This window comes from Hippopotamus amphibius, chromosome X (assembly GCF_030028045.1).
Source record: "Hippopotamus amphibius kiboko isolate mHipAmp2 chromosome X, mHipAmp2.hap2, whole genome shotgun sequence".
Lineage (NCBI taxonomy): Eukaryota > Metazoa > Chordata > Mammalia > Artiodactyla > Hippopotamidae > Hippopotamus > Hippopotamus amphibius.
In genome coordinates, this window is record NC_080203.1 from 85,148,269 (window position 1) to 85,285,549 (window position 137,281).

The window sequence follows — 137,281 nt, forward strand, 5'->3', positions numbered from 1 at the left end:
TGCACTCCCGTGCTAGTAAATGAGGCCTGGGGGATGAGGTCCTTGCAAAGAGTGGCAAGCAGCCTGCTCCTTTTCATGAGACGCACGTGTGGTGAGAGAGGCTTGGCAGCAGAGAAGAAGCGAGAGGGGCAGCCAGGGAGGGGATTTGCATGCAGCTCGGAGGCCCCAGATCTCCTGCTTCCCAAGCAGAGCGTGCCGGCTATGCCCATCAGGCCCCATTCCCAAGTGCACACCCAGCTTCTGGATGTGCCCTCTGCCAGCCATGAAAACACACACAGGCCATACCCTGAGCCTGCCGAGGGGGACCTTTGCTCCCCGGAGGGGGGGGTGGGGGGCTGAATGCCATGATTGTGTGACGGGAGAGAAGGCCCCCGGAGGCCTTCAGGGAGCTGCCACCGCATAGCGGTGCTCAGGAAAAGGCACTCTTCTTTCTGCAGGCTGGATGCACACTCGAGTTTCTGCTTGAGGCAGAGAGAGCTGAGCTAGGCGATCCCTGGCTGAAGGCAAAGCAGAGAGTCTTTCGGTGGAGCGATGGCTCCATCTGCTGGCTGACAAGCGTGGAAGGAGAAGCCTGGTTCCCACTGAGTTCCTGAGCAGGTTTCCAAGCTGGAGGCCCTCTGGCTCCACAAGCTCGAGAGTCCTGCCTAAGACTTCCCTCTGGCAACAGAGTGGGTGCCAAGGGCCTGTGGGTTCGAGAGTGCTCGGAAGCCGCAGGGGAGGCTTTGGGCACCCAGTGCTCTGTGATGGAAAACGCTGCAGGCCTGAGCCTCCAGGAACTCCTGCAAGGCTGTGGAGTGGGAAAGCTGTCCTTAGCAGAAGGCTCCCTGCCCAGGGCTGCAGGCCTTTGTGGATGGCTAAGCCGCAGCTTCCTTGCAGGCTGCTGCTCCAGGGGCGTGTGTGCCCTGGTCCAGAGTGCTGTAGGAGGAGGTCCTAGCAAGGGGAGAGCAAGCACCTTGTTTCCTTGGCCTCGACTGGCCTGTGCCCCCAGAGGCCTGCCGGCAGTGCACACAGCACAGGCAGCAAGGGGGTGTTGGCAGGCAGCTAGGAGGCAGCAGGAGTCCCACTTGAAAGTGGGGTCATGACTGTTTGGGCCTCAGGCCCCAACGGCAACCTGCACACACAGCCTCTGAACCTGCAGCTTGTGAGCAGTGCCAGAGACACACAGGCACCTCCCTGGGGCCTTCTCGAGGGAACTGTGCTCCATCGAGGTCCTGCTGGCTGGCAGTGGCCTAGGCCAGCACAGGCCTTAGGGAGGCCTGGCTGAGCCTGGGGTGATCTCTGAGCTAGCCATGCCCAGGACAAGCCTGGGACTTGAGGCCAGGCTGCAGCCTCATTCCAGGCTGGGCCTGGTGCAGAGAGCCTGCAAGCGAGGCCTTCCAGGGGCAATGCTCAGTGCAGTGGCTTTGCCCTGCAATCCACGTTCCTCACTCGGGCCGCCCTGCCTGTCAGGCCCACACTCCCTAGACCTGTGTTCCTGAGGCCGTTGGACAGTTGGGGAAGTGGAGGCTCTCCCAGCATGGGAGGCCTGCTTAGCACACTGCTCTGGGTCCAAAGCGGATTCCCTGCACCTCGGGCACTGGGGCGACATTTTCTGCACACAGGAGACACTTGGCACACACAGTGTTTCCCCATGGAAAGCGGTGTGCCAAAGAGCACCCGCCTGGGATGTATGGCACTCTCCCACAGAAGCCCTCCATGCAGCAGGCTGTCATGGATTCGGCTGCAGGCCGTTGTGGCTGGAGAGACAGCAGCTCCTCTGGAGGCTCTGGGTCCATTTGCACTCCCGTGCTAGTAAATGAGGCCTGGGGGATGAGGTCCTTGCAAAGAGTGGCAAGCAGCCTGCTCCTTTCCATGAGACGCACGTGTGGTGAGAGAGGCTTGGCAGCAGAGAAGAAGCGAGAGGGGCAGCCAGGGAGGGGATCTGCATGCAGCTCGGAGGCCCCAGATCTCCTGCTTCCCAAGCAGAGCATGCCGGCTATGCCCATCAGGCCCCATTCCCAAGTGCACACCCAGCTTCTGGATGTGCCCTCTGCCAGCCATGAAAACACACACAGGCCATACCCTGAGCCTGCCGAGGGGGACCTTTGCTCCCCGGAGGGGGGGGTGGGGGGCTGAATGCCATGATTGTGTGACGGGAGAGAAGGCCCCCGGAGGCCTTCAGGGAGCTGCCACAGCATAGCGGTGCTCAGGAAAAGGCACTCTTCTTTCTGCAGGCTGGATGCACACTCGAGTTTCTGCTTGAGGCAGAGAGAGCTGAGCTAGGCGATCCCTGGCTGAAGGCAAAGCAGAGAGTTTTTCGGTGGAGCGATGGCTCCATCTGCTGGCTGACAAGCGTGGAAGGAGAAGCCTGGTTCCCACTGAGTTCCTGAGCAGGTTTCCAAGCTGGAGGCCCTCTGGCTCCACAAGCTCGAGAGTCCTGCCTAAGACTTCCCTCTGGCAACAGAGTGGGTGCCAAGGGCCTGTGGGTTCGAGAGTGCTCGGAAGCCGCAGGGGAGGCTTTGGGCACCCAGTGCTCTGTGATGGAAAACGCTGCAGGCCTGAGCCTCCAGGAACTCCTGCAAGGCTGTGGAGTGGGAAAGCTGTCCTTAGCAGAAGGCTCCTTGCCCAGGGCTGCAGGCCTTTGTGGATGGCTAAGCCGCAGCTTCCTTGCAGGCTGCTGCTCCAGGGGCGTGTGTGCCCTGGTCCAGAGTGCTGTAGGAGGAGGTCCTAGCAAGGGGAGAGCAAGCACCTTGTTTCCTTGGCCTCGACTGGCCTGTGCCCCCAGAGGCCTGCCGGCAGTGCACACAGCACAGGCAGCAAGGGGGTGTTGGCAGGCAGCTAGGAGGCAGCAGGAGTCCCACTTGAAAGTGGGGTCCTGACTGTTTGGGCCTCAGGCCCCAACGGCAACCTGCACACACAGCCTCTGAACCTGCAGCTTGTGAGCAGTGCCAGAGACACACAGGCACCTCCCTGGGGCCTTCTCGAGGGAACTGTGCTCCATCGAGGTCCTGCTGGCTGGCAGTGGCCTAGGCCAGCACAGGCCTTAGGGAGGCCTGGCTGAGCCTGGGGTGATCTCTGAGCTAGCCATGCCCAGGACAAGCCTGGGACTTGAGGCCAGGCTGCAGCCTCATTCCAGGCTGGGCCTGGTGCAGAGAGCCTGCAAGCGAGGCCTTCCAGGGGCAATGCTCAGTGCAGTGGCTTTGCCCTGCAATCCACGTTCCTCACTCGGGCCGCCCTGCCTGTCAGGCCCACACTCCCTAGACCTGTGTTCCTGAGGCCGTTGGACAGTTGGGGAAGTGGAGGCTCTCCCAGCATGGGAGGCCTGCTTAGCACACTGCTCTGGGTCCAAAGCGGATTCCCTGCACCTCGGGCACTGGGGCGACATTTTCTGCACACAGGAGACACTTGGCACACACAGTGTTTCCCCATGGAAAGCGGTGTGCCAAAGAGCACCCGCCTGGGATGTATGGCACTCTCCCACAGAAGCCCTCCATGCAGCAGGCTGTCATGGATTCGGCTGCAGGCCGTTGTGGCTGGAGAGACAGCAGCTCCTCTGGAGGCTCTGGGTCCATTTGCACTCCCGTGCTAGTAAATGAGGCCTGGGGGATGAGGTCCTTGCAAAGAGTGGCAAGCAGCCTGCTCCTTTCCATGAGACGCACGTGTGGTGAGAGAGGCTTGGCAGCAGAGAAGAAGCGAGAGGGGCAGCCAGGGAGGGGATCTGCATGCAGCTCGGAGGCCCCAGATCTCCTGCTTCCCAAGCAGAGCATGCCGGCTATGCCCATCAGGCCCCATTCCCAAGTGCACACCCAGCTTCTGGATGTGCCCTCTGCCAGCCATGAAAACACACACAGGCCATACCCTGAGCCTGCCGAGGGGGACCTTTGCTCCCCGGAGGGGGGGGTGGGGGGCTGAATGCCATGATTGTGTGACGGGAGAGAAGGCCCCCGGAGGCCTTCAGGGAGCTGCCACAGCATAGCGGTGCTCAGGAAAAGGCACTCTTCTTTCTGCAGGCTGGATGCACACTCGAGTTTCTGCTTGAGGCAGAGAGAGCTGAGCTAGGCGATCCCTGGCTGAAGGCAAAGCAGAGAGTTTTTCGGTGGAGCGATGGCTCCATCTGCTGGCTGACAAGCGTGGAAGGAGAAGCCTGGTTCCCACTGAGTTCCTGAGCAGGTTTCCAAGCTGGAGGCCCTCTGGCTCCACAAGCTCGAGAGTCCTGCCTAAGACTTCCCTCTGGCAACAGAGTGGGTGCCAAGGGCCTGTGGGTTCGAGAGTGCTCGGAAGCCGCAGGGGAGGCTTTGGGCACCCAGTGCTCTGTGATGGAAAACGCTGCAGGCCTGAGCCTCCAGGAACTCCTGCAAGGCTGTGGAGTGGGAAAGCTGTCCTTAGCAGAAGGCTCCTTGCCCAGGGCTGCAGGCCTTTGTGGATGGCTAAGCCGCAGCTTCCTTGCAGGCTGCTGCTCCAGGGGCGTGTGTGCCCTGGTCCAGAGTGCTGTAGGAGGAGGTCCTAGCAAGGGGAGAGCAAGCACCTTGTTTCCTTGGCCTCGACTGGCCTGTGCCCCCAGAGGCCTGCCGGCAGTGCACACAGCACAGGCAGCAAGGGGGTGTTGGCAGGCAGCTAGGAGGCAGCAGGAGTCCCACTTGAAAGTGGGGTCATGACTGTTTGGGCCTCAGGCCCCAACGGCAACCTGCACACACAGCCTCTGAACCTGCAGCTTGTGAGCAGTGCCAGAGACACACAGGCACCTCCCTGGGGCCTTCTCGAGGGAACTGTGCTCCATCGAGGTCCTGCTGGCTGGCAGTGGTCTAGGCCAGCACAGGCCTTAGGGAGGCCTGGCTGAGCCTGGGGTGATCTCTGAGCTAGCCATGCCCAGGACAAGCCTGGGACTTGAGGCCAGGCTGCAGCCTCATTCCAGGCTGGGCCTGGTGCAGAGAGCCTGCAAGCGAGGCCTTCCAGGGGCAATGCTCAGTGCAGTGGCTTTGCCCTGCAATCCACGTTCCTCACTCGGGCCGCCCTGCCTGTCAGGCCCACACTCCCTAGACCTGTGTTCCTGAGGCCGTTGGACAGTTGGGGAAGTGGAGGCTCTCCCAGCATGGGAGGCCTGCTTAGCACACTGCTCTGGGTCCAAAGCGGATTCCCTGCACCTCGGGCACTGGGGCGACATTTTCTGCACACAGGAGACACTTGGCACACACAGTGTTTCCCCATGGAAAGCGGTGTGCCAAAGAGCACCCGCCTGGGATGTATGGCACTCTCCCACAGAAGCCCTCCATGCAGCAGGCTGTCATGGATTCAGCTGCAGGCCGTTGTGGCTGGAGAGACAGCAGCTCCTGGGGAGGCTCTGGGTCCATTTGCACTCCCGTGCTAGTAAATGAGGCCTGGGGGATGAGGTCCTTGCAAAGAGTGGCAAGCAGCCTGCTCCTTTTCATGAGACGCACGTGTGGTGAGAGAGGCTTGGCAGCAGAGAAGAAGCGAGAGGGGCAGCCAGGGAGGGGATTTGCATGCAGCTCGGAGGCCCCAGATCTCCTGCTTCCCAAGCAGAGCGTGCCGGCTATGCCCATCAGGCCCCATTCCCAAGTGCACACCCAGCTTCTGGATGTGCCCTCTGCCAGCCATGAAAACACACACAGGCCATACCCTGAGCCTGCCGAGGGGGACCTTTGCTCCCCGGAGGGGGGGGTGGGGGGCTGAATGCCATGATTGTGTGACGGGAGAGAAGGCCCCCGGAGGCCTTCAGGGAGCTGCCACCGCATAGCGGTGCTCAGGAAAAGGCACTCTTCTTTCTGCAGGCTGGATGCACACTCGAGTTTCTGCTTGAGGCAGAGAGAGCTGAGCTAGGCGATCCCTGGCTGAAGGCAAAGCAGAGAGTTTTTCGGTGGAGCGATGGCTCCATCTGCTGGCTGACAAGCGTGGAAGGAGAAGCCTGGTTCCCACTGAGTTCCTGAGCAGGTTTCCAAGCTGGAGGCCCTCTGGCTCCACAAGCTCGAGAGTCCTGCCTAAGACTTCCCTCTGGCAACAGAGTGGGTGCCAAGTGCCTGTGGGTTCGAGAGTGCTCGGAAGCCGCAGGGGAGGCTTTGGGCACCCAGTGCTCTGTGATGGAAAACGCTGCAGGCCTGAGCCTCCAGGAACTCCTGCAAGGCTGTGGAGTGGGAAAGCTGTCCTTAGCAGAAGGCTCCTTGCCCAGGGCTGCAGGCCTTTGTGGATGGCTAAGCCGCAGCTTCCTTGCAGGCTGCTGCTCCAGGGGCGTGTGTGCCCTGGTCCAGAGTGCTGTAGGAGGAGGTCCTAGCAAGGGGAGAGCAAGCACCTTGTTTCCTTGGCCTCGACTGGCCTGTGCCCCCAGAGGCCTGCCGGCAGTGCACACAGCACAGGCAGCAAGGGGGTGTTGGCAGGCAGCTAGGAGGCAGCAGGAGTCCCACTTGAAAGTGGGGTCCTGACTGTTTGGGCCTCAGGCCCCAACGGCAACCTGCACACACAGCCTCTGAACCTGCAGCTTGTGAGCAGTGCCAGAGACACACAGGCACCTCCCTGGGGCCTTCTCGAGGGAACTGTGCTCCATCGAGGTCCTGCTGGCTGGCAGTGGCCTAGGCCAGCACAGGCCTTAGGGAGGCCTGGCTGAGCCTGGGGTGATCTCTGAGCTAGCCATGCCCAGGACAAGCCTGGGACTTGAGGCCAGGCTGCAGCCTCATTCCAGGCTGGGCCTGGTGCAGAGAGCCTGCAAGCGAGGCCTTCCAGGGGCAATGCTCAGTGCAGTGGCTTTGCCCTGCAATCCACGTTCCTCACTCGGGCCGCCCTGCCTGTCAGGCCCACACTCCCTAGACCTGTGTTCCTGAGGCCGTTGGACAGTTGGGGAAGTGGAGGCTCTCCCAGCATGGGAGGCCTGCTTAGCACACTGCTCTGGGTCCAAAGCGGATTCCCTGCACCTCGGGCACTGGGGCGACATTTTCTGCACACAGGAGACACTTGGCACACACAGTGTTTCCCCATGGAAAGCGGTGTGCCAAAGAGCACCCGCCTGGGATGTATGGCACTCTCCCACAGAAGCCCTCCATGCAGCAGGCTGTCATGGATTCGGCTGCAGGCCGTTGTGGCTGGAGAGACAGCAGCTCCTCTGGAGGCTCTGGGTCCATTTGCACTCCCGTGCTAGTAAATGAGGCCTGGGGGATGAGGTCCTTGCAAAGAGTGGCAAGCAGCCTGCTCCTTTCCATGAGACGCACGTGTGGTGAGAGAGGCTTGGCAGCAGAGAAGAAGCGAGAGGGGCAGCCAGGGAGGGGATCTGCATGCAGCTCGGAGGCCCCAGATCTCCTGCTTCCCAAGCAGAGCATGCCGGCTATGCCCATCAGGCCCCATTCCCAAGTGCACACCCAGCTTCTGGATGTGCCCTCTGCCAGCCATGAAAACACACACAGGCCATACCCTGAGCCTGCCGAGGGGGACCTTTGCTCCCCGGAGGGGGGGGTGGGGGGCTGAATGCCATGATTGTGTGACGGGAGAGAAGGCCCCCGGAGGCCTTCAGGGAGCTGCCACAGCATAGCGGTGCTCAGGAAAAGGCACTCTTCTTTCTGCAGGCTGGATGCACACTCGAGTTTCTGCTTGAGGCAGAGAGAGCTGAGCTAGGCGATCCCTGGCTGAAGGCAAAGCAGAGAGTTTTTCGGTGGAGCGATGGCTCCATCTGCTGGCTGACAAGCGTGGAAGGAGAAGCCTGGTTCCCACTGAGTTCCTGAGCAGGTTTCCAAGCTGGAGGCCCTCTGGCTCCACAAGCTCGAGAGTCCTGCCTAAGACTTCCCTCTGGCAACAGAGTGGGTGCCAAGGGCCTGTGGGTTCGAGAGTGCTCGGAAGCCGCAGGGGAGGCTTTGGGCACCCAGTGCTCTGTGATGGAAAACGCTGCAGGCCTGAGCCTCCAGGAACTCCTGCAAGGCTGTGGAGTGGGAAAGCTGTCCTTAGCAGAAGGCTCCTTGCCCAGGGCTGCAGGCCTTTGTGGATGGCTAAGCCGCAGCTTCCTTGCAGGCTGCTGCTCCAGGGGCGTGTGTGCCCTGGTCCAGAGTGCTGTAGGAGGAGGTCCTAGCAAGGGGAGAGCAAGCACCTTGTTTCCTTGGCCTCGACTGGCCTGTGCCCCCAGAGGCCTGCCGGCAGTGCACACAGCACAGGCAGCAAGGGGGTGTTGGCAGGCAGCTAGGAGGCAGCAGGAGTCCCACTTGAAAGTGGGGTCATGACTGTTTGGGCCTCAGGCCCCAACGGCAACCTGCACACACAGCCTCTGAACCTGCAGCTTGTGAGCAGTGCCAGAGACACACAGGCACCTCCCTGGGGCCTTCTCGAGGGAACTGTGCTCCATCGAGGTCCTGCTGGCTGGCAGTGGCCTAGGCCAGCACAGGCCTTAGGGAGGCCTGGCTGAGCCTGGGGTGATCTCTGAGCTAGCCATGCCCAGGACAAGCCTGGGACTTGAGGCCAGGCTGCAGCCTCATTCCAGGCTGGGCCTGGTGCAGAGAGCCTGCAAGCGAGGCCTTCCAGGGGCAATGCTCAGTGCAGTGGCTTTGCCCTGCAATCCACGTTCCTCACTCGGGCCGCCCTGCCTGTCAGGCCCACACTCCCTAGACCTGTGTTCCTGAGGCCGTTGGACAGTTGGGGAAGTGGAGGCTCTCCCAGCATGGGAGGCCTGCTTAGCACACTGCTCTGGGTCCAAAGCGGATTCCCTGCACCTCGGGCACTGGGGCGACATTTTCTGCACACAGGAGACACTTGGCACACACAGTGTTTCCCCATGGAAAGCGGTGTGCCAAAGAGCACCCGCCTGGGATGTATGGCACTCTCCCACAGAAGCCCTCCATGCAGCAGGCTGTCATGGATTCGGCTGCAGGCCGTTGTGGCTGGAGAGACAGCAGCTCCTCTGGAGGCTCTGGGTCCATTTGCACTCCCGTGCTAGTAAATGAGGCCTGGGGGATGAGGTCCTTGCAAAGAGTGGCAAGCAGCCTGCTCCTTTCCATGAGACGCACGTGTGGTGAGAGAGGCTTGGCAGCAGAGAAGAAGCGAGAGGGGCAGCCAGGGAGGGGATCTGCATGCAGCTCGGAGGCCCCAGATCTCCTGCTTCCCAAGCAGAGCATGCCGGCTATGCCCATCAGGCCCCATTCCCAAGTGCACACCCAGCTTCTGGATGTGCCCTCTGCCAGCCATGAAAACACACACAGGCCATACCCTGAGCCTGCCGAGGGGGACCTTTGCTCCCCGGAGGGGGGGGTGGGGGGCTGAATGCCATGATTGTGTGACGGGAGAGAAGGCCCCCGGAGGCCTTCAGGGAGCTGCCACAGCATAGCGGTGCTCAGGAAAAGGCACTCTTCTTTCTGCAGGCTGGATGCACACTCGAGTTTCTGCTTGAGGCAGAGAGAGCTGAGCTAGGCGATCCCTGGCTGAAGGCAAAGCAGAGAGTTTTTCGGTGGAGCGATGGCTCCATCTGCTGGCTGACAAGCGTGGAAGGAGAAGCCTGGTTCCCACTGAGTTCCTGAGCAGGTTTCCAAGCTGGAGGCCCTCTGGCTCCACAAGCTCGAGAGTCCTGCCTAAGACTTCCCTCTGGCAACAGAGTGGGTGCCAAGGGCCTGTGGGTTCGAGAGTGCTCGGAAGCCGCAGGGGAGGCTTTGGGCACCCAGTGCTCTGTGATGGAAAACGCTGCAGGCCTGAGCCTCCAGGAACTCCTGCAAGGCTGTGGAGTGGGAAAGCTGTCCTTAGCAGAAGGCTCCTTGCCCAGGGCTGCAGGCCTTTGTGGATGGCTAAGCCGCAGCTTCCTTGCAGGCTGCTGCTCCAGGGGCGTGTGTGCCCTGGTCCAGAGTGCTGTAGGAGGAGGTCCTAGCAAGGGGAGAGCAAGCACCTTGTTTCCTTGGCCTCGACTGGCCTGTGCCCCCAGAGGCCTGCCGGCAGTGCACACAGCACAGGCAGCAAGGGGGTGTTGGCAGGCAGCTAGGAGGCAGCAGGAGTCCCACTTGAAAGTGGGGTCCTGACTGTTTGGGCCTCAGGCCCCAACGGCAACCTGCACACACAGCCTCTGAACCTGCAGCTTGTGAGCAGTGCCAGAGACACACAGGCACCTCCCTGGGGCCTTCTCGAGGGAACTGTGCTCCATCGAGGTCCTGCTGGCTGGCAGTGGCCTAGGCCAGCACAGGCCTTAGGGAGGCCTGGCTGAGCCTGGGGTGATCTCTGAGCTAGCCATGCCCAGGACAAGCCTGGGACTTGAGGCCAGGCTGCAGCCTCATTCCAGGCTGGGCCTGGTGCAGAGAGCCTGCAAGCGAGGCCTTCCAGGGGCAATGCTCAGTGCAGTGGCTTTGCCCTGCAATCCACGTTCCTCACTCGGGCCGCCCTGCCTGTCAGGCCCACACTCCCTAGACCTGTGTTCCTGAGGCCGTTGGACAGTTGGGGAAGTGGAGGCTCTCCCAGCATGGGAGGCCTGCTTAGCACACTGCTCTGGGTCCAAAGCGGATTCCCTGCACCTCGGGCACTGGGGCGACATTTTCTGCACACAGGAGACACTTGGCACACACAGTGTTTCCCCATGGAAAGCGGTGTGCCAAAGAGCACCCGCCTGGGATGTATGGCACTCTCCCACAGAAGCCCTCCATGCAGCAGGCTGTCATGGATTCGGCTGCAGGCCGTTGTGGCTGGAGAGACAGCAGCTCCTCTGGAGGCTCTGGGTCCATTTGCACTCCCGTGCTAGTAAATGAGGCCTGGGGGATGAGGTCCTTGCAAAGAGTGGCAAGCAGCCTGCTCCTTTCCATGAGACGCACGTGTGGTGAGAGAGGCTTGGCAGCAGAGAAGAAGCGAGAGGGGCAGCCAGGGAGGGGATCTGCATGCAGCTCGGAGGCCCCAGATCTCCTGCTTCCCAAGCAGAGCATGCCGGCTATGCCCATCAGGCCCCATTCCCAAGTGCACACCCAGCTTCTGGATGTGCCCTCTGCCAGCCATGAAAACACACACAGGCCATACCCTGAGCCTGCCGAGGGGGACCTTTGCTCCCCGGAGGGGGGGGTGGGGGGCTGAATGCCATGATTGTGTGACGGGAGAGAAGGCCCCCGGAGGCCTTCAGGGAGCTGCCACAGCATAGCGGTGCTCAGGAAAAGGCACTCTTCTTTCTGCAGGCTGGATGCACACTCGAGTTTCTGCTTGAGGCAGAGAGAGCTGAGCTAGGCGATCCCTGGCTGAAGGCAAAGCAGAGAGTTTTTCGGTGGAGCGATGGCTCCATCTGCTGGCTGACAAGCGTGGAAGGAGAAGCCTGGTTCCCACTGAGTTCCTGAGCAGGTTTCCAAGCTGGAGGCCCTCTGGCTCCACAAGCTCGAGAGTCCTGCCTAAGACTTCCCTCTGGCAACAGAGTGGGTGCCAAGGGCCTGTGGGTTCGAGAGTGCTCGGAAGCCGCAGGGGAGGCTTTGGGCACCCAGTGCTCTGTGATGGAAAACGCTGCAGGCCTGAGCCTCCAGGAACTCCTGCAAGGCTGTGGAGTGGGAAAGCTGTCCTTAGCAGAAGGCTCCTTGCCCAGGGCTGCAGGCCTTTGTGGATGGCTAAGCCGCAGCTTCCTTGCAGGCTGCTGCTCCAGGGGCGTGTGTGCCCTGGTCCAGAGTGCTGTAGGAGGAGGTCCTAGCAAGGGGAGAGCAAGCACCTTGTTTCCTTGGCCTCGACTGGCCTGTGCCCCCAGAGGCCTGCCGGCAGTGCACACAGCACAGGCAGCAAGGGGGTGTTGGCAGGCAGCTAGGAGGCAGCAGGAGTCCCACTTGAAAGTGGGGTCATGACTGTTTGGGCCTCAGGCCCCAACGGCAACCTGCACACACAGCCTCTGAACCTGCAGCTTGTGAGCAGTGCCAGAGACACACAGGCACCTCCCTGGGGCCTTCTCGAGGGAACTGTGCTCCATCGAGGTCCTGCTGGCTGGCAGTGGTCTAGGCCAGCACAGGCCTTAGGGAGGCCTGGCTGAGCCTGGGGTGATCTCTGAGCTAGCCATGCCCAGGACAAGCCTGGGACTTGAGGCCAGGCTGCAGCCTCATTCCAGGCTGGGCCTGGTGCAGAGAGCCTGCAAGCGAGGCCTTCCAGGGGCAATGCTCAGTGCAGTGGCTTTGCCCTGCAATCCACGTTCCTCACTCGGGCCGCCCTGCCTGTCAGGCCCACACTCCCTAGACCTGTGTTCCTGAGGCCGTTGGACAGTTGGGGAAGTGGAGGCTCTCCCAGCATGGGAGGCCTGCTTAGCACACTGCTCTGGGTCCAAAGCGGATTCCCTGCACCTCGGGCACTGGGGCGACATTTTCTGCACACAGGAGACACTTGGCACACACAGTGTTTCCCCATGGAAAGCGGTGTGCCAAAGAGCACCCGCCTGGGATGTATGGCACTCTCCCACAGAAGCCCTCCATGCAGCAGGCTGTCATGGATTCAGCTGCAGGCCGTTGTGGCTGGAGAGACAGCAGCTCCTGGGGAGGCTCTGGGTCCATTTGCACTCCCGTGCTAGTAAATGAGGCCTGGGGGATGAGGTCCTTGCAAAGAGTGGCAAGCAGCCTGCTCCTTTTCATGAGACGCACGTGTGGTGAGAGAGGCTTGGCAGCAGAGAAGAAGCGAGAGGGGCAGCCAGGGAGGGGATTTGCATGCAGCTCGGAGGCCCCAGATCTCCTGCTTCCCAAGCAGAGCGTGCCGGCTATGCCCATCAGGCCCCATTCCCAAGTGCACACCCAGCTTCTGGATGTGCCCTCTGCCAGCCATGAAAACACACACAGGCCATACCCTGAGCCTGCCGAGGGGGACCTTTGCTCCCCGGAGGGGGGGGTGGGGGGCTGAATGCCATGATTGTGTGACGGGAGAGAAGGCCCCCGGAGGCCTTCAGGGAGCTGCCACCGCATAGCGGTGCTCAGGAAAAGGCACTCTTCTTTCTGCAGGCTGGATGCACACTCGAGTTTCTGCTTGAGGCAGAGAGAGCTGAGCTAGGCGATCCCTGGCTGAAGGCAAAGCAGAGAGTTTTTCGGTGGAGCGATGGCTCCATCTGCTGGCTGACAAGCGTGGAAGGAGAAGCCTGGTTCCCACTGAGTTCCTGAGCAGGTTTCCAAGCTGGAGGCCCTCTGGCTCCACAAGCTCGAGAGTCCTGCCTAAGACTTCCCTCTGGCAACAGAGTGGGTGCCAAGGGCCTGTGGGTTCGAGAGTGCTCGGAAGCCGCAGGGGAGGCTTTGGGCACCCAGTGCTCTGTGATGGAAAACGCTGCAGGCCTGAGCCTCCAGGAACTCCTGCAAGGCTGTGGAGTGGGAAAGCTGTCCTTAGCAGAAGGCTCCTTGCCCAGGGCTGCAGGCCTTTGTGGATGGCTAAGCCGCAGCTTCCTTGCAGGCTGCTGCTCCAGGGGCGTGTGTGCCCTGGTCCAGAGTGCTGTAGGAGGAGGTCCTAGCAAGGGGAGAGCAAGCACCTTGTTTCCTTGGCCTCGACTGGCCTGTGCCCCCAGAGGCCTGCCGGCAGTGCACACAGCACAGGCAGCAAGGGGGTGTTGGCAGGCAGCTAGGAGGCAGCAGGAGTCCCACTTGAAAGTGGGGTCCTGACTGTTTGGGCCTCAGGCCCCAACGGCAACCTGCACACACAGCCTCTGAACCTGCAGCTTGTGAGCAGTGCCAGAGACACACAGGCACCTCCCTGGGGCCTTCTCGAGGGAACTGTGCTCCATCGAGGTCCTGCTGGCTGGCAGTGGCCTAGGCCAGCACAGGCCTTAGGGAGGCCTGGCTGAGCCTGGGGTGATCTCTGAGCTAGCCATGCCCAGGACAAGCCTGGGACTTGAGGCCAGGCTGCAGCCTCATTCCAGGCTGGGCCTGGTGCAGAGAGCCTGCAAGCGAGGCCTTCCAGGGGCAATGCTCAGTGCAGTGGCTTTGCCCTGCAATCCACGTTCCTCACTCGGGCCGCCCTGCCTGTCAGGCCCACACTCCCTAGACCTGTGTTCCTGAGGCCGTTGGACAGTTGGGGAAGTGGAGGCTCTCCCAGCATGGGAGGCCTGCTTAGCACACTGCTCTGGGTCCAAAGCGGATTCCCTGCACCTCGGGCACTGGGGCGACATTTTCTGCACACAGGAGACACTTGGCACACACAGTGTTTCCCCATGGAAAGCGGTGTGCCAAAGAGCACCCGCCTGGGATGTATGGCACTCTCCCACAGAAGCCCTCCATGCAGCAGGCTGTCATGGATTCGGCTGCAGGCCGTTGTGGCTGGAGAGACAGCAGCTCCTCTGGAGGCTCTGGGTCCATTTGCACTCCCGTGCTAGTAAATGAGGCCTGGGGGATGAGGTCCTTGCAAAGAGTGGCAAGCAGCCTGCTCCTTTCCATGAGACGCACGTGTGGTGAGAGAGGCTTGGCAGCAGAGAAGAAGCGAGAGGGGCAGCCAGGGAGGGGATCTGCATGCAGCTCGGAGGCCCCAGATCTCCTGCTTCCCAAGCAGAGCATGCCGGCTATGCCCATCAGGCCCCATTCCCAAGTGCACACCCAGCTTCTGGATGTGCCCTCTGCCAGCCATGAAAACACACACAGGCCATACCCTGAGCCTGCCGAGGGGGACCTTTGCTCCCCGGAGGGGGGGGTGGGGGGCTGAATGCCATGATTGTGTGACGGGAGAGAAGGCCCCCGGAGGCCTTCAGGGAGCTGCCACAGCATAGCGGTGCTCAGGAAAAGGCACTCTTCTTTCTGCAGGCTGGATGCACACTCGAGTTTCTGCTTGAGGCAGAGAGAGCTGAGCTAGGCGATCCCTGGCTGAAGGCAAAGCAGAGAGTTTTTCGGTGGAGCGATGGCTCCATCTGCTGGCTGACAAGCGTGGAAGGAGAAGCCTGGTTCCCACTGAGTTCCTGAGCAGGTTTCCAAGCTGGAGGCCCTCTGGCTCCACAAGCTCGAGAGTCCTGCCTAAGACTTCCCTCTGGCAACAGAGTGGGTGCCAAGGGCCTGTGGGTTCGAGAGTGCTCGGAAGCCGCAGGGGAGGCTTTGGGCACCCAGTGCTCTGTGATGGAAAACGCTGCAGGCCTGAGCCTCCAGGAACTCCTGCAAGGCTGTGGAGTGGGAAAGCTGTCCTTAGCAGAAGGCTCCTTGCCCAGGGCTGCAGGCCTTTGTGGATGGCTAAGCCGCAGCTTCCTTGCAGGCTGCTGCTCCAGGGGCGTGTGTGCCCTGGTCCAGAGTGCTGTAGGAGGAGGTCCTAGCAAGGGGAGAGCAAGCACCTTGTTTCCTTGGCCTCGACTGGCCTGTGCCCCCAGAGGCCTGCCGGCAGTGCACACAGCACAGGCAGCAAGGGGGTGTTGGCAGGCAGCTAGGAGGCAGCAGGAGTCCCACTTGAAAGTGGGGTCATGACTGTTTGGGCCTCAGGCCCCAACGGCAACCTGCACACACAGCCTCTGAACCTGCAGCTTGTGAGCAGTGCCAGAGACACACAGGCACCTCCCTGGGGCCTTCTCGAGGGAACTGTGCTCCATCGAGGTCCTGCTGGCTGGCAGTGGTCTAGGCCAGCACAGGCCTTAGGGAGGCCTGGCTGAGCCTGGGGTGATCTCTGAGCTAGCCATGCCCAGGACAAGCCTGGGACTTGAGGCCAGGCTGCAGCCTCATTCCAGGCTGGGCCTGGTGCAGAGAGCCTGCAAGCGAGGCCTTCCAGGGGCAATGCTCAGTGCAGTGGCTTTGCCCTGCAATCCACGTTCCTCACTCGGGCCGCCCTGCCTGTCAGGCCCACACTCCCTAGACCTGTGTTCCTGAGGCCGTTGGACAGTTGGGGAAGTGGAGGCTCTCCCAGCATGGGAGGCCTGCTTAGCACACTGCTCTGGGTCCAAAGCGGATTCCCTGCACCTCGGGCACTGGGGCGACATTTTCTGCACACAGGAGACACTTGGCACACACAGTGTTTCCCCATGGAAAGCGGTGTGCCAAAGAGCACCCGCCTGGGATGTATGGCACTCTCCCACAGAAGCCCTCCATGCAGCAGGCTGTCATGGATTCAGCTGCAGGCCGTTGTGGCTGGAGAGACAGCAGCTCCTCTGGAGGCTCTGGGTCCATTTGCACTCCCGTGCTAGTAAATGAGGCCTGGGGGATGAGGTCCTTGCAAAGAGTGGCAAGCAGCCTGCTCCTTTTCATGAGACGCACGTGTGGTGAGAGAGGCTTGGCAGCAGAGAAGAAGCGAGAGGGGCAGCCAGGGAGGGGATTTGCATGCAGCTCGGAGGCCCCAGATCTCCTGCTTCCCAAGCAGAGCGTGCCGGCTATGCCCATCAGGCCCCATTCCCAAGTGCACACCCAGCTTCTGGATGTGCCCTCTGCCAGCCATGAAAACACACACAGGCCATACCCTGAGCCTGCCGAGGGGGACCTTTGCTCCCCGGAGGGGGGGGTGGGGGGCTGAATGCCATGATTGTGTGACGGGAGAGAAGGCCCCCGGAGGCCTTCAGGGAGCTGCCACCGCATAGCGGTGCTCAGGAAAAGGCACTCTTCTTTCTGCAGGCTGGATGCACACTCGAGTTTCTGCTTGAGGCAGAGAGAGCTGAGCTAGGCGATCCCTGGCTGAAGGCAAAGCAGAGAGTTTTTCGGTGGAGCGATGGCTCCATCTGCTGGCTGACAAGCGTGGAAGGAGAAGCCTGGTTCCCACTGAGTTCCTGAGCAGGTTTCCAAGCTGGAGGCCCTCTGGCTCCACAAGCTCGAGAGTCCTGCCTAAGACTTCCCTCTGGCAACAGAGTGGGTGCCAAGGGCCTGTGGGTTCGAGAGTGCTCGGAAGCCGCAGGGGAGGCTTTGGGCACCCAGTGCTCTGTGATGGAAAACGCTGCAGGCCTGAGCCTCCAGGAACTCCTGCAAGGCTGTGGAGTGGGAAAGCTGTCCTTAGCAGAAGGCTCCCTGCCCAGGGCTGCAGGCCTTTGTGGATGGCTAAGCCGCAGCTTCCTTGCAGGCTGCTGCTCCAGGGGCGTGTGTGCCCTGGTCCAGAGTGCTGTAGGAGGAGGTCCTAGCAAGGGGAGAGCAAGCACCTTGTTTCCTTGGCCTCGACTGGCCTGTGCCCCCAGAGGCCTGCCGGCAGTGCACACAGCACAGGCAGCAAGGGGGTGTTGGCAGGCAGCTAGGAGGCAGCAGGAGTCCCACTTGAAAGTGGGGTCCTGACTGTTTGGGCCTCAGGCCCCAACGGCAACCTGCACACACAGCCTCTGAACCTGCAGCTTGTGAGCAGTGCCAGAGACACACAGGCACCTCCCTGGGGCCTTCTCGAGGGAACTGTGCTCCATCGAGGTCCTGCTGGCTGGCAGTGGCCTAGGCCAGCACAGGCCTTAGGGAGGCCTGGCTGAGCCTGGGGTGATCTCTGAGCTAGCCATGCCCAGGACAAGCCTGGGACTTGAGGCCAGGCTGCAGCCTCATTCCAGGCTGGGCCTGGTGCAGAGAGCCTGCAAGCGAGGCCTTCCAGGGGCAATGCTCAGTGCAGTGGCTTTGCCCTGCAATCCACGTTCCTCACTCGGGCCGCCCTGCCTGTCAGGCCCACACTCCCTAGACCTGTGTTCCTGAGGCCGTTGGACAGTTGGGGAAGTGGAGGCTCTCCCAGCATGGGAGGCCTGCTTAGCACACTGCTCTGGGTCCAAAGCGGATTCCCTGCACCTCGGGCACTGGGGCGACATTTTCTGCACACAGGAGACACTTGGCACACACAGTGTTTCCCCATGGAAAGCGGTGTGCCAAAGAGCACCCGCCTGGGATGTATGGCACTCTCCCACAGAAGCCCTCCATGCAGCAGGCTGTCATGGATTCAGCTGCAGGCCGTTGTGGCTGGAGAGACAGCAGCTCCTGGGGAGGCTCTGGGTCCATTTGCACTCCCGTGCTAGTAAATGAGGCCTGGGGGATGAGGTCCTTGCAAAGAGTGGCAAGCAGCCTGCTCCTTTCCATGAGACGCACGTGTGGTGAGAGAGGCTTGGCAGCAGAGAAGAAGCGAGAGGGGCAGCCAGGGAGGGGATCTGCATGCAGCTCGGAGGCCCCAGAACTCCTGCTTCCCAAGCAGAGCATGCCGGCTATGCCCATCAGGCCCCATTCCCAAGTGCACACCCAGCTTCTGGATGTGCCCTCTGCCAGCCATGAAAACACACACAGGCCATACCCTGAGCCTGCCGAGGGGGACCTTTGCTCCCCGGAGGGGGGCGTGGGGGGCTGAATGCCATGATTGTGTGACGGGAGAGAAGGCCCCCGGAGGCCTTCAGGGAGCTGCCACAGCATAGCGGTGCTCAGGAAAAGGCACTCTTCTTTCTGCAGGCTGGATGCACACTCGAGTTTCTGCTTGAGGCAGAGAGAGCTGAGCTAGGCGATCCCTGGCTGAAGGCAAAGCAGAGAGTTTTTCGGTGGAGCGATGGCTCCATCTGCTGGCTGACAAGCGTGGAAGGAGAAGCCTGGTTCCCACTGAGTTCCTGAGCAGGTTTCCAAGCTGGAGGCCCTCTGGCTCCACAAGCTCGAGAGTCCTGCCTAAGACTTCCCTCTGGCAACAGAGTGGGTGCCAAGGGCCTGTGGGTTCGAGAGTGCTCGGAAGCCGCAGGGGAGGCTTTGGGCACCCAGTGCTCTGTGATGGAAAACGCTGCAGGCCTGAGCCTCCAGGAACTCCTGCAAGGCTGTGGAGTGGGAAAGCTGTCCTTAGCAGAAGGCTCCCTGCCCAGGGCTGCAGGCCTTTGTGGATGGCTAAGCCGCAGCTTCCTTGCAGGCTGCTGCTCCAGGGGCGTGTGTGCCCTGGTCCAGAGTGCTGTAGGAGGAGGTCCTAGCAAGGGGAGAGCAAGCACCTTGTTTCCTTGGCCTCGACTGGCCTGTGCCCCCAGAGGCCTGCCGGCAGTGCACACGGCAGAGGCAGCAAGGGGGTGTTGGCAGGCAGCTAGGAGGCAGCAGGAGTCCCACTTGAAAGTGGGGTCATGACTGTTTGGGCCTCAGGCCCCAACGGCAACCTGCACACACAGCCTCTGAACCTGCAGCTTGCGAGCAGTGCCAGAGACACACAGGCACCTCCCTGGGGCCTTCTCGAGGGAACTGTGCTCCATCGAGGTCCTGCTGGCTGGCAGTGGCCTAGGCCAGCACAGGCCTTAGGGAGGCCTGGCTGAGCCTGGGGTGATCTCCGAGCTAGCCATGCCCAGGACAAGCCTGGGACTTGAGGCCAGGCTGCAGCCACATTCCAGGCTGGGCCTGGTGCAGAGAGCCTGCAAGCGAGGCCTTCCAGGGGCAATGCTCAGTGCAGTGGCTTTGCCCTGCAATCCACGTTCCTCACTCAGGCCGCCCTGCCTGTCAGGCCCACACTCCCTAGACCTGTGTTCCTGAGGCCGTTGGACAGTTGGGGAAGTGGAGGCTCTCCCAGCATGGGAGGCCTGCTTAGCACACTGCTCTGGGTCCAAAGCGGATTCCCTGCACCTCGGGCACTGGGGCGACATTTTCTGCACACAGGAGACACTTGGCACACACAGTGTTTCCCCATGGAAAGCGGTGTGCCAAAGAGCACCCGCCTGGGATGTATGGCACTCTCCCACAGAAGCCCTCCATGCAGCAGGCTGTCATGGATTCGGCTGCAGGCCGTTGTGGCTGGAGAGACAGCAGCTCCTCTGGAGGCTCTGGGTCCATTTGCACTCCCGTGCTAGTAAATGAGGCCTGGGGGATGAGGTCCTTGCAAAGAGTGGCAAGCAGCCTGCTCCTTTCCATGAGACACACGTGTGGTGAGAGAGGCTTGGCAGAAGAGAAGAAGCGAGAGGGGCAGACAGGGAGGGGATCTGCATGCAGCTCGGAGGCCCCAGATCTCCTGCTTCCCAAGCAGAGCATGCCGGCTATGCCCATCAGGCCCCATTCCCAAGTGCACACCCAGCTTCTGGATGTGCCCTCTGCCAGCCATGAAAACACACACAGGCCATACCCTGAGCCTGCCGAGGGGGACCTTTGCTCCCCGGAGGGGGGGGTGGGGGACTGAATGCCATGATTGTGTGACGGGAGAGAAGGCCCCCGGAGGCCTTCAGGGAGCTGCCACAGCATAGCGGTGCTCAGGAAAAGGCACTCTTCTTTCTGCAGGCTGGATGCACACTCGAGTTTCTGCTTGAGGCAGAGAGAGCTGAGCTAGGCGATCCCTGGCTGAAGGCAAAGCAGAGAGTTTTTCGGTGGAGCGATGGCTCCATCTGCTGGCTGACAAGCGTGGAAGGAGAAGCCTGGTTCCCACTGAGTTCCTGAGCAGGTTTCCAAGCTGGAGGCCCTCTGGCTCCACAAGCTCGAGAGTCCTGCCTAAGACTTCCCTCTGGCAACAGAGTGGGTGCCAAGGGCCTGTGGGTTCGAGAGTGCTCGGAAGCCGCAGGGGAGGCTTTGGGCACCCAGTGCTCTGTGATGGAAAACGCTGCAGGCCTGAGCCTCCAGGAACTCCTGCAAGGCTGTGGAGTGGGAAAGCTGTCCTTAGCAGAAGGCTCCCTGCCCAGGGCTGCAGGCCTTTGTGGATGGCTAAGCCGCAGCTTCCTTGCAGGCTGCTGCTCCAGGGGCGTGTGTGCCCTGGTCCAGAGTGCTGTAGGAGGAGGTCCTAGCAAGGGGAGAGCAAGCACCTTGTTTCCTTGGCCTCGACTGGCCTGTGCCCCCAGAGGCCTGCCGGCAGTGCACACGGCAGAGGCAGCAAGGGGGTGTTGGCAGGCAGCTAGGAGGCAGCAGGAGTCCCACTTGAAAGTGGGGTCATGACTGTTTGGGCCTCAGGCCCCAACGGCAACCTGCACACACAGCCTCTGAACCTGCAGCTTGCGAGCAGTGCCAGAGACACACAGGCACCTCCCTGGGGCCTTCTCGAGGGAACTGTGCTCCATCGAGGTCCTGCTGGCTGGCAGTGGCCTAGGCCAGCACAGGCCTTAGGGAGGCCTGGCTGAGCCTGGGGTGATCTCCGAGCTAGCCATGCCCAGGACAAGCCTGGGACTTGAGGCCAGGCTGCAGCCTCATTCCAGGCTGGGCCTGGTGCAGAGAGCCTGCAAGCGAGGCCTTCCAGGGGCAATGCTCAGTGCAGTGGCTTTGCCCTGCAATCCACGTTCCTCACTCAGGCCGCCCTGCCTGTCAGGCCCACACTCCCTAGACCTGTGTTCCTGAGGCCGTTGGACAGTTGGGGAAGTGGAGGCTCTCCCAGCATGGGAGGCCTGCTTAGCACACTGCTCTGGGTCCAAAGCGGATTCCCTGCACCTCGGGCACTGGGGCGACATTTTCTGCACACAGGAGACACTTGGCACACACAGTGTTTCCCCATGGAAAGCGGTGTGCCAAAGAGCACCCGCCTGGGATGTATGGCACTCTCCCACAGAAGCCCTCCATGCAGCAGGCTGTCATGGATTCGGCTGCAGGCCGTTGTGGCTGGAGAGACAGCAGCTCCTCTGGAGGCTCTGGGTCCATTTGCACTCCCGTGCTAGTAAATGAGGCCTGGGGGATGAGGTCCTTGCAAAGAGTGGCAAGCAGCCTGCTCCTTTCCATGAGACACACGTGTGGTGAGAGAGGCTTGGCAGAAGAGAAGAAGCGAGAGGGGCAGACAGGGAGGGGATCTGCATGCAGCTCGGAGGCCCCAGATCTCCTGCTTCCCAAGCAGAGCATGCCGGCTATGCCCATCAGGCCCCATTCCCAAGTGCACACCCAGCTTCTGGATGTGCCCTCTGCCAGCCATGAAAACACACACAGGCCATACCCTGAGCCTGCCGAGGGGGACCTTTGCTCCCCGGAGGGGGGGGTGGGGGACTGAATGCCATGATTGTGTGACGGGAGAGAAGGCCCCCGGAGGCCTTCAGGGAGCTGCCACAGCATAGCGGTGCTCAGGAAAAGGCACTCTTCTTTCTGCAGGCTGGATGCACACTCGAGTTTCTACTTGAGGCAGAGAGAGCTGAGCTAGGCGATCCCTGGCTGAAGGCAAAGCAGAGAGTTTTTCGGTGGAGCGATGGCTCCATCTGCTGGCTGACAAGCGTGGAAGGAGAAGCCTGGTTCCCACTGAGTTCCTGAGCAGGTTTCCAAGCTGGAGGCCCTCTGGCTCCACAAGCTCGAGAGTCCTGCCTAAGACTTCCCTCTGGCAACAGAGTGGGTGCCAAGGGCCTGTGGGTTCGAGAGTGCTCGGAAGCCGCAGGGGAGGCTTTGGGCACCCAGTGCTCTGTGATGGAAAACGCTGCAGGCCTGAGCCTCCAGGAACTCCTGCAAGGCTGTGGAGTGGGAAAGCTGTCCTTAGCAGAAGGCTCCCTGCCCAGGGCTGCAGGCCTTTGTGGATGGCTAAGCCGCAGCTTCCTTGCAGGCTGCTGCTCCAGGGGCGTGTGTGCCCTGGTCCAGAGTGCTGTAGGAGGAGGTCCTAGCAAGGGGAGAGCAAGCACCTTGTTTCCTTGGCCTCGACTGGCCTGTGCCCCCAGAGGCCTGCCGGCAGTGCACACAGCACAGGCAGCAAGGGGGTGTTGGCAGGCAGCTAGGAGGCAGCAGGAGTCCCACTTGAAAGTGGGGTCCTGACTGTTTGGGCCTCAGGCCCCAACGGCAACCTGCACACACAGCCTCTGAACCTGCAGCTTGTGAGCAGTGCCAGAGACACACAGGCACCTCCCTGGGGCCTTCTCGAGGGAACTGTGCTCCATCGAGGTCCTGCTGGCTGGCAGTGGCCTAGGCCAGCACAGGCCTTAGGGAGGCCTGGCTGAGCCTGGGGTGATCTCTGAGCTAGCCATGCCCAGGACAAGCCTGGGACTTGAGGCCAGGCTGCAGCCTCATTCCAGGCTGGGCCTGGTGCAGAGAGCCTGCAAGCGAGGCCTTCCAGGGGCAATGCTCAGTGCAGTGGCTTTGCCCTGCAATCCACGTTCCTCACTCGGGCCGCCCTGCCTGTCAGGCCCACACTCCCTAGACCTGTGTTCCTGAGGCCGTTGGACAGTTGGGGAAGTGGAGGCTCTCCCAGCATGGGAGGCCTGCTTAGCACACTGCTCTGGGTCCAAAGCGGATTCCCTGCACCTCGGGCACTGGGGCGACATTTTCTGCACACAGGAGACACTTGGCACACACAGTGTTTCCCCATGGAAAGCGGTGTGCCAAAGAGCACCCGCCTGGGATGTATGGCACTCTCCCACAGAAGCCCTCCATGCAGCAGGCTGTCATGGATTCAGCTGCAGGCCGTTGTGGCTGGAGAGACAGCAGCTCCTGGGGAGGCTCTGGGTCCATTTGCACTCCCGTGCTAGTAAATGAGGCCTGGGGGATGAGGTCCTTGCAAAGAGTGGCAAGCAGCCTGCTCCTTTCCATGAGACGCACGTGTGGTGAGAGAGGCTTGGCAGCAGAGAAGAAGCGAGAGGGGCAGCCAGGGAGGGGATCTGCATGCAGCTCGGAGGCCCCAGAACTCCTGCTTCCCAAGCAGAGCATGCCGGCTATGCCCATCAGGCCCCATTCCCAAGTGCACACCCAGCTTCTGGATGTGCCCTCTGCCAGCCATGAAAACACACACAGGCCATACCCTGAGCCTGCCGAGGGGGACCTTTGCTCCCCGGAGGGGGGCGTGGGGGGCTGAATGCCATGATTGTGTGACGGGAGAGAAGGCCCCCGGAGGCCTTCAGGGAGCTGCCACAGCATAGCGGTGCTCAGGAAAAGGCACTCTTCTTTCTGCAGGCTGGATGCACACTCGAGTTTCTGCTTGAGGCAGAGAGAGCTGAGCTAGGCGATCCCTGGCTGAAGGCAAAGCAGAGAGTTTTTCGGTGGAGCGATGGCTCCATCTGCTGGCTGACAAGCGTGGAAGGAGAAGCCTGGTTCCCACTGAGTTCCTGAGCAGGTTTCCAAGCTGGAGGCCCTCTGGCTCCACAAGCTCGAGAGTCCTGCCTAAGACTTCCCTCTGGCAACAGAGTGGGTGCCAAGGGCCTGTGGGTTCGAGAGTGCTCGGAAGCCGCAGGGGAGGCTTTGGGCACCCAGTGCTCTGTGATGGAAAACGCTGCAGGCCTGAGCCTCCAGGAACTCCTGCAAGGCTGTGGAGTGGGAAAGCTGTCCTTAGCAGAAGGCTCCCTGCCCAGGGCTGCAGGCCTTTGTGGATGGCTAAGCCGCAGCTTCCTTGCAGGCTGCTGCTCCAGGGGCGTGTGTGCCCTGGTCCAGAGTGCTGTAGGAGGAGGTCCTAGCAAGGGGAGAGCAAGCACCTTGTTTCCTTGGCCTCGACTGGCCTGTGCCCCCAGAGGCCTGCCGGCAGTGCACACGGCAGAGGCAGCAAGGGGGTGTTGGCAGGCAGCTAGGAGGCAGCAGGAGTCCCACTTGAAAGTGGGGTCATGACTGTTTGGGCCTCAGGCCCCAACGGCAACCTGCACACACAGCCTCTGAACCTGCAGCTTGCGAGCAGTGCCAGAGACACACAGGCACCTCCCTGGGGCCTTCTCGAGGGAACTGTGCTCCATCGAGGTCCTGCTGGCTGGCAGTGGCCTAGGCCAGCACAGGCCTTAGGGAGGCCTGGCTGAGCCTGGGGTGATCTCCGAGCTAGCCATGCCCAGGACAAGCCTGGGACTTGAGGCCAGGCTGCAGCCTCATTCCAGGCTGGGCCTGGTGCAGAGAGCCTGCAAGCGAGGCCTTCCAGGGGCAATGCTCAGTGCAGTGGCTTTGCCCTGCAATCCACGTTCCTCACTCAGGCCGCCCTGCCTGTCAGGCCCACACTCCCTAGACCTGTGTTCCTGAGGCCGTTGGACAGTTGGGGAAGTGGAGGCTCTCCCAGCATGGGAGGCCTGCTTAGCACACTGCTCTGGGTCCAAAGCGGATTCCCTGCACCTCGGGCACTGGGGCGACATTTTCTGCACACAGGAGACACTTGGCACACACAGTGTTTCCCCATGGAAAGCGGTGTGCCAAAGAGCACCCGCCTGGGATGTATGGCACTCTCCCACAGAAGCCCTCCATGCAGCAGGCTGTCATGGATTCGGCTGCAGGCCGTTGTGGCTGGAGAGACAGCAGCTCCTCTGGAGGCTCTGGGTCCATTTGCACTCCCGTGCTAGTAAATGAGGCCTGGGGGATGAGGTCCTTGCAAAGAGTGGCAAGCAGCCTGCTCCTTTCCATGAGACACACGTGTGGTGAGAGAGGCTTGGCAGAAGAGAAGAAGCGAGAGGGGCAGACAGGGAGGGGATCTGCATGCAGCTCGGTGGCCCCAGATCTCCTGCTTCCCAAGCAGAGCATGCCGGCTATGCCCATCAGGCCCCATTCCCAAGTGCACACCCAGCTTCTGGATGTGCCCTCTGCCAGCCATGAAAACACACACAGGCCATACCCTGAGCCTGCCGAGGGGGACCTTTGCTCCCCGGAGGGGGGGGTGGGGGACTGAATGCCATGATTGTGTGACGGGAGAGAAGGCCCCCGGAGGCCTTCAGGGAGCTGCCACAGCATAGCGGTGCTCAGGAAAAGGCACTCTTCTTTCTGCAGGCTGGATGCACACTCGAGTTTCTGCTTGAGGCAGAGAGAGCTGAGCTAGGCGATCCCTGGCTGAAGGCAAAGCAGAGAGTTTTTCGGTGGAGCGATGGCTCCATCTGCTGGCTGACAAGCGTGGAAGGAGAAGCCTGGTTCCCACTGAGTTCCTGAGCAGGTTTCCAAGCTGGAGGCCCTCTGGCTCCACAAGCTCGAGAGTCCTGCCTAAGACTTCCCTCTGGCAACAGAGTGGGTGCCAAGGGCCTGTGGGTTCGAGAGTGCTCGGAAGCCGCAGGGGAGGCTTTGGGCACCCAGTGCTCTGTGATGGAAAACGCTGCAGGCCTGAGCCTCCAGGAACTCCTGCAAGGCTGTGGAGTGGGAAAGCTGTCCTTAGCAGAAGGCTCCCTGCCCAGGGCTGCAGGCCTTTGTGGATGGCTAAGCCGCAGCTTCCTTGCAGGCTGCTGCTCCAGGGGCGTGTGTGCCCTGGTCCAGAGTGCTGTAGGAGGAGGTCCTAGCAAGGGGAGAGCAAGCACCTTGTTTCCTTGGCCTCGACTGGCCTGTGCCCCCAGAGGCCTGCCGGCAGTGCACACGGCAGAGGCAGCAAGGGGGTGTTGGCAGGCAGCTAGGAGGCAGCAGGAGTCCCACTTGAAAGTGGGGTCATGACTGTTTGGGCCTCAGGCCCCAACGGCAACCTGCACACACAGCCTCTGAACCTGCAGCTTGCGAGCAGTGCCAGAGACACACAGGCACCTCCCTGGGGCCTTCTCGAGGGAACTGTGCTCCATCGAGGTCCTGCTGGCTGGCAGTGGCCTAGGCCAGCACAGGCCTTAGGGAGGCCTGGCTGAGCCTGGGGTGATCTCCGAGCTAGCCATGCCCAGGACAAGCCTGGGACTTGAGGCCAGGCTGCAGCCTCATTCCAGGCTGGGCCTGGTGCAGAGAGCCTGCAAGCGAGGCCTTCCAGGGGCAATGCTCAGTGCAGTGGCTTTGCCCTGCAATCCACGTTCCTCACTCAGGCCGCCCTGCCTGTCAGGCCCACACTCCCTAGACCTGTGTTCCTGAGGCCGTTGGACAGTTGGGGAAGTGGAGGCTCTCCCAGCATGGGAGGCCTGCTTAGCACACTGCTCTGGGTCCAAAGCGGATTCCCTGCACCTCGGGCACTGGGGCGACATTTTCTGCACACAGGAGACACTTGGCACACACAGTGTTTCCCCATGGAAAGCGGTGTGCCAAAGAGCACCCGCCTGGGATGTATGGCACTCTCCCACAGAAGCCCTCCATGCAGCAGGCTGTCATGGATTCGGCTGCAGGCCGTTGTGGCTGGAGAGACAGCAGCTCCTCTGGAGGCTCTGGGTCCATTTGCACTCCCGTGCTAGTAAATGAGGCCTGGGGGATGAGGTCCTTGCAAAGAGTGGCAAGCAGCCTGCTCCTTTCCATGAGACACACGTGTGGTGAGAGAGGCTTGGCAGAAGAGAAGAAGCGAGAGGGGCAGACAGGGAGGGGATCTGCATGCAGCTCGGAGGCCCCAGATCTCCTGCTTCCCAAGCAGAGCATGCCGGCTATGCCCATCAGGCCCCATTCCCAAGTGCACACCCAGCTTCTGGATGTGCCCTCTGCCAGCCATGAAAACACACACAGGCCATACCCTGAGCCTGCCGAGGGGGACCTTTGCTCCCCGGAGGGGGGGGTGGGGGACTGAATGCCATGATTGTGTGACGGGAGAGAAGGCCCCCGGAGGCCTTCAGGGAGCTGCCACAGCATAGCGGTGCTCAGGAAAAGGCACTCTTCTTTCTGCAGGCTGGATGCACACTCGAGTTTCTACTTGAGGCAGAGAGAGCTGAGCTAGGCGATCCCTGGCTGAAGGCAAAGCAGAGAGTTTTTCGGTGGAGCGATGGCTCCATCTGCTGGCTGACAAGCGTGGAAGGAGAAGCCTGGTTCCCACTGAGTTCCTGAGCAGGTTTCCAAGCTGGAGGCCCTCTGGCTCCACAAGCTCGAGAGTCCTGCCTAAGACTTCCCTCTGGCAACAGAGTGGGTGCCAAGGGCCTGTGGGTTCGAGAGTGCTCGGAAGCCGCAGGGGAGGCTTTGGGCACCCAGTGCTCTGTGATGGAAAACGCTGCAGGCCTGAGCCTCCAGGAACTCCTGCAAGGCTGTGGAGTGGGAAAGCTGTCCTTAGCAGAAGGCTCCCTGCCCAGGGCTGCAGGCCTTTGTGGATGGCTAAGCCGCAGCTTCCTTGCAGGCTGCTGCTCCAGGGGCGTGTGTGCCCTGGTCCAGAGTGCTGTAGGAGGAGGTCCTAGCAAGGGGAGAGCAAGCACCTTGTTTCCTTGGCCTCGACTGGCCTGTGCCCCCAGAGGCCTGCCGGCAGTGCACACAGCACAGGCAGCAAGGGGGTGTTGGCAGGCAGCTAGGAGGCAGCAGGAGTCCCACTTGAAAGTGGGGTCATGACTGTTTGGGCCTCAGGCCCCAACGGCAACCTGCACACACAGCCTCTGAACCTGCAGCTTGCGAGCAGTGCCAGAGACACACAGGCACCTCCCTGGGGCCTTCTCGAGGGAACTGTGCTCCATCGAGGTCCTGCTGGCTGGCAGTGGCCTAGGCCAGCACAGGCCTTAGGGAGGCCTGGCTGAGCCTGGGGTGATCTCTGAGCTAGCCATGCCCAGGACAAGCCTGGGACTTGAGGCCAGGCTGCAGCCTCATTCCAGGCTGGGCCTGGTGCAGAGAGCCTGCAAGCGAGGCCTTCCAGGGGCAATGCTCAGTGCAGTGGCTTTGCCCTGCAATCCACGTTCCTCACTCGGGCCGCCCTGCCTGTCAGGCCCACACTCCCTAGACCTGTGTTCCTGAGGCCGTTGGACAGTTGGGGAAGTGGAGGCTCTCCCAGCATGGGAGGCCTGCTTAGCACACTGCTCTGGGTCCAAAGCGGATTCCCTGCACCTCGGGCACTGGGGCGACATTTTCTGCACACAGGAGACACTTGGCACACACAGTGTTTCCCCATGGAAAGCGGTGTGCCAAAGAGCACCCGCCTGGGATGTATGGCACTCTCCCACAGAAGCCCTCCATGCAGCAGGCTGTCATGGATTCGGCTGCAGGCCGTTGTGGCTGGAGAGACAGCAGCTCCTCTGGAGGCTCTGGGTCCATTTGCACTCCCGTGCTAGTAAATGAGGCCTGGGGGATGAGGTCCTTGCAAAGAGTGGCAAGCAGCCTGCTCCTTTCCATGAGACGCACGTGTGGTGAGAGAGGCTTGGCAGCAGAGAAGAAGCGAGAGGGGCAGCCAGGGAGGGGATCTGCATGCAGCTCGGAGGCCCCAGATCTCCTGCTTCCCAAGCAGAGCATGCCGGCTATGCCCATCAGGCCCCATTCCCAAGTGCACACCCAGCTTCTGGATGTGCCCTCTGCCAGCCATGAAAACACACACAGGCCATACCCTGAGCCTGCCGAGGGGGACCTTTGCTCCCCGGAGGGGGGGGTGGGGGGCTGAATGCCATGATTGTGTGACGGGAGAGAAGGCCCCCGGAGGCCTTCAGGGAGCTGCCACAGCATAGCGGTGCTCAGGAAAAGGCACTCTTCTTTCTGCAGGCTGGATGCACACTCGAGTTTCTGCTTGAGGCAGAGAGAGCTGAGCTAGGCGATCCCTGGCTGAAGGCAAAGCAGAGAGTTTTTCGGTGGAGCGATGGCTCCATCTGCTGGCTGACAAGCGTGGAAGGAGAAGCCTGGTTCCCACTGAGTTCCTGAGCAGGTTTCCAAGCTGGAGGCCCTCTGGCTCCACAAGCTCGAGAGTCCTGCCTAAGACTTCCCTCTGGCAACAGAGTGGGTGCCAAGGGCCTGTGGGTTCGAGAGTGCTCGGAAGCCGCAGGGGAGGCTTTGGGCACCCAGTGCTCTGTGATGGAAAACGCTGCAGGCCTGAGCCTCCAGGAACTCCTGCAAGGCTGTGGAGTGGGAAAGCTGTCCTTAGCAGAAGGCTCCCTGCCCAGGGCTGCAGGCCTTTGTGGATGGCTAAGCCGCAGCTTCCTTGCAGGCTGCTGCTCCAGGGGCGTGTGTGCCCTGGTCCAGAGTGCTGTAGGAGGAGGTCCTAGCAAGGGGAGAGCAAGCACCTTGTTTCCTTGGCCTCGACTGGCCTGTGCCCCCAGAGGCCTGCCGGCAGTGCACACAGCACAGGCAGCAAGGGGGTGTTGGCAGGCAGCTAGGAGGCAGCAGGAGTCCCACTTGAAAGTGGGGTCATGACTGTTTGGGCCTCAGGCCCCAACGGCAACCTGCACACACAGCCTCTGAACCTGCAGCTTGCGAGCAGTGCCAGAGACACACAGGCACCTCCCTGGGGCCTTCTCGAGGGAACTGTGCTCCATCGAGGTCCTGCTGGCTGGCAGTGGCCTAGGCCAGCACAGGCCTTAGGGAGGCCTGGCTGAGCCTGGGGTGATCTCCGAGCTAGCCATGCCCAGGACAAGCCTGGGACTTGAGGCCAGGCTGCAGCCACATTCCAGGCTGGGCCTGGTGCAGAGAGCCTGCAAGCGAGGCCTTCCAGGGGCAATGCTCAGTGCAGTGGCTTTGCCCTGCAATCCACGTTCCTCACTCGGGCCGCCCTGCCTGTCAGGCCCACACTCCCTAGACCTGTGTTCCTGAGGCCGTTGGACAGTTGGGGAAGTGGAGGCTCTCCCAGCATGGGAGGCCTGCTTAGCACACTGCTCTGGGTCCAAAGCGGATTCCCTGCACCTCGGGCACTGGGGCGACATTTTCTGCACACAGGAGACACTTGGCACACACAGTGTTTCCCCATGGAAAGCGGTGTGCCAAAGAGCACCCGCCTGGGATGTATGGCACTCTCCCACAGAAGCCCTCCATGCAGCAGGCTGTCATGGATTCAGCTGCAGGCCTTTGTGGCTGGAGAGACAGCAGCTCCTGGGGAGGCTCTGGGTCCATTTGCACTCCCGTGCTAGTAAATGAGGCCTGGGGGATGAGGTCCTTGCAAAGAGTGGCAAGCAGCCTGCTCCTTTCCATGAGACGCACGTGTGGTGAGAGAGGCTTGGCAGCAGAGAAGAAGCGAGAGGGGCAGCCAGGGAGGGGATCTGCATGCAGCTCGGAGGCCCCAGAACTCCTGCTTCCCAAGCAGAGCATGCCGGCTATGCCCATCAGGCCCCATTCCCAAGTGCACACCCAGCTTCTGGATGTGCCCTCTGCCAGCCATGAAAACACACACAGGCCATACCCTGAGCCTGCCGAGGGGGACCTTTGCTCCCCGGAGGGGGGGGTGGGGGGCTGAATGCCATGATTGTGTGACGGGAGAGAAGGCCCCCGGAGGCCTTCAGGGAGCTGCCACAGCATAGCGGTGCTCAGGAAAAGGCACTCTTCTTTCTGCAGGCTGGATGCACACTCGAGTTTCTGCTTGAGGCAGAGAGAGCTGAGCTAGGCGATCCCTGGCTGAAGGCAAAGCAGAGAGTTTTTCGGTGGAGCGATGGCTCCATCTGCTGGCTGACAAGCGTGGAAGGAGAAGCCTGGTTCCCACTGAGTTCCTGAGCAGGTTTCCAAGCTGGAGGCCCTCTGGCTCCACAAGCTCGAGAGTCCTGCCTAAGACTTCCCTCTGGCAACAGAGTGGGTGCCAAGGGCCTGTGCGTTCGAGAGTGCTCGGAAGCCGCAGGGGAGGCTTTGGGCACCCAGTGCTCTGTGATGGAAAACGCTGCAGGCCTGAGCCTCCAGGAACTCCTGCAAGGCTGTGGAGTGGGAAAGCTGTCCTTAGCAGAAGGCTCCTTGCCCAGGGCTGCAGGCCTTTGTGGATGGCTAAGCCGCAGCTTCCTTGCAGGCTGCTGCTCCAGGGGCGTGTGTGCCCTGGTCCAGAGTGCTGTAGGAGGAGGTCCTAGCAAGGGGAGAGCAAGCACCTTGTTTCCTTGGCCTCGACTGGCCTGTGCCCCCAGAGGCCTGCCGGCAGTGCACACGGCAGAGGCAGCAAGGGGGTGTTGGCAGGCAGCTAGGAGGCAGCAGGAGTCCCACTTGAAAGTGGGGTCATGACTGTTGGGCCTCAGGCCCCAACGGCAACCTGCACACACAGCCTCTGAACCTGCAGCTTGTGAGCAGTGCCAGAGACACACAGGCACCTCCCTGGGGCCTTCTCGAGGGAACTGTGCTCCATCGAGGTCCTGCTGGCTGGCAGTGGCCTAGGCCAGCACAGGCCTTAGGGAGGCCTGGCTGAGCCTGGGGTGATCTCCGAGCTAGCCATGCCCAGGACAAGCCTGGGACTTGAGGCCAGGCTGCAGCCACATTCCAGGCTGGGCCTGGTGCAGAGAGCCTGCAAGCGAGGCCTTCCAGGGGCAATGCTCAGTGCAGTGGCTTTGCCCTGCAATCCACGTTCCTCACTCAGGCCGCCCTGCCTGTCAGGCCCACACTCCCTAGACCTGTGTTCCTGAGGCCGTTGGACAGTTGGGGAAGTGGAGGCTCTCCCAGCATGGGAGGCCTGCTTAGCACACTGCTCTGGGTCCAAAGCGGATTCCCTGCACCTCGGGCACTGGGGCGACATTTTCTGCACACAGGAGACACTTGGCACACACAGTGTTTCCCCATGGAAAGCGGTGTGCCAAAGAGCACCCGCCTGGGATGTATGGCACTCTCCCACAGAAGCCCTCCATGCAGCAGGCTGTCATGGATTCGGCTGCAGGCCGTTGTGGCTGGAGAGACAGCAGCTCCTCTGGAGGCTCTGGGTCCATTTGCACTCCCGTGCTAGTAAATGAGGCCTGGGGGATGAGGTCCTTGCAAAGAGTGGCAAGCAGCCTGCTCCTTTCCATGAGACACACGTGTGGTGAGAGAGGCTTGGCAGAAGAGAAGAAGCGAGAGGGGCAGACAGGGAGGGGATCTGCATGCAGCTCGGAGGCCCCAGATCTCCTGCTTCCCAAGCAGAGCATGCCGGCTATGCCCATCAGGCCCCATTCCCAAGTGCACACCCAGCTTCTGGATGTGCCCTCTGCCAGCCATGAAAACACACACAGGCCATACCCTGAGCCTGCCGAGGGGGACCTTTGCTCCCCGGAGGGGGGGGTGGGGGACTGAATGCCATGATTGTGTGACGGGAGAGAAGGCCCCCGGAGGCCTTCAGGGAGCTGCCACAGCATAGCGGTGCTCAGGAAAAGGCACTCTTCTTTCTGCAGGCTGGATGCACACTCGAGTTTCTGCTTGAGGCAGAGAGAGCTGAGCTAGGCGATCCCTGGCTGAAGGCAAAGCAGAGAGTTTTTCGGTGGAGCGATGGCTCCATCTGCTGGCTGACAAGCGTGGAAGGAGAAGCCTGGTTCCCACTGAGTTCCTGAGCAGGTTTCCAAGCTGGAGGCCCTCTGGCTCCACAAGCTCGAGAGTCCTGCCTAAGACTTCCCTCTGGCAACAGAGTGGGTGCCAAGGGCCTGTGGGTTCGAGAGTGCTCGGAAGCCGCAGGGGAGGCTTTGGGCACCCAGTGCTCTGTGATGGAAAACGCTGCAGGCCTGAGCCTCCAGGAACTCCTGCAAGGCTGTGGAGTGGGAAAGCTGTCCTTAGCAGAAGGCTCCCTGCCCAGGGCTGCAGGCCTTTGTGGATGGCTAAGCCGCAGCTTCCTTGCAGGCTGCTGCTCCAGGGGCGTGTGTGCCCTGGTCCAGAGTGCTGTAGGAGGAGGTCCTAGCAAGGGGAGAGCAAGCACCTTGTTTCCTTGGCCTCGACTGGCCTGTGCCCCCAGAGGCCTGCCGGCAGTGCACACAGCACAGGCAGCAAGGGGGTGTTGGCAGGCAGCTAGGAGGCAGCAGGAGTCCCACTTGAAAGTGGGGTCATGACTGTTTGGGCCTCAGGCCCCAACGGCAACCTGCACACACAGCCTCTGAACCTGCAGCTTGCGAGCAGTGCCAGAGACACACAGGCACCTCCCTGGGGCCTTCTCGAGGGAACTGTGCTCCATCGAGGTCCTGCTGGCTGGCAGTGGCCTAGGCCAGCACAGGCCTTAGGGAGGCCTGGCTGAGCCTGGGGTGATCTCTGAGCTAGCCATGCCCAGGACAAGCCTGGGACTTGAGGCCAGGCTGCAGCCACATTCCAGGCTGGGCCTGGTGCAGAGAGCCTGCAAGCGAGGCCTTCCAGGGGCAATGCTCAGTGCAGTGGCTTTGCCCTGCAATCCACGTTCCTCACTCGGGCCGCCCTGCCTGTCAGGCCCACACTCCCTAGACCTGTGTTCCTGAGGCTGTTGGACAGTTGGGGAAGTGGAGGCTCTCCCAGCATGGGAGGCCTGCTTAGCACACTGCTCTGGGTCCAAAGCGGATTCCCTGCACCTCGGGCACTGGGGCGACATTTTCTGCACACAGGAGACAGTTGGCACACACAGTGTTTCCCCATGGAAAGCGGTGTGCCAAAGAGCACCCGCCTGGGATGTATGGCACTCTCCCACAGAAGCCCTCCATGCAGCAGGCTGTCATGGATTCGGCTGCAGGCCTTTGTGGCTGGAGAGACAGCAGCTCCTGGGGAGGCTCTGGGTCCATTTGCACTCCCGTGCTAGTAAATGAGGCCTGGGGGATGAGGTCCTTGCAAAGAGTGGCAAGCAGCCTGCTCCTTTTCATGAGACGCACATGTGGTGAGAGAGGCTTGGCAGCAGAGAAGAAGCGAGAGGGGCAGCCAGGGAGGGGATTTGCATGCAGCTCGGAGGCCCCAGATCTCCTGCTTCCCAAGCAGAGCATGCCGGCTATGCCCATCAGGCCCCATTCCCAAGTGCACACCCAGCTTCTGGATGTGCCCTCTGCCAGCCATGAAAACACACACAGGCCATACCCTGAGCCTGCCGAGGGGGACCTTTGCTCCCCGGAGGGGGGGGTGGGGGGCTGAATGCCATGATTGTGTGACGGGAGAGAAGGCCCCCGGAGGCCTTCAGGGAGCTGCCACCGCATAGCGGTGCTCAGGAAAAGGCACTCTTCTTTCTGCAGGCTGGATGCACACTCGAGTTTCTGCTTGAGGCAGAGAGAGCTGAGCTAGGCGATCCCTGGCTGAAGGCAAAGCAGAGAGTTTTTCGGTGGAGCGATGGCTCCATCTGCTGGCTGACAAGCGTGGAAGGAGAAGCCTGGTTCCCACTGAGTTCCTGAGCAGGTTTCCAAGCTGGAGGCCCTCTGGCTCCACAAGCTCGAGAGTCCTGCCTAAGACTTCCCTCTGGCAACAGAGTGGGTGCCAAGGGCCTGTGGGTTCGAGAGTGCTCGGAAGCCGCAGGGGAGGCTTTGGGCACCCAGTGCTCTGTGATGGAAAACGCTGCAGGCCTGAGCCTCCAGGAACTCCTGCAAGGCTGTGGAGTGGGAAAGCTGTCCTTAGCAGAAGGCTCCTTGCCCAGGGCTGCAGGCCTTTGTGGATGGCTAAGCCGCAGCTTCCTTGCAGGCTGCTGCTCCAGGGGCGTGTGTGCCCTGGTCCAGAGTGCTGTAGGAGGAGGTCCTAGCAAGGGGAGAGCAAGCACCTTGTTTCCTTGGCCTCGACTGGCCTGTGCCCCCAGAGGCCTGCCGGCAGTGCACACAGCACAGGCAGCAAGGGGGTGTTGGCAGGCAGCTAGGAGGCAGCAGGAGTCCCACTTGAAAGTGGGGTCATGACTGTTTGGGCCTCAGGCCCCAACGGCAACCTGCACACACAGCCTCTGAACCTGCAGCTTGCGAGCAGTGCCAGAGACACACAGGCACCTCCCTGGGGCCTTCTCGAGGGAACTGTGCTCCATCGAGCTCCTGCTGGCTGGCAGTGGTCTAGGCCAGCACAGGCCTTAGGGAGGCCTGGCTGAGCCTGGGGTGATCTCTGAGCTAGCCATGCCCAGGACAAGCCTGGGACTTGAGGCCAGGCTGCAGCCTCATTCCAGGCTGGGCCTGGTGCAGAGAGCCTGCAAGCGAGGCCTTCCAGGGGCAATGCTCAGTGCAGTGGCTTTGCCCTGCAATCCACGTTCCTCACTCGGGCCGCCCTGCCTGTCAGGCCCACACTCCCTAGACCTGTGTTCCTGAGGCCGTTGGACAGTTGGGGAAGTGGAGGCTCTCCCAGCATGGGAGGCCTGCTTAGCACACTGCTCTGGGTCCAAAGCGGATTCCCTGCACCTCGGGCACTGGGGCGACATTTTCTGCACACAGGAGACACTTGGCACACACAGTGTTTCCCCATGGAAAGCGGTGTGCCAAAGAGCACCCGCCTGGGATGTATGGCACTCTCCCACAGAAGCCCTCCATGCAGCAGGCTGTCATGGATTCAGCTGCAGGCCTTTGTGGCTGGAGAGACAGCAGCTCCTGGGGAGGCTCTGGGTCCATTTGCACTCCCGTGCTAGTAAATGAGGCCTGGGGGATGAGGTCCTTGCAAAGAGTGGCAAGCAGCCTGCTCCTTTTCATGAGACGCACGTGTGGTGAGAGAGGCTTGGCAGCAGAGAAGAAGCGAGAGGGGCAGCCAGGGAGGGGATTTGCATGCAGCTCGGAGGCCCCAGATCTCCTGCTTCCCAAGCAGAGCGTGCCGGCTATGCCCATCAGGCCCCATTCCCAAGTGCACACCCAGCTTCTGGATGTGCCCTCTGCCAGCCATGAAAACACACACAGGCCATACCCTGAGCCTGCCGAGGGGGACCTTTGCTCCCCGGAGGGGGGGTGGGGGGCTGAATGCCATGATTGTGTGACGGGAGAGAAGGCCCCCGGAGGCCTTCAGGGAGCTGCCACCGCATAGCGGTGCTCAGGAAAAGGCACTCTTCTTTCTGCAGGCTGGATGCACACTCGAGTTTCTGCTTGAGGCAGAGAGAGCTGAGCTAGGCGATCCCTGGCTGAAGGCAAAGCAGAGAGTTTTTCGGTGGAGCGATGGCTCCATCTGCTGGCTGACAAGCGTGGAAGGAGAAGCCTGGTTCCCACTGAGTTCCTGAGCAGGTTTCCAAGCTGGAGGCCCTCTGGCTCCACAAGCTCGAGAGTCCTGCCTAAGACTTCCCTCTGGCAACAGAGTGGGTGCCAAGGGCCTGTGGGTTCGAGAGTGCTCGGAAGCCGCAGGGGAGGCTTTGGGCACCCAGTGCTCTGTGATGGAAAACGCTGCAGGCCTGAGCCTCCAGGAACTCCTGCAAGGCTGTGGAGTGGGAAAGCTGTCCTTAGCAGAAGGCTCCCTGCCCAGGGCTGCAGGCCTTTGTGGATGGCTAAGCCGCAGCTTCCTTGCAGGCTGCTGCTCCAGGGGCGTGTGTGCCCTGGTCCAGAGTGCTGTAGGAGGAGGTCCTAGCAAGGGGAGAGCAAGCACCTTGTTTCCTTGGCCTCGACTGGCCTGTGCCCCCAGAGGCCTGCCGGCAGTGCACACAGCACAGGCAGCAAGGGGGTGTTGGCAGGCAGCTAGGAGGCAGCAGGAGTCCCACTTGAAAGTGGGGTCATGACTGTTTGGGCCTCAGGCCCCAACGGCAACCTGCACACACAGCCTCTGAACCTGCAGCTTGTGAGCAGTGCCAGAGACACACAGGCACCTCACTGGGGCCTTCTCGAGGGAACTGTGCTCCATCGAGGTCCTGCTGGCTGGCAGTGGCCTAGGCCAGCACAGGCCTTAGGGAGGCCTGGCTGAGCCTGGGGTGATCTCTGAGCTAGCCATGCCCAGGACAAGCCTGGGACTTGAGGCCAGGTTGCAGCCTCATTCCAGGCTGGGCCTGGTGCAGAGAGCCTGCAAGCGAGGCCTTCCAGGGGCAATGCTCAGTGCAGTGGCTTTGCCCTGCAATCCACGTTCCTCACTCGGGCCGCCCTGCCTGTCAGGCCCACACTCCCTAGACCTGTGTTCCTGAGGCCGTTGGACAGTTGGGGAAGTGGAGGCTCTCCCAGCATGGGAGGCCTGCTTAGCACACTGCTCTGGGTCCAAAGCGGATTCCCTGCACCTCGGGCACTGGGGCGACATTTTCTGCACACAGGAGACACTTGGCACACACAGTGTTTCCCCATGGAAAGCGGTGTGCCAAAGAGCACCCGCCTGGGATGTATGGCACTCTCCCACAGAAGCCCTCCATGCAGCAGGCTGTCATGGATTCGGCTGCAGGCCTTTGTGGCTGGAGAGACAGCAGCTCCTGGGGAGGCTCTGGGTCCATTAGCACTCCCGTGCTAGTAAATGAGGCCTGGGGGATGAGGTCCTTGCAAAGAGTGGCAAGCAGCCTGCTCCTTTCCATGAGACGCACGTGTGGTGAGAGAGGCTTGGCAGCAGAGAAGAAGCGAGAGGGGCAGCCAGGGAGGGGATTTGCATGCAGCTCGGAGGCCCCAGATCTCCTGCTTCCCAAGCAGAGCATGCCGGCTATGCCCATCAGGCCCCATTCCCAAGTGCACACCCAGCTTCTGGATGTGCCCTCTGCCAGCCATGAAAACACACACAGGCCATACCCTGAGCCTGCCGAGGGGGACCTTTGCTCCCCGGAGGGGGGGGGGGTGGGGGGCTGAATGCCATGATTTTGTGACGGGAGAGAAGGCCCCCGGAGGCCTTCAGGGAGCTGCCACCGCATAGCGGTGCTCAGGAAAAGGCACTCTTCTTTCTGCAGGCTGGATGCACACTCGAGTTTCTGCTTGAGGCAGAGAGAGCTGAGCTAGGTGATCCCTGGCTGAAGGCAAAGCAGAGAGTTTTTCGGTGGAGCGATGGCTCCATCTGCTGGCTGACAAGCGTGGAAGGAGAAGCCTGGTTCCCACTGAGTTCCTGAGCAGGTTTCCAAGCTGGAGGCCCTCTGGCTCCACAAGCTCGAGAGTCCTGCCTAAGACTTCCCTCTGGCAACAGAGTGGGTGCCAAGGGCCTGTGGGTTCGAGAGTGCTCGGAAGCCGCAGGGGAGGCTTTGGGCACCCAGTGCTCTGTGATGGAAAACGCTGCAGGCCTGAGCCTCCAGGAACTCCTGCAAGGCTGTGGAGTGGGAAAGCTGTCCTTAGCAGAAGGCTCCTTGCCCAGGGCTGCAGGCCTTTGTGGATGGCTAAGCCGCAGCTTCCTTGCAGGCTGCTGCTCCAGGGGCGTGTGTGCCCTGGTCCAGAGTGCTGTAGGAGGAGGTCCTAGCAAGGGGAGAGCAAGCACCTTGTTTCCTTGGCCTCGACTGGCCTGTGCCCCCAGAGGCCTGCCGGCAGTGCACACAGCACAGGCAGCAAGGGGGTGTTGGCAGGCAGCTAGGAGGCAGCAGGAGTCCCACTTGAAAGTGGGGTCATGACTGTTTGGGCCTCAGGCCCCAACGGCAACCTGCACACACAGCCTCTGAACCTGCAGCTTGTGAGCAGTGCCAGAGACACACAGGCACCTCCCTGGGGCCTTCTCGAGGGAACTGTGCTCCATCGAGGTCCTGCTGGCTGGCAGTGGTCTAGGCCAGCACAGGCCTTAGGGAGGCCTGGCTGAGCCTGGGGTGATCTCTGAGCTAGCCATGCCCAGGACAAGCCTGGGACTTGAGGCCAGGCTGCAGCCTCATTCCAGGCTGGGCCTGGTGCAGAGAGCCTGCAAGCGAGGCCTTCCAGGGGCAATGCTCAGTGCAGTGGCTTTGCCCTGCAATCCACGTTCCTCACTCGGGCCGCCCTGCCTGTCAGGCCCACACTCCCTAGACCTGTGTTCCTGAGGCCGTTGGACAGTTGGGGAAGTGGAGGCTCTCCCAGCATGGGAGGCCTGCTTAGCACACTGCTCTGGGTCCAAAGCGGATTCCCTGCACCTCGGGCACTGGGGCGACATTTTCTGCACACAGGAGACACTTGGCACACACAGTGTTTCCCCATGGAAAGCGGTGTGCCAAAGAGCACCCGCCTGGGATGTATGGCACTCTCCCACAGAAGCCCTCCATGCAGCAGGCTGTCATGGATTCAGCTGCAGGCCTTTGTGGCTGGAGAGACAGCAGCTCCTGGGGAGGCTCTGGGTCCATTTGCACTCCCGTGCTAGTAAATGAGGCCTGGGGGATGAGGTCCTTGCAAAGAGTGGCAAGCAGCCTGCTCCTTTTCATGAGACGCACGTGTGGTGAGAGAGGCTTGGCAGCAGAGAAGAAGCGAGAGGGGCAGCCAGGGAGGGGATTTGCATGCAGCTCGGAGGCCCCAGATCTCCTGCTTCCCAAGCAGAGCGTGCCGGCTATGCCCATCAGGCCCCATTCCCAAGTGCACACCCAGCTTCTGGATGTGCCCTCTGCCAGCCATGAAAACACACACAGGCCATACCCTGAGCCTGCCGAGGGGGACCTTTGCTCCCCGGAGGGGGGGGTGGGGGGCTGAATGCCATGATTGTGTGACGGGAGAGAAGGCCCCCGGAGGCCTTCAGGGAGCTGCCACCGCATAGCGGTGCTCAGGAAAAGGCACTCTTCTTTCTGCAGGCTGGATGCACACTCGAGTTTCTGCTTGAGGCAGAGAGAGCTGAGCTAGGCGATCCCTGGCTGAAGGCAAAGCAGAGAGTTTTTCGGTGGAGCGATGGCTCCATCTGCTGGCTGACAAGCGTGGAAGGAGAAGCCTGGTTCCCACTGAGTTCCTGAGCAGGTTTCCAAGCTGGAGGCCCTCTGGCTCCACAAGCTCGAGAGTCCTGCCTAAGACTTCCCTCTGGCAACAGAGTGGGTGCCAAGGGCCTGTGGGTTCGAGAGTGCTCGGAAGCCGCAGGGGAGGCTTTGGGCACCCAGTGCTCTGTGATGGAAAACGCTGCAGGCCTGAGCCTCCAGGAACTCCTGCAAGGCTGTGGAGTGGGAAAGCTGTCCTTAGCAGAAGGCTCCCTGCCCAGGGCTGCAGGCCTTTGTGGATGGCTAAGCCGCAGCTTCCTTGCAGGCTGCTGCTCCAGGGGCGTGTGTGCCCTGGTCCAGAGTGCTGTAGGAGGAGGTCCTAGCAAGGGGAGAGCAAGCACCTTGTTTCCTTGGCCTCGACTGGCCTGTGCCCCCAGAGGCCTGCCGGCAGTGCACACAGCACAGGCAGCAAGGGGGTGTTGGCAGGCAGCTAGGAGGCAGCAGGAGTCCCACTTGAAAGTGGGGTCATGACTGTTTGGGCCTCAGGCCCCAACGGCAACCTGCACACACAGCCTCTGAACCTGCAGCTTGCGAGCAGTGCCAGAGACACACAGGCACCTCCCTGGGGCCTTCTCGAGGGAACTGTGCTCCATCGAGCTCCTGCTGGCTGGCAGTGGTCTAGGCCAGCACAGGCCTTAGGGAGGCCTGGCTGAGCCTGGGGTGATCTCTGAGCTAGCCATGCCCAGGACAAGCCTGGGACTTGAGGCCAGGCTGCAGCCTCATTCCAGGCTGGGCCTGGTGCAGAGAGCCTGCAAGCGAGGCCTTCCAGGGGCAATGCTCAGTGCAGTGGCTTTGCCCTGCAATCCACGTTCCTCACTCGGGCCGCCCTGCCTGTCAGGCCCACACTCCCTAGACCTGTGTTCCTGAGGCCGTTGGACAGTTGGGGAAGTGGAGGCTCTCCCAGCATGGGAGGCCTGCTTAGCACACTGCTCTGGGTCCAAAGCGGATTCCCTGCACCTCGGGCACTGGGGCGACATTTTCTGCACACAGGAGACACTTGGCACACACAGTGTTTCCCCATGGAAAGCGGTGTGCCAAAGAGCACCCGCCTGGGATGTATGGCACTCTCCCACAGAAGCCCTCCATGCAGCAGGCTGTCATGGATTCGGCTGCAGGCCTTTGTGGCTGGAGAGACAGCAGCTCCTGGGGAGGCTCTGGGTCCATTTGCACTCCCGTGCTAGTAAATGAGGCCTGGGGGATGAGGTCCTTGCAAAGAGTGGCAAGCAGCCTGCTCCTTTTCATGAGACGCACGTGTGGTGAGAGAGGCTTGGCAGCAGAGAAGAAGCGAGAGGGGCAGCCAGGGAGGGGATTTGCATGCAGCTCGGAGGCCCCAGATCTCCTGCTTCCCAAGCAGAGCGTGCCGGCTATGCCCATCAGGCCCCATTCCCAAGTGCACACCCAGCTTCTGGATGTGCCCTCTGCCAGCCATGAAAACACACACAGGCCATACCCTGAGCCTGCCGAGGGGGACCTTTGCTCCCCGGAGGGGGGGTGGGGGGCTGAATGCCATGATTGTGTGACGGGAGAGAAGGCCCCCGGAGGCCTTCAGGGAGCTGCCACCGCATAGCGGTGCTCAGGAAAAGGCACTCTTCTTTCTGCAGGCTGGATGCACACTCGAGTTTCTGCTTGAGGCAGAGAGAGCTGAGCTAGGCGATCCCTGGCTGAAGGCAAAGCAGAGAGTTTTTCGGTGGAGCGATGGCTCCATCTGCTGGCTGACAAGCGTGGAAGGAGAAGCCTGGTTCCCACTGAGTTCCTGAGCAGGTTTCCAAGCTGGAGGCCCTCTGGCTCCACAAGCTCGAGAGTCCTGCCTAAGACTTCCCTCTGGCAACAGAGTGGGTGCCAAGGGCCTGTGGGTTCGAGAGTGCTCGGAAGCCGCAGGGGAGGCTTTGGGCACCCAGTGCTCTGTGATGGAAAACGCTGCAGGCCTGAGCCTCCAGGAACTCCTGCAAGGCTGTGGAGTGGGAAAGCTGTCCTTAGCAGAAGGCTCCCTGCCCAGGGCTGCAGGCCTTTGTGGATGGCTAAGCCGCAGCTTCCTTGCAGGCTGCTGCTCCAGGGGCGTGTGTGCCCTGGTCCAGAGTGCTGTAGGAGGAGGTCCTAGCAAGGGGAGAGCAAGCACCTTGTTTCCTTGGCCTCGACTGGCCTGTGCCCCCAGAGGCCTGCCGGCAGTGCACACAGCACAGGCAGCAAGGGGGTGTTGGCAGGCAGCTAGGAGGCAGCAGGAGTCCCACTTGAAAGTGGGGTCATGACTGTTTGGGCCTCAGGCCCCAACGGCAACCTGCACACACAGCCTCTGAACCTGCAGCTTGTGAGCAGTGCCAGAGACACACAGGCACCTCCCTGGGGCCTTCTCGAGGGAACTGTGCTCCATCGAGGTCCTGCTGGCTGGCAGTGGTCTAGGCCAGCACAGGCCTTAGGGAGGCCTGGCTGAGCCTGGGGTGATCTCTGAGCTAGCCATGCCCAGGACAAGCCTGGGACTTGAGGCCAGGCTGCAGCCTCATTCCAGGCTGGGCCTGGTGCAGAGAGCCTGCAAGCGAGGCCTTCCAGGGGCAATGCTCAGTGCAGTGGCTTTGCCCTGCAATCCACGTTCCTCACTCGGGCCGCCCTGCCTGTCAGGCCCACACTCCCTAGACCTGTGTTCCTGAGGCCGTTGGACAGTTGGGGAAGTGGAGGCTCTCCCAGCATGGGAGGCCTGCTTAGCACACTGCTCTGGGTCCAAAGCGGATTCCCTGCACCTCGGGCACTGGGGCGACATTTTCTGCACACAGGAGACACTTGGCACACACAGTGTTTCCCCATGGAAAGCGGTGTGCCAAAGAGCACCCGCCTGGGATGTATGGCACTCTCCCACAGAAGCCCTCCATGCAGCAGGCTGTCATGGATTCAGCTGCAGGCCTTTGTGGCTGGAGAGACAGCAGCTCCTGGGGAGGCTCTGGGTCCATTTGCACTCCCGTGCTAGTAAATGAGGCCTGGGGGATGAGGTCCTTGCAAAGAGTGGCAAGCAGCCTGCTCCTTTTCATGAGACGCACGTGTGGTGAGAGAGGCTTGGCAGCAGAGAAGAAGCGAGAGGGGCAGCCAGGGAGGGGATTTGCATGCAGCTCGGAGGCCCCAGATCTCCTGCTTCCCAAGCAGAGCGTGCCGGCTATGCCCATCAGGCCCCATTCCCAAGTGCACACCCAGCTTCTGGATGTGCCCTCTGCCAGCCATGAAAACACACACAGGCCATACCCTGAGCCTGCCGAGGGGGACCTTTGCTCCCCGGAGGGGGGGGTGGGGGGCTGAATGCCATGATTGTGTGACGGGAGAGAAGGCCCCCGGAGGCCTTCAGGGAGCTGCCACCGCATAGCGGTGCTCAGGAAAAGGCACTCTTCTTTCTGCAGGCTGGATGCACACTCGAGTTTCTGCTTGAGGCAGAGAGAGCTGAGCTAGGCGATCCCTGGCTGAAGGCAAAGCAGAGAGTTTTTCGGTGGAGCGATGGCTCCATCTGCTGGCTGACAAGCGTGGAAGGAGAAGCCTGGTTCCCACTGAGTTCCTGAGCAGGTTTCCAAGCTGGAGGCCCTCTGGCTCCACAAGCTCGAGAGTCCTGCCTAAGACTTCCCTCTGGCAACAGAGTGGGTGCCAAGGGCCTGTGGGTTCGAGAGTGCTCGGAAGCCGCAGGGGAGGCTTTGGGCACCCAGTGCTCTGTGATGGAAAACGCTGCAGGCCTGAGCCTCCAGGAACTCCTGCAAGGCTGTGGAGTGGGAAAGCTGTCCTTAGCAGAAGGCTCCCTGCCCAGGGCTGCAGGCCTTTGTGGATGGCTAAGCCGCAGCTTCCTTGCAGGCTGCTGCTCCAGGGGCGTGTGTGCCCTGGTCCAGAGTGCTGTAGGAGGAGGTCCTAGCAAGGGGAGAGCAAGCACCTTGTTTCCTTGGCCTCGACTGGCCTGTGCCCCCAGAGGCCTGCCGGCAGTGCACACAGCACAGGCAGCAAGGGGGTGTTGGCAGGCAGCTAGGAGGCAGCAGGAGTCCCACTTGAAAGTGGGGTCATGACTGTTTGGGCCTCAGGCCCCAACGGCAACCTGCACACACAGCCTCTGAACCTGCAGCTTGCGAGCAGTGCCAGAGACACACAGGCACCTCCCTGGGGCCTTCTCGAGGGAACTGTGCTCCATCGAGGTCCTGCTGGCTGGCAGTGGCCTAGGCCAGCACAGGCCTTAGGGAGGCCTGGCTGAGCCTGGGGTGATCTCTGAGCTAGCCATGCCCAGGACAAGCCTGGGACTTGAGGCCAGGCTGCAGCCTCATTCCAGGCTGGGCCTGGTGCAGAGAGCCTGCAAGCGAGGCCTTCCAGGGGCAATGCTCAGTGCAGTGGCTTTGCCCTGCAATCCACGTTCCTCACTCGGGCCGCCCTGCCTGTCAGGCCCACACTCCCTAGACCTGTGTTCCTGAGGCCGTTGGACAGTTGGGGAAGTGGAGGCTCTCCCAGCATGGGAGGCCTGCTTAGCACACTGCTCTGGGTCCAAAGCGGATTCCCTGCACCTCGGGCACTGGGGCGACATTTTCTGCACACAGGAGACACTTGGCACACACAGTGTTTCCCCATGGAAAGCGGTGTGCCAAAGAGCACCCGCCTGGGATGTATGGCACTCTCCCACAGAAGCCCTCCATGCAGCAGGCTGTCATGGATTCGGCTGCAGGCCTTTGTGGCTGGAGAGACAGCAGCTCCTGGGGAGGCTCTGGGTCCATTTGCACTCCCGTGCTAGTAAATGAGGCCTGGGGGATGAGGTCCTTGCAAAGAGTGGCAAGCAGCCTGCTCCTTTTCATGAGACGCACATGTGGTGAGAGAGGCTTGGCAGCAGAGAAGAAGCGAGAGGGGCAGCCAGGGAGGGGATTTGCATGCAGCTCGGAGGCCCCAGATCTCCTGCTTCCCAAGCAGAGCATGCCGGCTATGCCCATCAGGCCCCATTCCCAAGTGCACACCCCGCTTCCGGATGTGCCCTCTGCCAGCCATGAAAACACACACAGGCCATACCCTGAGCCTGCCGAGGGGGACCTTTGCTCCCCGGAGGGGGGGGTGGGGGGCTGAATGCCATGATTGTGTGACGGGAGAGAAGGCCCCCGGAGGCCTTCAGGGAGCTGCCACCGCATAGCGGTGCTCAGGAAAAGGCACTCTTCTTTCTGCAGGCTGGATGCACACTCGAGTTTCTGCTTGAGGCAGAGAGAGCTGAGCTAGGCGATCCCTGGCTGAAGGCAAAGCAGAGAGTTTTTCGGTGGAGCGATGGCTCCATCTGCTGGCTGACAAGCGTGGAAGGAGAAGCCTGGTTCCCACTGAGTTCCTGAGCAGGTTTCCAAGCTGGAGGCCCTCTGGCTCCACAAGCTCGAGAGTCCTGCCTAAGACTTCCCTCTGGCAACAGAGTGGGTGCCAAGGGCCTGTGGGTTCGAGAGTGCTCGGAAGCCGCAGGGGAGGCTTTGGGCACCCAGTGCTCTGTGATGGAAAACGCTGCAGGCCTGAGCCTCCAGGAACTCCTGCAAGGCTGTGGAGTGGGAAAGCTGTCCTTAGCAGAAGGCTCCTTGCCCAGGGCTGCAGGCCTTTGTGGATGGCTAAGCCGCAGCTTCCTTGCAGGCTGCTGCTCCAGGGGCGTGTGTGCCCTGGTCCAGAGTGCTGTAGGAGGAGGTCCTAGCAAGGGGAGAGCAAGCACCTTGTTTCCTTGGCCTCGACTGGCCTGTGCCCCCAGAGGCCTGCCGGCAGTGCACACAGCACAGGCAGCAAGGGGGTGTTGGCAGGCAGCTAGGAGGCAGCAGGAGTCCCACTTGAAAGTGGGGTCATGACTGTTTGGGCCTCAGGCCCCAACGGCAACCTGCACACACAGCCTCTGAACCTGCAGCTTGCGAGCAGTGCCAGAGACACACAGGCACCTCCCTGGGGCCTTCTCGAGGGAACTGTGCTCCATCGAGCTCCTGCTGGCTGGCAGTGGTCTAGGCCAGCACAGGCCTTAGGGAGGCCTGGCTGAGCCTGGGGTGATCTCTGAGCTAGCCATGCCCAGGACAAGCCTGGGACTTGAGGCCAGGCTGCAGCCTCATTCCAGGCTGGGCCTGGTGCAGAGAGCCTGCAAGCGAGGCCTTCCAGGGGCAATGCTCAGTGCAGTGGCTTTGCCCTGCAATCCACGTTCCTCACTCGGGCCGCCCTGCCTGTCAGGCCCACACTCCCTAGACCTGTGTTCCTGAGGCCGTTGGACAGTTGGGGAAGTGGAGGCTCTCCCAGCATGGGAGGCCTGCTTAGCACACTGCTCTGGGTCCAAAGCGGATTCCCTGCACCTCGGGCACTGGGGCGACATTTTCTGCACACAGGAGACACTTGGCACACACAGTGTTTCCCCATGGAAAGCGGTGTGCCAAAGAGCACCCGCCTGTTATGTATGGCACTCTCCCACAGAAGCCCTCCATGCAGCAGGCTGTCATGGATTCAGCTGCAGGCCTTTGTGGCTGGAGAGACAGCAGCTCCTGGGGAGGCTCTGGGTCCATTTGCACTCCCGTGCTAGTAAATGAGGCCTGGGGGATGAGGTCCTTGCAAAGAGTGGCAAGCAGCCTGCTCCTTTTCATGAGACGCACGTGTGGTGAGAGAGGCTTGGCAGCAGAGAAGAAGCGAGAGGGGCAGCCAGGGAGGGGATTTGCATGCAGCTCGGAGGCCCCAGATCTCCTGCTTCCCAAGCAGAGCGTGCCGGCTATGCCCATCAGGCCCCATTCCCAAGTGCACACCCAGCTTCTGGATGTGCCCTCTGCCAGCCATGAAAACACACACAGGCCATACCCTGAGCCTGCCGAGGGGGACCTTTGCTCCCCGGAGGGGGGGGTGGGGGGCTGAATGCCATGATTGTGTGACGGGAGAGAAGGCCCCCGGAGGCCTTCAGGGAGCTGCCACCGCATAGCGGTGCTCAGGAAAAGGCACTCTTCTTTCTGCAGGCTGGATGCACACTCGAGTTTCTGCTTGAGGCAGAGAGAGCTGAGCTAGGCGATCCCTGGCTGAAGGCAAAGCAGAGAGTTTTTCGGTGGAGCGATGGCTCCATCTGCTGGCTGACAAGCGTGGAAGGAGAAGCCTGGTTCCCACTGAGTTCCTGAGCAGGTTTCCAAGCTGGAGGCCCTCTGGCTCCACAAGCTCGAGAGTCCTGCCTAAGACTTCCCTCTGGCAACAGAGTGGGTGCCAAGGGCCTGTGGGTTCGAGAGTGCTCGGAAGCCGCAGGGGAGGCTTTGGGCACCCAGTGCTCTGTGATGGAAAACGCTGCAGGCCTGAGCCTCCAGGAACTCCTGCAAGGCTGTGGAGTGGGAAAGCTGTCCTTAGCAGAAGGCTCCCTGCCCAGGGCTGCAGGCCTTTGTGGATGGCTAAGCCGCAGCTTCCTTGCAGGCTGCTGCTCCAGGGGCGTGTGTGCCCTGGTCCAGAGTGCTGTAGGAGGAGGTCCTAGCAAGGGGAGAGCAAGCACCTTGTTTCCTTGGCCTCGACTGGCCTGTGCCCCCAGAGGCCTGCCGGCAGTGCACACAGCACAGGCAGCAAGGGGGTGTTGGCAGGCAGCTAGGAGGCAGCAGGAGTCCCACTTGAAAGTGGGGTCATGACTGTTTGGGCCTCAGGCCCCAACGGCAACCTGCACACACAGCCTCTGAACCTGCAGCTTGTGAGCAGTGCCAGAGACACACAGGCACCTCCCTGGGGCCTTCTCGAGGGAACTGTGCTCCATCGAGGTCCTGCTGGCTGGCAGTGGCCTAGGCCAGCACAGGCCTTAGGGAGGCCTGGCTGAGCCTGGGGTGATCTCTGAGCTAGCCATGCCCAGGACAAGCCTGGGACTTGAGGCCAGGCTGCAGCCTCATTCCAGGCTGGGCCTGGTGCAGAGAGCCTGCAAGCGAGGCCTTCCAGGGGCAATGCTCAGTGCAGTGGCTTTGCCCTGCAATCCACGTTCCTCACTCGGGCCGCCCTGCCTGTCAGGCCCACACTCCCTAGACCTGTGTTCCTGAGGCCGTTGGACAGTTGGGGAAGTGGAGGCTCTCCCAGCATGGGAGGCCTGCTTAGCACACTGCTCTGGGTCCAAAGCGGATTCCCTGCACCTCGGGCACTGGGGCGACATTTTCTGCACACAGGAGACACTTGGCACACACAGTGTTTCCCCATGGAAAGCGGTGTGCCAAAGAGCACCCGCCTGGGATGTATGGCACTCTCCCACAGAAGCCCTCCATGCAGCAGGCTGTCATGGATTCGGCTGCAGGCCTTTGTGGCTGGAGAGACAGCAGCTCCTGGGGAGGCTCTGGGTCCATTAGCACTCCCGTGCTAGTAAATGAGGCCTGGGGGATGAGGTCCTTGCAAAGAGTGGCAAGCAGCCTGCTCCTTTCCATGAGACGCACGTGTGGTGAGAGAGGCTTGGCAGCAGAGAAGAAGCGAGAGGGGCAGCCAGGGAGGGGATTTGCATGCAGCTCGGAGGCCCCAGATCTCCTGCTTCCCAAGCAGAGCATGCCGGCTATGCCCATCAGGCCCCATTCCCAAGTGCACACCCAGCTTCTGGATGTGCCCTCTGCCAGCCATGAAAACACACACAGGCCATACCCTGAGCCTGCCGAGGGGGACCTTTGCTCCCCGGAGGGGGGGGGTGGGGGGCTGAATGCCATGATTGTGTGACGGGAGAGAAGGCCCCCGGAGGCCTTCAGGGAGCTGCCACCGCATAGCGGTGCTCAGGAAAAGGCACTCTTCTTTCTGCAGGCTGGATGCACACTCGAGTTTCTGCTTGAGGCAGAGAGAGCTGAGCTAGGCGATCCCTGGCTGAAGGCAAAGCAGAGAGTTTTTCGGTGGAGCGATGGCTCCATCTGCTGGCTGACAAGCGTGGAAGGAGAAGCCTGGTTCCCACTGAGTTCCTGAGCAGGTTTCCAAGCTGGAGGCCCTCTGGCTCCACAAGCTCGAGAGTCCTGCCTAAGACTTCCCTCTGGCAACAGAGTGGGTGCCAAGGGCCTGTGGGTTCGAGAGTGCTCGGAAGCCGCAGGGGAGGCTTTGGGCACCCAGTGCTCTGTGATGGAAAACGCTGCAGGCCTGAGCCTCCAGGAACTCCTGCAAGGCTGTGGAGTGGGAAAGCTGTCCTTAGCAGAAGGCTCCTTGCCCAGGGCTGCAGGCCTTTGTGGATGGCTAAGCCGCAGCTTCCTTGCAGGCTGCTGCTCCAGGGGCGTGTGTGCCCTGGTCCAGAGTGCTGTAGGAGGAGGTCCTAGCAAGGGGAGAGCAAGCACCTTGTTTCCTTGGCCTCGACTGGCCTGGGCCCCAAAGGCCTGCCGGCAGTGCACACAGCACAGGCAGCAAGGGGGTGTTGGCAGGCAGCTAGGAGGCAGCAGGAGTCCCACTTGAAAGTGGGGTCATGACTGTTTGGGCCTCAGGCCCCAACGGCAACCTGCACACACAGCCTCTGAACCTGCAGCTTGTGAGCAGTGCCAGAGACACACAGGCACCTCCCTGGGGCCTTCTCGAGGGAACTGTGCTCCATCGAGGTCCTGCTGGCTGGCAGTGGTCTAGGCCAGCACAGGCCTTAGGGAGGCCTGGCTGAGCCTGGGGTGATCTCTGAGCTAGCCATGCCCAGGACAAGCCTGGGACTTGAGGCCAGGCTGCAGCCTCATTCCAGGCTGGGCCTGGTGCAGAGAGCCTGCAAGCGAGGCCTTCCAGGGGCAATGCTCAGTGCAGTGGCTTTGCCCTGCAATCCACGTTCCTCACTCGGGCCGCCCTGCCTGTCAGGCCCACACTCCCTAGACCTGTGTTCCTGAGGCCGTTGGACAGTTGGGGAAGTGGAGGCTCTCCCAGCATGGGAGGCCTGCTTAGCACACTGCTCTGGGTCCAAAGCGGATTCCCTGCACCTCGGGCACTGGGGCGACATTTTCTGCACACAGGAGACACTTGGCACACACAGTGTTTCCCCATGGAAAGCGGTGTGCCAAAGAGCACCCGCCTGGGATGTATGGCACTCTCCCACAGAAGCCCTCCATGCAGCAGGCTGTCATGGATTCAGCTGCAGGCCGTTGTGGCTGGAGAGACAGCAGCTCCTGGGGAGGCTCTGGGTCCATTTGCACTCCCGTGCTAGTAAATGAGGCCTGGGGGATGAGGTCCTTGCAAAGAGTGGCAAGCAGCCTGCTCCTTTTCATGAGACGCACGTGTGGTGAGAGAGGCTTGGCAGCAGAGAAGAAGCGAGAGGGGCAGCCAGGGAGGGGATTTGCATGCAGCTCGGAGGCCCCAGATCTCCTGCTTCCCAAGCAGAGCGTGCCGGCTATGCCCATCAGGCCCCATTCCCAAGTGCACACCCAGCTTCTGGATGTGCCCTCTGCCAGCCATGAAAACACACACAGGCCATACCCTGAGCCTGCCGAGGGGGACCTTTGCTCCCCGGAGGGGGGGGTGGGGGGCTGAATGCCATGATTGTGTGACGGGAGAGAAGGCCCCCGGAGGCCTTCAGGGAGCTGCCACCGCATAGCGGTGCTCAGGAAAAGGCACTCTTCTTTCTGCAGGCTGGATGCACACTCGAGTTTCTGCTTGAGGCAGAGAGAGCTGAGCTAGGCGATCCCTGGCTGAAGGCAAAGCAGAGAGTTTTTCGGTGGAGCGATGGCTCCATCTGCTGGCTGACAAGCGTGGAAGGAGAAGCCTGGTTCCCACTGAGTTCCTGAGCAGGTTTCCAAGCTGGAGGCCCTCTGGCTCCACAAGCTCGAGAGTCCTGCCTAAGACTTCCCTCTGGCAACAGAGTGGGTGCCAAGGGCCTGTGGGTTCGAGAGTGCTCGGAAGCCGCAGGGGAGGCTTTGGGCACCCAGTGCTCTGTGATGGAAAACGCTGCAGGCCTGAGCCTCCAGGAACTCCTGCAAGGCTGTGGAGTGGGAAAGCTGTCCTTAGCAGAAGGCTCCCTGCCCAGGGCTGCAGGCCTTTGTGGATGGCTAAGCCGCAGCTTCCTTGCAGGCTGCTGCTCCAGGGGCGTGTGTGCCCTGGTCCAGAGTGCTGTAGGAGGAGGTCCTAGCAAGGGGAGAGCAAGCACCTTGTTTCCTTGGCCTCGACTGGCCTGTGCCCCCAGAGGCCTGCCGGCAGTGCACACAGCACAGGCAGCAAGGGGGTGTTGGCAGGCAGCTAGGAGGCAGCAGGAGTCCCACTTGAAAGTGGGGTCATGACTGTTTGGGCCTCAGGCCCCAACGGCAACCTGCACACACAGCCTCTGAACCTGCAGCTTGTGAGCAGTGCCAGAGACACACAGGCACCTCCCTGGGGCCTTCTCGAGGGAACTGTGCTCCATCGAGGTCCTGCTGGCTGGCAGTGGCCTAGGCCAGCACAGGCCTTAGGGAGGCCTGGCTGAGCCTGGGGTGATCTCTGAGCTAGCCATGCCCAGGACAAGCCTGGGACTTGAGGCCAGGCTGCAGCCTCATTCCAGGCTGGGCCTGGTGCAGAGAGCCTGCAAGCGAGGCCTTCCAGGGGCAATGCTCAGTGCAGTGGCTTTGCCCTGCAATCCACGTTCCTCACTCGGGCCGCCCTGCCTGTCAGGCCCACACTCCCTAGACCTGTGTTCCTGAGGCCGTTGGACAGTTGGGGAAGTGGAGGCTCTCCCAGCATGGGAGGCCTGCTTAGCACACTGCTCTGGGTCCAAAGCGGATTCCCTGCACCTCGGGCACTGGGGCGACATTTTCTGCACACAGGAGACACTTGGCACACACAGTGTTTCCCCATGGAAAGCGGTGTGCCAAAGAGCACCCGCCTGGGATGTATGGCACTCTCCCACAGAAGCCCTCCATGCAGCAGGCTGTCATGGATTCGGCTGCAGGCCTTTGTGGCTGGAGAGACAGCAGCTCCTGGGGAGGCTCTGGGTCCATTAGCACTCCCGTGCTAGTAAATGAGGCCTGGGGGATGAGGTCCTTGCAAAGAGTGGCAAGCAGCCTGCTCCTTTCCATGAGACGCACGTGTGGTGAGAGAGGCTTGGCAGCAGAGAAGAAGCGAGAGGGGCAGACAGGGAGGGGATCTGCATGCAGCTCGGAGGCCCCAGATCTCCTGCTTCCCAAGCAGAGCATGCCGGCTATGCCCATCAGGCCCCATTCCCAAGTGCACACCCAGCTTCTGGATGTGCCCTCTGCCAGCCATGAAAACACACACAGGCCATACCCTGAGCCTGCCGAGGGGGACCTTTGCTCCCCGGAGGGGGGGGTGGGGGACTGAATGCCATGATTGTGTGACGGGAGAGAAGGCCCCCGGAGGCCTTCAGGGAGCTGCCACAGCATAGCGGTGCTCAGGAAAAGGCACTCTTCTTTCTGCAGGCTGGATGCACACTCGAGTTTCTGCTTGAGGCAGAGAGAGCTGAGCTAGGCGATCCCTGGCTGAAGGCAAAGCAGAGAGTTTTTCGGTGGAGCGATGGCTCCATCTGCTGGCTGACAAGCGTGGAAGGAGAAGCCTGGTTCCCACTGAGTTCCTGAGCAGGTTTCCAAGCTGGAGGCCCTCTGGCTCCACAAGCTCGAGAGTCCTGCCTAAGACTTCCCTCTGGCAACAGAGTGGGTGCCAAGGGCCTGTGGGTTCGAGAGTGCTCGGAAGCCGCAGGGGAGGCTTTGGGCACCCAGTGCTCTGTGATGGAAAACGCTGCAGGCCTGAGCCTCCAGGAACTCCTGCAAGGCTGTGGAGTGGGAAAGCTGTCCTTAGCAGAAGGCTCCCTGCCCAGGGCTGCAGGCCTTTGTGGATGGCTAAGCCGCAGCTTCCTTGCAGGCTGCTGCTCCAGGGGCGTGTGTGCCCTGGTCCAGAGTGCTGTAGGAGGAGGTCCTAGCAAGGGGAGAGCAAGCACCTTGTTTCCTTGGCCTCGACTGGCCTGTGCCCCCAGAGGCCTGCCGGCAGTGCACACAGCACAGGCAGCAAGGGGGTGTTGGCAGGCAGCTAGGAGGCAGCAGGAGTCCCACTTGAAAGTGGGGTCATGACTGTTTGGGCCTCAGGCCCCAACGGCAACCTGCACACACAGCCTCTGAACCTGCAGCTTGCGAGCAGTGCCAGAGACACACAGGCACCTCCCTGGGGCCTTCTCGAGGGAACTGTGCTCCATCGAGGTCCTGCTGGCTGGCAGTGGCCTAGGCCAGCACAGGCCTTAGGGAGGCCTGGCTGAGCCTGGGGTGATCTCCGAGCTAGCCATGCCCAGGACAAGCCTGGGACTTGAGGCCAGGCTGCAGCCACATTCCAGGCTGGGCCTGGTGCAGAGAGCCTGCAAGCGAGGCCTTCCAGGGGCAATGCTCAGTGCAGTGGCTTTGCCCTGCAATCCACGTTCCTCACTCGGGCCGCCCTGCCTGTCAGGCCCACACTCCCTAGACCTGTGTTCCTGAGGCTGTTGGACAGTTGGGGAAGTGGAGGCTCTCCCAGCATGGGAGGCCTGCTTAGCACACTGCTCTGGGTCCAAAGCGGATTCCCTGCACCTCGGGCACTGGGGCGACATTTTCTGCACACAGGAGACAGTTGGCACACACAGTGTTTCCCCATGGAAAGCGGTGTGCCAAAGAGCACCCGCCTGGGATGTATGGCACTCTCCCACAGAAGCCCTCCATGCAGCAGGCTGTCATGGATTCGGCTGCAGGCCTTTGTGGCTGGAGAGACAGCAGCTCCTGGGGAGGCTCTGGGTCCATTTGCACTCCCGTGCTAGTAAATGAGGCCTGGGGGATGAGGTCCTTGCAAAGAGTGGCAAGCAGCCTGCTCCTTTTCATGAGACGCACATGTGGTGAGAGAGGCTTGGCAGCAGAGAAGAAGCGAGAGGGGCAGCCAGGGAGGGGATTTGCATGCAGCTCGGAGGCCCCAGATCTCCTGCTTCCCAAGCAGAGCATGCCGGCTATGCCCATCAGGCCCCATTCCCAAGTGCACACCCAGCTTCTGGATGTGCCCTCTGCCAGCCATGAAAACACACACAGGCCATACCCTGAGCCTGCCGAGGGGGACCTTTGCTCCCCGGAGGGGGGGGTGGGGGGCTGAATGCCATGATTGTGTGACGGGAGAGAAGGCCCCCGGAGGCCTTCAGGGAGCTGCCACCGCATAGCGGTGCTCAGGAAAAGGCACTCTTCTTTCTGCAGGCTGGATGCACACTCGAGTTTCTGCTTGAGGCAGAGAGAGCTGAGCTAGGCGATCCCTGGCTGAAGGCAAAGCAGAGAGTTTTTCGGTGGAGCGATGGCTCCATCTGCTGGCTGACAAGCGTGGAAGGAGAAGCCTGGTTCCCACTGAGTTCCTGAGCAGGTTTCCAAGCTGGAGGCCCTCTGGCTCCACAAGCTCGAGAGTCCTGCCTAAGACTTCCCTCTGGCAACAGAGTGGGTGCCAAGGGCCTGTGGGTTCGAGAGTGCTCGGAAGCCGCAGGGGAGGCTTTGGGCACCCAGTGCTCTGTGATGGAAAACGCTGCAGGCCTGAGCCTCCAGGAACTCCTGCAAGGCTGTGGAGTGGGAAAGCTGTCCTTAGCAGAAGGCTCCTTGCCCAGGGCTGCAGGCCTTTGTGGATGGCTAAGCCGCAGCTTCCTTGCAGGCTGCTGCTCCAGGGGCGTGTGTGCCCTGGTCCAGAGTGCTGTAGGAGGAGGTCCTAGCAAGGGGAGAGCAAGCACCTTGTTTCCTTGGCCTCGACTGGCCTGTGCCCCCAGAGGCCTGCCGGCAGTGCACACAACACAGGCAGCAAGGGGGTGTTGGCAGGCAGCTAGGAGGCAGCAGGAGTCCCACTTGAAAGTGGGGTCATGACTGTTTGGGCCTCAGGCCCCAACGGCAACCTGCACACACAGCCTCTGAACCTGCAGCTTGCGAGCAGTGCCAGAGACACACAGGCACCTCCCTGGGGCCTTCTCGAGGGAACTGTGCTCCATCGAGCTCCTGCTGGCTGGCAGTGGCCTAGGCCAGCACAGGCCTTAGGGAGGCCTGGCTGAGCCTGGGGTGATCTCTGAGCTAGCCATGCCCAGGACAAGCCTGGGACTTGAGGCCAGGCTGCAGCCTCATTCCAGGCTGGGCCTGGTGCAGAGAGCCTGCAAGCGAGGCCTTCCAGGGGCAATGCTCAGTGCAGTGGCTTTGCCCTGCAATCCACGTTCCTCACTCGGGCCGCCCTGCCTGTCAGGCCCACACTCCCTAGACCTGTGTTCCTGAGGCCGTTGGACAGTTGGGGAAGTGGAGGCTCTCCCAGCATGGGAGGCCTGCTTAGCACACTGCTCTGGGTCCAAAGCGGATTCCCTGCACCTCGGGCACTGGGGCGACATTTTCTGCACACAGGAGACACTTGGCACACACAGTGTTTCCCCATGGAAAGCGGTGTGCCAAAGAGCACCCGCCTGGGATGTATGGCACTCTCCCACAGAAGCCCTCCATGCAGCAGGCTGTCATGGATTCAGCTGCAGGCCTTTGTGGCTGGAGAGACAGCAGCTCCTGGGGAGGCTCTGGGTCCATTTGCACTCCCGTGCTAGTAAATGAGGCCTGGGGGATGAGGTCCTTGCAAAGAGTGGCAAGCAGCCTGCTCCTTTTCATGAGACGCACGTGTGGTGAGAGAGGCTTGGCAGCAGAGAAGAAGCGAGAGGGGCAGCCAGGGAGGGGATTTGCATGCAGCTCGGAGGCCCCAGATCTCCTGCTTCCCAAGCAGAGCGTGCCGGCTATGCCCATCAGGCCCCATTCCCAAGTGCACACCCAGCTTCTGGATGTGCCCTCTGCCAGCCATGAAAACACACACAGGCCATACCCTGAGCCTGCCGAGGGGGACCTTTGCTCCCCGGAGGGGGGGTGGGGGGCTGAATGCCATGATTGTGTGACGGGAGAGAAGGCCCCCGGAGGCCTTCAGGGAGCTGCCACCGCATAGCGGTGCTCAGGAAAAGGCACTCTTCTTTCTGCAGGCTGGATGCACACTCGAGTTTCTGCTTGAGGCAGAGAGAGCTGAGCTAGGCGATCCCTGGCTGAAGGCAAAGCAGAGAGTTTTTCGGTGGAGCGATGGCTCCATCTGCTGGCTGACAAGCGTGGAAGGAGAAGCCTGGTTCCCACTGAGTTCCTGAGCAGGTTTCCAAGCTGGAGGCCCTCTGGCTCCACAAGCTCGAGAGTCCTGCCTAAGACTTCCCTCTGGCAACAGAGTGGGTGCCAAGGGCCTGTGGGTTCGAGAGTGCTCGGAAGCCGCAGGGGAGGCTTTGGGCACCCAGTGCTCTGTGATGGAAAACGCTGCAGGCCTGAGCCTCCAGGAACTCCTGCAAGGCTGTGGAGTGGGAAAGCTGTCCTTAGCAGAAGGCTCCCTGCCCAGGGCTGCAGGCCTTTGTGGATGGCTAAGCCGCAGCTTCCTTGCAGGCTGCTGCTCCAGGGGCGTGTGTGCCCTGGTCCAGAGTGCTGTAGGAGGAGGTCCTAGCAAGGGGAGAGCAAGCACCTTGTTTCCTTGGCCTCGACTGGCCTGTGCCCCCAGAGGCCTGCCGGCAGTGCACACAGCACAGGCAGCAAGGGGGTGTTGGCAGGCAGCTAGGAGGCAGCAGGAGTCCCACTTGAAAGTGGGGTCATGACTGTTTGGGCCTCAGGCCCCAACGGCAACCTGCACACACAGCCTCTGAACCTGCAGCTTGTGAGCAGTGCCAGAGACACACAGGCACCTCACTGGGGCCTTCTCGAGGGAACTGTGCTCCATCGAGGTCCTGCTGGCTGGCAGTGGCCTAGGCCAGCACAGGCCTTAGGGAGGCCTGGCTGAGCCTGGGGTGATCTCTGAGCTAGCCATGCCCAGGACAAGCCTGGGACTTGAGGCCAGGTTGCAGCCTCATTCCAGGCTGGGCCTGGTGCAGAGAGCCTGCAAGCGAGGCCTTCCAGGGGCAATGCTCAGTGCAGTGGCTTTGCCCTGCAATCCACGTTCCTCACTCGGGCCGCCCTGCCTGTCAGGCCCACACTCCCTAGACCTGTGTTCCTGAGGCCGTTGGACAGTTGGGGAAGTGGAGGCTCTCCCAGCATGGGAGGCCTGCTTAGCACACTGCTCTGGGTCCAAAGCGGATTCCCTGCACCTCGGGCACTGGGGCGACATTTTCTGCACACAGGAGACACTTGGCACACACAGTGTTTCCCCATGGAAAGCGGTGTGCCAAAGAGCACCCGCCTGGGATGTATGGCACTCTCCCACAGAAGCCCTCCATGCAGCAGGCTGTCATGGATTCGGCTGCAGGCCTTTGTGGCTGGAGAGACAGCAGCTCCTGGGGAGGCTCTGGGTCCATTAGCACTCCCGTGCTAGTAAATGAGGCCTGGGGGATGAGGTCCTTGCAAAGAGTGGCAAGCAGCCTGCTCCTTTCCATGAGACGCACGTGTGGTGAGAGAGGCTTGGCAGCAGAGAAGAAGCGAGAGGGGCAGCCAGGGAGGGGATTTGCATGCAGCTCGGAGGCCCCAGATCTCCTGCTTCCCAAGCAGAGCATGCCGGCTATGCCCATCAGGCCCCATTCCCAAGTGCACACCCAGCTTCTGGATGTGCCCTCTGCCAGCCATGAAAACACACACAGGCCATACCCTGAGCCTGCCGAGGGGGACCTTTGCTCCCCGGAGGGGGGGGGGGTGGGGGGCTGAATGCCATGATTTTGTGACGGGAGAGAAGGCCCCCGGAGGCCTTCAGGGAGCTGCCACCGCATAGCGGTGCTCAGGAAAAGGCACTCTTCTTTCTGCAGGCTGGATGCACACTCGAGTTTCTGCTTGAGGCAGAGAGAGCTGAGCTAGGTGATCCCTGGCTGAAGGCAAAGCAGAGAGTTTTTCGGTGGAGCGATGGCTCCATCTGCTGGCTGACAAGCGTGGAAGGAGAAGCCTGGTTCCCACTGAGTTCCTGAGCAGGTTTCCAAGCTGGAGGCCCTCTGGCTCCACAAGCTCGAGAGTCCTGCCTAAGACTTCCCTCTGGCAACAGAGTGGGTGCCAAGGGCCTGTGGGTTCGAGAGTGCTCGGAAGCCGCAGGGGAGGCTTTGGGCACCCAGTGCTCTGTGATGGAAAACGCTGCAGGCCTGAGCCTCCAGGAACTCCTGCAAGGCTGTGGAGTGGGAAAGCTGTCCTTAGCAGAAGGCTCCTTGCCCAGGGCTGCAGGCCTTTGTGGATGGCTAAGCCGCAGCTTCCTTGCAGGCTGCTGCTCCAGGGGCGTGTGTGCCCTGGTCCAGAGTGCTGTAGGAGGAGGTCCTAGCAAGGGGAGAGCAAGCACCTTGTTTCCTTGGCCTCGACTGGCCTGTGCCCCCAGAGGCCTGCCGGCAGTGCACACAGCACAGGCAGCAAGGGGGTGTTGGCAGGCAGCTAGGAGGCAGCAGGAGTCCCACTTGAAAGTGGGGTCATGACTGTTTGGGCCTCAGGCCCCAACGGCAACCTGCACACACAGCCTCTGAACCTGCAGCTTGTGAGCAGTGCCAGAGACACACAGGCACCTCCCTGGGGCCTTCTCGAGGGAACTGTGCTCCATCGAGGTCCTGCTGGCTGGCAGTGGTCTAGGCCAGCACAGGCCTTAGGGAGGCCTGGCTGAGCCTGGGGTGATCTCTGAGCTAGCCATGCCCAGGACAAGCCTGGGACTTGAGGCCAGGCTGCAGCCTCATTCCAGGCTGGGCCTGGTGCAGAGAGCCTGCAAGCGAGGCCTTCCAGGGGCAATGCTCAGTGCAGTGGCTTTGCCCTGCAATCCACGTTCCTCACTCGGGCCGCCCTGCCTGTCAGGCCCACACTCCCTAGACCTGTGTTCCTGAGGCCGTTGGACAGTTGGGGAAGTGGAGGCTCTCCCAGCATGGGAGGCCTGCTTAGCACACTGCTCTGGGTCCAAAGCGGATTCCCTGCACCTCGGGCACTGGGGCGACATTTTCTGCACACAGGAGACACTTGGCACACACAGTGTTTCCCCATGGAAAGCGGTGTGCCAAAGAGCACCCGCCTGGGATGTATGGCACTCTCCCACAGAAGCCCTCCATGCAGCAGGCTGTCATGGATTCAGCTGCAGGCCTTTGTGGCTGGAGAGACAGCAGCTCCTGGGGAGGCTCTGGGTCCATTTGCACTCCCGTGCTAGTAAATGAGGCCTGGGGGATGAGGTCCTTGCAAAGAGTGGCAAGCAGCCTGCTCCTTTTCATGAGACGCACGTGTGGTGAGAGAGGCTTGGCAGCAGAGAAGAAGCGAGAGGGGCAGCCAGGGAGGGGATTTGCATGCAGCTCGGAGGCCCCAGATCTCCTGCTTCCCAAGCAGAGCGTGCCGGCTATGCCCATCAGGCCCCATTCCCAAGTGCACACCCAGCTTCTGGATGTGCCCTCTGCCAGCCATGAAAACACACACAGGCCATACCCTGAGCCTGCCGAGGGGGACCTTTGCTCCCCGGAGGGGGGGGTGGGGGGCTGAATGCCATGATTGTGTGACGGGAGAGAAGGCCCCCGGAGGCCTTCAGGGAGCTGCCACCGCATAGCGGTGCTCAGGAAAAGGCACTCTTCTTTCTGCAGGCTGGATGCACACTCGAGTTTCTGCTTGAGGCAGAGAGAGCTGAGCTAGGCGATCCCTGGCTGAAGGCAAAGCAGAGAGTTTTTCGGTGGAGCGATGGCTCCATCTGCTGGCTGACAAGCGTGGAAGGAGAAGCCTGGTTCCCACTGAGTTCCTGAGCAGGTTTCCAAGCTGGAGGCCCTCTGGCTCCACAAGCTCGAGAGTCCTGCCTAAGACTTCCCTCTGGCAACAGAGTGGGTGCCAAGGGCCTGTGGGTTCGAGAGTGCTCGGAAGCCGCAGGGGAGGCTTTGGGCACCCAGTGCTCTGTGATGGAAAACGCTGCAGGCCTGAGCCTCCAGGAACTCCTGCAAGGCTGTGGAGTGGGAAAGCTGTCCTTAGCAGAAGGCTCCCTGCCCAGGGCTGCAGGCCTTTGTGGATGGCTAAGCCGCAGCTTCCTTGCAGGCTGCTGCTCCAGGGGCGTGTGTGCCCTGGTCCAGAGTGCTGTAGGAGGAGGTCCTAGCAAGGGGAGAGCAAGCACCTTGTTTCCTTGGCCTCGACTGGCCTGTGCCCCCAGAGGCCTGCCGGCAGTGCACACAGCACAGGCAGCAAGGGGGTGTTGGCAGGCAGCTAGGAGGCAGCAGGAGTCCCACTTGAAAGTGGGGTCATGACTGTTTGGGCCTCAGGCCCCAACGGCAACCTGCACACACAGCCTCTGAACCTGCAGCTTGCGAGCAGTGCCAGAGACACACAGGCACCTCCCTGGGGCCTTCTCGAGGGAACTGTGCTCCATCGAGCTCCTGCTGGCTGGCAGTGGTCTAGGCCAGCACAGGCCTTAGGGAGGCCTGGCTGAGCCTGGGGTGATCTCTGAGCTAGCCATGCCCAGGACAAGCCTGGGACTTGAGGCCAGGCTGCAGCCTCATTCCAGGCTGGGCCTGGTGCAGAGAGCCTGCAAGCGAGGCCTTCCAGGGGCAATGCTCAGTGCAGTGGCTTTGCCCTGCAATCCACGTTCCTCACTCGGGCCGCCCTGCCTGTCAGGCCCACACTCCCTAGACCTGTGTTCCTGAGGCCGTTGGACAGTTGGGGAAGTGGAGGCTCTCCCAGCATGGGAGGCCTGCTTAGCACACTGCTCTGGGTCCAAAGCGGATTCCCTGCACCTCGGGCACTGGGGCGACATTTTCTGCACACAGGAGACACTTGGCACACACAGTGTTTCCCCATGGAAAGCGGTGTGCCAAAGAGCACCCGCCTGGGATGTATGGCACTCTCCCACAGAAGCCCTCCATGCAGCAGGCTGTCATGGATTCGGCTGCAGGCCTTTGTGGCTGGAGAGACAGCAGCTCCTGGGGAGGCTCTGGGTCCATTTGCACTCCCGTGCTAGTAAATGAGGCCTGGGGGATGAGGTCCTTGCAAAGAGTGGCAAGCAGCCTGCTCCTTTTCATGAGACGCACGTGTGGTGAGAGAGGCTTGGCAGCAGAGAAGAAGCGAGAGGGGCAGCCAGGGAGGGGATTTGCATGCAGCTCGGAGGCCCCAGATCTCCTGCTTCCCAAGCAGAGCGTGCCGGCTATGCCCATCAGGCCCCATTCCCAAGTGCACACCCAGCTTCTGGATGTGCCCTCTGCCAGCCATGAAAACACACACAGGCCATACCCTGAGCCTGCCGAGGGGGACCTTTGCTCCCCGGAGGGGGGGTGGGGGGCTGAATGCCATGATTGTGTGACGGGAGAGAAGGCCCCCGGAGGCCTTCAGGGAGCTGCCACCGCATAGCGGTGCTCAGGAAAAGGCACTCTTCTTTCTGCAGGCTGGATGCACACTCGAGTTTCTGCTTGAGGCAGAGAGAGCTGAGCTAGGCGATCCCTGGCTGAAGGCAAAGCAGAGAGTTTTTCGGTGGAGCGATGGCTCCATCTGCTGGCTGACAAGCGTGGAAGGAGAAGCCTGGTTCCCACTGAGTTCCTGAGCAGGTTTCCAAGCTGGAGGCCCTCTGGCTCCACAAGCTCGAGAGTCCTGCCTAAGACTTCCCTCTGGCAACAGAGTGGGTGCCAAGGGCCTGTGGGTTCGAGAGTGCTCGGAAGCCGCAGGGGAGGCTTTGGGCACCCAGTGCTCTGTGATGGAAAACGCTGCAGGCCTGAGCCTCCAGGAACTCCTGCAAGGCTGTGGAGTGGGAAAGCTGTCCTTAGCAGAAGGCTCCCTGCCCAGGGCTGCAGGCCTTTGTGGATGGCTAAGCCGCAGCTTCCTTGCAGGCTGCTGCTCCAGGGGCGTGTGTGCCCTGGTCCAGAGTGCTGTAGGAGGAGGTCCTAGCAAGGGGAGAGCAAGCACCTTGTTTCCTTGGCCTCGACTGGCCTGTGCCCCCAGAGGCCTGCCGGCAGTGCACACAGCACAGGCAGCAAGGGGGTGTTGGCAGGCAGCTAGGAGGCAGCAGGAGTCCCACTTGAAAGTGGGGTCATGACTGTTTGGGCCTCAGGCCCCAACGGCAACCTGCACACACAGCCTCTGAACCTGCAGCTTGTGAGCAGTGCCAGAGACACACAGGCACCTCCCTGGGGCCTTCTCGAGGGAACTGTGCTCCATCGAGGTCCTGCTGGCTGGCAGTGGTCTAGGCCAGCACAGGCCTTAGGGAGGCCTGGCTGAGCCTGGGGTGATCTCTGAGCTAGCCATGCCCAGGACAAGCCTGGGACTTGAGGCCAGGCTGCAGCCTCATTCCAGGCTGGGCCTGGTGCAGAGAGCCTGCAAGCGAGGCCTTCCAGGGGCAATGCTCAGTGCAGTGGCTTTGCCCTGCAATCCACGTTCCTCACTCGGGCCGCCCTGCCTGTCAGGCCCACACTCCCTAGACCTGTGTTCCTGAGGCCGTTGGACAGTTGGGGAAGTGGAGGCTCTCCCAGCATGGGAGGCCTGCTTAGCACACTGCTCTGGGTCCAAAGCGGATTCCCTGCACCTCGGGCACTGGGGCGACATTTTCTGCACACAGGAGACACTTGGCACACACAGTGTTTCCCCATGGAAAGCGGTGTGCCAAAGAGCACCCGCCTGGGATGTATGGCACTCTCCCACAGAAGCCCTCCATGCAGCAGGCTGTCATGGATTCAGCTGCAGGCCTTTGTGGCTGGAGAGACAGCAGCTCCTGGGGAGGCTCTGGGTCCATTTGCACTCCCGTGCTAGTAAATGAGGCCTGGGGGATGAGGTCCTTGCAAAGAGTGGCAAGCAGCCTGCTCCTTTTCATGAGACGCACGTGTGGTGAGAGAGGCTTGGCAGCAGAGAAGAAGCGAGAGGGGCAGCCAGGGAGGGGATTTGCATGCAGCTCGGAGGCCCCAGATCTCCTGCTTCCCAAGCAGAGCGTGCCGGCTATGCCCATCAGGCCCCATTCCCAAGTGCACACCCAGCTTCTGGATGTGCCCTCTGCCAGCCATGAAAACACACACAGGCCATACCCTGAGCCTGCCGAGGGGGACCTTTGCTCCCCGGAGGGGGGGGTGGGGGGCTGAATGCCATGATTGTGTGACGGGAGAGAAGGCCCCCGGAGGCCTTCAGGGAGCTGCCACCGCATAGCGGTGCTCAGGAAAAGGCACTCTTCTTTCTGCAGGCTGGATGCACACTCGAGTTTCTGCTTGAGGCAGAGAGAGCTGAGCTAGGCGATCCCTGGCTGAAGGCAAAGCAGAGAGTTTTTCGGTGGAGCGATGGCTCCATCTGCTGGCTGACAAGCGTGGAAGGAGAAGCCTGGTTCCCACTGAGTTCCTGAGCAGGTTTCCAAGCTGGAGGCCCTCTGGCTCCACAAGCTCGAGAGTCCTGCCTAAGACTTCCCTCTGGCAACAGAGTGGGTGCCAAGGGCCTGTGGGTTCGAGAGTGCTCGGAAGCCGCAGGGGAGGCTTTGGGCACCCAGTGCTCTGTGATGGAAAACGCTGCAGGCCTGAGCCTCCAGGAACTCCTGCAAGGCTGTGGAGTGGGAAAGCTGTCCTTAGCAGAAGGCTCCCTGCCCAGGGCTGCAGGCCTTTGTGGATGGCTAAGCCGCAGCTTCCTTGCAGGCTGCTGCTCCAGGGGCGTGTGTGCCCTGGTCCAGAGTGCTGTAGGAGGAGGTCCTAGCAAGGGGAGAGCAAGCACCTTGTTTCCTTGGCCTCGACTGGCCTGTGCCCCCAGAGGCCTGCCGGCAGTGCACACAGCACAGGCAGCAAGGGGGTGTTGGCAGGCAGCTAGGAGGCAGCAGGAGTCCCACTTGAAAGTGGGGTCATGACTGTTTGGGCCTCAGGCCCCAACGGCAACCTGCACACACAGCCTCTGAACCTGCAGCTTGCGAGCAGTGCCAGAGACACACAGGCACCTCCCTGGGGCCTTCTCGAGGGAACTGTGCTCCATCGAGGTCCTGCTGGCTGGCAGTGGCCTAGGCCAGCACAGGCCTTAGGGAGGCCTGGCTGAGCCTGGGGTGATCTCTGAGCTAGCCATGCCCAGGACAAGCCTGGGACTTGAGGCCAGGCTGCAGCCTCATTCCAGGCTGGGCCTGGTGCAGAGAGCCTGCAAGCGAGGCCTTCCAGGGGCAATGCTCAGTGCAGTGGCTTTGCCCTGCAATCCACGTTCCTCACTCGGGCCGCCCTGCCTGTCAGGCCCACACTCCCTAGACCTGTGTTCCTGAGGCCGTTGGACAGTTGGGGAAGTGGAGGCTCTCCCAGCATGGGAGGCCTGCTTAGCACACTGCTCTGGGTCCAAAGCGGATTCCCTGCACCTCGGGCACTGGGGCGACATTTTCTGCACACAGGAGACACTTGGCACACACAGTGTTTCCCCATGGAAAGCGGTGTGCCAAAGAGCACCCGCCTGGGATGTATGGCACTCTCCCACAGAAGCCCTCCATGCAGCAGGCTGTCATGGATTCAGCTGCAGGCCTTTGTGGCTGGAGAGACAGCAGCTCCTGGGGAGGCTCTGGGTCCATTTGCACTCCCGTGCTAGTAAATGAGGCCTGGGGGATGAGGTCCTTGCAAAGAGTGGCAAGCAGCCTGCTCCTTTTCATGAGACGCACGTGTGGTGAGAGAGGCTTGGCAGCAGAGAAGAAGCGAGAGGGGCAGCCAGGGAGGGGATTTGCATGCAGCTCGGAGGCCCCAGATCTCCTGCTTCCCAAGCAGAGCGTGCCGGCTATGCCCATCAGGCCCCATTCCCAAGTGCACACCCAGCTTCTGGATGTGCCCTCTGCCAGCCATGAAAACACACACAGGCCATACCCTGAGCCTGCCGAGGGGGACCTTTGCTCCCCGGAGGGGGGGTGGGGGGCTGAATGCCATGATTGTGTGACGGGAGAGAAGGCCCCCGGAGGCCTTCAGGGAGCTGCCACCGCATAGCGGTGCTCAGGAAAAGGCACTCTTCTTTCTGCAGGCTGGATGCACACTCGAGTTTCTGCTTGAGGCAGAGAGAGCTGAGCTAGGCGATCCCTGGCTGAAGGCAAAGCAGAGAGTTTTTCGGTGGAGCGATGGCTCCATCTGCTGGCTGACAAGCGTGGAAGGAGAAGCCTGGTTCCCACTGAGTTCCTGAGCAGGTTTCCAAGCTGGAGGCCCTCTGGCTCCACAAGCTCGAGAGTCCTGCCTAAGACTTCCCTCTGGCAACAGAGTGGGTGCCAAGGGCCTGTGGGTTCGAGAGTGCTCGGAAGCCGCAGGGGAGGCTTTGGGCACCCAGTGCTCTGTGATGGAAAACGCTGCAGGCCTGAGCCTCCAGGAACTCCTGCAAGGCTGTGGAGTGGGAAAGCTGTCCTTAGCAGAAGGCTCCCTGCCCAGGGCTGCAGGCCTTTGTGGATGGCTAAGCCGCAGCTTCCTTGCAGGCTGCTGCTCCAGGGGCGTGTGTGCCCTGGTCCAGAGTGCTGTAGGAGGAGGTCCTAGCAAGGGGAGAGCAAGCACCTTGTTTCCTTGGCCTCGACTGGCCTGTGCCCCCAGAGGCCTGCCGGCAGTGCACACAGCACAGGCAGCAAGGGGGTGTTGGCAGGCAGCTAGGAGGCAGCAGGAGTCCCACTTGAAAGTGGGGTCATGACTGTTTGGGCCTCAGGCCCCAACGGCAACCTGCACACACAGCCTCTGAACCTGCAGCTTGTGAGCAGTGCCAGAGACACACAGGCACCTCACTGGGGCCTTCTCGAGGGAACTGTGCTCCATCGAGGTCCTGCTGGCTGGCAGTGGCCTAGGCCAGCACAGGCCTTAGGGAGGCCTGGCTGAGCCTGGGGTGATCTCTGAGCTAGCCATGCCCAGGACAAGCCTGGGACTTGAGGCCAGGTTGCAGCCTCATTCCAGGCTGGGCCTGGTGCAGAGAGCCTGCAAGCGAGGCCTTCCAGGGGCAATGCTCAGTGCAGTGGCTTTGCCCTGCAATCCACGTTCCTCACTCGGGCCGCCCTGCCTGTCAGGCCCACACTCCCTAGACCTGTGTTCCTGAGGCCGTTGGACAGTTGGGGAAGTGGAGGCTCTCCCAGCATGGGAGGCCTGCTTAGCACACTGCTCTGGGTCCAAAGCGGATTCCCTGCACCTCGGGCACTGGGGCGACATTTTCTGCACACAGGAGACACTTGGCACACACAGTGTTTCCCCATGGAAAGCGGTGTGCCAAAGAGCACCCGCCTGGGATGTATGGCACTCTCCCACAGAAGCCCTCCATGCAGCAGGCTGTCATGGATTCGGCTGCAGGCCTTTGTGGCTGGAGAGACAGCAGCTCCTGGGGAGGCTCTGGGTCCATTAGCACTCCCGTGCTAGTAAATGAGGCCTGGGGGATGAGGTCCTTGCAAAGAGTGGCAAGCAGCCTGCTCCTTTCCATGAGACGCACGTGTGGTGAGAGAGGCTTGGCAGCAGAGAAGAAGCGAGAGGGGCAGCCAGGGAGGGGATTTGCATGCAGCTCGGAGGCCCCAGATCTCCTGCTTCCCAAGCAGAGCATGCCGGCTATGCCCATCAGGCCCCATTCCCAAGTGCACACCCAGCTTCTGGATGTGCCCTCTGCCAGCCATGAAAACACACACAGGCCATACCCTGAGCCTGCCGAGGGGGACCTTTGCTCCCCGGAGGGGGGGGGGGTGGGGGGCTGAATGCCATGATTTTGTGACGGGAGAGAAGGCCCCCGGAGGCCTTCAGGGAGCTGCCACCGCATAGCGGTGCTCAGGAAAAGGCACTCTTCTTTCTGCAGGCTGGATGCACACTCGAGTTTCTGCTTGAGGCAGAGAGAGCTGAGCTAGGTGATCCCTGGCTGAAGGCAAAGCAGAGAGTTTTTCGGTGGAGCGATGGCTCCATCTGCTGGCTGACAAGCGTGGAAGGAGAAGCCTGGTTCCCACTGAGTTCCTGAGCAGGTTTCCAAGCTGGAGGCCCTCTGGCTCCACAAGCTCGAGAGTCCTGCCTAAGACTTCCCTCTGGCAACAGAGTGGGTGCCAAGGGCCTGTGGGTTCGAGAGTGCTCGGAAGCCGCAGGGGAGGCTTTGGGCACCCAGTGCTCTGTGATGGAAAACGCTGCAGGCCTGAGCCTCCAGGAACTCCTGCAAGGCTGTGGAGTGGGAAAGCTGTCCTTAGCAGAAGGCTCCTTGCCCAGGGCTGCAGGCCTTTGTGGATGGCTAAGCCGCAGCTTCCTTGCAGGCTGCTGCTCCAGGGGCGTGTGTGCCCTGGTCCAGAGTGCTGTAGGAGGAGGTCCTAGCAAGGGGAGAGCAAGCACCTTGTTTCCTTGGCCTCGACTGGCCTGTGCCCCCAGAGGCCTGCCGGCAGTGCACACAGCACAGGCAGCAAGGGGGTGTTGGCAGGCAGCTAGGAGGCAGCAGGAGTCCCACTTGAAAGTGGGGTCATGACTGTTTGGGCCTCAGGCCCCAACGGCAACCTGCACACACAGCCTCTGAACCTGCAGCTTGTGAGCAGTGCCAGAGACACACAGGCACCTCCCTGGGGCCTTCTCGAGGGAACTGTGCTCCATCGAGGTCCTGCTGGCTGGCAGTGGTCTAGGCCAGCACAGGCCTTAGGGAGGCCTGGCTGAGCCTGGGGTGATCTCTGAGCTAGCCATGCCCAGGACAAGCCTGGGACTTGAGGCCAGGCTGCAGCCTCATTCCAGGCTGGGCCTGGTGCAGAGAGCCTGCAAGCGAGGCCTTCCAGGGGCAATGCTCAGTGCAGTGGCTTTGCCCTGCAATCCACGTTCCTCACTCGGGCCGCCCTGCCTGTCAGGCCCACACTCCCTAGACCTGTGTTCCTGAGGCCGTTGGACAGTTGGGGAAGTGGAGGCTCTCCCAGCATGGGAGGCCTGCTTAGCACACTGCTCTGGGTCCAAAGCGGATTCCCTGCACCTCGGGCACTGGGGCGACATTTTCTGCACACAGGAGACACTTGGCACACACAGTGTTTCCCCATGGAAAGCGGTGTGCCAAAGAGCACCCGCCTGGGATGTATGGCACTCTCCCACAGAAGCCCTCCATGCAGCAGGCTGTCATGGATTCAGCTGCAGGCCTTTGTGGCTGGAGAGACAGCAGCTCCTGGGGAGGCTCTGGGTCCATTTGCACTCCCGTGCTAGTAAATGAGGCCTGGGGGATGAGGTCCTTGCAAAGAGTGGCAAGCAGCCTGCTCCTTTTCATGAGACGCACGTGTGGTGAGAGAGGCTTGGCAGCAGAGAAGAAGCGAGAGGGGCAGCCAGGGAGGGGATTTGCATGCAGCTCGGAGGCCCCAGATCTCCTGCTTCCCAAGCAGAGCGTGCCGGCTATGCCCATCAGGCCCCATTCCCAAGTGCACACCCAGCTTCTGGATGTGCCCTCTGCCAGCCATGAAAACACACACAGGCCATACCCTGAGCCTGCCGAGGGGGACCTTTGCTCCCCGGAGGGGGGGGTGGGGGGCTGAATGCCATGATTGTGTGACGGGAGAGAAGGCCCCCGGAGGCCTTCAGGGAGCTGCCACCGCATAGCGGTGCTCAGGAAAAGGCACTCTTCTTTCTGCAGGCTGGATGCACACTCGAGTTTCTGCTTGAGGCAGAGAGAGCTGAGCTAGGCGATCCCTGGCTGAAGGCAAAGCAGAGAGTTTTTCGGTGGAGCGATGGCTCCATCTGCTGGCTGACAAGCGTGGAAGGAGAAGCCTGGTTCCCACTGAGTTCCTGAGCAGGTTTCCAAGCTGGAGGCCCTCTGGCTCCACAAGCTCGAGAGTCCTGCCTAAGACTTCCCTCTGGCAACAGAGTGGGTGCCAAGGGCCTGTGGGTTCGAGAGTGCTCGGAAGCCGCAGGGGAGGCTTTGGGCACCCAGTGCTCTGTGATGGAAAACGCTGCAGGCCTGAGCCTCCAGGAACTCCTGCAAGGCTGTGGAGTGGGAAAGCTGTCCTTAGCAGAAGGCTCCCTGCCCAGGGCTGCAGGCCTTTGTGGATGGCTAAGCCGCAGCTTCCTTGCAGGCTGCTGCTCCAGGGGCGTGTGTGCCCTGGTCCAGAGTGCTGTAGGAGGAGGTCCTAGCAAGGGGAGAGCAAGCACCTTGTTTCCTTGGCCTCGACTGGCCTGTGCCCCCAGAGGCCTGCCGGCAGTGCACACAGCACAGGCAGCAAGGGGGTGTTGGCAGGCAGCTAGGAGGCAGCAGGAGTCCCACTTGAAAGTGGGGTCATGACTGTTTGGGCCTCAGGCCCCAACGGCAACCTGCACACACAGCCTCTGAACCTGCAGCTTGCGAGCAGTGCCAGAGACACACAGGCACCTCCCTGGGGCCTTCTCGAGGGAACTGTGCTCCATCGAGCTCCTGCTGGCTGGCAGTGGTCTAGGCCAGCACAGGCCTTAGGGAGGCCTGGCTGAGCCTGGGGTGATCTCTGAGCTAGCCATGCCCAGGACAAGCCTGGGACTTGAGGCCAGGCTGCAGCCTCATTCCAGGCTGGGCCTGGTGCAGAGAGCCTGCAAGCGAGGCCTTCCAGGGGCAATGCTCAGTGCAGTGGCTTTGCCCTGCAATCCACGTTCCTCACTCGGGCCGCCCTGCCTGTCAGGCCCACACTCCCTAGACCTGTGTTCCTGAGGCCGTTGGACAGTTGGGGAAGTGGAGGCTCTCCCAGCATGGGAGGCCTGCTTAGCACACTGCTCTGGGTCCAAAGCGGATTCCCTGCACCTCGGGCACTGGGGCGACATTTTCTGCACACAGGAGACACTTGGCACACACAGTGTTTCCCCATGGAAAGCGGTGTGCCAAAGAGCACCCGCCTGGGATGTATGGCACTCTCCCACAGAAGCCCTCCATGCAGCAGGCTGTCATGGATTCGGCTGCAGGCCTTTGTGGCTGGAGAGACAGCAGCTCCTGGGGAGGCTCTGGGTCCATTTGCACTCCCGTGCTAGTAAATGAGGCCTGGGGGATGAGGTCCTTGCAAAGAGTGGCAAGCAGCCTGCTCCTTTTCATGAGACGCACGTGTGGTGAGAGAGGCTTGGCAGCAGAGAAGAAGCGAGAGGGGCAGCCAGGGAGGGGATTTGCATGCAGCTCGGAGGCCCCAGATCTCCTGCTTCCCAAGCAGAGCGTGCCGGCTATGCCCATCAGGCCCCATTCCCAAGTGCACACCCAGCTTCTGGATGTGCCCTCTGCCAGCCATGAAAACACACACAGGCCATACCCTGAGCCTGCCGAGGGGGACCTTTGCTCCCCGGAGGGGGGGTGGGGGGCTGAATGCCATGATTGTGTGACGGGAGAGAAGGCCCCCGGAGGCCTTCAGGGAGCTGCCACCGCATAGCGGTGCTCAGGAAAAGGCACTCTTCTTTCTGCAGGCTGGATGCACACTCGAGTTTCTGCTTGAGGCAGAGAGAGCTGAGCTAGGCGATCCCTGGCTGAAGGCAAAGCAGAGAGTTTTTCGGTGGAGCGATGGCTCCATCTGCTGGCTGACAAGCGTGGAAGGAGAAGCCTGGTTCCCACTGAGTTCCTGAGCAGGTTTCCAAGCTGGAGGCCCTCTGGCTCCACAAGCTCGAGAGTCCTGCCTAAGACTTCCCTCTGGCAACAGAGTGGGTGCCAAGGGCCTGTGGGTTCGAGAGTGCTCGGAAGCCGCAGGGGAGGCTTTGGGCACCCAGTGCTCTGTGATGGAAAACGCTGCAGGCCTGAGCCTCCAGGAACTCCTGCAAGGCTGTGGAGTGGGAAAGCTGTCCTTAGCAGAAGGCTCCCTGCCCAGGGCTGCAGGCCTTTGTGGATGGCTAAGCCGCAGCTTCCTTGCAGGCTGCTGCTCCAGGGGCGTGTGTGCCCTGGTCCAGAGTGCTGTAGGAGGAGGTCCTAGCAAGGGGAGAGCAAGCACCTTGTTTCCTTGGCCTCGACTGGCCTGTGCCCCCAGAGGCCTGCCGGCAGTGCACACAGCACAGGCAGCAAGGGGGTGTTGGCAGGCAGCTAGGAGGCAGCAGGAGTCCCACTTGAAAGTGGGGTCATGACTGTTTGGGCCTCAGGCCCCAACGGCAACCTGCACACACAGCCTCTGAACCTGCAGCTTGTGAGCAGTGCCAGAGACACACAGGCACCTCCCTGGGGCCTTCTCGAGGGAACTGTGCTCCATCGAGGTCCTGCTGGCTGGCAGTGGTCTAGGCCAGCACAGGCCTTAGGGAGGCCTGGCTGAGCCTGGGGTGATCTCTGAGCTAGCCATGCCCAGGACAAGCCTGGGACTTGAGGCCAGGCTGCAGCCTCATTCCAGGCTGGGCCTGGTGCAGAGAGCCTGCAAGCGAGGCCTTCCAGGGGCAATGCTCAGTGCAGTGGCTTTGCCCTGCAATCCACGTTCCTCACTCGGGCCGCCCTGCCTGTCAGGCCCACACTCCCTAGACCTGTGTTCCTGAGGCCGTTGGACAGTTGGGGAAGTGGAGGCTCTCCCAGCATGGGAGGCCTGCTTAGCACACTGCTCTGGGTCCAAAGCGGATTCCCTGCACCTCGGGCACTGGGGCGACATTTTCTGCACACAGGAGACACTTGGCACACACAGTGTTTCCCCATGGAAAGCGGTGTGCCAAAGAGCACCCGCCTGGGATGTATGGCACTCTCCCACAGAAGCCCTCCATGCAGCAGGCTGTCATGGATTCAGCTGCAGGCCTTTGTGGCTGGAGAGACAGCAGCTCCTGGGGAGGCTCTGGGTCCATTTGCACTCCCGTGCTAGTAAATGAGGCCTGGGGGATGAGGTCCTTGCAAAGAGTGGCAAGCAGCCTGCTCCTTTTCATGAGACGCACGTGTGGTGAGAGAGGCTTGGCAGCAGAGAAGAAGCGAGAGGGGCAGCCAGGGAGGGGATTTGCATGCAGCTCGGAGGCCCCAGATCTCCTGCTTCCCAAGCAGAGCGTGCCGGCTATGCCCATCAGGCCCCATTCCCAAGTGCACACCCAGCTTCTGGATGTGCCCTCTGCCAGCCATGAAAACACACACAGGCCATACCCTGAGCCTGCCGAGGGGGACCTTTGCTCCCCGGAGGGGGGGGTGGGGGGCTGAATGCCATGATTGTGTGACGGGAGAGAAGGCCCCCGGAGGCCTTCAGGGAGCTGCCACCGCATAGCGGTGCTCAGGAAAAGGCACTCTTCTTTCTGCAGGCTGGATGCACACTCGAGTTTCTGCTTGAGGCAGAGAGAGCTGAGCTAGGCGATCCCTGGCTGAAGGCAAAGCAGAGAGTTTTTCGGTGGAGCGATGGCTCCATCTGCTGGCTGACAAGCGTGGAAGGAGAAGCCTGGTTCCCACTGAGTTCCTGAGCAGGTTTCCAAGCTGGAGGCCCTCTGGCTCCACAAGCTCGAGAGTCCTGCCTAAGACTTCCCTCTGGCAACAGAGTGGGTGCCAAGGGCCTGTGGGTTCGAGAGTGCTCGGAAGCCGCAGGGGAGGCTTTGGGCACCCAGTGCTCTGTGATGGAAAACGCTGCAGGCCTGAGCCTCCAGGAACTCCTGCAAGGCTGTGGAGTGGGAAAGCTGTCCTTAGCAGAAGGCTCCCTGCCCAGGGCTGCAGGCCTTTGTGGATGGCTAAGCCGCAGCTTCCTTGCAGGCTGCTGCTCCAGGGGCGTGTGTGCCCTGGTCCAGAGTGCTGTAGGAGGAGGTCCTAGCAAGGGGAGAGCAAGCACCTTGTTTCCTTGGCCTCGACTGGCCTGTGCCCCCAGAGGCCTGCCGGCAGTGCACACAGCACAGGCAGCAAGGGGGTGTTGGCAGGCAGCTAGGAGGCAGCAGGAGTCCCACTTGAAAGTGGGGTCATGACTGTTTGGGCCTCAGGCCCCAACGGCAACCTGCACACACAGCCTCTGAACCTGCAGCTTGCGAGCAGTGCCAGAGACACACAGGCACCTCCCTGGGGCCTTCTCGAGGGAACTGTGCTCCATCGAGGTCCTGCTGGCTGGCAGTGGCCTAGGCCAGCACAGGCCTTAGGGAGGCCTGGCTGAGCCTGGGGTGATCTCTGAGCTAGCCATGCCCAGGACAAGCCTGGGACTTGAGGCCAGGCTGCAGCCTCATTCCAGGCTGGGCCTGGTGCAGAGAGCCTGCAAGCGAGGCCTTCCAGGGGCAATGCTCAGTGCAGTGGCTTTGCCCTGCAATCCACGTTCCTCACTCGGGCCGCCCTGCCTGTCAGGCCCACACTCCCTAGACCTGTGTTCCTGAGGCCGTTGGACAGTTGGGGAAGTGGAGGCTCTCCCAGCATGGGAGGCCTGCTTAGCACACTGCTCTGGGTCCAAAGCGGATTCCCTGCACCTCGGGCACTGGGGCGACATTTTCTGCACACAGGAGACACTTGGCACACACAGTGTTTCCCCATGGAAAGCGGTGTGCCAAAGAGCACCCGCCTGGGATGTATGGCACTCTCCCACAGAAGCCCTCCATGCAGCAGGCTGTCATGGATTCGGCTGCAGGCCTTTGTGGCTGGAGAGACAGCAGCTCCTGGGGAGGCTCTGGGTCCATTAGCACTCCCGTGCTAGTAAATGAGGCCTGGGGGATGAGGTCCTTGCAAAGAGTGGCAAGCAGCCTGCTCCTTTCCATGAGACGCACGTGTGGTGAGAGAGGCTTGGCAGCAGAGAAGAAGCGAGAGGGGCAGCCAGGGAGGGGATTTGCATGCAGCTCGGAGGCCCCAGATCTCCTGCTTCCCAAGCAGAGCATGCCGGCTATGCCCATCAGGCCCCATTCCCAAGTGCACACCCAGCTTCTGGATGTGCCCTCTGCCAGCCATGAAAACACACACAGGCCATACCCTGAGCCTGCCGAGGGGGACCTTTGCTCCCCGGAGGGGGGGGGTGGGGGGCTGAATGCCATGATTGTGTGACGGGAGAGAAGGCCCCCGGAGGCCTTCAGGGAGCTGCCACCGCATAGCGGTGCTCAGGAAAAGGCACTCTTCTTTCTGCAGGCTGGATGCACACTCGAGTTTCTGCTTGAGGCAGAGAGAGCTGAGCTAGGCGATCCCTGGCTGAAGGCAAAGCAGAGAGTTTTTCGGTGGAGCGATGGCTCCATCTGCTGGCTGACAAGCGTGGAAGGAGAAGCCTGGTTCCCACTGAGTTCCTGAGCAGGTTTCCAAGCTGGAGGCCCTCTGGCTCCACAAGCTCGAGAGTCCTGCCTAAGACTTCCCTCTGGCAACAGAGTGGGTGCCAAGGGCCTGTGGGTTCGAGAGTGCTCGGAAGCCGCAGGGGAGGCTTTGGGCACCCAGTGCTCTGTGATGGAAAACGCTGCAGGCCTGAGCCTCCAGGAACTCCTGCAAGGCTGTGGAGTGGGAAAGCTGTCCTTAGCAGAAGGCTCCTTGCCCAGGGCTGCAGGCCTTTGTGGATGGCTAAGCCGCAGCTTCCTTGCAGGCTGCTGCTCCAGGGGCGTGTGTGCCCTGGTCCAGAGTGCTGTAGGAGGAGGTCCTAGCAAGGGGAGAGCAAGCACCTTGTTTCCTTGGCCTCGACTGGCCTGTGCCCCCAGAGGCCTGCCGGCAGTGCACACAGCACAGGCAGCAAGGGGGTGTTGGCAGGCAGCTAGGAGGCAGCAGGAGTCCCACTTGAAAGTGGGGTCATGACTGTTTGGGCCTCAGGCCCCAACGGCAACCTGCACACACAGCCTCTGAACCTGCAGCTTGTGAGCAGTGCCAGAGACACACAGGCACCTCCCTGGGGCCTTCTCGAGGGAACTGTGCTCCATCGAGGTCCTGCTGGCTGGCAGTGGTCTAGGCCAGCACAGGCCTTAGGGAGGCCTGGCTGAGCCTGGGGTGATCTCTGAGCTAGCCATGCCCAGGACAAGCCTGGGACTTGAGGCCAGGCTGCAGCCTCATTCCAGGCTGGGCCTGGTGCAGAGAGCCTGCAAGCGAGGCCTTCCAGGGGCAATGCTCAGTGCAGTGGCTTTGCCCTGCAATCCACGTTCCTCACTCGGGCCGCCCTGCCTGTCAGGCCCACACTCCCTAGACCTGTGTTCCTGAGGCCGTTGGACAGTTGGGGAAGTGGAGGCTCTCCCAGCATGGGAGGCCTGCTTAGCACACTGCTCTGGGTCCAAAGCGGATTCCCTGCACCTCGGGCACTGGGGCGACATTTTCTGCACACAGGAGACACTTGGCACACACAGTGTTTCCCCATGGAAAGCGGTGTGCCAAAGAGCACCCGCCTGGGATGTATGGCACTCTCCCACAGAAGCCCTCCATGCAGCAGGCTGTCATGGATTCAGCTGCAGGCCGTTGTGGCTGGAGAGACAGCAGCTCCTGGGGAGGCTCTGGGTCCATTTGCACTCCCGTGCTAGTAAATGAGGCCTGGGGGATGAGGTCCTTGCAAAGAGTGGCAAGCAGCCTGCTCCTTTTCATGAGACGCACGTGTGGTGAGAGAGGCTTGGCAGCAGAGAAGAAGCGAGAGGGGCAGCCAGGGAGGGGATTTGCATGCAGCTCGGAGGCCCCAGATCTCCTGCTTCCCAAGCAGAGCGTGCCGGCTATGCCCATCAGGCCCCATTCCCAAGTGCACACCCAGCTTCTGGATGTGCCCTCTGCCAGCCATGAAAACACACACAGGCCATACCCTGAGCCTGCCGAGGGGGACCTTTGCTCCCCGGAGGGGGGGGTGGGGGGCTGAATGCCATGATTGTGTGACGGGAGAGAAGGCCCCCGGAGGCCTTCAGGGAGCTGCCACCGCATAGCGGTGCTCAGGAAAAGGCACTCTTCTTTCTGCAGGCTGGATGCACACTCGAGTTTCTGCTTGAGGCAGAGAGAGCTGAGCTAGGCGATCCCTGGCTGAAGGCAAAGCAGAGAGTTTTTCGGTGGAGCGATGGCTCCATCTGCTGGCTGACAAGCGTGGAAGGAGAAGCCTGGTTCCCACTGAGTTCCTGAGCAGGTTTCCAAGCTGGAGGCCCTCTGGCTCCACAAGCTCGAGAGTCCTGCCTAAGACTTCCCTCTGGCAACAGAGTGGGTGCCAAGGGCCTGTGGGTTCGAGAGTGCTCGGAAGCCGCAGGGGAGGCTTTGGGCACCCAGTGCTCTGTGATGGAAAACGCTGCAGGCCTGAGCCTCCAGGAACTCCTGCAAGGCTGTGGAGTGGGAAAGCTGTCCTTAGCAGAAGGCTCCCTGCCCAGGGCTGCAGGCCTTTGTGGATGGCTAAGCCGCAGCTTCCTTGCAGGCTGCTGCTCCAGGGGCGTGTGTGCCCTGGTCCAGAGTGCTGTAGGAGGAGGTCCTAGCAAGGGGAGAGCAAGCACCTTGTTTCCTTGGCCTCGACTGGCCTGTGCCCCCAGAGGCCTGCCGGCAGTGCACACAGCACAGGCAGCAAGGGGGTGTTGGCAGGCAGCTAGGAGGCAGCAGGAGTCCCACTTGAAAGTGGGGTCCTGACTGTTTGGGCCTCAGGCCCCAACGGCAACCTGCACACACAGCCTCTGAACCTGCAGCTTGTGAGCAGTGCCAGAGACACACAGGCAACTCCCTGGGGCCTTCTCGAGGGAACTGTGCTCCATCGAGGTCCTGCTGGCTGGCAGTGGCCTAGGCCAGCACAGGCCTTAGGGAGGCCTGGCTGAGCCTGGGGTGATCTCTGAGCTAGCCATGCCCAGGACAAGCCTGGGACTTGAGGCCAGGCTGCAGCCTCATTCCAGGCTGGGCCTGGTGCAGAGAGCCTGCAAGCGAGGCCTTCCAGGGGCAATGCTCAGTGCAGTGGCTTTGCCCTGCAATCCACGTTCCTCACTCGGGCCGCCCTGCCTGTCAGGCCCACACTCCCTAGACCTGTGTTCCTGAGGCCGTTGGACAGTTGGGGAAGTGGAGGCTCTCCCAGCATGGGAGGCCTGCTTAGCACACTGCTCTGGGTCCAAAGCGGATTCCCTGCACCTCGGGCACTGGGGCGACATTTTCTGCACACAGGAGACACTTGGCACACACAGTGTTTCCCCATGGAAAGCGGTGTGCCAAAGAGCACCCGCCTGGGATGTATGGCACTCTCCCACAGAAGCCCTCCATGCAGCAGGCTGTCATGGATTCGGCTGCAGGCCGTTGTGGCTGGAGAGACAGCAGCTCCTCTGGAGGCTCTGGGTCCATTTGCACTCCCGTGCTAGTAAATGAGGCCTGGGGGATGAGGTCCTTGCAAAGAGTGGCAAGCAGCCTGCTCCTTTCCATGAGACGCACGTGTGGTGAGAGAGGCTTGGCAGCAGAGAAGAAGCGAGAGGGGCAGCCAGGGAGGGGATCTGCATGCAGCTCGGAGGCCCCAGATCTCCTGCTTCCCAAGCAGAGCATGCCGGCTATGCCCATCAGGCCCCATTCCCAAGTGCACACCCAGCTTCTGGATGTGCCCTCTGCCAGCCATGAAAACACACACAGGCCATACCCTGAGCCTGCCGAGGGGGACCTTTGCTCCCCGGAGGGGGGGGTGGGGGGCTGAATGCCATGATTGTGTGACGGGAGAGAAGGCCCCCGGAGGCCTTCAGGGAGCTGCCACAGCATAGCGGTGCTCAGGAAAAGGCACTCTTCTTTCTGCAGGCTGGATGCACACTCGAGTTTCTGCTTGAGGCAGAGAGAGCTGAGCTAGGCGATCCCTGGCTGAAGGCAAAGCAGAGAGTTTTTCGGTGGAGCGATGGCTCCATCTGCTGGCTGACAAGCGTGGAAGGAGAAGCCTGGTTCCCACTGAGTTCCTGAGCAGGTTTCCAAGCTGGAGGCCCTCTGGCTCCACAAGCTCGAGAGTCCTGCCTAAGACTTCCCTCTGGCAACAGAGTGGGTGCCAAGGGCCTGTGGGTTCGAGAGTGCTCGGAAGCCGCAGGGGAGGCTTTGGGCACCCAGTGCTCTGTGATGGAAAACGCTGCAGGCCTGAGCCTCCAGGAACTCCTGCAAGGCTGTGGAGTGGGAAAGCTGTCCTTAGCAGAAGGCTCCTTGCCCAGGGCTGCAGGCCTTTGTGGATGGCTAAGCCGCAGCTTCCTTGCAGGCTGCTGCTCCAGGGGCGTGTGTGCCCTGGTCCAGAGTGCTGTAGGAGGAGGTCCTAGCAAGGGGAGAGCAAGCACCTTGTTTCCTTGGCCTCGACTGGCCTGTGCCCCCAGAGGCCTGCCGGCAGTGCACACAGCACAGGCAGCAAGGGGGTGTTGGCAGGCAGCTAGGAGGCAGCAGGAGTCCCACTTGAAAGTGGGGTCCTGACTGTTTGGGCCTCAGGCCCCAACGGCAACCTGCACACACAGCCTCTGAACCTGCAGCTTGTGAGCAGTGCCAGAGACACACAGGCACCTCCCTGGGGCCTTCTCGAGGGAACTGTGCTCCATCGAGGTCCTGCTGGCTGGCAGTGGCCTAGGCCAGCACAGGCCTTAGGGAGGCCTGGCTGAGCCTGGGGTGATCTCTGAGCTAGCCATGCCCAGGACAAGCCTGGGACTTGAGGCCAGGCTGCAGCCTCATTCCAGGCTGGGCCTGGTGCAGAGAGCCTGCAAGCGAGGCCTTCCAGGGGCAATGCTCAGTGCAGTGGCTTTGCCCTGCAATCCACGTTCCTCACTCGGGCCGCCCTGCCTGTCAGGCCCACACTCCCTAGACCTGTGTTCCTGAGGCCGTTGGACAGTTGGGGAAGTGGAGGCTCTCCCAGCATGGGAGGCCTGCTTAGCACACTGCTCTGGGTCCAAAGCGGATTCCCTGCACCTCGGGCACTGGGGCGACATTTTCTGCACACAGGAGACACTTGGCACACACAGTGTTTCCCCATGGAAAGCGGTGTGCCAAAGAGCACCCGCCTGGGATGTATGGCACTCTCCCACAGAAGCCCTCCATGCAGCAGGCTGTCATGGATTCGGCTGCAGGCCGTTGTGGCTGGAGAGACAGCAGCTCCTCTGGAGGCTCTGGGTCCATTTGCACTCCCGTGCTAGTAAATGAGGCCTGGGGGATGAGGTCCTTGCAAAGAGTGGCAAGCAGCCTGCTCCTTTCCATGAGACGCACGTGTGGTGAGAGAGGCTTGGCAGCAGAGAAGAAGCGAGAGGGGCAGCCAGGGAGGGGATCTGCATGCAGCTCGGAGGCCCCAGATCTCCTGCTTCCCAAGCAGAGCATGCCGGCTATGCCCATCAGGCCCCATTCCCAAGTGCACACCCAGCTTCTGGATGTGCCCTCTGCCAGCCATGAAAACACACACAGGCCATACCCTGAGCCTGCCGAGGGGGACCTTTGCTCCCCGGAGGGGGGGGTGGGGGGCTGAATGCCATGATTGTGTGACGGGAGAGAAGGCCCCCGGAGGCCTTCAGGGAGCTGCCACAGCATAGCGGTGCTCAGGAAAAGGCACTCTTCTTTCTGCAGGCTGGATGCACACTCGAGTTTCTGCTTGAGGCAGAGAGAGCTGAGCTAGGCGATCCCTGGCTGAAGGCAAAGCAGAGAGTTTTTCGGTGGAGCGATGGCTCCATCTGCTGGCTGACAAGCGTGGAAGGAGAAGCCTGGTTCCCACTGAGTTCCTGAGCAGGTTTCCAAGCTGGAGGCCCTCTGGCTCCACAAGCTCGAGAGTCCTGCCTAAGACTTCCCTCTGGCAACAGAGTGGGTGCCAAGGGCCTGTGGGTTCGAGAGTGCTCGGAAGCCGCAGGGGAGGCTTTGGGCACCCAGTGCTCTGTGATGGAAAACGCTGCAGGCCTGAGCCTCCAGGAACTCCTGCAAGGCTGTGGAGTGGGAAAGCTGTCCTTAGCAGAAGGCTCCTTGCCCAGGGCTGCAGGCCTTTGTGGATGGCTAAGCCGCAGCTTCCTTGCAGGCTGCTGCTCCAGGGGCGTGTGTGCCCTGGTCCAGAGTGCTGTAGGAGGAGGTCCTAGCAAGGGGAGAGCAAGCACCTTGTTTCCTTGGCCTCGACTGGCCTGTGCCCCCAGAGGCCTGCCGGCAGTGCACACAGCACAGGCAGCAAGGGGGTGTTGGCAGGCAGCTAGGAGGCAGCAGGAGTCCCACTTGAAAGTGGGGTCATGACTGTTTGGGCCTCAGGCCCCAACGGCAACCTGCACACACAGCCTCTGAACCTGCAGCTTGTGAGCAGTGCCAGAGACACACAGGCACCTCCCTGGGGCCTTCTCGAGGGAACTGTGCTCCATCGAGGTCCTGCTGGCTGGCAGTGGTCTAGGCCAGCACAGGCCTTAGGGAGGCCTGGCTGAGCCTGGGGTGATCTCTGAGCTAGCCATGCCCAGGACAAGCCTGGGACTTGAGGCCAGGCTGCAGCCTCATTCCAGGCTGGGCCTGGTGCAGAGAGCCTGCAAGCGAGGCCTTCCAGGGGCAATGCTCAGTGCAGTGGCTTTGCCCTGCAATCCACGTTCCTCACTCGGGCCGCCCTGCCTGTCAGGCCCACACTCCCTAGACCTGTGTTCCTGAGGCCGTTGGACAGTTGGGGAAGTGGAGGCTCTCCCAGCATGGGAGGCCTGCTTAGCACACTGCTCTGGGTCCAAAGCGGATTCCCTGCACCTCGGGCACTGGGGCGACATTTTCTGCACACAGGAGACACTTGGCACACACAGTGTTTCCCCATGGAAAGCGGTGTGCCAAAGAGCACCCGCCTGGGATGTATGGCACTCTCCCACAGAAGCCCTCCATGCAGCAGGCTGTCATGGATTCAGCTGCAGGCCGTTGTGGCTGGAGAGACAGCAGCTCCTGGGGAGGCTCTGGGTCCATTTGCACTCCCGTGCTAGTAAATGAGGCCTGGGGGATGAGGTCCTTGCAAAGAGTGGCAAGCAGCCTGCTCCTTTTCATGAGACGCACGTGTGGTGAGAGAGGCTTGGCAGCAGAGAAGAAGCGAGAGGGGCAGCCAGGGAGGGGATTTGCATGCAGCTCGGAGGCCCCAGATCTCCTGCTTCCCAAGCAGAGCGTGCCGGCTATGCCCATCAGGCCCCATTCCCAAGTGCACACCCAGCTTCTGGATGTGCCCTCTGCCAGCCATGAAAACACACACAGGCCATACCCTGAGCCTGCCGAGGGGGACCTTTGCTCCCCGGAGGGGGGGGTGGGGGGCTGAATGCCATGATTGTGTGACGGGAGAGAAGGCCCCCGGAGGCCTTCAGGGAGCTGCCACCGCATAGCGGTGCTCAGGAAAAGGCACTCTTCTTTCTGCAGGCTGGATGCACACTCGAGTTTCTGCTTGAGGCAGAGAGAGCTGAGCTAGGCGATCCCTGGCTGAAGGCAAAGCAGAGAGTTTTTCGGTGGAGCGATGGCTCCATCTGCTGGCTGACAAGCGTGGAAGGAGAAGCCTGGTTCCCACTGAGTTCCTGAGCAGGTTTCCAAGCTGGAGGCCCTCTGGCTCCACAAGCTCGAGAGTCCTGCCTAAGACTTCCCTCTGGCAACAGAGTGGGTGCCAAGGGCCTGTGGGTTCGAGAGTGCTCGGAAGCCGCAGGGGAGGCTTTGGGCACCCAGTGCTCTGTGATGGAAAACGCTGCAGGCCTGAGCCTCCAGGAACTCCTGCAAGGCTGTGGAGTGGGAAAGCTGTCCTTAGCAGAAGGCTCCCTGCCCAGGGCTGCAGGCCTTTGTGGATGGCTAAGCCGCAGCTTCCTTGCAGGCTGCTGCTCCAGGGGCGTGTGTGCCCTGGTCCAGAGTGCTGTAGGAGGAGGTCCTAGCAAGGGGAGAGCAAGCACCTTGTTTCCTTGGCCTCGACTGGCCTGTGCCCCCAGAGGCCTGCCGGCAGTGCACACAGCACAGGCAGCAAGGGGGTGTTGGCAGGCAGCTAGGAGGCAGCAGGAGTCCCACTTGAAAGTGGGGTCCTGACTGTTTGGGCCTCAGGCCCCAACGGCAACCTGCACACACAGCCTCTGAACCTGCAGCTTGTGAGCAGTGCCAGAGACACACAGGCACCTCCCTGGGGCCTTCTCGAGGGAACTGTGCTCCATCGAGGTCCTGCTGGCTGGCAGTGGCCTAGGCCAGCACAGGCCTTAGGGAGGCCTGGCTGAGCCTGGGGTGATCTCTGAGCTAGCCATGCCCAGGACAAGCCTGGGACTTGAGGCCAGGCTGCAGCCTCATTCCAGGCTGGGCCTGGTGCAGAGAGCCTGCAAGCGAGGCCTTCCAGGGGCAATGCTCAGTGCAGTGGCTTTGCCCTGCAATCCACGTTCCTCACTCGGGCCGCCCTGCCTGTCAGGCCCACACTCCCTAGACCTGTGTTCCTGAGGCCGTTGGACAGTTGGGGAAGTGGAGGCTCTCCCAGCATGGGAGGCCTGCTTAGCACACTGCTCTGGGTCCAAAGCGGATTCCCTGCACCTCGGGCACTGGGGCGACATTTTCTGCACACAGGAGACACTTGGCACACACAGTGTTTCCCATTGGAAAGCGGTGTGCCAAAGAGCACCCGCCTGGGATGTATGGCACTCTCCCACAGAAGCCCTCCATGCAGCAGGCTGTCATGGATTCAGCTGCAGGCCGTTGTGGCTGGAGAGACAGCAGCTCCTGGGGAGGCTCTGGGTCCATTTGCACTCCCGTGCTAGTAAATGAGGCCTGGGGGATGAGGTCCTTGCAAAGAGTGGCAAGCAGCCTGCTCCTTTCCATGAGACGCACGTGTGGTGAGAGAGGCTTGGCAGCAGAGAAGAAGCGAGAGGGGCAGCCAGGGAGGGGATCTGCATGCAGCTCGGAGGCCCCAGAACTCCTGCTTCCCAAGCAGAGCATGCCGGCTATGCCCATCAGGCCCCATTCCCAAGTGCACACCCAGCTTCTGGATGTGCCCTCTGCCAGCCATGAAAACACACACAGGCCATACCCTGAGCCTGCCGAGGGGGACCTTTGCTCCCCGGAGGGGGGCGTGGGGGGCTGAATGCCATGATTGTGTGACGGGAGAGAAGGCCCCCGGAGGCCTTCAGGGAGCTGCCACAGCATAGCGGTGCTCAGGAAAAGGCACTCTTCTTTCTGCAGGCTGGATGCACACTCGAGTTTCTGCTTGAGGCAGAGAGAGCTGAGCTAGGCGATCCCTGGCTGAAGGCAAAGCAGAGAGTTTTTCGGTGGAGCGATGGCTCCATCTGCTGGCTGACAAGCGTGGAAGGAGAAGCCTGGTTCCCACTGAGTTCCTGAGCAGGTTTCCAAGCTGGAGGCCCTCTGGCTCCACAAGCTCGAGAGTCCTGCCTAAGACTTCCCTCTGGCAACAGAGTGGGTGCCAAGGGCCTGTGGGTTCGAGAGTGCTCGGAAGCCGCAGGGGAGGCTTTGGGCACCCAGTGCTCTGTGATGGAAAACGCTGCAGGCCTGAGCCTCCAGGAACTCCTGCAAGGCTGTGGAGTGGGAAAGCTGTCCTTAGCAGAAGGCTCCCTGCCCAGGGCTGCAGGCCTTTGTGGATGGCTAAGCCGCAGCTTCCTTGCAGGCTGCTGCTCCAGGGGCGTGTGTGCCCTGGTCCAGAGTGCTGTAGGAGGAGGTCCTAGCAAGGGGAGAGCAAGCACCTTGTTTCCTTGGCCTCGACTGGCCTGTGCCCCCAGAGGCCTGCCGGCAGTGCACACAGCACAGGCAGCAAGGGGGTGTTGGCAGGCAGCTAGGAGGCAGCAGGAGTCCCACTTGAAAGTGGGGTCATGACTGTTTGGGCCTCAGGCCCCAACGGCAACCTGCACACACAGCCTCTGAACCTGCAGCTTGCGAGCAGTGCCAGAGACACACAGGCACCTCCCTGGGGCCTTCTCGAGGGAACTGTGCTCCATCGAGGTCCTGCTGGCTGGCAGTGGCCTAGGCCAGCACAGGCCTTAGGGAGGCCTGGCTGAGCCTGGGGTGATCTCTGAGCTAGCCATGCCCAGGACAAGCCTGGGACTTGAGGCCAGGCTGCAGCCTCATTCCAGGCTGGGCCTGGTGCAGAGAGCCTGCAAGCGAGGCCTTCCAGGGGCAATGCTCAGTGCAGTGGCTTTGCCCTGCAATCCACGTTCCTCACTCGGGCCGCCCTGCCTGTCAGGCCCACACTCCCTAGACCTGTGTTCCTGAGGCCGTTGGACAGTTGGGGAAGTGGAGGCTCTCCCAGCATGGGAGGCCTGCTTAGCACACTGCTCTGGGTCCAAAGCGGATTCCCTGCACCTCGGGCACTGGGGCGACATTTTCTGCACACAGGAGACACTTGGCACACACAGTGTTTCCCCATGGAAAGCGGTGTGCCAAAGAGCACCCGCCTGGGATGTATGGCACTCTCCCACAGAAGCCCTCCATGCAGCAGGCTGTCATGGATTCGGCTGCAGGCCGTTGTGGCTGGAGAGACAGCAGCTCCTCTGGAGGCTCTGGGTCCATTTGCACTCCCGTGCTAGTAAATGAGGCCTGGGGGATGAGGTCCTTGCAAAGAGTGGCAAGCAGCCTGCTCCTTTCCATGAGACGCACGTGTGGTGAGAGAGGCTTGGCAGCAGAGAAGAAGCGAGAGGGGCAGCCAGGGAGGGGATCTGCATGCAGCTCGGAGGCCCCAGATCTCCTGCTTCCCAAGCAGAGCATGCCGGCTATGCCCATCAGGCCCCATTCCCAAGTGCACACCCAGCTTCTGGATGTGCCCTCTGCCAGCCATGAAAACACACACAGGCCATACCCTGAGCCTGCCGAGGGGGACCTTTGCTCCCCGGAGGGGGGGGTGGGGGGCTGAATGCCATGATTGTGTGACGGGAGAGAAGGCCCCCGGAGGCCTTCAGGGAGCTGCCACAGCATAGCGGTGCTCAGGAAAAGGCACTCTTCTTTCTGCAGGCTGGATGCACACTCGAGTTTCTGCTTGAGGCAGAGAGAGCTGAGCTAGGCGATCCCTGGCTGAAGGCAAAGCAGAGAGTTTTTCGGTGGAGCGATGGCTCCATCTGCTGGCTGACAAGCGTGGAAGGAGAAGCCTGGTTCCCACTGAGTTCCTGAGCAGGTTTCCAAGCTGGAGGCCCTCTGGCTCCACAAGCTCGAGAGTCCTGCCTAAGACTTCCCTCTGGCAACAGAGTGGGTGCCAAGGGCCTGTGGGTTCGAGAGTGCTCGGAAGCCGCAGGGGAGGCTTTGGGCACCCAGTGCTCTGTGATGGAAAACGCTGCAGGCCTGAGCCTCCAGGAACTCCTGCAAGGCTGTGGAGTGGGAAAGCTGTCCTTAGCAGAAGGCTCCCTGCCCAGGGCTGCAGGCCTTTGTGGATGGCTAAGCCGCAGCTTCCTTGCAGGCTGCTGCTCCAGGGGCGTGTGTGCCCTGGTCCAGAGTGCTGTAGGAGGAGGTCCTAGCAAGGGGAGAGCAAGCACCTTGTTTCCTTGGCCTCGACTGGCCTGTGCCCCCAGAGGCCTGCCGGCAGTGCACACAGCACAGGCAGCAAGGGGGTGTTGGCAGGCAGCTAGGAGGCAGCAGGAGTCCCACTTGAAAGTGGGGTCATGACTGTTTGGGCCTCAGGCCCCAACGGCAACCTGCACACACAGCCTCTGAACCTGCAGCTTGCGAGCAGTGCCAGAGACACACAGGCACCTCCCTGGGGCCTTCTCGAGGGAACTGTGCTCCATCGAGGTCCTGCTGGCTGGCAGTGGCCTAGGCCAGCACAGGCCTTAGGGAGGCCTGGCTGAGCCTGGGGTGATCTCCGAGCTAGCCATGCCCAGGACAAGCCTGGGACTTGAGGCCAGGCTGCAGCCACATTCCAGGCTGGGCCTGGTGCAGAGAGCCTGCAAGCGAGGCCTTCCAGGGGCAATGCTCAGTGCAGTGGCTTTGCCCTGCAATCCACGTTCCTCACTCGGGCCGCCCTGCCTGTCAGGCCCACACTCCCTAGACCTGTGTTCCTGAGGCCGTTGGACAGTTGGGGAAGTGGAGGCTCTCCCAGCATGGGAGGCCTGCTTAGCACACTGCTCTGGGTCCAAAGCGGATTCCCTGCACCTCGGGCACTGGGGCGACATTTTCTGCACACAGGAGACACTTGGCACACACAGTGTTTCCCCATGGAAAGCGGTGTGCCAAAGAGCACCCGCCTGGGATGTATGGCACTCTCCCACAGAAGCCCTCCATGCAGCAGGCTGTCATGGATTCAGCTGCAGGCCTTTGTGGCTGGAGAGACAGCAGCTCCTGGGGAGGCTCTGGGTCCATTTGCACTCCCGTGCTAGTAAATGAGGCCTGGGGGATGAGGTCCTTGCAAAGAGTGGCAAGCAGCCTGCTCCTTTCCATGAGACGCACGTGTGGTGAGAGAGGCTTGGCAGCAGAGAAGAAGCGAGAGGGGCAGCCAGGGAGGGGATCTGCATGCAGCTCGGAGGCCCCAGAACTCCTGCTTCCCAAGCAGAGCATGCCGGCTATGCCCATCAGGCCCCATTCCCAAGTGCACACCCAGCTTCTGGATGTGCCCTCTGCCAGCCATGAAAACACACACAGGCCATACCCTGAGCCTGCCGAGGGGGACCTTTGCTCCCCGGAGGGGGGGGTGGGGGGCTGAATGCCATGATTGTGTGACGGGAGAGAAGGCCCCCGGAGGCATTCAGGGAGCTGCCACAGCATAGCGGTGCTCAGGAAAAGGCACTCTTCTTTCTGCAGGCTGGATGCACACTCGAGTTTCTGCTTGAGGCAGAGAGAGCTGAGCTAGGCGATCCCTGGCTGAAGGCAAAGCAGAGAGTTTTTCGGTGGAGCGATGGCTCCATCTGCTGGCTGACAAGCGTGGAAGGAGAAGCCTGGTTCCCACTGAGTTCCTGAGCAGGTTTCCAAGCTGGAGGCCCTCTGGCTCCACAAGCTCGAGAGTCCTGCCTAAGACTTCCCTCTGGCAACAGAGTGGGTGCCAAGGGCCTGTGCGTTCGAGAGTGCTCGGAAGCCGCAGGGGAGGCTTTGGGCACCCAGTGCTCTGTGATGGAAAACGCTGCAGGCCTGAGCCTCCAGGAACTCCTGCAAGGCTGTGGAGTGGGAAAGCTGTCCTTAGCAGAAGGCTCCCTGCCCAGGGCTGCAGGCCTTTGTGGATGGCTAAGCCGCAGCTTCCTTGCAGGCTGCTGCTCCAGGGGCGTGTGTGCCCTGGTCCAGAGTGCTGTAGGAGGAGGTCCTAGCAAGGGGAGAGCAAGCACCTTGTTTCCTTGGCCTCGACTGGCCTGTGCCCCCAGAGGCCTGCCGGCAGTGCACACAGCACAGGCAGCAAGGGGGTGTTGGCAGGCAGCTAGGAGGCAGCAGGAGTCCCACTTGAAAGTGGGGTCATGACTGTTTGGGCCTCAGGCCCCAACGGCAACCTGCACACACAGCCTCTGAACCTGCAGCTTGCGAGCAGTGCCAGAGACACACAGGCACCTCCCTGGGGCCTTCTCGAGGGAACTGTGCTCCATCGAGGTCCTGCTGGCTGGCAGTGGCCTAGGCCAGCACAGGCCTTAGGGAGGCCTGGCTGAGCCTGGGGTGATCTCTGAGCTAGCCATGCCCAGGACAAGCCTGGGACTTGAGGCCAGGCTGCAGCCTCATTCCAGGCTGGGCCTGGTGCAGAGAGCCTGCAAGCGAGGCCTTCCAGGGGCAATGCTCAGTGCAGTGGCTTTGCCCTGCAATCCACGTTCCTCACTCGGGCCGCCCTGCCTGTCAGGCCCACACTCCCTAGACCTGTGTTCCTGAGGCCGTTGGACAGTTGGGGAAGTGGAGGCTCTCCCAGCATGGGAGGCCTGCTTAGCACACTGCTCTGGGTCCAAAGCGGATTCCCTGCACCTCGGGCACTGGGGCGACATTTTCTGCACACAGGAGACACTTGGCACACACAGTGTTTCCCCATGGAAAGCGGTGTGCCAAAGAGCACCCGCCTGGGATGTATGGCACTCTCCCACAGAAGCCCTCCATGCAGCAGGCTGTCATGGATTCGGCTGCAGGCCGTTGTGGCTGGAGAGACAGCAGCTCCTCTGGAGGCTCTGGGTCCATTTGCACTCCCGTGCTAGTAAATGAGGCCTGGGGGATGAGGTCCTTGCAAAGAGTGGCAAGCAGCCTGCTCCTTTCCATGAGACGCACGTGTGGTGAGAGAGGCTTGGCAGCAGAGAAGAAGCGAGAGGGGCAGCCAGGGAGGGGATCTGCATGCAGCTCGGAGGCCCCAGATCTCCTGCTTCCCAAGCAGAGCATGCCGGCTATGCCCATCAGGCCCCATTCCCAAGTGCACACCCAGCTTCTGGATGTGCCCTCTGCCAGCCATGAAAACACACACAGGCCATACCCTGAGCCTGCCGAGGGGGACCTTTGCTCCCCGGAGGGGGGGGTGGGGGGCTGAATGCCATGATTGTGTGACGGGAGAGAAGGCCCCCGGAGGCCTTCAGGGAGCTGCCACAGCATAGCGGTGCTCAGGAAAAGGCACTCTTCTTTCTGCAGGCTGGATGCACACTCGAGTTTCTGCTTGAGGCAGAGAGAGCTGAGCTAGGCGATCCCTGGCTGAAGGCAAAGCAGAGAGTTTTTCGGTGGAGCGATGGCTCCATCTGCTGGCTGACAAGCGTGGAAGGAGAAGCCTGGTTCCCACTGAGTTCCTGAGCAGGTTTCCAAGCTGGAGGCCCTCTGGCTCCACAAGCTCGAGAGTCCTGCCTAAGACTTCCCTCTGGCAACAGAGTGGGTGCCAAGGGCCTGTGGGTTCGAGAGTGCTCGGAAGCCGCAGGGGAGGCTTTGGGCACCCAGTGCTCTGTGATGGAAAACGCTGCAGGCCTGAGCCTCCAGGAACTCCTGCAAGGCTGTGGAGTGGGAAAGCTGTCCTTAGCAGAAGGCTCCCTGCCCAGGGCTGCAGGCCTTTGTGGATGGCTAAGCCGCAGCTTCCTTGCAGGCTGCTGCTCCAGGGGCGTGTGTGCCCTGGTCCAGAGTGCTGTAGGAGGAGGTCCTAGCAAGGGGAGAGCAAGCACCTTGTTTCCTTGGCCTCGACTGGCCTGTGCCCCCAGAGGCCTGCCGGCAGTGCACACAGCACAGGCAGCAAGGGGGTGTTGGCAGGCAGCTAGGAGGCAGCAGGAGTCCCACTTGAAAGTGGGGTCATGACTGTTTGGGCCTCAGGCCCCAACGGCAACCTGCACACACAGCCTCTGAACCTGCAGCTTGCGAGCAGTGCCAGAGACACACAGGCACCTCCCTGGGGCCTTCTCGAGGGAACTGTGCTCCATCGAGGTCCTGCTGGCTGGCAGTGGCCTAGGCCAGCACAGGCCTTAGGGAGGCCTGGCTGAGCCTGGGGTGATCTCTGAGCTAGCCATGCCCAGGACAAGCCTGGGACTTGAGGCCAGGCTGCAGCCTCATTCCAGGCTGGGCCTGGTGCAGAGAGCCTGCAAGCGAGGCCTTCCAGGGGCAATGCTCAGTGCAGTGGCTTTGCCCTGCAATCCACGTTCCTCACTCGGGCCGCCCTGCCTGTCAGGCCCACACTCCCTAGACCTGTGTTCCTGAGGCCGTTGGACAGTTGGGGAAGTGGAGGCTCTCCCAGCATGGGAGGCCTGCTTAGCACACTGCTCTGGGTCCAAAGCGGATTCCCTGCACCTCGGGCACTGGGGCGACATTTTCTGCACACAGGAGACACTTGGCACACACAGTGTTTCCCCATGGAAAGCGGTGTGCCAAAGAGCACCCGCCTGGGATGTATGGCACTCTCCCACAGAAGCCCTCCATGCAGCAGGCTGTCATGGATTCGGCTGCAGGCCGTTGTGGCTGGAGAGACAGCAGCTCCTCTGGAGGCTCTGGGTCCATTTGCACTCCCGTGCTAGTAAATGAGGCCTGGGGGATGAGGTCCTTGCAAAGAGTGGCAAGCAGCCTGCTCCTTTCCATGAGACGCACGTGTGGTGAGAGAGGCTTGGCAGCAGAGAAGAAGCGAGAGGGGCAGCCAGGGAGGGGATCTGCATGCAGCTCGGAGGCCCCAGATCTCCTGCTTCCCAAGCAGAGCATGCCGGCTATGCCCATCAGGCCCCATTCCCAAGTGCACACCCAGCTTCTGGATGTGCCCTCTGCCAGCCATGAAAACACACACAGGCCATACCCTGAGCCTGCCGAGGGGGACCTTTGCTCCCCGGAGGGGGGGGTGGGGGGCTGAATGCCATGATTGTGTGACGGGAGAGAAGGCCCCCGGAGGCCTTCAGGGAGCTGCCACAGCATAGCGGTGCTCAGGAAAAGGCACTCTTCTTTCTGCAGGCTGGATGCACACTCGAGTTTCTGCTTGAGGCAGAGAGAGCTGAGCTAGGCGATCCCTGGCTGAAGGCAAAGCAGAGAGTTTTTCGGTGGAGCGATGGCTCCATCTGCTGGCTGACAAGCGTGGAAGGAGAAGCCTGGTTCCCACTGAGTTCCTGAGCAGGTTTCCAAGCTGGAGGCCCTCTGGCTCCACAAGCTCGAGAGTCCTGCCTAAGACTTCCCTCTGGCAACAGAGTGGGTGCCAAGGGCCTGTGGGTTCGAGAGTGCTCGGAAGCCGCAGGGGAGGCTTTGGGCACCCAGTGCTCTGTGATGGAAAACGCTGCAGGCCTGAGCCTCCAGGAACTCCTGCAAGGCTGTGGAGTGGGAAAGCTGTCCTTAGCAGAAGGCTCCCTGCCCAGGGCTGCAGGCCTTTGTGGATGGCTAAGCCGCAGCTTCCTTGCAGGCTGCTGCTCCAGGGGCGTGTGTGCCCTGGTCCAGAGTGCTGTAGGAGGAGGTCCTAGCAAGGGGAGAGCAAGCACCTTGTTTCCTTGGCCTCGACTGGCCTGTGCCCCCAGAGGCCTGCCGGCAGTGCACACAGCACAGGCAGCAAGGGGGTGTTGGCAGGCAGCTAGGAGGCAGCAGGAGTCCCACTTGAAAGTGGGGTCATGACTGTTTGGGCCTCAGGCCCCAACGGCAACCTGCACACACAGCCTCTGAACCTGCAGCTTGCGAGCAGTGCCAGAGACACACAGGCACCTCCCTGGGGCCTTCTCGAGGGAACTGTGCTCCATCGAGGTCCTGCTGGCTGGCAGTGGCCTAGGCCAGCACAGGCCTTAGGGAGGCCTGGCTGAGCCTGGGGTGATCTCCGAGCTAGCCATGCCCAGGACAAGCCTGGGACTTGAGGCCAGGCTGCAGCCACATTCCAGGCTGGGCCTGGTGCAGAGAGCCTGCAAGCGAGGCCTTCCAGGGGCAATGCTCAGTGCAGTGGCTTTGCCCTGCAATCCACGTTCCTCACTCGGGCCGCCCTGCCTGTCAGGCCCACACTCCCTAGACCTGTGTTCCTGAGGCCGTTGGACAGTTGGGGAAGTGGAGGCTCTCCCAGCATGGGAGGCCTGCTTAGCACACTGCTCTGGGTCCAAAGCGGATTCCCTGCACCTCGGGCACTGGAGCGACATTTTCTGCACACAGGAGACACTTGGCACACACAGTGTTTCCCCATGGAAAGCGGTGTGCCAAAGAGCACCCGCCTGGGATGTATGGCACTCTCCCACAGAAGCCCTCCATGCAGCAGGCTGTCATGGATTCAGCTGCAGGCCTTTGTGGCTGGAGAGACAGCAGCTCCTGGGGAGGCTCTGGGTCCATTTGCACTCCCGTGCTAGTAAATGAGGCCTGGGGGATGAGGTCCTTGCAAAGAGTGGCAAGCAGCCTGCTCCTTTCCATGAGACGCACGTGTGGTGAGAGAGGCTTGGCAGCAGAGAAGAAGCGAGAGGGGCAGCCAGGGAGGGGATCTGCATGCAGCTCGGAGGCCCCAGAACTCCTGCTTCCCAAGCAGAGCATGCCGGCTATGCCCATCAGGCCCCATTCCCAAGTGCACACCCAGCTTCTGGATGTGCCCTCTGCCAGCCATGAAAACACACACAGGCCATACCCTGAGCCTGCCGAGGGGGACCTTTGCTCCCCGGAGGGGGGGGTGGGGGGCTGAATGCCATGATTGTGTGACGGGAGAGAAGGCCCCCGGAGGCATTCAGGGAGCTGCCACAGCATAGCGGTGCTCAGGAAAAGGCACTCTTCTTTCTGCAGGCTGGATGCACACTCGAGTTTCTGCTTGAGGCAGAGAGAGCTGAGCTAGGCGATCCCTGGCTGAAGGCAAAGCAGAGAGTTTTTCGGTGGAGCGATGGCTCCATCTGCTGGCTGACAAGCGTGGAAGGAGAAGCCTGGTTCCCACTGAGTTCCTGAGCAGGTTTCCAAGCTGGAGGCCCTCTGGCTCCACAAGCTCGAGAGTCCTGCCTAAGACTTCCCTCTGGCAACAGAGTGGGTGCCAAGGGCCTGTGCGTTCGAGAGTGCTCGGAAGCCGCAGGGGAGGCTTTGGGCACCCAGTGCTCTGTGATGGAAAACGCTGCAGGCCTGAGCCTCCAGGAACTCCTGCAAGGCTGTGGAGTGGGAAAGCTGTCCTTAGCAGAAGGCTCCCTGCCCAGGGCTGCAGGCCTTTGTGGATGGCTAAGCCGCAGCTTCCTTGCAGGCTGCTGCTCCAGGGGCGTGTGTGCCCTGGTCCAGAGTGCTGTAGGAGGAGGTCCTAGCAAGGGGAGAGCAAGCACCTTGTTTCCTTGGCCTCGACTGGCCTGTGCCCCCAGAGGCCTGCCGGCAGTGCACACAGCACAGGCAGCAAGGGGGTGTTGGCAGGCAGCTAGGAGGCAGCAGGAGTCCCACTTGAAAGTGGGGTCATGACTGTTTGGGCCTCAGGCCCCAACGGCAACCTGCACACACAGCCTCTGAACCTGCAGCTTGCGAGCAGTGCCAGAGACACACAGGCACCTCCCTGGGGCCTTCTCGAGGGAACTGTGCTCCATCGAGGTCCTGCTGGCTGGCAGTGGCCTAGGCCAGCACAGGCCTTAGGGAGGCCTGGCTGAGCCTGGGGTGATCTCTGAGCTAGCCATGCCCAGGACAAGCCTGGGACTTGAGGCCAGGCTGCAGCCTCATTCCAGGCTGGGCCTGGTGCAGAGAGCCTGCAAGCGAGGCCTTCCAGGGGCAATGCTCAGTGCAGTGGCTTTGCCCTGCAATCCACGTTCCTCACTCGGGCCGCCCTGCCTGTCAGGCCCACACTCCCTAGACCTGTGTTCCTGAGGCCGTTGGACAGTTGGGGAAGTGGAGGCTCTCCCAGCATGGGAGGCCTGCTTAGCACACTGCTCTGGGTCCAAAGCGGATTCCCTGCACCTCGGGCACTGGGGCGACATTTTCTGCACACAGGAGACACTTGGCACACACAGTGTTTCCCCATGGAAAGCGGTGTGCCAAAGAGCACCCGCCTGGGATGTATGGCACTCTCCCACAGAAGCCCTCCATGCAGCAGGCTGTCATGGATTCGGCTGCAGGCCGTTGTGGCTGGAGAGACAGCAGCTCCTCTGGAGGCTCTGGGTCCATTTGCACTCCCGTGCTAGTAAATGAGGCCTGGGGGATGAGGTCCTTGCAAAGAGTGGCAAGCAGCCTGCTCCTTTCCATGAGACGCACGTGTGGTGAGAGAGGCTTGGCAGCAGAGAAGAAGCGAGAGGGGCAGCCAGGGAGGGGATCTGCATGCAGCTCGGAGGCCCCAGATCTCCTGCTTCCCAAGCAGAGCATGCCGGCTATGCCCATCAGGCCCCATTCCCAAGTGCACACCCAGCTTCTGGATGTGCCCTCTGCCAGCCATGAAAACACACACAGGCCATACCCTGAGCCTGCCGAGGGGGACCTTTGCTCCCCGGAGGGGGGGGTGGGGGGCTGAATGCCATGATTGTGTGACGGGAGAGAAGGCCCCCGGAGGCCTTCAGGGAGCTGCCACAGCATAGCGGTGCTCAGGAAAAGGCACTCTTCTTTCTGCAGGCTGGATGCACACTCGAGTTTCTGCTTGAGGCAGAGAGAGCTGAGCTAGGCGATCCCTGGCTGAAGGCAAAGCAGAGAGTTTTTCGGTGGAGCGATGGCTCCATCTGCTGGCTGACAAGCGTGGAAGGAGAAGCCTGGTTCCCACTGAGTTCCTGAGCAGGTTTCCAAGCTGGAGGCCCTCTGGCTCCACAAGCTCGAGAGTCCTGCCTAAGACTTCCCTCTGGCAACAGAGTGGGTGCCAAGGGCCTGTGGGTTCGAGAGTGCTCGGAAGCCGCAGGGGAGGCTTTGGGCACCCAGTGCTCTGTGATGGAAAACGCTGCAGGCCTGAGCCTCCAGGAACTCCTGCAAGGCTGTGGAGTGGGAAAGCTGTCCTTAGCAGAAGGCTCCCTGCCCAGGGCTGCAGGCCTTTGTGGATGGCTAAGCCGCAGCTTCCTTGCAGGCTGCTGCTCCAGGGGCGTGTGTGCCCTGGTCCAGAGTGCTGTAGGAGGAGGTCCTAGCAAGGGGAGAGCAAGCACCTTGTTTCCTTGGCCTCGACTGGCCTGTGCCCCCAGAGGCCTGCCGGCAGTGCACACAGCACAGGCAGCAAGGGGGTGTTGGCAGGCAGCTAGGAGGCAGCAGGAGTCCCACTTGAAAGTGGGGTCATGACTGTTTGGGCCTCAGGCCCCAACGGCAACCTGCACACACAGCCTCTGAACCTGCAGCTTGCGAGCAGTGCCAGAGACACACAGGCACCTCCCTGGGGCCTTCTCGAGGGAACTGTGCTCCATCGAGGTCCTGCTGGCTGGCAGTGGCCTAGGCCAGCACAGGCCTTAGGGAGGCCTGGCTGAGCCTGGGGTGATCTCCGAGCTAGCCATGCCCAGGACAAGCCTGGGACTTGAGGCCAGGCTGCAGCCACATTCCAGGCTGGGCCTGGTGCAGAGAGCCTGCAAGCGAGGCCTTCCAGGGGCAATGCTCAGTGCAGTGGCTTTGCCCTGCAATCCACGTTCCTCACTCGGGCCGCCCTGCCTGTCAGGCCCACACTCCCTAGACCTGTGTTCCTGAGGCCGTTGGACAGTTGGGGAAGTGGAGGCTCTCCCAGCATGGGAGGCCTGCTTAGCACACTGCTCTGGGTCCAAAGCGGATTCCCTGCACCTCGGGCACTGGGGCGACATTTTCTGCACACAGGAGACACTTGGCACACACAGTGTTTCCCCATGGAAAGCGGTGTGCCAAAGAGCACCCGCCTGGGATGTATGGCACTCTCCCACAGAAGCCCTCCATGCAGCAGGCTGTCATGGATTCAGCTGCAGGCCTTTGTGGCTGGAGAGACAGCAGCTCCTGGGGAGGCTCTGGGTCCATTTGCACTCCCGTGCTAGTAAATGAGGCCTGGGGGATGAGGTCCTTGCAAAGAGTGGCAAGCAGCCTGCTCCTTTCCATGAGACGCACGTGTGGTGAGAGAGGCTTGGCAGCAGAGAAGAAGCGAGAGGGGCAGCCAGGGAGGGGATCTGCATGCAGCTCGGAGGCCCCAGAACTCCTGCTTCCCAAGCAGAGCATGCCGGCTATGCCCATCAGGCCCCATTCCCAAGTGCACACCCAGCTTCTGGATGTGCCCTCTGCCAGCCATGAAAACACACACAGGCCATACCCTGAGCCTGCCGAGGGGGACCTTTGCTCCCCGGAGGGGGGGGTGGGGGGCTGAATGCCATGATTGTGTGACGGGAGAGAAGGCCCCCGGAGGCATTCAGGGAGCTGCCACAGCATAGCGGTGCTCAGGAAAAGGCACTCTTCTTTCTGCAGGCTGGATGCACACTCGAGTTTCTGCTTGAGGCAGAGAGAGCTGAGCTAGGCGATCCCTGGCTGAAGGCAAAGCAGAGAGTTTTTCGGTGGAGCGATGGCTCCATCTGCTGGCTGACAAGCGTGGAAGGAGAAGCCTGGTTCCCACTGAGTTCCTGAGCAGGTTTCCAAGCTGGAGGCCCTCTGGCTCCACAAGCTCGAGAGTCCTGCCTAAGACTTCCCTCTGGCAACAGAGTGGGTGCCAAGGGCCTGTGCGTTCGAGAGTGCTCGGAAGCCGCAGGGGAGGCTTTGGGCACCCAGTGCTCTGTGATGGAAAACGCTGCAGGCCTGAGCCTCCAGGAACTCCTGCAAGGCTGTGGAGTGGGAAAGCTGTCCTTAGCAGAAGGCTCCTTGCCCAGGGCTGCAGGCCTTTGTGGATGGCTAAGCCGCAGCTTCCTTGCAGGCTGCTGCTCCAGGGGCGTGTGTGCCCTGGTCCAGAGTGCTGTAGGAGGAGGTCCTAGCAAGGGGAGAGCAAGCACCTTGTTTCCTTGGCCTCGACTGGCCTGTGCCCCCAGAGGCCTGCCGGCAGTGCACACGGCAGAGGCAGCAAGGGGGTGTTGGCAGGCAGCTAGGAGGCAGCAGGAGTCCCACTTGAAAGTGGGGTCATGACTGTTGGGCCTCAGGCCCCAACGGCAACCTGCACACACAGCCTCTGAACCTGCAGCTTGTGAGCAGTGCCAGAGACACACAGGCACCTCCCTGGGGCCTTCTCGAGGGAACTGTGCTCCATCGAGGTCCTGCTGCCTGGCAGTGGCCTAGGCCAGCACAGGCCTTAGGGAGGCCTGGCTGAGCCTGGGGTGATCTCCGAGCTAGCCATGCCCAGGACAAGCCTGGGACTTGAGGCCAGGCTGCAGCCACATTCCAGGCTGGGCCTGGTGCAGAGAGCCTGCAAGCGAGGCCTTCCAGGGGCAATGCTCAGTGCAGTGGCTTTGCCCTGCAATCCACGTTCCTCACTCAGGCCGCCCTGCCTGTCAGGCCCACACTCCCTAGACCTGTGTTCCTGAGGCCGTTGGACAGTTGGGGAAGTGGAGGCTCTCCCAGCATGGGAGGCCTGCTTAGCACACTGCTCTGGGTCCAAAGCGGATTCCCTGCACCTCGGGCACTGGGGCGACATTTTCTGCACACAGGAGACACTTGGCACACACAGTGTTTCCCCATGGAAAGCGGTGTGCCAAAGAGCACCCGCCTGGGATGTATGGCACTCTCCCACAGAAGCCCTCCATGCAGCAGGCTGTCATGGATTCGGCTGCAGGCCGTTGTGGCTGGAGAGACAGCAGCTCCTCTGGAGGCTCTGGGTCCATTTGCACTCCCGTGCTAGTAAATGAGGCCTGGGGGATGAGGTCCTTGCAAAGAGTGGCAAGCAGCCTGCTCCTTTCCATGAGACACACGTGTGGTGAGAGAGGCTTGGCAGAAGAGAAGAAGCGAGAGGGGCAGACAGGGAGGGGATCTGCATGCAGCTCGGAGGCCCCAGATCTCCTGCTTCCCAAGCAGAGCATGCCGGCTATGCCCATCAGGCCCCATTCCCAAGTGCACACCCAGCTTCTGGATGTGCCCTCTGCCAGCCATGAAAACACACACAGGCCATACCCTGAGCCTGCCGAGGGGGACCTTTGCTCCCCGGAGGGGGGGGTGGGGGACTGAATGCCATGATTGTGTGACGGGAGAGAAGGCCCCCGGAGGCCTTCAGGGAGCTGCCACAGCATAGCGGTGCTCAGGAAAAGGCACTCTTCTTTCTGCAGGCTGGATGCACACTCGAGTTTCTGCTTGAGGCAGAGAGAGCTGAGCTAGGCGATCCCTGGCTGAAGGCAAAGCAGAGAGTTTTTCGGTGGAGCGATGGCTCCATCTGCTGGCTGACAAGCGTGGAAGGAGAAGCCTGGTTCCCACTGAGTTCCTGAGCAGGTTTCCAAGCTGGAGGCCCTCTGGCTCCACAAGCTCGAGAGTCCTGCCTAAGACTTCCCTCTGGCAACAGAGTGGGTGCCAAGGGCCTGTGGGTTCGAGAGTGCTCGGAAGCCGCAGGGGAGGCTTTGGGCACCCAGTGCTCTGTGATGGAAAACGCTGCAGGCCTGAGCCTCCAGGAACTCCTGCAAGGCTGTGGAGTGGGAAAGCTGTCCTTAGCAGAAGGCTCCCTGCCCAGGGCTGCAGGCCTTTGTGGATGGCTAAGCCGCAGCTTCCTTGCAGGCTGCTGCTCCAGGGGCGTGTGTGCCCTGGTCCAGAGTGCTGTAGGAGGAGGTCCTAGCAAGGGGAGAGCAAGCACCTTGTTTCCTTGGCCTCGACTGGCCTGTGCCCCCAGAGGCCTGCCGGCAGTGCACACAGCACAGGCAGCAAGGGGGTGTTGGCAGGCAGCTAGGAGGCAGCAGGAGTCCCACTTGAAAGTGGGGTCATGACTGTTTGGGCCTCAGGCCCCAACGGCAACCTGCACACACAGCCTCTGAACCTGCAGCTTGCGAGCAGTGCCAGAGACACACAGGCACCTCCCTGGGGCCTTCTCGAGGGAACTGTGCTCCATCGAGGTCCTGCTGGCTGGCAGTGGCCTAGGCCAGCACAGGCCTTAGGGAGGCCTGGCTGAGCCTGGGGTGATCTCTGAGCTAGCCATGCCCAGGACAAGCCTGGGACTTGAGGCCAGGCTGCAGCCACATTCCAGGCTGGGCCTGGTGCAGAGAGCCTGCAAGCGAGGCCTTCCAGGGGCAATGCTCAGTGCAGTGGCTTTGCCCTGCAATCCACGTTCCTCACTCGGGCCGCCCTGCCTGTCAGGCCCACACTCCCTAGACCTGTGTTCCTGAGGCTGTTGGACAGTTGGGGAAGTGGAGGCTCTCCCAGCATGGGAGGCCTGCTTAGCACACTGCTCTGGGTCCAAAGCGGATTCCCTGCACCTCGGGCACTGGGGCGACATTTTCTGCACACAGGAGACAGTTGGCACACACAGTGTTTCCCCATGGAAAGCGGTGTGCCAAAGAGCACCCGCCTGGGATGTATGGCACTCTCCCACAGAAGCCCTCCATGCAGCAGGCTGTCATGGATTCGGCTGCAGGCCTTTGTGGCTGGAGAGACAGCAGCTCCTGGGGAGGCTCTGGGTCCATTTGCACTCCCGTGCTAGTAAATGAGGCCTGGGGGATGAGGTCCTTGCAAAGAGTGGCAAGCAGCCTGCTCCTTTCCATGAGACACACGTGTGGTGAGAGAGGCTTGGCAGAAGAGAAGAAGCGAGAGGGGCAGACAGGGAGGGGATCTGCATGCAGCTCGGAGGCCCCAGATCTCCTGCTTCCCAAGCAGAGCATGCCGGCTATGCCCATCAGGCCCCATTCCCAAGTGCACACCCAGCTTCTGGATGTGCCCTCTGCCAGCCATGAAAACACACACAGGCCATACCCTGAGCCTGCCGAGGGGGACCTTTGCTCCCCGGAGGGGGGGGTGGGGGACTGAATGCCATGATTGTGTGACGGGAGAGAAGGCCCCCGGAGGCCTTCAGGGAGCTGCCACAGCATAGCGGTGCTCAGGAAAAGGCACTCTTCTTTCTGCAGGCTGGATGCACACTCGAGTTTCTGCTTGAGGCAGAGAGAGCTGAGCTAGGCGATCCCTGGCTGAAGGCAAAGCAGAGAGTTTTTCGGTGGAGCGATGGCTCCATCTGCTGGCTGACAAGCGTGGAAGGAGAAGCCTGGTTCCCACTGAGTTCCTGAGCAGGTTTCCAAGCTGGAGGCCCTCTGGCTCCACAAGCTCGAGAGTCCTGCCTAAGACTTCCCTCTGGCAACAGAGTGGGTGCCAAGGGCCTGTGGGTTCGAGAGTGCTCGGAAGCCGCAGGGGAGGCTTTGGGCACCCAGTGCTCTGTGATGGAAAACGCTGCAGGCCTGAGCCTCCAGGAACTCCTGCAAGGCTGTGGAGTGGGAAAGCTGTCCTTAGCAGAAGGCTCCCTGCCCAGGGCTGCAGGCCTTTGTGGATGGCTAAGCCGCAGCTTCCTTGCAGGCTGCTGCTCCAGGGGCGTGTGTGCCCTGGTCCAGAGTGCTGTAGGAGGAGGTCCTAGCAAGGGGAGAGCAAGCACCTTGTTTCCTTGGCCTCGACTGGCCTGTGCCCCCAGAGGCCTGCCGGCAGTGCACACAGCACAGGCAGCAAGGGGGTGTTGGCAGGCAGCTAGGAGGCAGCAGGAGTCCCACTTGAAAGTGGGGTCATGACTGTTTGGGCCTCAGGCCCCAACGGCAACCTGCACACACAGCCTCTGAACCTGCAGCTTGCGAGCAGTGCCAGAGACACACAGGCACCTCCCTGGGGCCTTCTCGAGGGAACTGTGCTCCATCGAGGTCCTGCTGGCTGGCAGTGGCCTAGGCCAGCACAGGCCTTAGGGAGGCCTGGCTGAGCCTGGGGTGATCTCTGAGCTAGCCATGCCCAGGACAAGCCTGGGACTTGAGGCCAGGCTGCAGCCACATTCCAGGCTGGGCCTGGTGCAGAGAGCCTGCAAGCGAGGCCTTCCAGGGGCAATGCTCAGTGCAGTGGCTTTGCCCTGCAATCCACGTTCCTCACTCGGGCCGCCCTGCCTGTCAGGCCCACACTCCCTAGACCTGTGTTCCTGAGGCTGTTGGACAGTTGGGGAAGTGGAGGCTCTCCCAGCATGGGAGGCCTGCTTAGCACACTGCTCTGGGTCCAAAGCGGATTCCCTGCACCTCGGGCACTGGGGCGACATTTTCTGCACACAGGAGACAGTTGGCACACACAGTGTTTCCCCATGGAAAGCGGTGTGCCAAAGAGCACCCGCCTGGGATGTATGGCACTCTCCCACAGAAGCCCTCCATGCAGCAGGCTGTCATGGATTCGGCTGCAGGCCTTTGTGGCTGGAGAGACAGCAGCTCCTGGGGAGGCTCTGGGTCCATTTGCACTCCCGTGCTAGTAAATGAGGCCTGGGGGATGAGGTCCTTGCAAAGAGTGGCAAGCAGCCTGCTCCTTTTCATGAGACGCACGTGTGGTGAGAGAGGCTTGGCAGCAGAGAAGAAGCGAGAGGGGCAGCCAGGGAGGGGATTTGCATGCAGCTCGGAGGCCCCAGATCTCCTGCTTCCCAAGCAGAGCATGCCGGCTATGCCCATCAGGCCCCATTCCCAAGTGCACACCCAGCTTCTGGATGTGCCCTCTGCCAGCCATGAAAACACACACAGGCCATACCCTGAGCCTGCCGAGGGGGACCTTTGCTCCCCGGAGGGGGGGGTGGGGGGCTGAATGCCATGATTGTGTGACGGGAGAGAAGGCCCCCGGAGGCCTTCAGGGAGCTGCCACCGCATAGCGGTGCTCAGGAAAAGGCACTCTTCTTTCTGCAGGCTGGATGCACACTCGAGTTTCTGCTTGAGGCAGAGAGAGCTGAGCTAGGCGATCCCTGGCTGAAGGCAAAGCAGAGAGTTTTTCGGTGGAGCGATGGCTCCATCTGCTGGCTGACAAGCGTGGAAGGAGAAGCCTGGTTCCCACTGAGTTCCTGAGCAGGTTTCCAAGCTGGAGGCCCTCTGGCTCCACAAGCTCGAGAGTCCTGCCTAAGACTTCCCTCTGGCAACAGAGTGGGTGCCAAGGGCCTGTGGGTTCGAGAGTGCTCGGAAGCCGCAGGGGAGGCTTTGGGCACCCAGTGCTCTGTGATGGAAAACGCTGCAGGCCTGAGCCTCCAGGAACTCCTGCAAGGCTGTGGAGTGGGAAAGCTGTCCTTAGCAGAAGGCTCCCTGCCCAGGGCTGCAGGCCTTTGTGGATGGCTAAGCCGCAGCTTCCTTGCAGGCTGCTGCTCCAGGGGCGTGTGTGCCCTGGTCCAGAGTGCTGTAGGAGGAGGTCCTAGCAAGGGGAGAGCAAGCACCTTGTTTCCTTGGCCTCGACTGGCCTGTGCCCCCAGAGGCCTGCCGGCAGTGCACACAGCACAGGCAGCAAGGGGGTGTTGGCAGGCAGCTAGGAGGCAGCAGGAGTCCCACTTGAAAGTGGGGTCATGACTGTTTGGGCCTCAGGCCCCAACGGCAACCTGCACACACAGCCTCTGAACCTGCAGCTTGCGAGCAGTGCCAGAGACACACAGGCACCTCCCTGGGGCCTTCTCGAGGGAACTGTGCTCCATCGAGGTCCTGCTGGCTGGCAGTGGCCTAGGCCAGCACAGGCCTTAGGGAGGCCTGGCTGAGCCTGGGGTGATCTCTGAGCTAGCCATGCCCAGGACAAGCCTGGGACTTGAGGCCAGGCTGCAGCCACATTCCAGGCTGGGCCTGGTGCAGAGAGCCTGCAAGCGAGGCCTTCCAGGGGCAATGCTCAGTGCAGTGGCTTTGCCCTGCAATCCACGTTCCTCACTCGGGCCGCCCTGCCTGTCAGGCCCACACTCCCTAGACCTGTGTTCCTGAGGCTGTTGGACAGTTGGGGAAGTGGAGGCTCTCCCAGCATGGGAGGCCTGCTTAGCACACTGCTCTGGGTCCAAAGCGGATTCCCTGCACCTCGGGCACTGGGGCGACATTTTCTGCACACAGGAGACAGTTGGCACACACAGTGTTTCCCCATGGAAAGCGGTGTGCCAAAGAGCACCCGCCTGGGATGTATGGCACTCTCCCACAGAAGCCCTCCATGCAGCAGGCTGTCATGGATTCGGCTGCAGGCCTTTGTGGCTGGAGAGACAGCAGCTCCTGGGGAGGCTCTGGGTCCATTTGCACTCCCGTGCTAGTAAATGAGGCCTGGGGGATGAGGTCCTTGCAAAGAGTGGCAAGCAGCCTGCTCCTTTTCATGAGACGCACATGTGGTGAGAGAGGCTTGGCAGCAGAGAAGAAGCGAGAGGGGCAGCCAGGGAGGGGATTTGCATGCAGCTCGGAGGCCCCAGATCTCCTGCTTCCCAAGCAGAGCATGCCGGCTATGCCCATCAGGCCCCATTCCCAAGTGCACACCCAGCTTCTGGATGTGCCCTCTGCCAGCCATGAAAACACACACAGGCCATACCCTGAGCCTGCCGAGGGGGACCTTTGCTCCCCGGAGGGGGGGGTGGGGGGCTGAATGCCATGATTGTGTGACGGGAGAGAAGGCCCCCGGAGGCCTTCAGGGAGCTGCCACCGCATAGCGGTGCTCAGGAAAAGGCACTCTTCTTTCTGCAGGCTGGATGCACACTCGAGTTTCTGCTTGAGGCAGAGAGAGCTGAGCTAGGCGATCCCTGGCTGAAGGCAAAGCAGAGAGTTTTTCGGTGGAGCGATGGCTCCATCTGCTGGCTGACAAGCGTGGAAGGAGAAGCCTGGTTCCCACTGAGTTCCTGAGCAGGTTTCCAAGCTGGAGGCCCTCTGGCTCCACAAGCTCGAGAGTCCTGCCTAAGACTTCCCTCTGGCAACAGAGTGGGTGCCAAGGGCCTGTGGGTTCGAGAGTGCTCGGAAGCCGCAGGGGAGGCTTTGGGCACCCAGTGCTCTGTGATGGAAAACGCTGCAGGCCTGAGCCTCCAGGAACTCCTGCAAGGCTGTGGAGTGGGAAAGCTGTCCTTAGCAGAAGGCTCCTTGCCCAGGGCTGCAGGCCTTTGTGGATGGCTAAGCCGCAGCTTCCTTGCAGGCTGCTGCTCCAGGGGCGTGTGTGCCCTGGTCCAGAGTGCTGTAGGAGGAGGTCCTAGCAAGGGGAGAGCAAGCACCTTGTTTCCTTGGCCTCGACTGGCCTGTGCCCCCAGAGGCCTGCCGGCAGTGCACACAGCACAGGCAGCAAGGGGGTGTTGGCAGGCAGCTAGGAGGCAGCAGGAGTCCCACTTGAAAGTGGGGTCATGACTGTTTGGGCCTCAGGCCCCAACGGCAACCTGCACACACAGCCTCTGAACCTGCAGCTTGCGAGCAGTGCCAGAGACACACAGGCACCTCCCTGGGGCCTTCTCGAGGGAACTGTGCTCCATCGAGCTCCTGCTGGCTGGCAGTGGTCTAGGCCAGCACAGGCCTTAGGGAGGCCTGGCTGAGCCTGGGGTGATCTCTGAGCTAGCCATGCCCAGGACAAGCCTGGGACTTGAGGCCAGGCTGCAGCCTCATTCCAGGCTGGGCCTGGTGCAGAGAGCCTGCAAGCGAGGCCTTCCAGGGGCAATGCTCAGTGCAGTGGCTTTGCCCTGCAATCCACGTTCCTCACTCGGGCCGCCCTGCCTGTCAGGCCCACACTCCCTAGACCTGTGTTCCTGAGGCCGTTGGACAGTTGGGGAAGTGGAGGCTCTCCCAGCATGGGAGGCCTGCTTAGCACACTGCTCTGGGTCCAAAGCGGATTCCCTGCACCTCGGGCACTGGGGCGACATTTTCTGCACACAGGAGACACTTGGCACACACAGTGTTTCCCCATGGAAAGCGGTGTGCCAAAGAGCACCCGCCTGGGATGTATGGCACTCTCCCACAGAAGCCCTCCATGCAGCAGGCTGTCATGGATTCAGCTGCAGGCCTTTGTGGCTGGAGAGACAGCAGCTCCTGGGGAGGCTCTGGGTCCATTTGCACTCCCGTGCTAGTAAATGAGGCCTGGGGGATGAGGTCCTTGCAAAGAGTGGCAAGCAGCCTGCTCCTTTTCATGAGACGCACGTGTGGTGAGAGAGGCTTGGCAGCAGAGAAGAAGCGAGAGGGGCAGCCAGGGAGGGGATTTGCATGCAGCTCGGAGGCCCCAGATCTCCTGCTTCCCAAGCAGAGCGTGCCGGCTATGCCCATCAGGCCCCATTCCCAAGTGCACACCCAGCTTCTGGATGTGCCCTCTGCCAGCCATGAAAACACACACAGGCCATACCCTGAGCCTGCCGAGGGGGACCTTTGCTCCCCGGAGGGGGGGTGGGGGGCTGAATGCCATGATTGTGTGACGGGAGAGAAGGCCCCCGGAGGCCTTCAGGGAGCTGCCACCGCATAGCGGTGCTCAGGAAAAGGCACTCTTCTTTCTGCAGGCTGGATGCACACTCGAGTTTCTGCTTGAGGCAGAGAGAGCTGAGCTAGGCGATCCCTGGCTGAAGGCAAAGCAGAGAGTTTTTCGGTGGAGCGATGGCTCCATCTGCTGGCTGACAAGCGTGGAAGGAGAAGCCTGGTTCCCACTGAGTTCCTGAGCAGGTTTCCAAGCTGGAGGCCCTCTGGCTCCACAAGCTCGAGAGTCCTGCCTAAGACTTCCCTCTGGCAACAGAGTGGGTGCCAAGGGCCTGTGGGTTCGAGAGTGCTCGGAAGCCGCAGGGGAGGCTTTGGGCACCCAGTGCTCTGTGATGGAAAACGCTGCAGGCCTGAGCCTCCAGGAACTCCTGCAAGGCTGTGGAGTGGGAAAGCTGTCCTTAGCAGAAGGCTCCCTGCCCAGGGCTGCAGGCCTTTGTGGATGGCTAAGCCGCAGCTTCCTTGCAGGCTGCTGCTCCAGGGGCGTGTGTGCCCTGGTCCAGAGTGCTGTAGGAGGAGGTCCTAGCAAGGGGAGAGCAAGCACCTTGTTTCCTTGGCCTCGACTGGCCTGTGCCCCCAGAGGCCTGCCGGCAGTGCACACAGCACAGGCAGCAAGGGGGTGTTGGCAGGCAGCTAGGAGGCAGCAGGAGTCCCACTTGAAAGTGGGGTCATGACTGTTTGGGCCTCAGGCCCCAACGGCAACCTGCACACACAGCCTCTGAACCTGCAGCTTGTGAGCAGTGCCAGAGACACACAGGCACCTCACTGGGGCCTTCTCGAGGGAACTGTGCTCCATCGAGGTCCTGCTGGCTGGCAGTGGCCTAGGCCAGCACAGGCCTTAGGGAGGCCTGGCTGAGCCTGGGGTGATCTCTGAGCTAGCCATGCCCAGGACAAGCCTGGGACTTGAGGCCAGGTTGCAGCCTCATTCCAGGCTGGGCCTGGTGCAGAGAGCCTGCAAGCGAGGCCTTCCAGGGGCAATGCTCAGTGCAGTGGCTTTGCCCTGCAATCCACGTTCCTCACTCGGGCCGCCCTGCCTGTCAGGCCCACACTCCCTAGACCTGTGTTCCTGAGGCCGTTGGACAGTTGGGGAAGTGGAGGCTCTCCCAGCATGGGAGGCCTGCTTAGCACACTGCTCTGGGTCCAAAGCGGATTCCCTGCACCTCGGGCACTGGGGCGACATTTTCTGCACACAGGAGACACTTGGCACACACAGTGTTTCCCCATGGAAAGCGGTGTGCCAAAGAGCACCCGCCTGGGATGTATGGCACTCTCCCACAGAAGCCCTCCATGCAGCAGGCTGTCATGGATTCGGCTGCAGGCCTTTGTGGCTGGAGAGACAGCAGCTCCTGGGGAGGCTCTGGGTCCATTTGCACTCCCGTGCTAGTAAATGAGGCCTGGGGGATGAGGTCCTTGCAAAGAGTGGCAAGCAGCCTGCTCCTTTTCATGAGACGCACGTGTGGTGAGAGAGGCTTGGCAGCAGAGAAGAAGCGAGAGGGGCAGCCAGGGAGGGGATTTGCATGCAGCTCGGAGGCCCCAGATCTCCTGCTTCCCAAGCAGAGCGTGCCGGCTATGCCCATCAGGCCCCATTCCCAAGTGCACACCCAGCTTCTGGATGTGCCCTCTGCCAGCCATGAAAACACACACAGGCCATACCCTGAGCCTGCCGAGGGGGACCTTTGCTCCCCGGAGGGGGGGGTGGGGGGCTGAATGCCATGATTGTGTGACGGGAGAGAAGGCCCCCGGAGGCCTTCAGGGAGCTGCCACCGCATAGCGGTGCTCAGGAAAAGGCACTCTTCTTTCTGCAGGCTGGATGCACACTCGAGTTTCTGCTTGAGGCAGAGAGAGCTGAGCTAGGCGATCCCTGGCTGAAGGCAAAGCAGAGAGTTTTTCGGTGGAGCGATGGCTCCATCTGCTGGCTGACAAGCGTGGAAGGAGAAGCCTGGTTCCCACTGAGTTCCTGAGCAGGTTTCCAAGCTGGAGGCCCTCTGGCTCCACAAGCTCGAGAGTCCTGCCTAAGACTTCCCTCTGGCAACAGAGTGGGTGCCAAGGGCCTGTGGGTTCGAGAGTGCTCGGAAGCCGCAGGGGAGGCTTTGGGCACCCAGTGCTCTGTGATGGAAAACGCTGCAGGCCTGAGCCTCCAGGAACTCCTGCAAGGCTGTGGAGTGGGAAAGCTGTCCTTAGCAGAAGGCTCCCTGCCCAGGGCTGCAGGCCTTTGTGGATGGCTAAGCCGCAGCTTCCTTGCAGGCTGCTGCTCCAGGGGCGTGTGTGCCCTGGTCCAGAGTGCTGTAGGAGGAGGTCCTAGCAAGGGGAGAGCAAGCACCTTGTTTCCTTGGCCTCGACTGGCCTGTGCCCCCAGAGGCCTGCCGGCAGTGCACACAGCACAGGCAGCAAGGGGGTGTTGGCAGGCAGCTAGGAGGCAGCAGGAGTCCCACTTGAAAGTGGGGTCCTGACTGTTTGGGCCTCAGGCCCCAACGGCAACCTGCACACACAGCCTCTGAACCTGCAGCTTGTGAGCAGTGCCAGAGACACACAGGCACCTCCCTGGGGCCTTCTCGAGGGAACTGTGCTCCATCGAGGTCCTGCTGGCTGGCAGTGGCCTAGGCCAGCACAGGCCTTAGGGAGGCCTGGCTGAGCCTGGGGTGATCTCTGAGCTAGCCATGCCCAGGACAAGCCTGGGACTTGAGGCCAGGCTGCAGCCTCATTCCAGGCTGGGCCTGGTGCAGAGAGCCTGCAAGCGAGGCCTTCCAGGGGCAATGCTCAGTGCAGTGGCTTTGCCCTGCAATCCACGTTCCTCACTCGGGCCGCCCTGCCTGTCAGGCCCACACTCCCTAGACCTGTGTTCCTGAGGCCGTTGGACAGTTGGGGAAGTGGAGGCTCTCCCAGCATGGGAGGCCTGCTTAGCACACTGCTCTGGGTCCAAAGCGGATTCCCTGCACCTCGGGCACTGGGGCGACATTTTCTGCACACAGGAGACACTTGGCACACACAGTGTTTCCCCATGGAAAGCGGTGTGCCAAAGAGCACCCGCCTGGGATGTATGGCACTCTCCCACAGAAGCCCTCCATGCAGCAGGCTGTCATGGATTCGGCTGCAGGCCGTTGTGGCTGGAGAGACAGCAGCTCCTCTGGAGGCTCTGGGTCCATTTGCACTCCCGTGCTAGTAAATGAGGCCTGGGGGATGAGGTCCTTGCAAAGAGTGGCAAGCAGCCTGCTCCTTTCCATGAGACGCACGTGTGGTGAGAGAGGCTTGGCAGCAGAGAAGAAGCGAGAGGGGCAGCCAGGGAGGGGATCTGCATGCAGCTCGGAGGCCCCAGATCTCCTGCTTCCCAAGCAGAGCATGCCGGCTATGCCCATCAGGCCCCATTCCCAAGTGCACACCCAGCTTCTGGATGTGCCCTCTGCCAGCCATGAAAACACACACAGGCCATACCCTGAGCCTGCCGAGGGGGACCTTTGCTCCCCGGAGGGGGGGGTGGGGGGCTGAATGCCATGATTGTGTGACGGGAGAGAAGGCCCCCGGAGGCCTTCAGGGAGCTGCCACAGCATAGCGGTGCTCAGGAAAAGGCACTCTTCTTTCTGCAGGCTGGATGCACACTCGAGTTTCTGCTTGAGGCAGAGAGAGCTGAGCTAGGCGATCCCTGGCTGAAGGCAAAGCAGAGAGTTTTTCGGTGGAGCGATGGCTCCATCTGCTGGCTGACAAGCGTGGAAGGAGAAGCCTGGTTCCCACTGAGTTCCTGAGCAGGTTTCCAAGCTGGAGGCCCTCTGGCTCCACAAGCTCGAGAGTCCTGCCTAAGACTTCCCTCTGGCAACAGAGTGGGTGCCAAGGGCCTGTGGGTTCGAGAGTGCTCGGAAGCCGCAGGGGAGGCTTTGGGCACCCAGTGCTCTGTGATGGAAAACGCTGCAGGCCTGAGCCTCCAGGAACTCCTGCAAGGCTGTGGAGTGGGAAAGCTGTCCTTAGCAGAAGGCTCCCTGCCCAGGGCTGCAGGCCTTTGTGGATGGCTAAGCCGCAGCTTCCTTGCAGGCTGCTGCTCCAGGGGCGTGTGTGCCCTGGTCCAGAGTGCTGTAGGAGGAGGTCCTAGCAAGGGGAGAGCAAGCACCTTGTTTCCTTGGCCTCGACTGGCCTGTGCCCCCAGAGGCCTGCCGGCAGTGCACACAGCACAGGCAGCAAGGGGGTGTTGGCAGGCAGCTAGGAGGCAGCAGGAGTCCCACTTGAAAGTGGGGTCATGACTGTTTGGGCCTCAGGCCCCAACGGCAACCTGCACACACAGCCTCTGAACCTGCAGCTTGTGAGCAGTGCCAGAGACACACAGGCACCTCCCTGGGGCCTTCTCGAGGGAACTGTGCTCCATCGAGGTCCTGCTGGCTGGCAGTGGCCTAGGCCAGCACAGGCCTTAGGGAGGCCTGGCTGAGCCTGGGGTGATCTCCGAGCTAGCCATGCCCAGGACAAGCCTGGGACTTGAGGCCAGGCTGCAGCCACATTCCAGGCTGGGCCTGGTGCAGAGAGCCTGCAAGCGAGGCCTTCCAGGGGCAATGCTCAGTGCAGTGGCTTTGCCCTGCAATCCACGTTCCTCACTCGGGCCGCCCTGCCTGTCAGGCCCACACTCCCTAGACCTGTGTTCCTGAGGCCGTTGGACAGTTGGGGAAGTGGAGGCTCTCCCAGCATGGGAGGCCTGCTTAGCACACTGCTCTGGGTCCAAAGCGGATTCCCTGCACCTCGGGCACTGGGGCGACATTTTCTGCACACAGGAGACACTTGGCACACACAGTGTTTCCCCATGGAAAGCGGTGTGCCAAAGAGCACCCGCCTGGGATGTATGGCACTCTCCCACAGAAGCCCTCCATGCAGCAGGCTGTCATGGATTCGGCTGCAGGCCGTTGTGGCTGGAGAGACAGCAGCTCCTCTGGAGGCTCTGGGTCCATTTGCACTCCCGTGCTAGTAAATGAGGCCTGGGGGATGAGGTCCTTGCAAAGAGTGGCAAGCAGCCTGCTCCTTTCCATGAGACACACGTGTGGTGAGAGAGGCTTGGCAGCAGAGAAGAAGCGAGAGGGGCAGCCAGGGAGGGGATCTGCATGCAGCTCGGAGGCCCCAGATCTCCTGCTTCCCAAGCAGAGCATGCCGGCTATGCCCATCAGGCCCCATTCCCAAGTGCACACCCAGCTTCTGGATGTGCCCTCTGCCAGCCATGAAAACACACACAGGCCATACCCTGAGCCTGCCGAGGGGGACCTTTGCTCCCCGGAGGGTGGGGTGGGGGGCTGAATGCCATGATTGTGTGCCGGGAGAGAAGGCCCCCGGAGGCCTTCAGGGAGCTGCCACAGCATAGCGGTGCTCAGGAAAAGGCACTCTTCTTTCTGCAGGCTGGATGCACACTCGAGTTTCTGCTTGAGGCAGAGAGAGCTGAGCTAGGCGATCCCTGGCTGAAGGCAAAGCAGAGAGTTTTTCGGTGGAGCGATGGCTCCATCTGCTGGCTGACAAGCGTGGAAGGAGAAGCCTGGTTCCCACTGAGTTCCTGAGCAGGTTTCCAAGCTGGAGGCCCTCTGGCTCCACAAGCTCGAGAGTCCTGCCTAAGACTTCCCTCTGGCAACAGAGTGGGTGCCAAGGGCCTGTGGGTTCGAGAGTGCTCGGAAGCCGCAGGGGAGGCTTTGGGCACCCAGTGCTCTGTGATGGAAAACGCTGCAGGCCTGAGCCTCCAGGAACTCCTGCAAGGCTGTGGAGTGGGAAAGCTGTCCTTAGCAGAAGGCTCCCTGCCCAGGGCTGCAGGCCTTTGTGGATGGCTAAGCCGCAGCTTCCTTGCAGGCTGCTGCTCCAGGGGCGTGTGTGCCCTGGTCCAGAGTGCTGTAGGAGGAGGTCCTAGCAAGGGGAGAGCAAGCACCTTGTTTCCTTGGCCTCGACTGGCCTGTGCCCCCAGAGGCCTGCCGGCAGTGCACACAGCACAGGCAGCAAGGGGGTGTTGGCAGGCAGCTAGGAGGCAGCAGGAGTCCCACTTGAAAGTGGGGTCCTGACTGTTTGGGCCTCAGGCCCCAACGGCAACCTGCACACACAGCCTCTGAACCTGCAGCTTGTGAGCAGTGCCAGAGACACACAGGCACCTCCCTGGGGCCTTCTCGAGGGAACTGTGCTCCATCGAGGTCCTGCTGGCTGGCAGTGGCCTAGGCCAGCACAGGCCTTAGGGAGGCCTGGCTGAGCCTGGGGTGATCTCTGAGCTAGCCATGCCCAGGACAAGCCTGGGACTTGAGGCCAGGCTGCAGCCTCATTCCAGGCTGGGCCTGGTGCAGAGAGCCTGCAAGCGAGGCCTTCCAGGGGCAATGCTCAGTGCAGTGGCTTTGCCCTGCAATCCACGTTCCTCACTCGGGCCGCCCTGCCTGTCAGGCCCACACTCCCTAGACCTGTGTTCCTGAGGCCGTTGGACAGTTGGGGAAGTGGAGGCTCTCCCAGCATGGGAGGCCTGCTTAGCACACTGCTCTGGGTCCAAAGCGGATTCCCTGCACCTCGGGCACTGGGGCGACATTTTCTGCACACAGGAGACACTTGGCACACACAGTGTTTCCCCATGGAAAGCGGTGTGCCAAAGAGCACCCGCCTGGGATGTATGGCACTCTCCCACAGAAGCCCTCCATGCAGCAGGCTGTCATGGATTCGGCTGCAGGCCTTTGTGGCTGGAGAGACAGCAGCTCCTGGGGAGGCTCTGGGTCCATTAGCACTCCCGTGCTAGTAAATGAGGCCTGGGGGATGAGGTCCTTGCAAAGAGTGGCAAGCAGCCTGCTCCTTTCCATGAGACGCACGTGTGGTGAGAGAGGCTTGGCAGCAGAGAAGAAGCGAGAGGGGCAGCCAGGGAGGGGATCTGCATGCAGCTCGGAGGCCCCAGATCTCCTGCTTCCCAAGCAGAGCATGCCGGCTATGCCCATCAGGCCCCATTCCCAAGTGCACACCCAGCTTCTGGATGTGCCCTCTGCCAGCCATGAAAACACACACAGGCCATACCCTGAGCCTGCCGAGGGGGACCTTTGCTCCCCGGAGGGGGGGGGTGGGGGGCTGAATGCCATGATTGTGTGACGGGAGAGAAGGCCCCCGGAGGCCTTCAGGGAGCTGCCACCGCATAGCGGTGCTCAGGAAAAGGCACTCTTCTTTCTGCAGGCTGGATGCACACTCGAGTTTCTGCTTGAGGCAGAGAGAGCTGAGCTAGGCGATCCCTGGCTGAAGGCAAAGCAGAGAGTTTTTCGGTGGAGCGATGGCTCCATCTGCTGGCTGACAAGCGTGGAAGGAGAAGCCTGGTTCCCACTGAGTTCCTGAGCAGGTTTCCAAGCTGGAGGCCCTCTGGCTCCACAAGCTCGAGAGTCCTGCCTAAGACTTCCCTCTGGCAACAGAGTGGGTGCCAAGGGCCTGTGGGTTCGAGAGTGCTCGGAAGCCGCAGGGGAGGCTTTGGGCACCCAGTGCTCTGTGATGGAAAACGCTGCAGGCCTGAGCCTCCAGGAACTCCTGCAAGGCTGTGGAGTGGGAAAGCTGTCCTTAGCAGAAGGCTCCCTGCCCAGGGCTGCAGGCCTTTGTGGATGGCTAAGCCGCAGCTTCCTTGCAGGCTGCTGCTCCAGGGGCGTGTGTGCCCTGGTCCAGAGTGCTGTAGGAGGAGGTCCTAGCAAGGGGAGAGCAAGCACCTTGTTTCCTTGGCCTCGACTGGCCTGTGCCCCCAGAGGCCTGCCGGCAGTGCACACAGCACAGGCAGCAAGGGGGTGTTGGCAGGCAGCTAGGAGGCAGCAGGAGTCCCACTTGAAAGTGGGGTCATGACTGTTTGGGCCTCAGGCCCCAACGGCAACCTGCACACACAGCCTCTGAACCTGCAGCTTGTGAGCAGTGCCAGAGACACACAGGCACCTCCCTGGGGCCTTCTCGAGGGAACTGTGCTCCATCGAGGTCCTGCTGGCTGGCAGTGGCCTAGGCCAGCACAGGCCTTAGGGAGGCCTGGCTGAGCCTGGGGTGATCTCCGAGCTAGCCATGCCCAGGACAAGCCTGGGACTTGAGGCCAGGCTGCAGCCACATTCCAGGCTGGGCCTGGTGCAGAGAGCCTGCAAGCGAGGCCTTCCAGGGGCAATGCTCAGTGCAGTGGCTTTGCCCTGCAATCCACGTTCCTCACTCGGGCCGCCCTGCCTGTCAGGCCCACACTCCCTAGACCTGTGTTCCTGAGGCCGTTGGACAGTTGGGGAAGTGGAGGCTCTCCCAGCATGGGAGGCCTGCTTAGCACACTGCTCTGGGTCCAAAGCGGATTCCCTGCACCTCGGGCACTGGGGCGACATTTTCTGCACACAGGAGACACTTGGCACACACAGTGTTTCCCCATGGAAAGCGGTGTGCCAAAGAGCACCCGCCTGGGATGTATGGCACTCTCCCACAGAAGCCCTCCATGCAGCAGGCTGTCATGGATTCAGCTGCAGGCCTTTGTGGCTGGAGAGACAGCAGCTCCTGGGGAGGCTCTGGGTCCATTTGCACTCCCGTGCTAGTAAATGAGGCCTGGGGGATGAGGTCCTTGCAAAGAGTGGCAAGCAGCCTGCTCCTTTCCATGAGACGCACGTGTGGTGAGAGAGGCTTGGCAGCAGAGAAGAAGCGAGAGGGGCAGCCAGGGAGGGGATCTGCATGCAGCTCGGAGGCCCCAGATCTCCTGCTTCCCAAGCAGAGCATGCCGGCTATGCCCATCAGGCCCCATTCCCAAGTGCACACCCAGCTTCTGGATGTGCCCTCTGCCAGCCATGAAAACACACACAGGCCATACCCTGAGCCTGCCGAGGGGGACCTTTGCTCCCCGGAGGGGGGGGTGGGGGGCTGAATGCCATGATTGTGTGACGGGAGAGAAGGCCCCCGGAGGCCTTCAGGGAGCTGCCACAGCATAGCGGTGCTCAGGAAAAGGCACTCTTCTTTCTGCAGGCTGGATGCACACTCGAGTTTCTGCTTGAGGCAGAGAGAGCTGAGCTAGGCGATCCCTGGCTGAAGGCAAAGCAGAGAGTTTTTCGGTGGAGCGATGGCTCCATCTGCTGGCTGACAAGCGTGGAAGGAGAAGCCTGGTTCCCACTGAGTTCCTGAGCAGGTTTCCAAGCTGGAGGCCCTCTGGCTCCACAAGCTCGAGAGTCCTGCCTAAGACTTCCCTCTGGCAACAGAGTGGGTGCCAAGGGCCTGTGGGTTCGAGAGTGCTCGGAAGCCGCAGGGGAGGCTTTGGGCACCCAGTGCTCTGTGATGGAAAACGCTGCAGGCCTGAGCCTCCAGGAACTCCTGCAAGGCTGTGGAGTGGGAAAGCTGTCCTTAGCAGAAGGCTCCCTGCCCAGGGCTGCAGGCCTTTGTGGATGGCTAAGCCGCAGCTTCCTTGCAGGCTGCTGCTCCAGGGGCGTGTGTGCCCTGGTCCAGAGTGCTGTAGGAGGAGGTCCTAGCAAGGGGAGAGCAAGCACCTTGTTTCCTTGGCCTCGACTGGCCTGTGCCCCCAGAGGCCTGCCGGCAGTGCACACAGCACAGGCAGCAAGGGGGTGTTGGCAGGCAGCTAGGAGGCAGCAGGAGTCCCACTTGAAAGTGGGGTCCTGACTGTTTGGGCCTCAGGCCCCAACGGCAACCTGCACACACAGCCTCTGAACCTGCAGCTTGTGAGCAGTGCCAGAGACACACAGGCACCTCCCTGGGGCCTTCTCGAGGGAACTGTGCTCCATCGAGGTCCTGCTGGCTGGCAGTGGCCTAGGCCAGCACAGGCCTTAGGGAGGCCTGGCTGAGCCTGGGGTGATCTCCGAGCTAGCCATGCCCAGGACAAGCCTGGGACTTGAGGCCAGGCTGCAGCCACATTCCAGGCTGGGCCTGGTGCAGAGAGCCTGCAAGCGAGGCCTTCCAGGGGCAATGCTCAGTGCAGTGGCTTTGCCCTGCAATCCACGTTCCTCACTCGGGCCGCCCTGCCTGTCAGGCCCACACTCCCTAGACCTGTGTTCCTGAGGCCGTTGGACAGTTGGGGAAGTGGAGGCTCTCCCAGCATGGGAGGCCTGCTTAGCACACTGCTCTGGGTCCAAAGCGGATTCCCTGCACCTCGGGCACTGGGGCGACATTTTCTGCACACAGGAGACACTTGGCACACACAGTGTTTCCCCATGGAAAGCGGTGTGCCAAAGAGCACCCGCCTGGGATGTATGGCACTCTCCCACAGAAGCCCTCCATGCAGCAGGCTGTCATGGATTCGGCTGCAGGCCGTTGTGGCTGGAGAGACAGCAGCTCCTCTGGAGGCTCTGGGTCCATTTGCACTCCCGTGCTAGTAAATGAGGCCTGGGGGATGAGGTCCTTGCAAAGAGTGGCAAGCAGCCTGCTCCTTTCCATGAGACACACGTGTGGTGAGAGAGGCTTGGCAGCAGAGAAGAAGCGAGAGGGGCAGCCAGGGAGGGGATCTGCATGCAGCTCGGAGGCCCCAGATCTCCTGCTTCCCAAGCAGAGCATGCCGGCTATGCCCATCAGGCCCCATTCCCAAGTGCACACCCAGCTTCTGGATGTGCCCTCTGCCAGCCATGAAAACACACACAGGCCATACCCTGAGCCTGCCGAGGGGGACCTTTGCTCCCCGGAGGGTGGGGTGGGGGGCTGAATGCCATGATTGTGTGCCGGGAGAGAAGGCCCCCGGAGGCCTTCAGGGAGCTGCCACAGCATAGCGGTGCTCAGGAAAAGGCACTCTTCTTTCTGCAGGCTGGATGCACACTCGAGTTTCTGCTTGAGGCAGAGAGAGCTGAGCTAGGCGATCCCTGGCTGAAGGCAAAGCAGAGAGTTTTTCGGTGGAGCGATGGCTCCATCTGCTGGCTGACAAGCGTGGAAGGAGAAGCCTGGTTCCCACTGAGTTCCTGAGCAGGTTTCCAAGCTGGAGGCCCTCTGGCTCCACAAGCTCGAGAGTCCTGCCTAAGACTTCCCTCTGGCAACAGAGTGGGTGCCAAGGGCCTGTGGGTTCGAGAGTGCTCGGAAGCCGCAGGGGAGGCTTTGGGCACCCAGTGCTCTGTGATGGAAAACGCTGCAGGCCTGAGCCTCCAGGAACTCCTGCAAGGCTGTGGAGTGGGAAAGCTGTCCTTAGCAGAAGGCTCCCTGCCCAGGGCTGCAGGCCTTTGTGGATGGCTAAGCCGCAGCTTCCTTGCAGGCTGCTGCTCCAGGGGCGTGTGTGCCCTGGTCCAGAGTGCTGTAGGAGGAGGTCCTAGCAAGGGGAGAGCAAGCACCTTGTTTCCTTGGCCTCGACTGGCCTGTGCCCCCAGAGGCCTGCCGGCAGTGCACACAGCACAGGCAGCAAGGGGGTGTTGGCAGGCAGCTAGGAGGCAGCAGGAGTCCCACTTGAAAGTGGGGTCCTGACTGTTTGGGCCTCAGGCCCCAACGGCAACCTGCACACACAGCCTCTGAACCTGCAGCTTGTGAGCAGTGCCAGAGACACACAGGCACCTCCCTGGGGCCTTCTCGAGGGAACTGTGCTCCATCGAGGTCCTGCTGGCTGGCAGTGGCCTAGGCCAGCACAGGCCTTAGGGAGGCCTGGCTGAGCCTGGGGTGATCTCTGAGCTAGCCATGCCCAGGACAAGCCTGGGACTTGAGGCCAGGCTGCAGCCTCATTCCAGGCTGGGCCTGGTGCAGAGAGCCTGCAAGCGAGGCCTTCCAGGGGCAATGCTCAGTGCAGTGGCTTTGCCCTGCAATCCACGTTCCTCACTCGGGCCGCCCTGCCTGTCAGGCCCACACTCCCTAGACCTGTGTTCCTGAGGCCGTTGGACAGTTGGGGAAGTGGAGGCTCTCCCAGCATGGGAGGCCTGCTTAGCACACTGCTCTGGGTCCAAAGCGGATTCCCTGCACCTCGGGCACTGGGGCGACATTTTCTGCACACAGGAGACACTTGGCACACACAGTGTTTCCCCATGGAAAGCGGTGTGCCAAAGAGCACCCGCCTGGGATGTATGGCACTCTCCCACAGAAGCCCTCCATGCAGCAGGCTGTCATGGATTCGGCTGCAGGCCTTTGTGGCTGGAGAGACAGCAGCTCCTGGGGAGGCTCTGGGTCCATTAGCACTCCCGTGCTAGTAAATGAGGCCTGGGGGATGAGGTCCTTGCAAAGAGTGGCAAGCAGCCTGCTCCTTTCCATGAGACGCACGTGTGGTGAGAGAGGCTTGGCAGCAGAGAAGAAGCGAGAGGGGCAGCCAGGGAGGGGATCTGCATGCAGCTCGGAGGCCCCAGATCTCCTGCTTCCCAAGCAGAGCATGCCGGCTATGCCCATCAGGCCCCATTCCCAAGTGCACACCCAGCTTCTGGATGTGCCCTCTGCCAGCCATGAAAACACACACAGGCCATACCCTGAGCCTGCCGAGGGGGACCTTTGCTCCCCGGAGGGGGGGGGTGGGGGGCTGAATGCCATGATTGTGTGACGGGAGAGAAGGCCCCCGGAGGCCTTCAGGGAGCTGCCACCGCATAGCGGTGCTCAGGAAAAGGCACTCTTCTTTCTGCAGGCTGGATGCACACTCGAGTTTCTGCTTGAGGCAGAGAGAGCTGAGCTAGGCGATCCCTGGCTGAAGGCAAAGCAGAGAGTTTTTCGGTGGAGCGATGGCTCCATCTGCTGGCTGACAAGCGTGGAAGGAGAAGCCTGGTTCCCACTGAGTTCCTGAGCAGGTTTCCAAGCTGGAGGCCCTCTGGCTCCACAAGCTCGAGAGTCCTGCCTAAGACTTCCCTCTGGCAACAGAGTGGGTGCCAAGGGCCTGTGGGTTCGAGAGTGCTCGGAAGCCGCAGGGGAGGCTTTGGGCACCCAGTGCTCTGTGATGGAAAACGCTGCAGGCCTGAGCCTCCAGGAACTCCTGCAAGGCTGTGGAGTGGGAAAGCTGTCCTTAGCAGAAGGCTCCCTGCCCAGGGCTGCAGGCCTTTGTGGATGGCTAAGCCGCAGCTTCCTTGCAGGCTGCTGCTCCAGGGGCGTGTGTGCCCTGGTCCAGAGTGCTGTAGGAGGAGGTCCTAGCAAGGGGAGAGCAAGCACCTTGTTTCCTTGGCCTCGACTGGCCTGTGCCCCCAGAGGCCTGCCGGCAGTGCACACAGCACAGGCAGCAAGGGGGTGTTGGCAGGCAGCTAGGAGGCAGCAGGAGTCCCACTTGAAAGTGGGGTCATGACTGTTTGGGCCTCAGGCCCCAACGGCAACCTGCACACACAGCCTCTGAACCTGCAGCTTGTGAGCAGTGCCAGAGACACACAGGCACCTCCCTGGGGCCTTCTCGAGGGAACTGTGCTCCATCGAGGTCCTGCTGGCTGGCAGTGGCCTAGGCCAGCACAGGCCTTAGGGAGGCCTGGCTGAGCCTGGGGTGATCTCCGAGCTAGCCATGCCCAGGACAAGCCTGGGACTTGAGGCCAGGCTGCAGCCACATTCCAGGCTGGGCCTGGTGCAGAGAGCCTGCAAGCGAGGCCTTCCAGGGGCAATGCTCAGTGCAGTGGCTTTGCCCTGCAATCCACGTTCCTCACTCGGGCCGCCCTGCCTGTCAGGCCCACACTCCCTAGACCTGTGTTCCTGAGGCCGTTGGACAGTTGGGGAAGTGGAGGCTCTCCCAGCATGGGAGGCCTGCTTAGCACACTGCTCTGGGTCCAAAGCGGATTCCCTGCACCTCGGGCACTGGGGCGACATTTTCTGCACACAGGAGACACTTGGCACACACAGTGTTTCCCCATGGAAAGCGGTGTGCCAAAGAGCACCCGCCTGGGATGTATGGCACTCTCCCACAGAAGCCCTCCATGCAGCAGGCTGTCATGGATTCAGCTGCAGGCCTTTGTGGCTGGAGAGACAGCAGCTCCTGGGGAGGCTCTGGGTCCATTTGCACTCCCGTGCTAGTAAATGAGGCCTGGGGGATGAGGTCCTTGCAAAGAGTGGCAAGCAGCCTGCTCCTTTTCATGAGACGCACGTGTGGTGAGAGAGGCTTGGCAGCAGAGAAGAAGCGAGAGGGGCAGCCAGGGAGGGGATCTGCATGCAGCTCGGAGGCCCCAGATCTCCTGCTTCCCAAGCAGAGCATGCCGGCTATGCCCATCAGGCCCCATTCCCAAGTGCACACCCAGCTTCTGGATGTGCCCTCTGCCAGCCATGAAAACACACACAGGCCATACCCTGAGCCTGCCGAGGGGGACCTTTGCTCCCCGGAGGGTGGGGTGGGGGGCTGAATGCCATGATTGTGTGACGGGAGAGAAGGCCCCCGGAGGCCTTCAGGGAGCTGCCACAGCATAGCGGTGCTCAGGAAAAGGCACTCTTCTTTCTGCAGGCTGGATGCACACTCGAGTTTCTGCTTGAGGCAGAGAGAGCTGAGCTAGGCGATCCCTGGCTGAAGGCAAAGCAGAGAGTTTTTCGGTGGAGCGATGGCTCCATCTGCTGGCTGACAAGCGTGGAAGGAGAAGCCTGGTTCCCACTGAGTTCCTGAGCAGGTTTCCAAGCTGGAGGCCCTCTGGCTCCACAAGCTCGAGAGTCCTGCCTAAGACTTCCCTCTGGCAACAGAGTGGGTGCCAAGGGCCTGTGGGTTCGAGAGTGCTCGGAAGCCGCAGGGGAGGCTTTGGGCACCCAGTGCTCTGTGATGGAAAACGCTGCAGGCCTGAGCCTCCAGGAACTCCTGCAAGGCTGTGGAGTGGGAAAGCTGTCCTTAGCAGAAGGCTCCTTGCCCAGGGCTGCAGGCCTTTGTGGATGGCTAAGCCGCAGCTTCCTTGCAGGCTGCTGCTCCAGGGGCGTGTGTGCCCTGGTCCAGAGTGCTGTAGGAGGAGGTCCTAGCAAGGGGAGAGCAAGCACCTTGTTTCCTTGGCCTCGACTGGCCTGTGCCCCCAGAGGCCTGCCGGCAGTGCACACAGCACAGGCAGCAAGGGGGTGTTGGCAGGCAGCTAGGAGGCAGCAGGAGTCCCACTTGAAAGTGGGGTCCTGACTGTTTGGGCCTCAGGCCCCAACGGCAACCTGCACACACAGCCTCTGAACCTGCAGCTTGTGAGCAGTGCCAGAGACACACAGGCACCTCCCTGGGGCCTTCTCGAGGGAACTGTGCTCCATCGAGGTCCTGCTGGCTGGCAGTGGCCTAGGCCAGCACAGGCCTTAGGGAGGCCTGGCTGAGCCTGGGGTGATCTCTGAGCTAGCCATGCCCAGGACAAGCCTGGGACTTGAGGCCAGGCTGCAGCCTCATTCCAGGCTGGGCCTGGTGCAGAGAGCCTGCAAGCGAGGCCTTCCAGGGGCAATGCTCAGTGCAGTGGCTTTGCCCTGCAATCCACGTTCCTCACTCGGGCCGCCCTGCCTGTCAGGCCCACACTCCCTAGACCTGTGTTCCTGAGGCCGTTGGACAGTTGGGGAAGTGGAGGCTCTCCCAGCATGGGAGGCCTGCTTAGCACACTGCTCTGGGTCCAAAGCGGATTCCCTGCACCTCGGGCACTGGGGCGACATTTTCTGCACACAGGAGACACTTGGCACACACAGTGTTTCCCCATGGAAAGCGGTGTGCCAAAGAGCACCCGCCTGGGATGTATGGCACTCTCCCACAGAAGCCCTCCATGCAGCAGGCTGTCATGGATTCGGCTGCAGGCCTTTGTGGCTGGAGAGACAGCAGCTCCTGGGGAGGCTCTGGGTCCATTAGCACTCCCGTGCTAGTAAATGAGGCCTGGGGGATGAGGTCCTTGCAAAGAGTGGCAAGCAGCCTGCTCCTTTCCATGAGACGCACGTGTGGTGAGAGAGGCTTGGCAGCAGAGAAGAAGCGAGAGGGGCAGCCAGGGAGGGGATTTGCATGCAGCTCGGAGGCCCCAGATCTCCTGCTTCCCAAGCAGAGCATGCCGGCTATGCCCATCAGGCCCCATTCCCAAGTGCACACCCAGCTTCTGGATGTGCCCTCTGCCAGCCATGAAAACACACACAGGCCATACCCTGAGCCTGCCGAGGGGGACCTTTGCTCCCCGGAGGGGGGGGGTGGGGGGCTGAATGCCATGATTGTGTGACGGGAGAGAAGGCCCCCGGAGGCCTTCAGGGAGCTGCCACCGCATAGCGGTGCTCAGGAAAAGGCACTCTTCTTTCTGCAGGCTGGATGCACACTCGAGTTTCTGCTTGAGGCAGAGAGAGCTGAGCTAGGCGATCCCTGGCTGAAGGCAAAGCAGAGAGTTTTTCGGTGGAGCGATGGCTCCATCTGCTGGCTGACAAGCGTGGAAGGAGAAGCCTGGTTCCCACTGAGTTCCTGAGCAGGTTTCCAAGCTGGAGGCCCTCTGGCTCCACAAGCTCGAGAGTCCTGCCTAAGACTTCCCTCTGGCAACAGAGTGGGTGCCAAGGGCCTGTGGGTTCGAGAGTGCTCGGAAGCCGCAGGGGAGGCTTTGGGCACCCAGTGCTCTGTGATGGAAAACGCTGCAGGCCTGAGCCTCCAGGAACTCCTGCAAGGCTGTGGAGTGGGAAAGCTGTCCTTAGCAGAAGGCTCCCTGCCCAGGGCTGCAGGCCTTTGTGGATGGCTAAGCCGCAGCTTCCTTGCAGGCTGCTGCTCCAGGGGCGTGTGTGCCCTGGTCCAGAGTGCTGTAGGAGGAGGTCCTAGCAAGGGGAGAGCAAGCACCTTGTTTCCTTGGCCTCGACTGGCCTGTGCCCCCAGAGGCCTGCCGGCAGTGCACACAGCACAGGCAGCAAGGGGGTGTTGGCAGGCAGCTAGGAGGCAGCAGGAGTCCCACTTGAAAGTGGGGTCATGACTGTTTGGGCCTCAGGCCCCAACGGCAACCTGCACACACAGCCTCTGAACCTGCAGCTTGTGAGCAGTGCCAGAGACACACAGGCACCTCCCTGGGGCCTTCTCGAGGGAACTGTGCTCCATCGAGGTCCTGCTGGCTGGCAGTGGTCTAGGCCAGCACAGGCCTTAGGGAGGCCTGGCTGAGCCTGGGGTGATCTCTGAGCTAGCCATGCCCAGGACAAGCCTGGGACTTGAGGCCAGGCTGCAGCCTCATTCCAGGCTGGGCCTGGTGCAGAGAGCCTGCAAGCGAGGCCTTCCAGGGGCAATGCTCAGTGCAGTGGCTTTGCCCTGCAATCCACGTTCCTCACTCGGGCCGCCCTGCCTGTCAGGCCCACACTCCCTAGACCTGTGTTCCTGAGGCCGTTGGACAGTTGGGGAAGTGGAGGCTCTCCCAGCATGGGAGGCCTGCTTAGCACACTGCTCTGGGTCCAAAGCGGATTCCCTGCACCTCGGGCACTGGGGCGACATTTTCTGCACACAGGAGACACTTGGCACACACAGTGTTTCCCCATGGAAAGCGGTGTGCCAAAGAGCACCCGCCTGGGATGTATGGCACTCTCCCACAGAAGCCCTCCATGCAGCAGGCTGTCATGGATTCAGCTGCAGGCCTTTGTGGCTGGAGAGACAGCAGCTCCTGGGGAGGCTCTGGGTCCATTTGCACTCCCGTGCTAGTAAATGAGGCCTGGGGGATGAGGTCCTTGCAAAGAGTGGCAAGCAGCCTGCTCCTTTTCATGAGACGCACGTGTGGTGAGAGAGGCTTGGCAGCAGAGAAGAAGCGAGAGGGGCAGCCAGGGAGGGGATTTGCATGCAGCTCGGAGGCCCCAGATCTCCTGCTTCCCAAGCAGAGCGTGCCGGCTATGCCCATCAGGCCCCATTCCCAAGTGCACACCCAGCTTCTGGATGTGCCCTCTGCCAGCCATGAAAACACACACAGGCCATACCCTGAGCCTGCCGAGGGGGACCTTTGCTCCCCGGAGGGGGGGGTGGGGGGCTGAATGCCATGATTGTGTGACGGGAGAGAAGGCCCCCGGAGGCCTTCAGGGAGCTGCCACCGCATAGCGGTGCTCAGGAAAAGGCACTCTTCTTTCTGCAGGCTGGATGCACACTCGAGTTTCTGCTTGAGGCAGAGAGAGCTGAGCTAGGCGATCCCTGGCTGAAGGCAAAGCAGAGAGTTTTTCGGTGGAGCGATGGCTCCATCTGCTGGCTGACAAGCGTGGAAGGAGAAGCCTGGTTCCCACTGAGTTCCTGAGCAGGTTTCCAAGCTGGAGGCCCTCTGGCTCCACAAGCTCGAGAGTCCTGCCTAAGACTTCCCTCTGGCAACAGAGTGGGTGCCAAGGGCCTGTGGGTTCGAGAGTGCTCGGAAGCCGCAGGGGAGGCTTTGGGCACCCAGTGCTCTGTGATGGAAAACGCTGCAGGCCTGAGCCTCCAGGAACTCCTGCAAGGCTGTGGAGTGGGAAAGCTGTCCTTAGCAGAAGGCTCCCTGCCCAGGGCTGCAGGCCTTTGTGGATGGCTAAGCCGCAGCTTCCTTGCAGGCTGCTGCTCCAGGGGCGTGTGTGCCCTGGTCCAGAGTGCTGTAGGAGGAGGTCCTAGCAAGGGGAGAGCAAGCACCTTGTTTCCTTGGCCTCGACTGGCCTGTGCCCCCAGAGGCCTGCCGGCAGTGCACACAGCACAGGCAGCAAGGGGGTGTTGGCAGGCAGCTAGGAGGCAGCAGGAGTCCCACTTGAAAGTGGGGTCCTGACTGTTTGGGCCTCAGGCCCCAACGGCAACCTGCACACACAGCCTCTGAACCTGCAGCTTGTGAGCAGTGCCAGAGACACACAGGCACCTCCCTGGGGCCTTCTCGAGGGAACTGTGCTCCATCGAGGTCCTGCTGGCTGGCAGTGGCCTAGGCCAGCACAGGCCTTAGGGAGGCCTGGCTGAGCCTGGGGTGATCTCTGAGCTAGCCATGCCCAGGACAAGCCTGGGACTTGAGGCCAGGCTGCAGCCTCATTCCAGGCTGGGCCTGGTGCAGAGAGCCTGCAAGCGAGGCCTTCCAGGGGCAATGCTCAGTGCAGTGGCTTTGCCCTGCAATCCACGTTCCTCACTCGGGCCGCCCTGCCTGTCAGGCCCACACTCCCTAGACCTGTGTTCCTGAGGCCGTTGGACAGTTGGGGAAGTGGAGGCTCTCCCAGCATGGGAGGCCTGCTTAGCACACTGCTCTGGGTCCAAAGCGGATTCCCTGCACCTCGGGCACTGGGGCGACATTTTCTGCACACAGGAGACACTTGGCACACACAGTGTTTCCCCATGGAAAGCGGTGTGCCAAAGAGCACCCGCCTGGGATGTATGGCACTCTCCCACAGAAGCCCTCCATGCAGCAGGCTGTCATGGATTCGGCTGCAGGCCGTTGTGGCTGGAGAGACAGCAGCTCCTCTGGAGGCTCTGGGTCCATTTGCACTCCCGTGCTAGTAAATGAGGCCTGGGGGATGAGGTCCTTGCAAAGAGTGGCAAGCAGCCTGCTCCTTTCCATGAGACGCACGTGTGGTGAGAGAGGCTTGGCAGCAGAGAAGAAGCGAGAGGGGCAGCCAGGGAGGGGATCTGCATGCAGCTCGGAGGCCCCAGATCTCCTGCTTCCCAAGCAGAGCATGCCGGCTATGCCCATCAGGCCCCATTCCCAAGTGCACACCCAGCTTCTGGATGTGCCCTCTGCCAGCCATGAAAACACACACAGGCCATACCCTGAGCCTGCCGAGGGGGACCTTTGCTCCCCGGAGGGGGGGGTGGGGGGCTGAATGCCATGATTGTGTGACGGGAGAGAAGGCCCCCGGAGGCCTTCAGGGAGCTGCCACAGCATAGCGGTGCTCAGGAAAAGGCACTCTTCTTTCTGCAGGCTGGATGCACACTCGAGTTTCTGCTTGAGGCAGAGAGAGCTGAGCTAGGCGATCCCTGGCTGAAGGCAAAGCAGAGAGTTTTTCGGTGGAGCGATGGCTCCATCTGCTGGCTGACAAGCGTGGAAGGAGAAGCCTGGTTCCCACTGAGTTCCTGAGCAGGTTTCCAAGCTGGAGGCCCTCTGGCTCCACAAGCTCGAGAGTCCTGCCTAAGACTTCCCTCTGGCAACAGAGTGGGTGCCAAGGGCCTGTGGGTTCGAGAGTGCTCGGAAGCCGCAGGGGAGGCTTTGGGCACCCAGTGCTCTGTGATGGAAAACGCTGCAGGCCTGAGCCTCCAGGAACTCCTGCAAGGCTGTGGAGTGGGAAAGCTGTCCTTAGCAGAAGGCTCCCTGCCCAGGGCTGCAGGCCTTTGTGGATGGCTAAGCCGCAGCTTCCTTGCAGGCTGCTGCTCCAGGGGCGTGTGTGCCCTGGTCCAGAGTGCTGTAGGAGGAGGTCCTAGCAAGGGGAGAGCAAGCACCTTGTTTCCTTGGCCTCGACTGGCCTGTGCCCCCAGAGGCCTGCCGGCAGTGCACACAGCACAGGCAGCAAGGGGGTGTTGGCAGGCAGCTAGGAGGCAGCAGGAGTCCCACTTGAAAGTGGGGTCATGACTGTTTGGGCCTCAGGCCCCAACGGCAACCTGCACACACAGCCTCTGAACCTGCAGCTTGCGAGCAGTGCCAGAGACACACAGGCACCTCCCTGGGGCCTTCTCGAGGGAACTGTGCTCCATCGAGGTCCTGCTGGCTGGCAGTGGCCTAGGCCAGCACAGGCCTTAGGGAGGCCTGGCTGAGCCTGGGGTGATCTCCGAGCTAGCCATGCCCAGGACAAGCCTGGGACTTGAGGCCAGGCTGCAGCCACATTCCAGGCTGGGCCTGGTGCAGAGAGCCTGCAAGCGAGGCCTTCCAGGGGCAATGCTCAGTGCAGTGGCTTTGCCCTGCAATCCACGTTCCTCACTCGGGCCGCCCTGCCTGTCAGGCCCACACTCCCTAGACCTGTGTTCCTGAGGCCGTTGGACAGTTGGGGAAGTGGAGGCTCTCCCAGCATGGGAGGCCTGCTTAGCACACTGCTCTGGGTCCAAAGCGGATTCCCTGCACCTCGGGCACTGGGGCGACATTTTCTGCACACAGGAGACACTTGGCACACACAGTGTTTCCCCATGGAAAGCGGTGTGCCAAAGAGCACCCGCCTGGGATGTATGGCACTCTCCCACAGAAGCCCTCCATGCAGCAGGCTGTCATGGATTCGGCTGCAGGCCGTTGTGGCTGGAGAGACAGCAGCTCCTCTGCACGCTCGGGGTCCATTTGCACTCCCGTGCTAGTAAATGAGGCCTGGGGGATGAGGTCCTTGCAAAGAGTGGCAAGCAGCCTGCTCCTTTCCATGAGACGCACGTGTGGTGAGAGAGGCTTGGCAGCAGAGAAGAAGCGAGAGGGGCAGCCAGGGAGGGGATCTGCATGCAGCTCGGAGGCCCCAGATCTCCTGCTTCCCAAGCAGAGCATGCCGGCTATGCCCATCAGGCCCCATTCCCAAGTGCACACCCAGCTTCTGGATGTGCCCTCTGCCAGCCATGAAAACACACACAGGCCATACCCTGAGCCTGCCGAGGGGGACCTTTGCTCCCCGGAGGGGGGCGTGGGGGGCTGAATGCCATGATTGTGTGACGGGAGAGAAGGCCCCCGGAGGCCTTCAGGGAGCTGCCACAGCATAGCGGTGCTCAGGAAAAGGCACTCTTCTTTCTGCAGGCTGGATGCACACTCGAGTTTCTGCTTGAGGCAGAGAGAGCTGAGCTAGGCGATCCCTGGCTGAAGGCAAAGCAGAGAGTTTTTCGGTGGAGCGATGGCTCCATCTGCTGGCTGACAAGCGTGGAAGGAGAAGCCTGGTTCCCACTGAGTTCCTGAGCAGGTTTCCAAGCTGGAGGCCCTCTGGCTCCACAAGCTCGAGAGTCCTGCCTAAGACTTCCCTCTGGCAACAGAGTGGGTGCCAAGGGCCTGTGGGTTCGAGAGTGCTCGGAAGCCGCAGGGGAGGCTTTGGGCACCCAGTGCTCTGTGATGGAAAACGCTGCAGGCCTGAGCCTCCAGGAACTCCTGCAAGGCTGTGGAGTGGGAAAGCTGTCCTTAGCAGAAGGCTCCTTGCCCAGGGCTGCAGGCCTTTGTGGATGGCTAAGCCGCAGCTTCCTTGCAGGCTGCTGCTCCAGGGGCGTGTGTGCCCTGGTCCAGAGTGCTGTAGGAGGAGGTCCTAGCAAGGGGAGAGCAAGCACCTTGTTTCCTTGGCCTCGACTGGCCTGTGCCCCCAGAGGCCTGCCGGCAGTGCACACAGCACAGGCAGCAAGGGGGTGTTGGCAGGCAGCTAGGAGGCAGCAGGAGTCCCACTTGAAAGTGGGGTCCTGACTGTTTGGGCCTCAGGCCCCAACGGCAACCTGCACACACAGCCTCTGAACCTGCAGCTTGTGAGCAGTGCCAGAGACACACAGGCACCTCCCTGGGGCCTTCTCGAGGGAACTGTGCTCCATCGAGGTCCTGCTGGCTGGCAGTGGCCTAGGCCAGCACAGGCCTTAGGGAGGCCTGGCTGAGCCTGGGGTGATCTCTGAGCTAGCCATGCCCAGGACAAGCCTGGGACTTGAGGCCAGGCTGCAGCCTCATTCCAGGCTGGGCCTGGTGCAGAGAGCCTGCAAGCGAGGCCTTCCAGGGGCAATGCTCAGTGCAGTGGCTTTGCCCTGCAATCCACGTTCCTCACTCGGGCCGCCCTGCCTGTCAGGCCCACACTCCCTAGACCTGTGTTCCTGAGGCCGTTGGACAGTTGGGGAAGTGGAGGCTCTCCCAGCATGGGAGGCCTGCTTAGCACACTGCTCTGGGTCCAAAGCGGATTCCCTGCACCTCGGGCACTGGGGCGACATTTTCTGCACACAGGAGACACTTGGCACACACAGTGTTTCCCCATGGAAAGCGGTGTGCCAAAGAGCACCCGCCTGGGATGTATGGCACTCTCCCACAGAAGCCCTCCATGCAGCAGGCTGTCATGGATTCGGCTGCAGGCCGTTGTGGCTGGAGAGACAGCAGCTCCTCTGGAGGCTCTGGGTCCATTTGCACTCCCGTGCTAGTAAATGAGGCCTGGGGGATGAGGTCCTTGCAAAGAGTGGCAAGCAGCCTGCTCCTTTCCATGAGACGCACGTGTGGTGAGAGAGGCTTGGCAGCAGAGAAGAAGCGAGAGGGGCAGCCAGGGAGGGGATCTGCATGCAGCTCGGAGGCCCCAGATCTCCTGCTTCCCAAGCAGAGCATGCCGGCTATGCCCATCAGGCCCCATTCCCAAGTGCACACCCAGCTTCTGGATGTGCCCTCTGCCAGCCATGAAAACACACACAGGCCATACCCTGAGCCTGCCGAGGGGGACCTTTGCTCCCCGGAGGGGGGGGTGGGGGGCTGAATGCCATGATTGTGTGACGGGAGAGAAGGCCCCCGGAGGCCTTCAGGGAGCTGCCACAGCATAGCGGTGCTCAGGAAAAGGCACTCTTCTTTCTGCAGGCTGGATGCACACTCGAGTTTCTGCTTGAGGCAGAGAGAGCTGAGCTAGGCGATCCCTGGCTGAAGGCAAAGCAGAGAGTTTTTCGGTGGAGCGATGGCTCCATCTGCTGGCTGACAAGCGTGGAAGGAGAAGCCTGGTTCCCACTGAGTTCCTGAGCAGGTTTCCAAGCTGGAGGCCCTCTGGCTCCACAAGCTCGAGAGTCCTGCCTAAGACTTCCCTCTGGCAACAGAGTGGGTGCCAAGGGCCTGTGGGTTCGAGAGTGCTCGGAAGCCGCAGGGGAGGCTTTGGGCACCCAGTGCTCTGTGATGGAAAACGCTGCAGGCCTGAGCCTCCAGGAACTCCTGCAAGGCTGTGGAGTGGGAAAGCTGTCCTTAGCAGAAGGCTCCCTGCCCAGGGCTGCAGGCCTTTGTGGATGGCTAAGCCGCAGCTTCCTTGCAGGCTGCTGCTCCAGGGGCGTGTGTGCCCTGGTCCAGAGTGCTGTAGGAGGAGGTCCTAGCAAGGGGAGAGCAAGCACCTTGTTTCCTTGGCCTCGACTGGCCTGTGCCCCCAGAGGCCTGCCGGCAGTGCACACAGCACAGGCAGCAAGGGGGTGTTGGCAGGCAGCTAGGAGGCAGCAGGAGTCCCACTTGAAAGTGGGGTCATGACTGTTTGGGCCTCAGGCCCCAACGGCAACCTGCACACACAGCCTCTGAACCTGCAGCTTGCGAGCAGTGCCAGAGACACACAGGCACCTCCCTGGGGCCTTCTCGAGGGAACTGTGCTCCATCGAGGTCCTGCTGGCTGGCAGTGGCCTAGGCCAGCACAGGCCTTAGGGAGGCCTGGCTGAGCCTGGGGTGATCTCCGAGCTAGCCATGCCCAGGACAAGCCTGGGACTTGAGGCCAGGCTGCAGCCACATTCCAGGCTGGGCCTGGTGCAGAGAGCCTGCAAGCGAGGCCTTCCAGGGGCAATGCTCAGTGCAGTGGCTTTGCCCTGCAATCCACGTTCCTCACTCGGGCCGCCCTGCCTGTCAGGCCCACACTCCCTAGACCTGTGTTCCTGAGGCCGTTGGACAGTTGGGGAAGTGGAGGCTCTCCCAGCATGGGAGGCCTGCTTAGCACACTGCTCTGGGTCCAAAGCGGATTCCCTGCACCTCGGGCACTGGGGCGACATTTTCTGCACACAGGAGACACTTGGCACACACAGTGTTTCCCCATGGAAAGCGGTGTGCCAAAGAGCACCCGCCTGGGATGTATGGCACTCTCCCACAGAAGCCCTCCATGCAGCAGGCTGTCATGGATTCGGCTGCAGGCCGTTGTGGCTGGAGAGACAGCAGCTCCTCTGCACGCTCGGGGTCCATTTGCACTCCCGTGCTAGTAAATGAGGCCTGGGGGATGAGGTCCTTGCAAAGAGTGGCAAGCAGCCTGCTCCTTTCCATGAGACACACGTGTGGTGAGAGAGGCTTGGCAGCAGAGAAGAAGCGAGAGGGGCAGCCAGGGAGGGGATCTGCATGCAGCTCGGAGGCCCCAGATCTCCTGCTTCCCAAGCAGAGCATGCCGGCTATGCCCATCAGGCCCCATTCCCAAGTGCACACCCAGCTTCTGGATGTGCCCTCTGCCAGCCATGAAAACACACACAGGCCATACCCTGAGCCTGCCGAGGGGGACCTTTGCTCCCCGGAGGGGGGCGTGGGGGGCTGAATGCCATGATTGTGTGACGGGAGAGAAGGCCCCCGGAGGCCTTCAGGGAGCTGCCACAGCATAGCGGTGCTCAGGAAAAGGCACTCTTCTTTCTGCAGGCTGGATGCACACTCGAGTTTCTGCTTGAGGCAGAGAGAGCTGAGCTAGGCGATCCCTGGCTGAAGGCAAAGCAGAGAGTTTTTTGGTGGAGCGATGGCTCCATCTGCTGGCTGACAAGCGTGGAAGGAGAAGCCTGGTTCCCACTGAGTTCCTGAGCAGGTTTCCAAGCTGGAGGCCCTCTGGCTCCACAAGCTCGAGAGTCCTGCCTAAGACTTCCCTCTGGCAACAGAGTGGGTGCCAAGGGCCTGTGGGTTCGAGAGTGCTCGGAAGCCGCAGGGGAGGCTTTGGGCACCCAGTGCTCTGTGATGGAAAACGCTGCAGGCCTGAGCCTCCAGGAACTCCTGCAAGGCTGTGGAGTGGGAAAGCTGTCCTTAGCAGAAGGCTCCTTGCCCAGGGCTGCAGGCCTTTGTGGATGGCTAAGCCGCAGCTTCCTTGCAGGCTGCTGCTCCAGGGGCGTGTGTGCCCTGGTCCAGAGTGCTGTAGGAGGAGGTCCTAGCAAGGGGAGAGCAAGCACCTTGTTTCCTTGGCCTCGACTGGCCTGTGCCCCCAGAGGCCTGCCGGCAGTGCACACAGCACAGGCAGCAAGGGGGTGTTGGCAGGCAGCTAGGAGGCAGCAGGAGTCCCACTTGAAAGTGGGGTCATGACTGTTTGGGCCTCAGGCCCCAACGGCAACCTGCACACACAGCCTCTGAACCTGCAGCTTGTGAGCAGTGCCAGAGACACACAGGCACCTCCCTGGGGCCTTCTCGAGGGAACTGTGCTCCATCGAGGTCCTGCTGGCTGGCAGTGGTCTAGGCCAGCACAGGCCTTAGGGAGGCCTGGCTGAGCCTGGGGTGATCTCTGAGCTAGCCATGCCCAGGACAAGCCTGGGACTTGAGGCCAGGCTGCAGCCTCATTCCAGGCTGGGCCTGGTGCAGAGAGCCTGCAAGCGAGGCCTTCCAGGGGCAATGCTCAGTGCAGTGGCTTTGCCCTGCAATCCACGTTCCTCACTCGGGCCGCCCTGCCTGTCAGGCCCACACTCCCTAGACCTGTGTTCCTGAGGCCGTTGGACAGTTGGGGAAGTGGAGGCTCTCCCAGCATGGGAGGCCTGCTTAGCACACTGCTCTGGGTCCAAAGCGGATTCCCTGCACCTCAGGCACTGGGGCGACATTTTCTGCACACAGGAGACACTTGGCACACACAGTGTTTCCCCATGGAAAGCGGTGTGCCAAAGAGCACCCGCCTGGGATGTATGGCACTCTCCCACAGAAGCCCTCCATGCAGCAGGCTGTCATGGATTCAGCTGCAGGCCGTTGTGGCTGGAGAGACAGCAGCTCCTGGGGAGGCTCTGGGTCCATTTGCACTCCCGTGCTAGTAAATGAGGCCTGGGGGATGAGGTCCTTGCAAAGAGTGGCAAGCAGCCTGCTCCTTTTCATGAGACGCACGTGTGGTGAGAGAGGCTTGGCAGCAGAGAAGAAGCGAGAGGGGCAGCCAGGGAGGGGATTTGCATGCAGCTCGGAGGCCCCAGATCTCCTGCTTCCCAAGCAGAGCATGCCGGCTATGCCCATCAGGCCCCATTCCCAAGTGCACACCCAGCTTCTGGATGTGCCCTCTGCCAGCCATGAAAACACACACAGGCCATACCCTGAGCCTGCCGAGGGGGACCTTTGCTCCCCGGAGGGGGGCGTGGGGGGCTGAATGCCATGATTGTGTGACGGGAGAGAAGGCCCCCGGAGGCCTTCAGGGAGCTGCCACAGCATAGCGGTGCTCAGGAAAAGGCACTCTTCTTTCTGCAGGCTGGATGCACACTCGAGTTTCTGCTTGAGGCAGAGAGAGCTGAGCTAGGCGATCCCTGGCTGAAGGCAAAGCAGAGAGTTTTTTGGTGGAGCGATGGCTCCATCTGCTGGCTGACAAGCGTGGAAGGAGAAGCCTGGTTCCCACTGAGTTCCTGAGCAGGTTTCCAAGCTGGAGGCCCTCTGGCTCCACAAGCTCGAGAGTCCTGCCTAAGACTTCCCTCTGGCAACAGAGTGGGTGCCAAGGGCCTGTGGGTTCGAGAGTGCTCGGAAGCCGCAGGGGAGGCTTTGGGCACCCAGTGCTCTGTGATGGAAAACGCTGCAGGCCTGAGCCTCCAGGAACTCCTGCAAGGCTGTGGAGTGGGAAAGCTGTCCTTAGCAGAAGGCTCCTTGCCCAGGGCTGCAGGCCTTTGTGGATGGCTAAGCCGCAGCTTCCTTGCAGGCTGCTGCTCCAGGGGCGTGTGTGCCCTGGTCCAGAGTGCTGTAGGAGGAGGTCCTAGCAAGGGGAGAGCAAGCACCTTGTTTCCTTGGCCTCGACTGGCCTGTGCCCCCAGAGGCCTGCCGGCAGTGCACACAGCACAGGCAGCAAGGGGGTGTTGGCAGGCAGCTAGGAGGCAGCAGGAGTCCCACTTGAAAGTGGGGTCATGACTGTTTGGGCCTCAGGCCCCAACGGCAACCTGCACACACAGCCTCTGAACCTGCAGCTTGTGAGCAGTGCCAGAGACACACAGGCACCTCCCTGGGGCCTTCTCGAGGGAACTGTGCTCCATCGAGGTCCTGCTGGCTGGCAGTGGTCTAGGCCAGCACAGGCCTTAGGGAGGCCTGGCTGAGCCTGGGGTGATCTCTGAGCTAGCCATGCCCAGGACAAGCCTGGGACTTGAGGCCAGGCTGCAGCCTCATTCCAGGCTGGGCCTGGTGCAGAGAGCCTGCAAGCGAGGCCTTCCAGGGGCAATGCTCAGTGCAGTGGCTTTGCCCTGCAATCCACGTTCCTCACTCGGGCCGCCCTGCCTGTCAGGCCCACACTCCCTAGACCTGTGTTCCTGAGGCCGTTGGACAGTTGGGGAAGTGGAGGCTCTCCCAGCATGGGAGGCCTGCTTAGCACACTGCTCTGGGTCCAAAGCGGATTCCCTGCACCTCAGGCACTGGGGCGACATTTTCTGCACACAGGAGACACTTGGCACACACAGTGTTTCCCCATGGAAAGCGGTGTGCCAAAGAGCACCCGCCTGGGATGTATGGCACTCTCCCACAGAAGCCCTCCATGCAGCAGGCTGTCATGGATTCAGCTGCAGGCCGTTGTGGCTGGAGAGACAGCAGCTCCTGGGGAGGCTCTGGGTCCATTTGCACTCCCGTGCTAGTAAATGAGGCCTGGGGGATGAGGTCCTTGCAAAGAGTGGCAAGCAGCCTGCTCCTTTTCATGAGACGCACGTGTGGTGAGAGAGGCTTGGCAGCAGAGAAGAAGCGAGAGGGGCAGCCAGGGAGGGGATTTGCATGCAGCTCGGAGGCCCCAGATCTCCTGCTTCCCAAGCAGAGCGTGCCGGCTATGCCCATCAGGCCCCATTCCCAAGTGCACACCCAGCTTCTGGATGTGCCCTCTGCCAGCCATGAAAACACACACAGGCCATACCCTGAGCCTGCCGAGGGGGACCTTTGCTCCCCGGAGGGGGGGGTGGGGGGCTGAATGCCATGATTGTGTGACGGGAGAGAAGGCCCCCAGAGGCCTTCAGGGAGCTGCCACAGCATAGTGGTGCTCAGGAAAAGGCACTCTTCTTTCTGCAGGCTGGATGCACACTCGAGTTTCTGCTTGAGGCAGAGAGAGCTGAGCTAGGCGATCCCTGGCTGAAGGCAAAGCAGAGAGTTTTTCGGTGGAGCGATGGCTCCATCTGCTGGCTGACAAGCGTGGAAGGAGAAGCCTGGTTCCCACTGAGTTCCTGAGCAGGTTTCCAAGCTGGAGGCCCTCTGGCTCCACAAGCTCGAGAGTCCTGCCTAAGACTTCCCTCTGGCAACAGAGTGGGTGCCAAGGGCCTGTGGGTTCGAGAGTGCTCGGAAGCCGCAGGGGAGGCTTTGGGCACCCAGTGCTCTGTGATGGAAAACGCTGCAGGCCTGAGCCTCCAGGAACTCCTGCAAGGCTGTGGAGTGGGAAAGCTGTCCTTAGCAGAAGGCTCCCTGCCCAGGGCTGCAGGCCTTTGTGGATGGCTAAGCCGCAGCTTCCTTGCAGGCTGCTGCTCCAGGGGCGTGTGTGCCCTGGTCCAGAGTGCTGTAGGAGGAGGTCCTAGCAAGGGGAGAGCAAGCACCTTGTTTCCTTGGCTTCGACTGGCCTGTGCCCCCAGAGGCCTGCCGGCAGTGCACACAGCACAGGCAGCAAGGGGGTGTTGGCAGGCAGCTAGGAGGCAGCAGGAGTCCCACTTGAAAGTGGGGTCATGACTGTTTGGGCCTCAGGCCCCAACGGCAACCTGCACACACAGCCTCTGAACCTGCAGCTTGCGAGCAGTGCCAGAGACACACAGGCACCTCCCTGGGGCCTTCTCGAGGGAACTGTGCTCCATCGAGGTCCTGCTGGCTGGCAGTGGCCTAGGCCAGCACAGGCCTTAGGGAGGCCTGGCTGAGCCTGGGGTGATCTCCGAGCTAGCCATGCCCAGGACAAGCCTGGGACTTGAGGCCAGGCTGCAGCCACATTCCAGGCTGGGCCTGGTGCAGAGAGCCTGCAAGCGAGGCCTTCCAGGGGCAATGCTCAGTGCAGTGGCTTTGCCCTGCAATCCACGTTCCTCACTCGGGCCGCCCTGCCTGTCAGGCCCACACTCCCTAGACCTGTGTTCCTGAGGCCGTTGGACAGTTGGGGAAGTGGAGGCTCTCCCAGCATGGGAGGCCTGCTTAGCACACTGCTCTGGGTCCAAAGCGGATTCCCTGCACCTCGGGCACTGGGGCGACATTTTCTGCACACAGGAGACACTTGGCACACACAGTGTTTCCCCATGGAAAGCGGTGTGCCAAAGAGCACCCGCCTGGGATGTATGGCACTCTCCCACAGAAGCCCTCCATGCAGCAGGCTGTCATGGATTCAGCTGCAGGCCTTTGTGGCTGGAGAGACAGCAGCTCCTGGGGAGGCTCTGGGTCCATTTGCACTCCCGTGCTAGTAAATGAGGCCTGGGGGATGAGGTCCTTGCAAAGAGTGGCAAGCAGCCTGCTCCTTTCCATGAGACGCACGTGTGGTGAGAGAGGCTTGGCAGCAGAGAAGAAGCGAGAGGGGCAGCCAGGGAGGGGATCTGCATGCAGCTCGGAGGCCCCAGATCTCCTGCTTCCCAAGCAGAGCGTGCCGGCTATGCCCATCAGGCCCCATTCCCAAGTGCACACCCAGCTTCTGGATGTGCCCTCTGCCAGCCATGAAAACACACACAGGCCATACCCTGAGCCTGCCGAGGGGGACCTTTGCTCCCCGGAGGGGGGGGTGGGGGGCTGAATGCCATGATTGTGTGACGGGAGAGAAGGCCCCCGGAGGCCTTCAGGGAGCTGCCACAGCATAGCGGTGCTCAGGAAAAGGCACTCTTCTTTCTGCAGGCTGGATGCACACTCGAGTTTCTGCTTGAGGCAGAGAGAGCTGAGCTAGGCGATCCCTGGCTGAAGGCAAAGCAGAGAGTTTTTCGGTGGAGCGATGGCTCCATCTGCTGGCTGACAAGCGTGGAAGGAGAAGCCTGGTTCCCACTGAGTTCCTGAGCAGGTTTCCAAGCTGGAGGCCCTCTGGCTCCACAAGCTCGAGAGTCCTGCCTAAGACTTCCCTCTGGCAACAGAGTGGGTGCCAAGGGCCTGTGGGTTCGAGAGTGCTCGGAAGCCGCAGGGGAGGCTTTGGGCACCCAGTGCTCTGTGATGGAAAACGCTGCAGGCCTGAGCCTCCAGGAACTCCTGCAAGGCTGTGGAGTGGGAAAGCTGTCCTTAGCAGAAGGCTCCCTGCCCAGGGCTGCAGGCCTTTGTGGATGGCTAAGCCGCAGCTTCCTTGCAGGCTGCTGCTCCAGGGGCGTGTGTGCCCTGGTCCAGAGTGCTGTAGGAGGAGGTCCTAGCAAGGGGAGAGCAAGCACCTTGTTTCCTTGGCCTCGACTGGCCTGTGCCCCCAGAGGCCTGCCGGCAGTGCACACAGCACAGGCAGCAAGGGGGTGTTGGCAGGCAGCTAGGAGGCAGCAGGAGTCCCACTTGAAAGTGGGGTCATGACTGTTTGGGCCTCAGGCCCCAATGGCAACCTGCACACACAGCCTCTGAACCTGCAGCTTGCGAGCAGTGCCAGAGACACACAGGCACCTCCCTGGGGCCTTCTCGAGGGAACTGTGCTCCATCGAGGTCCTGCTGGCTGGCAGTGGCCTAGGCCAGCACAGGCCTTAGGGAGGCCTGGCTGAGCCTGGGGTGATCTCTGAGCTAGCCATGCCCAGGACAAGCCTGGGACTTGAGGCCAGGCTGCAGCCTCATTCCAGGCTGGGCCTGGTGCAGAGAGCCTGCAAGCGAGGCCTTCCAGGGGCAATGCTCAGTGCAGTGGCTTTGCCCTGCAATCCACGTTCCTCACTCGGGCCGCTCTGCCTGTCAGGCCCACACTCCCTAGACCTGTGTTCCTGAGGCCGTTGGACAGTTGGGGAAGTGGAGGCTCTCCCAGCATGGGAGGCCTGCTTAGCACACTGCTCTGGGTCCAAAGCGGATTCCCTGCACCTCGGGCACTGGGGCGACATTTTCTGCACACAGGAGACACTTGGCACACACAGTGTTTCCCCATGGAAAGCGGTGTGCCAAAGAGCACCCGCCTGGGATGTATGGCACTCTCCCACAGAAGCCCTCCATGCAGCAGGCTGTCATGGATTCGGCTGCAGGCCGTTGTGGCTGGAGAGACAGCAGCTCCTCTGGAGGCTCTGGGTCCATTTGCACTCCCGTGCTAGTAAATGAGGCCTGGGGGATGAGGTCCTTGCAAAGAGTGGCAAGCAGCCTGCTCCTTTCCATGAGACGCACGTGTGGTGAGAGAGGCTTGGCAGCAAAGAAGAAGCGAGAGGGGCAGCCAGGGAGGGGATCTGCATGCAGCTCGGAGGCCCCAGATCTCCTGCTTCCCAAGCAGAGCGTGCCGGCTATGCCCATCAGGCCCCATTCTCAAGTGCACACCCAGCTTCTGGATGTGCCCTCTGCCAGCCATGAAAACACACACAGGCCATACCCTGAGCCTGCCGAGGGGGACCTTTGCTCCCCGGAGGGGGGGGTGGGGGGCTGAATGCCATGATTGTGTGACGGGAGAGAAGGCCCCCGGAGGCCTTCAGGGAGCTGCCACAGCATAGTGGTGCTCAGGAAAAGGCACTCTTCTTTCTGCAGGCTGGATGCACACTCGAGTTTCTGCTTGAGGCAGAGAGAGCTGAGCTAGGCGATCCCTGGCTGAAGGCAAAGCAGAGAGTTTTTTGGTGGAGCGATGGCTCCATCTGCTGGCTGACAAGCGTGGAAGGAGAAGCCTGGTTCCCACTGAGTTCCTGAGCAGGTTTCCAAGCTGGAGGCCCTCTGGCTCCACAAGCTCGAGAGTCCTGCCTAAGACTTCCCTCTGGCAACAGAGTGGGTGCCAAGGGCCTGTGGGTTCGAGAGTGCTCGGAAGCCGCAGGGGAGGCTTTGGGCACCCAGTGCTCTGTGATGGAAAACGCTGCAGGCCTGAGCCTCCAGGAACTCCTGCAAGGCTGTGGAGTGGGAAAGCTGTCCTTAGCAGAAGGCTCCTTGCCCAGGGCTGCAGGCCTTTGTGGATGGCTAAGCCGCAGCTTCCTTGCAGGCTGCTGCTCCAGGGGCGTGTGTGCCCTGGTCCAGAGTGCTGTAGGAGGAGGTCCTAGCAAGGGGAGAGCAAGCACCTTGTTTCCTTGGCCTCGACTGGCCTGTGCCCCCAGAGGCCTGCCGGCAGTGCACACAGCACAGGCAGCAAGGGGGTGTTGGCAGGCAGCTAGGAGGCAGCAGGAGTCCCACTTGAAAGTGGGGTCATGACTGTTTGGGCCTCAGGCCCCAACGGCAACCTGCACACACAGCCTCTGAACCTGCAGCTTGTGAGCAGTGCCAGAGACACACAGGCACCTCCCTGGGGCCTTCTCGAGGGAACTGTGCTCCATCGAGGTCCTGCTGGCTGGCAGTGGTCTAGGCCAGCACAGGCCTTAGGGAGGCCTGGCTGAGCCTGGGGTGATCTCTGAGCTAGCCATGCCCAGGACAAGCCTGGGACTTGAGGCCAGGCTGCAGCCTCATTCCAGGCTGGGCCTGGTGCAGAGAGCCTGCAAGCGAGGCCTTCCAGGGGCAATGCTCAGTGCAGTGGCTTTGCCCTGCAATCCACGTTCCTCACTCGGGCCGCCCTGCCTGTCAGGCCCACACTCCCTAGACCTGTGTTCCTGAGGCCGTTGGACAGTTGGGGAAGTGGAGGCTCTCCCAGCATGGGAGGCCTGCTTAGCACACTGCTCTGGGTCCAAAGCGGATTCCCTGCACCTCAGGCACTGGGGCGACATTTTCTGCACACAGGAGACACTTGGCACACACAGTGTTTCCCCATGGAAAGCGGTGTGCCAAAGAGCACCCGCCTGGGATGTATGGCACTCTCCCACAGAAGCCCTCCATGCAGCAGGCTGTCATGGATTCAGCTGCAGGCCGTTGTGGCTGGAGAGACAGCAGCTCCTGGGGAGGCTCTGGGTCCATTTGCACTCCCGTGCTAGTAAATGAGGCCTGGGGGATGAGGTCCTTGCAAAGAGTGGCAAGCAGCCTGCTCCTTTTCATGAGACGCACGTGTGGTGAGAGAGGCTTGGCAGCAGAGAAGAAGCGAGAGGGGCAGCCAGGGAGGGGATTTGCATGCAGCTCGGAGGCCCCAGATCTCCTGCTTCCCAAGCAGAGCGTGCCGGCTATGCCCATCAGGCCCCATTCCCAAGTGCACACCCAGCTTCTGGATGTGCCCTCTGCCAGCCATGAAAACACACACAGGCCATACCCTGAGCCTGCCGAGGGGGACCTTTGCTCCCCGGAGGGGGGGGTGGGGGGCTGAATGCCATGATTGTGTGACGGGAGAGAAGGCCCCCAGAGGCCTTCAGGGAGCTGCCACAGCATAGTGGTGCTCAGGAAAAGGCACTCTTCTTTCTGCAGGCTGGATGCACACTCGAGTTTCTGCTTGAGGCAGAGAGAGCTGAGCTAGGCGATCCCTGGCTGAAGGCAAAGCAGAGAGTTTTTCGGT